Source organism: Amblyomma americanum, chromosome 8 (genome assembly GCF_052857255.1).
Source record: "Amblyomma americanum isolate KBUSLIRL-KWMA chromosome 8, ASM5285725v1, whole genome shotgun sequence".
Classification (NCBI taxonomy): domain Eukaryota; kingdom Metazoa; phylum Arthropoda; class Arachnida; order Ixodida; family Ixodidae; genus Amblyomma; species Amblyomma americanum.
The window spans coordinates 87,578,777-87,722,955 of record NC_135504.1 but is presented as its reverse complement, the minus strand read 5'-3'; the positions used below and the strand labels follow the sequence as shown (position 1 = coordinate 87,722,955).

The 144,179-nt window shown below is 48.3% G+C and overlaps 3 protein-coding genes across 3 annotated transcripts; 1 reads left to right on the top strand and 2 right to left on the bottom strand.

Moving 5' to 3' along the window:
- Positions 1-1,416: 1,416 nt before the first annotated feature.
- Positions 1,417-29,668, top strand: LOC144102586 (uncharacterized). Its single transcript, XM_077635817.1, has 9 exons — positions 1,417-1,451; positions 1,987-2,124; positions 5,868-5,965; positions 12,416-12,590; positions 14,873-14,975; positions 19,934-20,111; positions 22,476-22,792; positions 25,326-25,520; positions 29,210-29,668. The coding sequence occupies exons 1-9, from the start codon at positions 1,417-1,419 to the stop codon at positions 29,666-29,668; spliced, it is 1,698 nt and encodes a 565-aa protein (XP_077491943.1).
- A 43,313-nt stretch (positions 29,669-72,981) lies between these two features.
- LOC144100516 (uncharacterized) lies at positions 72,982-106,742 on the bottom strand. The gene is made up of 17 exons (XM_077633447.1): positions 106,621-106,742; positions 105,970-106,108; positions 105,242-105,342; positions 104,462-104,597; positions 102,275-102,366; positions 101,353-101,479; positions 97,955-98,058; positions 91,403-91,439; positions 89,112-89,213; positions 87,582-87,710; positions 85,875-85,977; positions 84,076-84,189; positions 82,862-82,967; positions 81,445-81,579; positions 79,684-79,789; positions 78,082-78,210; positions 72,982-73,126 (listed from the first exon to the last, which is right to left on the bottom strand). Exons 13-17 carry the CDS (start codon positions 82,885-82,887, stop codon positions 73,112-73,114), a joined length of 411 nt encoding a protein of 136 aa, XP_077489573.1. The 5' UTR covers positions 82,888-82,967; positions 84,076-84,189; positions 85,875-85,977; positions 87,582-87,710; positions 89,112-89,213; positions 91,403-91,439; positions 97,955-98,058; positions 101,353-101,479; positions 102,275-102,366; positions 104,462-104,597; positions 105,242-105,342; positions 105,970-106,108; positions 106,621-106,742; the 3' UTR covers positions 72,982-73,111.
- Positions 106,743-108,606: 1,864 nt separating this feature from the next.
- LOC144100515 (uncharacterized) lies at positions 108,607-140,652 on the bottom strand. Its single transcript, XM_077633446.1, has 15 exons — positions 140,555-140,652; positions 137,881-137,981; positions 132,508-132,607; positions 131,452-131,606; positions 128,528-128,651; positions 127,612-127,745; positions 126,961-127,099; positions 126,233-126,333; positions 125,454-125,589; positions 123,267-123,358; positions 122,345-122,471; positions 118,952-119,055; positions 112,413-112,449; positions 110,123-110,224; positions 108,607-108,718 (listed from the first exon to the last, which is right to left on the bottom strand). Coding segments are annotated over exons 2-6 (381 nt in total). The 5' UTR covers positions 137,882-137,981; positions 140,555-140,652; the 3' UTR covers positions 108,607-108,718; positions 110,123-110,224; positions 112,413-112,449; positions 118,952-119,055; positions 122,345-122,471; positions 123,267-123,358; positions 125,454-125,589; positions 126,233-126,333; positions 126,961-127,099; positions 127,612-127,744.
- Between the last annotated feature and the right edge of the window lie 3,527 nt (positions 140,653-144,179).

Below are 144,179 nucleotides of genomic sequence, written 5' to 3'. Positions count from 1 at the left end.
GATTACTATTTTTGAAAATACTTTAGTTGATAGGAAATGCGCAAAATTCTTCAAGACGTGTCCGTTAGAGAATAGTTCGGGGTCGTGGAAGCTAAGCGGTGCTACGCTACTGCCTAATTTGCAGGAGAGAAGAGGAGAGGTACAGGGGGCCATTCGGACTATAGTAGCGCTCCATGCACTGTCTGGTGGAGATACTGCTGCACTGACATCGCACAGCGAACGGGTGCCTTCTGCGTTTCGCCTCCATCGACACGCTGCCGCCACGGCCGGGTTCGAACCCGGGTACTCCGGCTCTAAAGACGAGCAGCTCCCAACACTTGTACGGACCGTTCGGAGGAGGCGGGGGAGGAGAACGCATGGTGATCTCTTTATTTACAGATAGTTGTAATGGTGACTGTCGTGTTTATGTGTGCGATGTCGGACCCACTGTTACTTCTATGTTCTGTGTGGCCTGTCACGGGAGCGTTCTCGCTTTTTACGCGAAAGTCTTCTGTCGAAAAGCTGTCGGCGTAGTAGTCACCGCGCTTCGAAAATATTCCATCGCTTACGACGTGGTTCGGGTGTCCACCGAGAGATGTGAAACAGGCCTCATTTCCTTTCCCTTAAAACCAATTTTCATTTCATTTTCCTTCCCTTACAGCGTGGTTCGGGTGTCCACCTAGATATGTGAGACAGGCGTAATTTCCTTAAATTGTTCAACGGGCAAGGCATCGCGTCGAACGACTCCTATAACGCTGTAAAACGCTGTCGCGTCCCACTCTTAAAAAGGAATCTTAAGCGTCATCCAATTTTTCGCCCGACTTATACAGGGCGTTTCATCTACGTCTAACAATTTTTTTAAAACAGACTTTTTGGGTTAAGAGCGCATTGTCAGTGGTGGTGTGCAGCAAAATACAGCTAACATTTGTTAATTGAATTGTTAACTTTTACTGCAAGACACCCCATTTATTGAGAGGTTTGTAGCACAGCGCAAAATAGCATCCATATCTGTTTCAAATTTTCAAAAACTCTATTCTCATCTTGCGCTGCGGCGCAAGGAATTTTGGGGCGGAATACAGGCGAAGGCGAAACCGCGCGGCCAGAGAGAGCACTAGCCACGCCTACGAGCGCTGGTCACGCTGTTGTCACGTGCTCTTTTCGCAGTGCCCGGATGGGAGCGTCGATCGGGCAAAGTTTGCATATTGCTTGTATTTTCTGGGTTGTCTGATTTTACTGAAGGTTTTTGACCTTTGCTAATCTTTATGCCAGTAGTGTATGCGAGTCTTTTGTTATTAGTTCAGATTAGATGCGCGTCCGTTGTAGTTATCCATGTATTATATTCATGTATACGTGTATCTTCCTTTTTTTGTGCCATTAACTAAGCGGTGAAACTTCATCGTGATCATTATGACAGAAACAAGAAGAACAGGCGGCCAAATGCGCCAAGCTAGCCACTTGGAGATGTACGGCAAGTGAGTCCTATCCTCGCGCCTTTGACGCTGAACCGATTGTACTTGTCTTCCAGCACCGTCAGGTTTAACTGCGAGGAACTTTGAACCAATTAAGGATGTGATCGCAGATCGTGTTGGGTAATAAGAGCTAGTGACTAAGTCGCACTACCGATTTGCGGTCAATGTTCCGCGTGACAATTGTCGGAAAACAATTACTCATGTACTTCGCTATGTGGTGACGTCTTTATTTCATGCAAACGACTGCCAGGGCCAGGAGATCCCATGGCACTGAGGGAGGGGGGTTTGTGGCTGACGCTCTATAGAGTAAACTTAAGTAGCCGAAACATTGCCGAATTTGCGTACATAAAACGTGCTCCGGTGCATGCGCGCTCAGCTTGTGTTCTAAACTAATAAACAACGCAAACGCGAGGTTTTAGTTCCTTATTCACGATATAGTTGCCTTTGTCATGGTCATCGCTGATCGCCATTTCGTGTCAAACTGCAGGGCGGGTGCCTGCTCCGGTCTGCCGTCAGGCTCACGCATTCCTCGCCGCAGGAGGCAGCAGCTGGGCGGTTCGAGGCTGAGGAACCGCCGTGAGTCCGTGCAGTGCTTTCGTCGCGTGGGTGCTGACGGGACGCTGACGCACGTCCCACCTGCCGCATCCTGTCAGCTGGGGACGGAAAGCTCTCACAGGTGAGGTGGAGGAGGACCGTTGCCAGAGTTGAGCACATTATAGGCACGTGCGCTTCGATGCCGTCTTTGTTGTGGAGCGCGTTAAACAAAGACGCCGAAGCAGTGGTTAAACGCCGGGTTCAAGTACTTGCCGACGCACAGTCTCCTATATCCTCGGCTCTTGCTCACAGGGGAGCTTTCTCTGGTGCGGGTGAGCAACTGTCGGTGACGTTGTCGGATGTCACGGTGACGAGTGCACAAGTTTCATTGACGTACTCGATGAAAAAAGATTGCGCATATAGGAAAGAGTGGGTTCTTGTGTTCTCCTTCAGTGACGACTTTCTTAAATGGGCCCTGTTCAGGTGTCGACCCTGGAGAAATAATGAATGAATGAATGAATGAATGAATGAATGAATGAATGAATGAATGAATGAATGAATGAATGAATGAATGAATGAATGAATTGTTTCTACAGAAAGGGAGGCTCAAGGCCGCTCGTTGGGGAATTGGGTTATCGCTGGAGAAATGAAATTGCGGTCCTTCAGTTTACTGAGGTGGAATAAGGGAACGTACCTCTACAAAAATGGTCTATAGACAGCCTATAGACTTCTGATATTCTCCGTAATAATTTCCTATAGATATTTATTCTTGTCTATTCATAGTCTACAGGCTGTCTAAAGACAAAAGTCTGTCTATATATGATTTGTATTGCCTATATGCTGTTCTCTAGGGTTCGTCTATAGATAGTCTATAGACTTTATAGGCAGAAGTCAATGGGCAGTCTATAGACTGTCTAAAGAAACTATTTTAAGGGGTATCAATAGACCTGCATATCGAATCGTAAATGTGAGTGCGCGGCACTTGCAATATTCCAGATTTGCATCCCTTAGTGCCCTTCAGCAGCGGAACCTCTACCAGCTTGCACTTGACGCCAGGCACCCCATAATCGTACACCACGCATAGCTTGCATCGTGCAGGCCCGAGCTATAGTTACCAACAGTGAATTAGACGAACCCAAGGCCTTCCACGATCCTCCCGACCTCAAGCACCGCTTCTATGCCTCTCAAGATCATATTTTTCAGCATCGCGCAATCCGGACAAAATCCGACCAGCGTTAATTTTTTGTAGAACAGCACACACTGATGTAGAACATCATACAGGGGTTTATAATTTCGGCTCCAGCGATGCTCGCGGGATCAGCAGCCGATTGCCAAAGCTACTAATTCACCCTACGTTAACAAATCCTCGGAGGTCGAAATTCCTGGAGACCTTCACTACGGCGTCCCTCGTAGCCTGAGTCGCTTTGGGACGTTAAACTCCATAAACTAAAACACCCTCCACCCTTTCCATCGTCAAGTAACTGCCACTGCTGCTTCAGTGTGCGCTACTGACACGCCATCGCGGGGGGCGCCTTCAGAGTGTGAGTGCAGTGTTCGGACTCTATGCTGAGCATTGTTCTTAAGTTCGCAGCGAAAGCAAAAAGTGGTGGACCGTCACGTCCTTCGTGCCGTCACTCAAAAGCCAGCACTGTTGCCTCGGGAGGGGGGGGGGGTGGTCCTGCGCGCGATGGGTTCGATATGTTCCATATTTTACCAGTCAGTGCAACATAACTGCATTGTCGGAGTCTCTGGTACCATGTAGCTGCTGTATTTAAAGAATGTCTGTGCTTTCCTTTTTGTTACAAGTTATACGAAGTACACCGCTAGGCACAGAGGAATAGATGTCGGTGAAACTATATAGGTCATTTGAATCAAACCGTGGAGATTTTTCACTAACGGAATGCATGCACATGTGTACGGAGCAGAAAAACGAAAAGTTATTTTGGTGCCCTTTTCCAGAGAGATGCTTTTCCTTAGACGTGGTGTACCTCGCCGCCTTCTGCCTTGCGGTACGGGGGAGCCTTCTGCCGCAGCGCACGGGTGAGTTCAGCGGAGTACGCGATCAGGCGATCAGGTCACTGGAAGTGACCGCATATCTATAGCTGCTCGGCATGCGTAATCGTGCGTATAGAATATTTGCTTGCTTTTCGTGCGTTCTCGCGAAACTATGATTAATGGTCTGGACACTAACAGTTTCAATTGAGGTGCCACTGGTAAGGGTGGAAAACTACGTGTTTCCAGCTCATTTCGGCAATTTTTTCTTGATTAGCTGCGAACGTGCATCAAGCACAAAGCAGAAAACGTAGTAGATCGTAAAGGCGCTATAGAAAAACAAATATATACGTTAAAATTGTATGCTCAATACTACAAAACTAAGGTTAAGGATAATTTAAGAAGCACTCTGACAGAGTATTTTTGTGACATTCTGATAACCGTTGCGCCTTTTAAAAATCCCTCCGCCTCAACCGCTCGCTCATTTGCAGTAAAATTGCATGCTGAGAATTTTGTTGCGAAAACAAAACACTACGCCAGCCAGCGCGCCATTTTGGCTCGTCGCGCACTTAAGCCGTATGCCGTGGCCGACGAACGACCTTGAGCCGCCGTTGCCTAGCAACACCACAGCCACGCTACAACAGATGGCACCGCCGTCGACGCGGCTGCCATCGCCGCGTGCTCCACCAGATGTGCTCCGCTGAGGTAGAGGGAGAGGAGGGGCCGCCTCCCGGGGGGGGGGGGGGGGGGTACATATATGTGCGCTTCGCCTCAGTGGATTCGAGTCGAAGAGACAACGCGCTCAAGAGACGCCAGAAGAACCCGCCTCACGACTCGAGGAGCTTCGTAACGAAGATGCGGCTAGAAGTAGTCGTGCCACGTTCAGGAGTGACTCTTCAACTGCGGAAGAGACCGCTTTGAGTTCTCGAGAGCGTCGGAATGAGACGGTGCGTAGATGGCGTGCCGAGTAATCGAAGATTTTGCAATTCAACTAGGGTTAACCAGAGCTAAACCACAGCCAATTTTAACGCGACAGCGTTAAGGAGCACGCGTCGTAGAAAAGCCGGTGTCGTCGGTCTTTGGCCGTGAGTGAAAAATGGCGCACCTAGGTGGACTTCTGAACCACGCCGTAAGGAAAGGTATTTTCCTTCCCTGTACTGGTGTCCAGCGAGAGTTAATTGAAATGCCGCAAACAATACTACGACTTCACTCTCGCTAATCAACTTATTCAGCGCTAAAGGTCATCAGTAAGATGAATATGAAATCGCGCACTGAGCCTGAGGTTGCGGGATCGAGGTTGCGGGTGGCGAAATGCGAAAGCGGGCACGTGCTTTAGGATCCGAGTGCAAGTTGAAGAACACCACGTGGTTGAAATTGATCTGGAGCCTCACCACTCGTCCCCATCCCCCCTCCCGCACCCACACGCACACACACAGACACTACTGCCTCCTTTATACAGACTACGTAAACCGTCTGGATGCTAATGCCGGGTATTACTACAAAATGATAACATTGAGATGAGTTTGACTGACGGTCTTGCAAGCCTGAACTGACCACTGGTCCCAAATAGAATAATGATCTGCAGTTTTTTAGAAGCAGGAGTGTGCGGTAACGAAGCGTGGAATATCCATCGAATTTTTCGAAAACGTAGCACGAAAAAATACAACACAGATGAAGGCAGAGGCACGACACCGGCGCTGTCGAAAAATACAAATGCTCCTACTCGCCCAGTTTAGCACAGCTGTGTAATATCCAGCGTTCGTGCGCTTTTCTTAACAGCAGCAAATATCAGTTCATGGTTCCTTTCAGTAGCGAATTAATGACGTTGGGAGAACCGGTATTGTTTTTTGTTCCATCTTCTTGATTATCCTGAGGCTGACTTCGCCTTCGCAGGGTAGCTGTCGGTGCTTTGGATGTGGAAGCTGGCCGGAGTCGCTCGGGGGAGCCGGGAGGAAGATTTCCCTGGCTTGAAACTCCGGCGGCCAAAGAAGGTGGGTATCTGTCTTCGATACACTTCCCACGTAGCGTGCAACGTCGTATTGGGAATACTCTGCGGAGTCTCCACACTGGGCTACTGACAGATACGGGGACTTATCCGTCATTATGAGAATTCGGCGTCATTGGAAAAACAAACTCCTGCCACTGGGTGCGGCTTTGCCAGTACGGGAGAAGTCGTGAGACGTTATTCCTGTAACCCGCCCCACCATATACAGGACGTTTCACTTAATACTGTCAGCACAATTTTTAAAACTGGTCTTTTTGAGTTAGAAGAGCGCTTTTTTCGAGTACCATTAACAGCGGTGTAGGGAACGATTTGTCGTCTGTGTTCACTAGAGGCTATGAAGCACATCGTAGTTCTAAAGAAGCTCCGAAATCTCCGTGTGCAGAGTCGTTTCTCTATTTCAGTTTGACTGAAATACCGCAAACTAAACAGTATCTCGGTAAACGACTTGTCCACTGTTAAAGGTCATCAGTAAGACTAACATGGAATCGTGTTTATAGATTGTCTACTGTGCCCGAGGTTGCAGGATCGAGGTTGCGGGACGTGAAATGTGAAACCGGGCACTGCTTTAGGATTTGAGTGCAAGTTGAAGAACGCCAGGTGGTTGATGTTGATCTGGAGACACCTCCCCCCCCACACACACACAGGCGCACTACTGCGTCCCTTATACAGACTACATACACCGTCGGGACGACACTAAACGCCGCATATTACTGCAAAATGATGCATTGAGGACAGTGTTAATTGGAGAGACATGGGAGGGTCCTTTGCCCTGCAGAGGGAGTAGTCAGGCTGATGATGATGATGATGATTGCGTGCTTCGTGATCCCGGCTGCGGCGATCGTATTTCGATAGGGGTGAAATTCTTCACTAGTGCCTCCCTAATAGCCTGAGTCGCTTTGGGACATTGAACACCCATAAACAAGAAACCTATTCTTAACCGCAGTGAACAATGTCTTCAAGGTCCCTTTCAGCATCGAATTAATGACGTTGGTCAGTATGGTTGATCGCTCGTTGTAGCTGCTCTTCTTTTGCTGCTAGGGAACCTGTGGTTGTCCTTATTGTAATGTCATCCGCATGCATTGCGTAGCTGATGTTTTCAATTTCGTCAAGTACTTTCGTGAGTCATATATTAATGCTGCGTTGAATAGCAGCGGTGATATTACTGAGCCTTGCGGGGTGCCCTTGGTTGGCATTGTGAAGCTCTCAGATCTTGTGTTTTTGATGCCTATCGTAGCCGTTTGCTCCCTCAAGACGGCTTGGACGTATCGGAAGGCTCTGTTTCCGCTGTTTATGTTATTGAGACCTTCCTTGATGACCGCATGTCCCACGTTATCGAAGGCTCCCTTTATGTCGAGCGCTAGTACTATGTGTTCTCCACTTCCTATGTGTTCTCCACTGAGGACTGCCTCCTTCAATTGTAAGAGTACGTCTTGCATGGACAGTCCCCTTCCAAAGCCAAACATGGCATCAGAGTAATATTCCTTGTCCTCCATGTAGTTTGTGATCCTTCCATTGACCACTCTCTCGTATATCTTCCCTAGGCAGAGGGTTATAGAGATTGGTATGAGGTTTTCAATTCGGAGTCTTTTGCCTGGCTTGGGTATCATAATTACGTCTTTATGTTTCCATTCCACCGGCACTCTTTTTTCCCAGATTTCGTTTAGGTACTTGGTAAGTTCGGCGATGGCCGTGTCTCCCATGCTTCTAATGGCAGCGTTATTTATTCTGTCCTTTCCTGCTGCCCTATTTTGGCTTCCCCAAGGCTGCCCTTACTTCCTCCTGGGTGATTGGCCTATCGATCTCGAGGTTGTCTTCTCCTGTGTATTCTTGGTCTTGCCTTCGGTGCGTGGTTGTGCCATAGCATTTCTCCCTGAGTGCCTGTGTTAGTTGCTCTTCTATTCCGTGGAAGGTGTGGATTAGTCGTTTCATGGACTTGCCGCTTTCCGTTTTGGTTTTTGTTGGGTCTATCAAGGCTCTTAGCATATTCCAAATTCGGGCCATGCCTAGCCTTCCTCTAAGTGTTTCCGTAAACTCTTGCCAGTTTTGCATGGCGATGTTGTCTTCGTGCTCTGATGCCTTCTTGGTTAGTTCGGCGATCTTCAGTTTGAGTTTCCTGTTGTATTTTTGCTGCCTCCATCTCCTGATAAGGCTCCTTCATGCTTCCCATAGGTGAAGAAGGTTGCTGTCTATGTCTGGGTTTTGTTCCGTGAGATGATTACGGGCTTGCGTCATGCTCGGCCGAAACGGGCAGGTGCAGTTGTTAAAATTACAAGAGAAAATTTATCTCAATATGGGAGATCCTTTACGAAAGCCCACCTGAACATTTCGTTGATTAAAGTCTAAGGTTGCCCTGACAACTATGGTAATCGCTAATAGAGTCAGGGCAACCTTAGACATTAATCAACCAAATGATCAGGCGGGCTTTCTTAAAGGATATTGCACAATAGATCATATTCACACTCTCAATCAAGTGATAAAGAAATGCGCAGAATATAACCAACCTCTATATATAGCTTTCATTGATTACGAGATAGCATTCGACTCAGTGAAAACCTCAGCAGTCATACACGCATTGCGCAATCAGAGGGTAGAAGAGCCGTATGTCCAAATAGTGGAAGATATTTATAGCAACTGCACAGCTACCATAGTCCTCCATAAAGTCAGCAATAAAATTCCAATAAGGAAGGGCGTCAGGCAAGGAGACACGATCTAGCCAATGCTATTCACTGCCTGTTTACAGGAGGTATTCCGAGGCCTGAATTGGGAACAGTTGAGAATAAGAATAAATGGAGAATACCTAAATAATCTGTGATTCGCTGATGACATTGCCTTGCTGAGTCACTCAGGAGGTGAACTGCTAGTCATGATCAGTGAGTTAGACAGGCAGAGCAGAACGATGGGTCTAAAAATTACCATGCAGAAAACCAAGGTAATGTTCAACAGTCTAGCAAAGGAACAACAGTTCACAACTGGCAGCGAGAGCCTGGAAGTTGTGACGGAATGCGTCTACTTAGGGCAGGTGGTGACAGCTGATCTGGATCATGAGAGGGAAATAACTAGAAGGATAAGAATGAGGTGGAGCACATATGGCAGGCTCTCGCAGATTATGAGTGTCAGTTTACCAATTTCCCTCAAGAGAAAAGTGCACAACAGCTGTAACTTACCGGTACTCACCTACGGGGCAGAAACATGGAGGCTAACGAAAAGAGTTCTGCTTAAGTTAAGGACTACGCAGTGAGCCATGGAAAGAAAAGTGATAGATGTAACGATAAGAGACCGGAAGCGGGCAGAGTGGGTGAAGGAACAAACGCGGATTAATGACATCTTAGTCGAAATCAAGAGAAAGACATGGGCTTGGGCAGGGAATGTAATGCAAAGGCAAGATAACCACTGGTCCTTAAGGGTAACAGAGTGGATTCCAAGAGAAAGTAAGCGTAGCAGGGGGCAGCAGAAGGTTAGGTGGGCGGATGAGATTTAGAAGTTTGCAGGCAAAGGGTGGATGCAGATGGCAAAGGGTAGGGTTAATTGGAGAGACTTGGGAGAGGCCTTTGCCCTGCAGTGGGTGTATTAAGGCTGATGATGATGATGATGGGAGCTCAGTGCGCAGTTGCATGGCAAATGAGCCAGCGGTCGAAGCTGGGAGATTTTAACGCGATAACTTCAGAGTAGCCGTTGTGGCGTGCTAGTATGACGCAAGCTATGGTGGCCTCGATCTCTCGCATTCATTTTCCGAGCCACAGGCTGTCATGCAGTGAAGCGAACCTAACAGGATGAGCAGCTGCCGCGCCTGGCGTGCTTCGCTCGTTCGCTGCAGAATTTGTTGCGAGTACAAACTAGTAATTTTAATCAGCGATTAGTCCATTTATAGTGCACTGGTAATAGTGTTATATATATTATGATAGATAGTGGCTATAGTTCCTGGTAACCGTGCGCTGCAGCTGCGATGTAAACACAGAGGAAGGAAAGAATTTAGGAGAGGCCGTCACGTCACAATTTTAGAAGCCGGACATGAGGGTCCCCCTTGCCAGCTGACCTTTGTCTCAGCGCGCTTGTGCATGCACAGCCGACAATAGATGTTTTTAGCATAGCATATACGTACTAGCTTTGACGTATACTAGCTTACCGGACTCCTTCTGCGCACGCACAGTGGCTTTTCCTGACCCAAACAGTGCCACTGCGCATTCGCAAGAGCGGTCCGGTAAACCGGTATACGTCTCCGGTAGTACGTATACGGTATGCTAAAAACGTCTGTCGCGACGCACCGATTCGCCGCAGCTAACAGATTCCCAGATGACGCAGACGATGCCGCTACGCCCTGGGCCAAGGACTATGAGTAGCCCTAGTGAAAACTGACTTACCGCGCACTTTCTCTCTCGCAGCTCGGATGGCGAGGGCTGTGTGGTTAGAAAGGGCCTTTAAGCTCTCTTTCCTCATGGATGCGAAGCAGGTTAGGCCTATAGCAACGCCCACTGGGAGTGGCCTGCACATGAGAGCAAGAAACGCATCTGTAGCATGGGTATAATGCATTCTTGATTGCAGGTTAGAGATAAGCTTACCAATCGCCACAAAAAATGCGCTTATTGGTGCAGTGGGTTGGCCATGGTTGTTAACACTGACAAAATAGTGTCGCTCAAAATGACACACAAAAAGAATCCACTAAACCACATGAATATTCTTTGATCGCCACCAATTAGGTTAACAGCTACAAATATCTAGGTGTAACCATAACTAATAATCTTTCCTAGAATTCGCACACAGATAACATATGTCCTTCCGCGTTTAGAAAGCTATGTTTCCTAAGGCATAAATTTAGAAATCCTCCTCCCGACGTCAAACTACTGACATCTAACGAATCCATCAAGTGAAACCTCGAATATGCTTCGATAGTATGAGATCCATTTACTAAACTTACATTAGACTGTTTCGCTTTTTCCGCGTACAATATCCGATTGGAATAATGCTATGGCGTGGTTTAGTTCTATGACATTTGCCACTATTTTCTTATGCATATTTCTTTTGATTGTGTTCTGCATATTTCTGAACTAGTGTTACTAATACATTCCTCTCCTACTTACACCCGGACAAGGGTCTGCGGTATGTACTAAATAAAAAAATAATTTTTATATATCGCATTATATATATATCGAACTATTTCGCCATCCTTTTCAATTTCCATACTTCTGGGTTCTGTACAAGGTGATTCGTGTGGCTTATCCTAGCCGATGACCTGCCCGATCTCAAGTAATTTGGGTACGGGTGCATCTGGCGCAGACGGAACTGAGTCACGTGAACCATAATATTTCTCGGCTGATCCCTGTTTTTCAGCACACTCAATAGTAAAACAATTTTCGGTATATTTTTTTAGCAAATTCTCTGCACCCTGATAAGCCTTGTCGCCAACATGCGCATTACACTGTTGAGTGCTCTGCTTTGCTGTCTATTTAGTCAACTTGCAACATCTGTCTGTCATAGGGCTAACAGGCAGTCATACCAGGAAATGCAATAGGCCTGGGGGTAACATATTACATCTTTGCCGACTCCTTTAGCATATCCGCTAAGGTGTGACTGGCAGCCGGTAGTTATACACTTTTCTTTAGCATCTACATCGTTTTTGGTGAAGAGATAAAAGGCTAAGAAAGCGAGAGGAAGTGTAGCGCTTAGCAAAGGTGCCGTCCTCTAGTGCCCAAATAGGGAAGTAATTCGGGTTTTTCTGCCTCTTCAAGACTGGCGCGACATGCTAACTAAAGTGACCCACAGAATCGAACGAAGAACGTATGTGACCACGCAACCACTACCTCTGCATGGTCCCTTGTCTCAACAAGATTGTATGATGCAGCTGTGTGGAAATTATTAAACAGGCACATATGAACACCATTCGCCACAGCTGTGTCGAACCACATGTCGCTTACGCTTCGCGCTTCTATAATCACTGTCTGTGATATCACTCGCGTTGACTCATGCAGTCATTAAAACAGCCAAAGTAGAGCCTGTCGTTATGTGATTGTGGCTGTTCTGTCTTCACCGCTCGCTGGCTTCTTAGACGCAGCTTTCTCTATTCCGTGGTTACAGTACGATAGTTGGGATACAGAATAAATGACACAACGCAGGTCCGTATGTTGGGCTGCGTCCTTTATTCTGTGTGCTGTCGATCGCGCTGTAACCATGGAATACGAAAACCAATGCACGGTCTTTCTTGCACAGAACACTCGGAGTTGTGGCCCCACTAGGACAGGAGTAGCAGTGACACCAAGCGGGAGAGGAAAGACAGTAAAATATTCAGAGTAACAGAGCGCGTTCTGAAGCGCGCTGTGACAGTGGGGCCTGTAGTAATTTTGCCAGTAGAGTGTAAACAGAGGACCCCGGCTGTGGCAATTCAGGGAATACATTTGCATGTATTGTCATTACCGAGACTGACCGCTACTCTGTCATATTGCAGGCGGAGCTCCGGTCTCCCGTCAGGCTCATGCATTGCTCGATGTCGACGGCAATGGAGGGGGCCTCGGGCAGCAGCACAGCGAGCTCCTGCCGTGCCTTCGTCACGTGGGTGTGAGCCGGGACTACCGCCCCGTCTACTCCGCAGCTTGCAGGCGTGGAAGCGGAGGGTGTCTCGGGTGAGAAAGAGGGTGGAATGATAACCAGGTTTGGGCCCGTGATTTCCCCGTGCCTTTCGATGACTTCGCAGTTGTTTATGAAGCAAAAAAAATTTAGTGGTACACTTAAGTCTTCTTAAGCATTTCGAGTTCCGTTGTCTCCTCTGTTACTTAGTAATTATTTACAGTTAGTAGTTTTATCCTTGAGGGGGCCTCGAGCAGAGCATAGCCAGCTCCTAGCTGCCATGCCTTCGCCACGCGGGTGTGAGCCGGGACGCTGACGCACCTCCCAACCTCCCCGTCTTTTCTGCAGGGGAGAGGTGGTTGCCGCAGGTGAGGAGGACTGATACCAGAGTTGCGCTGGTTATTGGCCCAAGCCCCTCGATGACGTCGTAGTTATGTAACAGACAAAATAATTACAACCACTTAACTACCTGTACGGCCACTGACATAAGAAAAATGGTTTGGATTATGGGGGTTTAACGTCCCAGGCTACTTGGGCTATGAGGGACACCGTAATGAAGGGCTGCGGAAACATCGACCGCATGAGGTTCTTTAACATCCACTAACATCGCACAGTACACAAACTTCTTGAATTTCGCCCCATTGAAATGCGACCACCGCAGCTGCGATCGAACCTGCCTCTTTCGGGCTGTAAATTGTGGGGTTTAACGTCCCGAAGCGGCATAGTATGGACAGTGAAGGACGCCTTAGTAGAGGCCACACGCGCTTTTTTCCATGTGGCCTTCATCGCAATGTGGCTGCTGCTGCCACCACTCGATCCTGCGACCTTGCGATCAGGAGCCGACAGCCAAAGCCACTGAGCCATCGCAGAAAGTTCAGTGATATGCGCTAGCTACTTCGTGCAATGATTAACGCAGTGACGTCACGCGTGACGGAACGACGATTGTGTTCATGTTATGGGAAACTTAACAAGTCCCTTTTTAGCCTGAGAAATTGTTTGGAAACGCACAGGGGCCCTTTGCAGCACAGCGCGTGTGCGGGCAGCATCCCGAGAATGTTTAGCCTCCACTCGATCCGTCGCTGCATACGTGGAGCGCTCCGAGCATGAGCCTCGGCTGCATCCATTGTCTTCCCGCAATGTGACTTATGTGTCCTGTAGCCACTGGCAGTTTTTATCGTCACTGAAGCGATCGCGAGAGCGGAGGCGGAAGTGCACCGCTGCTAACCTTAACAAAAATGGCTTATAGACACTTTATGCAGTTCTTGATTGCCTGCCTTCCTATAGATATTTTCTTCTCTCTATTCATAGTCTGTTGACAAAAACCTGCTAAATATTGTATGGCCATTGATCTATAGATTATCTATAGACTGTCTATGTGATTTGTATTGCCTATAGAATGTTGTCTAGGTATTGTATATAGATTGTCTACAGAGTGTCTAAAGAAATTTTTGTAAGTGTTAATTGCGGCTCCATCGAATCGTGCCTCCAAAGGCGAACGAGAGTCTCCTCACCCTACTGTTTCACCCGACTGCCGCCACTTTCGCCCCCTTCACCTGCTCCCCTTCTCCGCCTTCCACCTTCCTCCTCTCTCTATTTCTGCCCTTTCCTGTATGGAACGGGGAACTAAAGAAAATGCCGGTGAAATACCGGGTGTGTCTGGGGAAGTGCATTCGAACTCAATGCGCAAGTGCTTGCTGACGGATTACTGCACCTTTCCTTCCATAAAATAGCATGGATTCTATTGAGGCCGTCCTATTGATTCTGCCGCTTTTCTTCGTCTTCATTTCCCAAGCTAAATTGGGCAACTTGCAGAACGTACCTCCTAAGTAGAACGTTCTTGTGGGCCAGTTGGTAGATTTGAATTAAAGGTAGAACTGCGCAAATAAGAGCGGAGAAGACAAAAATGAAACCGTTTTCGTTTCTATGTTTCTGGCCATGTATTCTTGGCGAAGTTCTACCTTTTGATACCTCCTATCTGCACGGCCACGTGCGACCTCTACGGTGTACACATCAAATGTATATATATATCAGTGTAGGCTGATAAATACAGTAGTGCGCTTTGTTATTTAGACTAGCTTGGGCTGTATTGTCCAGGTGAAGGTGGCTCCGCAGATGCCTGATGCATAACCCATAGTTCAGCAACTCGACATTGTGCGCGCACGCGTGTTGTCGAGGAAATATGGCGCATGTTCCCAAAAATGGATGTCTCCAAAGGAGTAAGAAGAAATAGCCCTTGCTGTCAAATCTAAGATGTTTGACGGCATCCAACTCGAGACATTTTTTCCCACTTCGCAAATGGGGGCATTTTATTCACACGTTTTCTTTTCTCTGAATCCAGGCACTGCCGTATGGGCAACGTCTCCAGGTGGCACAATGAAAAATTGCCGTCGCAGGTCACTTCAGCAGCGATAAGCATGGGGCAACAATCTAGACGATTAGAGGTGCGTTTTTTATAAGCTTCTTTGCCTAGATGCTCTTGACATAGCCCAGTCACCTGGCGCTTGATACGTGTGGCTAGATAAGTGCGTGGTAGACACTGGTACCTCGTGCCTTCAAGCGTAGGCATATGCGGCATAGAAAAGCACTATGAGACCTCCTTCCTGTTCCTCTCTCCTTCCTGTTCCTTGCTTGGTCCTCTCGCTAGTCTGTATGTTACAGCGCTGTGACTGACACGGCAAACTATCATTGCAGGTTGCAAATTGCTGCTTAGGTTTTTAGCACTCATTTGTTCATTCTAGCAGCTGCCAGCACGTGACGTGATAGCTGGGATGTGAAGGGTGACCAGATTTGCAAGACTGTACCCGCTCACGCAACTGTTTCTACGAAGTTCGAGATTGTCGTAGGTGATTTCATTGCTTCATCTCATAAGTCATTCGTCACCTTTAAATTAGGCGCAGCCAGTGAGCGGCGAAAATTCCGTTCCTTCGTGATCGCCGAGCGCACTTGGTACGTCCGCTCTCGCCGAACGGTGTCTATTTGGGGCCGCAAGATCGGCCAGTAAGGCATTCATCTTTGACGCAAGCCTGGTCGTCTTCCTTCTCGACTGCCTGGCTTCACCACTGCGTGACAATATTTGAACACCTTAGACTGCTTAAATAGAAAATTTTAATATTGCTGCACTATTTTATACCTTTTGAGTGTAATAATTCACATGGTAGCCAACACACAGATTGCTTGGGTACCCAAAGTCTAAGGAAGCAGTTCTCAACGGACGGAGAGCTGTAATAACATTGCGAACTAAATTTTGAAAATTTGCTAATCAGAGCTATAATTTCAAACCAATAAAGTCAGAATGTCGCTGACAGGCTGATTAGTACTCATGTTTTCATGCAGGCTGTTAAAAATGCAACGCATTTGAAATGCATAACTAGGCGCACTCTCACTACAGTGTGAAGAAACTGTGGTTAAATGCTGTGCGTGCGACAGTAGGTGTGGCCAAACGGTTTGAGATTAGATCTCCTATGCGGTGGGGGGGGGGGGGGGGGGGGATGCGATGGTCTATGCCTAGTGCCTCCGGGTATGTGCACCACCTGCTTCCAATGGGTAAAAACCTGGCCTGGTGGTCTGCTTATGTGGGGAGGAGTGAAATAAGGTGTCTGACCCCAGAGTGCACCCACAATATCTTGCGACATTGTGCACTTTGTCAAAGTTTTCCTTGCGCCATATTTTGCGAATCTGTAGTGTTCATTCTTCAAAGCTGCCAACACGCAAATTTATTGTTTGCTGAGCAAGACGCGTACAGATTTATTTCGATTGATCGCATACAGGTGGAGCTGATTATAGAATGTTCCAGAATGTCGCAGTAATTTCCCACGCCCTGTCTAGAAAGTTTGCTATCAGCTTTAAATTAAGCACGGCCTTCAAAGGCGGGCATTCTGTTCGATGACCGCCGAGCACGCTTGTTGCTTTCGCCACCGCCGAGTGATTCTCTTCATTGTGGGCTGTTACGACTGTGGTAGCGGCATACCACCGATGACAACCAGTTGTCGTGGGGAGCTGGCTAACGTGAACCCGGGCTCCATCGGGTAGCGTTTCCAAGCCTTCGGGCTGAGGAAAGATGGAACTTGATCTTTGGGAAAACGAAAACAAGCGGGTTTAATGGCACTTTGACAAAACTTTTTACATGAGAAGGACAAAGCAAACAGTCAGAAATTTAAAGTTCATGCGTCGAACGACTGGATCAGCCTTGTCGCCAGGGCCCAGAGTGACCTTTCTCACTCAGCACGCTTCGTATATCACCTAAGGTTCCGCCCCTTCATCAGCCAGTGGCCAATCCAACACGAGGCACATTTTCTGGCTGGTTCATCATTTCAAAGCCCCCAGAGCCCACACACAATTCTTTTGCGCTCCCTGAATTCAGAACGGCCCAACAGTCTAGTGAGACGCCCCAACTCGGAACTCGTATAGTTTGGGGTATTAACCCGTGGGCTCTGGATAGCTTGGGAACACGCACGTGGTCAGATAACTTTCTGGAGCTTTGTTCGCGATGCTAAACTCACTCCCCTTATGGTGCCGCACTGCCTTGTACGCGATCAGCTTTATGCTGGGGCAATAACTTCGCCCCCATTCTGTGCATACCCATGAATTTCAGCTGCCCAGAGGTGCAGCGAGGAACCGGAGCAGTACAGATCCTGCCATTCCGTCGTTTGCATCTCAGGCCCCGCGTGGGCGTCCTGGCAATGGGAGACCGTGTCCTGCAGTGGGACCAGCCTCTTGAGAAGTGTGGTGCTTCGTGGAAGGTGACTATCTGCGTTTCTTTTTTCGAGCGAAAAGCTTCACAGCGCCAGCTTTTCAAGCCGTCAAAGGGGCCGTAAGCTTGACCTTGAAAGTAGCTAGAGTTAGCGGGGCCGCAAGTTTGACATTGAATGTAGCTAGCGGTGAAACCATGAGCAAAACTGGTGGTATTCAGGTTCGACACATGACGGCAGCTACAGCAGGCGACACTAGCGGCTGTTGCACCATCTATCTCACCTTTGACCTTGACTTTCGGTCAAGCTCAAAAGCCTCTACCGGCATCGCATGCGCAGGTCATGAAAGAGGATTCTGCATAAAACGCCGGTGCATTTTGATCCGTTCAGCGGAACGCTAGGTGTGATTGATGCCACTCCTGCCGTGGAGAGCGGCAGAAGTGCGCTCCATCACCGTGTTGCCGAGAGGAAAAAAGGAGGCATCCAAGGTATGCTGCCTACTCCCTGCGTGACGTCACACACCTTGACCATTTCTCCAAGGTGGGAAAAGTTGCAGAGCACGTAGCAAGCGGAGTCACTCATTGCAGAGACAACCCATGCAAATGGGCGAGAAGAAATGGCAAGTCCGCCGCTATTTTTTACTGCGATGCAACAGTGCTGCAAGCTGCAACATGTCCATCAAAAACACCTGTGTTCCCTGCGGCGCCGCGGGCCTCAACTTCGGCGAGAACTCTGCGGTCGGACACAGTTAATTACTTGACGTGCTGTCCTTTTATTCTTCCCCCGTCGTCTGTCCATTGTCGGTCGCTTTCCCAGGCGTCCTTCTTGCTGGGAACCAGGTAAAGGGGAATGTCGCGGGAAAATTCCGCCGCAGGGCCGCCAGCTGGGTCGTGACAGGACGCAGTGCAGCCCCAGTAAAGTTTACTTTTAAAATCGCTTTTGGCCGTCTTCCTCACTGCCTGGACTCCCGCCACCAATATGTGACAGTATAAAATAATCTTAATCACCAACGTTATGCGTTCAGATGCTGGAAAAGTCTGAGCTGCAGCGATGTCGCTTGGGGCACCAGCCGATCAGAGAGATTGAAATCTATGCTCAGGTGTGGCAAGTTTGCTCGGTTTCCGACCCGCATTGGCACGAATGGGCTATCAGTGTATGTACTTTCTAATACACTGGGTCGTGCTACACTCTAGCTTGAAGATTATCCGGCCCCTTGTGTACTTTAAGGCCATTAGCTGTTAAGGCGAAGGTTTGGTTTATGGGTTTATGGGGGTTTAACATCCCAAAGCGACTCGGGCTCCGGAAATTTCGACCATGTGGGGTTCTTTAACGTGCACTGACATCGCACAGTACACGGGCCTTTAGAATTTCGCCTTCATGGAAATTCAACTGCCACTGCCGGGATCAAGCCCGCATCTTTCGGGTCAGCAGCCTATCGCCATAACCACTGAGCCACCGCGGCGCCTAGTAAGGTGAAGATTCCAGGTCTACATGTATATATTCAGGGCTGCCAACATCCAAAGTTCGGTGGAAACCTCAACCGCGCCATGAGGGAAAGGAAGAAGTAGGGATTGAAAGAAGGAAGAGAGAGCTAGAGACGTACTGCAATTGGAGAGCTTCGGATAAATTTCAACTTCGTGGCGTTTTTTAAAGGGCAACCTGCTTTATTCTTTTACATTTTCAGTTGATAACATTGCATTCTTTAGAGTTCCTTTTATCCGGCAAAAAGCACTTTTTAAAATACAGAGTAGAAGAACTTTTAATACTGCAAAAACCAGGAAATATAAATTCGGTCTATACCAAACATTTGTCATGATAGACGTACCTGTGACGTCACGAATACTGTCGCAAATTGTTTGTGTGCGCGTTGACTAAACTGGTGATTGTAAGCGACAGCTGGGGTTATTATTTGTCTGAAACGAATAAAAACAAGCTAGAAATCGTATTTTAGGAAACGAAGAGCTAATATCGACCAAGACACAGACGCGCACTGTGCGGCATTTCACCTCGCTGCTTTAGGCAAATGTCGCAGTCAACAGAGAGGATGGGTGCTCGTGTCTCGACCTATGCCTTGACTGGTGGCGTCGCAACACACATCCGGGGCCACCTCAGTGTTGCTTCCTTTGGTCACTAAGATATGGTCACTTCACTGCCGGGGAGCACTGACGTTTCGCTCCCAGCTCCGGCGTCGCCATGTGTGGTTCACGCTCGCTTCATTCGCATGGAGGAATGACGTCGCAGAAGATGCTCGGGGGAATGACGACGCTTGTAAGCGAGCGGCCAGGCTCGCAAGGAGCATAGCGGAGAAAGGGCCGCTGCGCCCCTTGGTGTGCTTTATTTACAAGCATGAGACAGTCAATTACTTGAATCTCTCAGAATTCGCGACGAATGGTCCAGCTTCACTTTAAGAAACCAGTACAGCCGCTTTTACCAATCAGATAACCATCGCTTGGTTACTTCTACCCGCTTAAAATCTATGTAACAGACGAGAGTAAAAGTGACACCTGCTGGGAGAGGGAAGTCAATAAAGTATTCAAAGTAACAAACTCAAAATAACAGAGCGCATTTTGAAGCGCACTCTAAGGGTGTGCTCTACATTAATTTTGGCAAATGGGTGTAAACAGGGGAACGTGGCCATGGCAGTTTAGGGAATACTCTTAACATGTATTGTCAATTACTGTGGTTGACCGCTATTCTGTGTGATATTGCAGGAGGTTGCTTCGGTCTCCCGTCAGGCTCATGCATTGCTCGATGCCGACGGCAATGGAGGGGGCCTCGGGCAGCAGCACAGAGAGCTCCTGCCGTGCCTTCGTCACGTGGGTGTGAGCCGGGGCACCGTCCTACTTCCCAACAGCGCCGTGACCACATCGGGTTGCGTGCGCGGGAAAGGTGGGTGTCCCAGTTGAGGAGGAACAGGAGGTCTTATACCAGAGTTGCACCTGTGATTTGCCCATTCCCTTCTATGGCAACGTAGCCACTTTAACAGGCAAAAAAAATTACAATCGCTTAACCACAGGATATGGCCAGTGATATTATAAAAACAATTTGGTTTATTTGAGCTTAACGTCCCAGAGCGACTCAGGCTATAAGGGACGCGTAGTGAAGGGCTGCGGAAATTTTGACCTCATGTGGTTCTTCAACGTGCACCGACATCGCACGGTACCCGGGCCTCTAGAATTTCGCTTCCAACGAAATGCGACCGCCGCAGCCGGAAGCCAACCCGTGTGTTTCGGGTTCTAGATTATGGGGTTTAACATCGCTAAGCGACACACTACCGACAGTGAGGGACGCCCTAGTCGAGGGCTCCGGATTAATTTTTGTCACCTGGGAATCATTAACATTGCATTGACTGCGTACAGAACACGGGCCGTTTGGTATTTGGCCTTCATCGCAATGCGGCTGTGGCTGACAGGACTGGATCCTGCGGCCTTGGGATCAGCAGCCGACGGCCAAAGGCACTGAGTCACTGCGGCGGGTTCAGTGATATGCGCTAGCTGGTTCGTGAAGTGATTAACGCAGCGACGTCACGCGTGATGGTTATGCTCATGTTATGGGGAACTTAACGAGTCCCTTATAGCCTGACGGAAATTGGCTGGTCATGCATTGGGGCCCCGTTCTGCACAGCGCATTTGCGGGCAGCGTCCCGAAAACGTTTGTCGTCTACTCGATCTGTCTGTGCATACGCGCAGCTTTCCGAACATGAGTCTGGGCTGCATCCATTGCCTTCCTGCAACGCGACTAGTGTGTCTTGTAGCCACTGGCAGTTTTTATCATCGTTAAAGCGATCGCAAGTGGGGGGCGCAAGCACACCGCTGCTAACCCTTACAAAAATTGTCTACAGACAGTCTGCAGACTTCTTATAGACTCTGTTGCCTTCCTATAGCTATTCCTTTTTGTTTATACATAGTCTATTGACAAAAATCTACTTAAAGCGTATGCCCATAAACCTTTACTATATATAGGCTGTCTGTAGAGTTTGTATTGCCTATAAAATGTTGTCGTGGGATTGTCTATGGAGAGTCTATAAACTTTATAGACAGAAATTTGTGAAGTCTATAGAGTGCCTAAAAAAATTTTTGGAAGGAAACCGTGGCTCCACCGAATCATGCTACCAGAAATCAGCGACAGCCTCCTCTCACGAACCCCTCTGTGCGCACGCACACGTGCTTTCACCTCACCATCTTTGCCTGCTCCCCTTCTCTGCCTTCCACCTTCGGTTTCCCTTTATACCTTCCATTTGCCATACAGAACCGGTGAACTGTGAGAAAACATCGGTGAAATGCAGGGTATAACTGCAGAAGTGCATTTAGAGCTCAATGCGCAAGCGCTTGCTGACAGCCTGCTTGAAGCATCTGTGCAATTTTTTTGTGCATAATGGCTTGTAATGTTTTTCTTCTTTTAACTGGGATGGTGATATGATGCATTTATTTTGTATAAGAAAATATAATTTAAAAAAAACATGCTTCCTGAAGGCTTTGGTTTGTAACATAGTGTACAAGTGATGCTTATTTTCTTTACTATGATAGCATATCGATTAGTGTAATAAAGCATGTCATGTAAAGGGAACATACTACTTTTGTGTACTTTTCTGTAATTGTGTCTAAGGCAATGTACTAGGAACTGCGGCAAAATTAGATTCACATTGTACCCTGCAGTGCCTGGGCTAAATAAGAATAGCGTGCATAATGTTCTGTCTATGCTTGAAGCCTCTGTGCAGTTTTTGGAGCATAATGGCTTTCACTTGCACAGTTTAATCAATATGTTCCAATGGTTTTTTGACGGGAATGGTGGTATTATGCATTTATATTGAATGAGAAAATATAATTTAAAACAAAACATGCTTCCTGAATAAAGGCTTGGTTTTGTAACAGTGCACAACTGATGCTCATTTCCTTTACTATGATAGCTTATTGGATAAGTGTAGCAAAATGTCAAGTACAGGAAACATACATACCACTTTTTTGTATTTTCCTGAAATTGTGTCTAAGGCAATGTACTAGGAACTGCGGTATAATTAAATTCACATTGTACCCTGCAGTGCCGTAATCACTTGGGCCAAATAAGTTTAGCGTGCAGAATGTGTTGTTATCAGCCAAGTAAGTGTAATTGTAATTTGATTATTTCATCAACTAGCACATCATAGTCTGTACCTGTTCGCTTTAGCAGGTAGCTATAGCTAACAGGGCAGTCTATCTGTATATACACTGCACATATGCATAAACACACCACCCATAGTACTATTATATCGTGCAGGACGACTCCAGCTTTACGGCGGACGACGTGCAGAAGCTGACCTTCCATCTCTGCCACACCTACGCCCGGTGTGCAAGAAGCGCGAGTGCCCCAGAGACCGTGTACTACGCTCATCTGGCCGCATTGCACGCAAAGCTCCTCATTGCCAGCAAGGTGGACATGTCCAGCTCTGTCAGCGAGTCGTCCGGGGGCAGCAGGGACGCAGTGTTGTCCACCGTCCAGTACGTGGAGGCCATCAAGGTGTGGGAGGCGCTGCAGGCCACCATGTACTTTATCTGGAGGAGGAGCTTCTCCACTGTTGCTGCATTCCAGTTCCAGTGAGTCTGGAGGCATATTCACTCATTTCATTCATTCATTCATTTATTCATTAATTCATTCATTCATGCATATAATTTGTCACTCGTAAGTGATAATTGAGTCCTTCTCATAGGCTAAATAAATGTTCTGTCTATGCTTGACGCATCTTTTAGGTAATTGGTTAGATGATGATTTGTGAGATAATGATAAAATTGGTTAAATAATGATAAACATCGCCAACGGGGGCCCCGCAAGGGCACAAAGGCGAAGGCGCAAGTCTAAATCTGTGCATGTGTGCCGGAAAACGGCCGTGGCACGTAATGAGTGTCACGGTCGGGCTCAGTGTCGGAAAGCAGTCCGGGATGGAAAGGACATCGGGCACCCAGGAAAAATTCCTGTTCCCTGGTTGTTCTCACGCCACCAGACCGCCCACGTAGCCCTGACAATAGAGCGGAAAGAAGCCCAGATGGTGACCTTAGAGTGGAGCACCCGCCGAACGCGAGAGAACGGCTAGCCCGAGTGGCCACGATATCCGCCAGCTCATTACCGAGAATGCCGGCGTGACAAGGGACATGGAAAAGTGCGAGGGGTCTGCGCGACGCCACTGATGTAAGTGTGGCCTTAATGTGATCCACAGCCGAATCGCGCAGTTGTATGCAGCAGGTGCCGAAAGGAGCGAACACAATCGGTATATAAATGCACCGGCGCCGTTCCCCTTCGGGAAGGGACGTACTCCACCGCCTCCATAAAAGCCACCACCTCCGGGGGCTACGGACCCGATGCGCCGTCGACCCGAAAACGGCCAACCGCTCGGAGGACTCCGCGCGATCCGTACGCCACAAAAGTGGCCCCCGCAGCTACAGAGGTGTATGCACCATCAATGTACACGTAATGCGCCGGCGACAACGCCGCAGCCATCGCCCCATCCACGTCCACACGACGGTGCGAGAAAGCCACGACCTCCGAGGGATGCCGCGCGGCAACATCAAACGGCTGTTGGACCTCGACAGCTCGGATTAACCTTGTCCCAAAAGCGACGCCTCGGTGATGGGAAAAGAGGTGAAATTCCGCGCTTAATCTGTCGAGGTCTATCGCTTACGAAGGGGCGTGCTCAAGGATCTGCAACGCCCACGTGCTCGTCGTGGAATAGGCCCCCGCCAACGCCAACAGCGGGGACCTCTGCACAGACGCGAGGCGAGTTCAAAGACCCGAATGAGGACACTCAGTCCACCAGACGGGCGAAGCGTATGCGAGGGTCGGGAGCGCACCCTGGCGGTAAAGCGCCCTCATGCGGGCAGGCGCCGGTGTGCCGTTAATCCGCAGAAAAGTCGCAAGGCGGGCGTAGAGCGTCTCGGCACGCTCCTTGAGTCTTTCCACATGGGGAATGAACGAGAGGGTGTGGTCAAAGACGATGCCCAGCGCCTTGGAGGCGGGCCTGAAAGGCAGGCGGGCACCGTCAATGCGAACTGCGGGCATGGTGCGCTCCATTCCCCGCCCTGCGGTGGGGGGGAGCGCACACACTGTCTTATCCCGTGAGATGGTGATTCTCGCATCCCTCGCCCACGCTGCGACTTGACCGAGAGCATCTTCCGCCAAACACTCAAGCTCCTTTGTGTTAGATCTAGGCACAAGGACGGCCACGTCGTCCGCATGCGACTGCCTGGTGATGGCGGTGGAAAATGTATTTACTGGTCAGGCTGTGGGGGACTTTGGTCTGGGAGTGGAGCCCTTAGTCCGGGGCCTCAACGGCCCTGGTAGACACCACAGCCCTGGCGACGAGCTGATCAACCACGCCTATCGACCGCAGGACATGCTCACGGCTACATTCGGAACGGAATGGGCCGGAAGGCCGAGGTGGTATGATTTAGAGTTATATGCTCCCCGCATAGCGGGACATTGGCGCTGTAGCGAGTAGGGTGAACGCGGTGGTTGCGCGCGAGGAGAGATAACGGCCGGTCCATAAGGGTAACAAAGTGGATTCCAAGAGAAGGAAAGCGTAGCAGGGCGCGGCAGAAAGTTAGGCGGACGGATGTACGATGGTTGTACAACAACATCGTAGATGAACACAATATCATAGAACAATGTTGCCCAATGCAGCTATGTTCAAATTATTGAACAGGCACGCATGAACACCATTGGCCATAGCTACCTCGTGCCACATGTAGCTTATGCTTCGCGCTTCTCATTCACTGTCAGTGATATCACTCGCATTGATTCACGGAGTCATTATAACATCTAAAGTACAGCCTGTGGTTTTGTGATTGTTGTTCTGTCTTCAACACTCGCTGCCTTCTTTGAGCGTGGCTTTCTCTATTCCGTGGTTACGGTTCAATAGTAGGGATACAGAATAAAGGACACAACGCAGCTCCGTATGTCATGTTGTGTCCTTATTCAAAGTAACAGCACGCTTTCTGAAGCGCCCTGCAACTGTGGGGCCTGCAGTAATTTTGCTAGTAGACTGTAAACAGAGGACCCCGGCTGTGGCAGTTCAGGGAACATTCTTGCATGTATTGTCATTACCGCGGCTGACTGCTACTCTGTGTCATATTGCAGGCGGCAGCTCCGGTTTCCCGTCAGGCTCATGCATTGCTTGATATCGGCGCCATTGGAGGGGGCCTCGAGCAGCAGCCCAGCCAGCTCCTAGCTGCAATGCCTTCGTCACGTGGGTGTGAGCTGCGACGCCGACGCACCTCCCAACCGCCCCGTCTTCTCCGCGGGTTGCGGGTGGAAGAGATGAGGGTGCCTCAGGTGAGGGAAAGGGTGGCCGTGATTGGCTGTGATTGGCTCTTGCTTTCGATGACATAGCAGTTATTTATGAAGCAAAAAAAGTAAAGGTTTGCTTAAGCCTTCCTGCACGCCGAAATGCGATAGCATGCATTTCGAGTTATGTTGTCTCTGATGACGGATGTATCCAATCATGGATGGCACCTAAGTAATAATTTAAAATGGACAGCCAAGTAATCTTACTAAATTTGTAACTGATTAACACTTATTAGTCAATGCTTGTTAATTAGTTTTAAATTCTTGTTCAATTTTCATTAATTGTTTGGGCGTGCAATTCTTGCTTAACCAATTTCGTGAATTTCTCGGTACCTTTTGCACGGACCGACGGCAAAACATTTGCGGACAAGATAAGGTGAAAATGTAATCGTTACACGCATTCATGCACTAAAATTTCGAAGTGCTAAACCCTGCACCGTAATGTGCAGAACTCGGCGAAAGCTGTTGCCTTCTTGGTTGCTGTCCTTTTAGAACGCCTACAGTAAAGCAGTAAAGTCTGAGACCTGGATATTTTGTGCCAGAACCTTTGCTACTACAGTGCGCAGTCACGTGTGCGGATGTCGACTGTTTAGGAGTGCACATTAAGCATCCGCCGGGACGGGCTCTCTATAAGAGCTCTTGCAGCAAAACCCGCAACTAAAAATCTGGTGTGCGTACCTAAGGCTGATCTCCCTCTTAAAGACTCCGACATTTATCTTTTCGCATCGCGGAGGGAATTATGCTGTGTGTGTTCTCTTCGGGCAGTGAAGAACGTCGTAGTTCTAACGATGCCCAGAAATATCCGTGCACCGCCCTTTTTATATTTCGGTTTCACTGAAATACCGCGAACAAAACCGTGATTTCTGCTCTCGATAACCGACTTATATACTGCTGATGGTCATCAGTAAGACGAACATGAAATCGTGTGCATAGATTGGCTACTGACCCCGAGGTTGTGGGATATTGGTTGTCCTCCTTTGTCTTTGCGTCTATGCCACCAACTCACGTTTTCCTTTCGTTCGGGTGCCTGTCATTGTGAAACTTGTCTATCAGGGAAAGCGCAGCTACAGAGAGTGCCAAATCCTTCACTGCATGAGCTTTTTTTTCGATAGCATGCGCGCTCTTCAACGCAGCCGTGGGATATAATAATTTAGAGATTCCCGCTGTCGGGATAAGGCGCAGAGCTGCGGGAAAAGAATCTACAAATACGTAAGAGCTTTCCTCACAAATAGAACGGCTACAATAGTGCTCGGGGTGCAAGAGCTTTCAAACACCTAATAAGGGAACGCCGCAAGGGTCAGTGATTTCACCCATACTCATTAACATAGCAATGGTTAAGCTCGCTAGACAGCTAGAAACCATACAAGGCATAAGTCATGCAATGTATGCGGACGACATCACTGTGTGGGTCACTGAGCGCTCACTCAGCGAAAAGGAAGCGAAACTGCAGGGTGCTCCAACGTGCGTAGAAACTTACGTTAGAGACAGGGGCTTGGCTTGCTCGACGGAAAAATCAGAGCTACTAAGGGTCTGGTGAGGTAAACTCAACCGATCCGCACTGGAAACAAAAGAACTAAAACTAATTGTTTATCTAGAAGGGCAACTCATACCAGAAAGAACAACCGTCAGAATATTAGAGATGTGGATTCAGTCCAACCAAAGGTGCACGCAGGCGCTCGGACTAATACAGAACTCGGCGACACAGGTCGCCCGCATGATAACCAGGGTCTCTAGGAAAACACACGGCATGCGGGAGAGCGACACGCTTAAGCTTGTAAAGACCCTAGTGGTTAGCCGAATTACATACAGCATACCGTACTACAACTGCAACAGAGCAGAAATAAAGCTAGCGGACATGATACATAGGAGAGCATACAAAACAGCGCTACACGTACCGCAATCAACCTCGACGGTGAAGCTAATGGTTCTAGGTCTGCATAACACCATTGAGGAGCTAAGGGAGGCCCAACTCGTAGCTCAGCTAAAGAGGCTAAAAAAGACCAAAACATGGACCGACCTGCTCAAAAGATGCGGCTACGAGGTTGCACTGTCAGAGATAAAAAGATCGAAACGAATACCCAATGAACTGCGGCAAACAATTAGAGCAACACCAATTCTAAAAAAATTGGATCCGAACCTGCACAAAGAGCGACGAGCAGATAGGGCACAGTATGTGCAACAGAACCTAGCCAACAAAGAAAACATTACGTACACGGATGCGGCTGCATACGGAAGAACTAGACAACATAACAAAAAATTGAGCGGTTGCAACGCCAATTAATCATGAGCTCAAAGAAATAGCCAGCGCAACTATCAGGGATGGCACGATTGAGGAGGTCGAAGAGGCTGCCATTGCCCTAGCGGCGTCAGAGGGCTACCATACTCAAAGGTTCCTAATAATTCTAATACACTCGCAAACTGCGTGCAGAAACTACATGAATAGCAAAACAGGGGGGACAGCGCTCCACATCCTAAAGACAGCCAAATTTCCGCCGAAGGAAAAACAATTGCGACACATAATAATGTGGGTACCGGGACACACAGGCATCGCGGGGAATGCCGAGGCGGATAGGAGAGCTCGAGAGCTTACAAACCGAGCTTCCTACCAAACCAGCCTCGAGCAGCCTGACGCGGAACCAGTGCCCTTAGCATACTCAGAAATTCTGAATTACTATAAGGGGTTCCAGGATTAGATATCCCCCACCACACAAAAATCTCCACCAGCAGGAAGCGGTCTATTGGAGACAACTACAAACGGGAACTTTCACGAATCTAAACATACTAAGCAAGATCCACCCAGGGCTATATAGCAGCAAATGCCCGTGGTGCGAGGACAAAGCCACAATAATTCATATAACGTATTGTGAAAAGAGCACAAATGCGGCTGCAATAAACAGAATCCCGAGTGCGGAGCAGTGAGAGAGGATGCTTTCCAGCCAGGATCCGGCGGTCCAGGCAGGACTGGTCCGGAAAGGTTACCTGGCGGCAAGACTCAGTGGGGCCCTGGGTTAGGGGCTCTAACCCTGCCACAAGAGCCACAGACCACATCAAAAGATGTGAAGAGTGTCTCTACACCGAGACCCACCCATATATTTCTATGATTAAAGTTATTACTACTACTTCCCCTTCTAAATTTCTTCCTTCACAGGTCTGGCCTGGCAGCTTCCCCACTGTGCCCTTCTTGTGCCGAACCTGAGACAACAGATCACTTCCTGCTGTTGTGCCGCCGCTTCTCTCATTTGAGGAAGCATCTTTTGCAAATTCCATTTCATCAACGGGGCTTGCCTGTGTCTTCCGCGGTTGTTGTTTCCATTGGCGCTTCTTTGCTAGGACGAAGCGACAGGAGTGTGCGCTCTGCTGTTCAAAATTTTCTTCAAGAAACGCGGCGACTCGCATTATAATTTCTTTTTCCCGCTCTCGGTCAGTACGACATTGAAACATTACAGGCATTGTAGATTATTATGCACAGTAAGCCATTGTCCCGTCTTCGATCTCTATGTTAACAGGACCCCTGCCCTTCCCTCTTCCAAACTATCAGACTGCATACTATTACCACTCCTTTTCCCGTCAAAACTTTCCTGTATCCAGTAATTAACCGCCTGTGTCTTCGCCACTCCCCCGTATTGGGTATGTGCCAGCAACGTCTGAGGCCTTCCTTCCTTCCTTCCTTCCTGCAGTGCCGGTTCTCTGCCGTGAGCGTTTTAAAAGCTGCTGCGGTGGATGCCAACCGAGGACCAGGCGGATCCACCCAGGGGACTGAGCCGGCGCCACCCTTGTCTGCACCTCCGCAAGGATCGTTCGCACAGGGCATCCAGGATTGTGTGTGCCCAACGGCGACGCAGCTGCTCCCTGCCACCACCAGCACCAATGGTGCAGCCTCCTGCTCCGCCAGCAACGGCCACGGTGATGCCACAGCAAGTCTCCCCAGCACACGCACCCGGGCTCCCTCCAAAAATACGCCGGCCGCAGACATCTCCTCGAGGAGGTTCACTCACCTCCGGGGGAAAATCATCGGCACGGCCGCCATGGAGCACGATGAGGAGTGGCAACGAGTGCTTGACAAAATGTTCTTTGAGAACTCCGAGATGAGCTGGACCAGTGCAATCTTGCAGCACGGCCGCCATGGAGTGCGATGAGGAGTGGCAACGAGTGCTTGACAAAATGTTCTTTGAGGAACTTTGAGGAAATTATTATTATTAAACAGTTTTCACTACCTTTCTGCGTGTATTTTATGCGCTCCGCGTCCGCGTGCTTCGGTGCTCACCGGTGGCATGTTGTATTTTTACAAGGATAGTTGGTTATAGTGCTTCTGCCGAGATTGTGATCTCGTGGTTGCTTGTGTCACTGTCCATATAGAGCGTTTCACCGAAAAAAGATCGTAGCTAGGCACTAACCACACGCAGCTACAATGAGGCACGCACTTAAGATGTCCTGCCCGAACCGCGCCGTAAGGACAGGGATAAAGGAGGGAGTGAAAGAAGGAAAGAGGAAAATGAAAATGGATTTTGACGAAAGTCGCGGCGCAGCAGTGGAACACCTGTGGCTTGGCGCTACCTATAGCTAATACTAAACCTGAGCTGATTTTCATCAACTCTAAAACAGCCATTCGGAATTTGGCGAGGGGCAGAAATATCTGTCACAGCGTCACGGTTACTAAATCGGGCCACGGGGCCAGGGACTACGGAGGTGGAAATTGTCTCGGTACCGACACACTCTGGGAACCCTGGGAACGGTGCTGCTCACATGAGTGCTTTAGGTTTCGTCAGCCAAGCAGGTGAGCCAGACGTTTCGGGGAGGTCCACGAGAAATATGGGCTTTTTGTCTTTTCACAACATTACTAACCATTACAATCTTGAGCGGAGAATTTACCCGCCCCCGGACAAGCAATTGGTGAAGGCGCAGGAAAGCTTCTTGCGAAAATTGCAGACGAGATCTTTAACTTATACGTGTTAAACAAAATCTACCCGAACGTTCAGCCGAAATGCAAATGCTGTCAGGAACTGGAAAACTATGACAACATATTATGGAGCTGTAGCATGGCGCCGCCACCGGCGGATATTATGCGTGACCTTTCTCTTGAGCAGTGGGAGGCAGGCCGTGTTGGCCAGCTCAGACCCGGTCGTCCGGACCAGGGCCGTGGAGTGGGCCACCCAGGTCGCCGTCAGCCATGGGTTGATGGTCATCTAGCACGGAATCGTCCGCACATGCGTTCGGACGAAAATGAAGTTTTTCCATCCATGTGGCTCGGGGCAACTATTGACTAGCGATGCTTACCCGAAATGCGCTGCTGACTAGACAGGGAAAAATGAAATGAAAAATGTTTTTTTTGGATGGGGGAGGAAATGGCACAGTATCTCTCATATCGGCGGACACCTAAACCTCGCCGTAAGAAAAGATATAAAGGGGAGTGAAAAATGAAGAGGTGCCGTAGAGGAGGGCTCCACAATAATTTTGACCACCTGGGGATCTTTAACGTGCACTGACGTTGCACAGCGCACGGGCACCTAAGCCTTTTGCCTCCATAAAAACGCAGCCGCCGCGATAGAGTTTGAATACGAGAACGTGATCCTGATCAGTGCCCGAGCGCCCTAACCACAGAGCCACCATGGAGGGTCAACAGGGAACATGCCAAAACTAATTTCGTATCAAAGCCTGGCAAACCCCTCAGTCTGGGAGATATGCGACCTATATCCCTAATCTCATGCGCCGGAAAAGACGCGGGTTCGATCCCGGCCGCCTCTGTCGAATTTCGATGGAGGTCAAATGTTGGAGGCCCATTTGTACTGTGCGATTTCAGTGCACGTTGAATAACCCCAGGTTGTCAAAATTCCGGAGCCATTTGCTACGGCATCCCTCATGACCTGAGTCGCTTTGGGACGTTAAATCTCTATAAACTATAAACCGTAAACTGTTGGAGCATGTCCTCAACATGCTGAGTCGATACATGGTCGACCAACGGCTGTCCGCACACCATGCTCGGCTATCAGTTTTGAGGAAAGGAAATAGCGCTATAACTCTCTCAGTTCTCGATGGATACCTGAACCGCCCCTTGAGGAGAGATAGGAACGTGGGAGTGAAAAAGAGAACGATGTGCTTTAGTGGAGGGCTCCGGAATAATTTGGACCACCCGTGGATCTTTAACGTGCACTGACATCGCACAGCAGACGGGCGCGTTCTGCGATTCGCATCCACCGAAACGTGGCCGCCGCGGATGAGGGGTGGAGCTCCACTACGACGCCTCTTTCTCTCTCTTCCTTCTTTAACTCTCTCCTCCATCCCTTCACTCACTGCGTGGTTCGGGTAGCTCGGGTGTCTGCTAGATGTGGGGCAGTTATTATTCCTTTCCTCAAAGCCAGTTTCCCTTAAAGAAGGGAAGCAAGGATGTGGAACCGAAGACTGACGCAAGAGAGAGCATGAGACGTAGTAAAAGAAGCAAGGGAATCACGTGATCGCGCGGTGCTTCGCTGACATGGCCTTCCTTCCCACAATGCAACTTGTGCGACAGCCGCTGAACCAGACGCGTCTGCAATATGTCAAACCAGGAGGAGGCCAGCGCGCATTGTCCGGGGCCTGATGCCAGCCTTCATTGAAAAAGGCGCTTAGGGGATTCCCGGAAGCTACCAGAGACACTGAATGTGGAGGATACCTGGGGCTAAAGATGAGTTGAGATGAGTTGAGTGGTTGTAAGCTACCGGTGGGATTAGCCTTGCAGTTGCTGCCGGCAATTGCTCCACCGTAGCGACACTTAAATAGAAATCACAGAAACACTGTCTGCAAAAACACAGACACTCCTGAGGTCACCATGTGGAGGCCAAATCCGTGTCCTGCAGGCAAAGTAGAAGAAGGCGAGAAGCATCCCTTCTACTCGACTGGCTCCCGCGCGGGAAAACAATGTCCTGAAGAGAACTGTGAGGAACTCCTGCCTTCTTGAGGGATCCGAATAACACAGCCCGTTCCGCGTTGTACAATGTACAGCACAAGAGGTAATGTTCTATGTCACCACACACACCACACGTTGAACACAATGGTGACAACGCTAGGCCAGTCTTATACATCCACGCCGGCGTACGAGCAGAATCCGTGCGAACGCGGTGCAGCAAAGTGGCTTGGTACCTTTTGCGACCCTTGGTCACACATGGCTGATGAGGAGAGCTCCACAAAGAACTGAAGTGGCACAACACCACATCTCTGAACATTTGCTTGACTTCATGAGGGACTCTATGTACTGGAATCCCGGAGAGAGCTGTATGGGCGAGGTTGTCTGCTATCTCGTTGGCTAAGACACCTATGTGGAGGGCACCCATTGAAAACGTATAGAGAAGCCTTTGCTATGGAGATTCTGCACCAAACGTAGGGATCTAAGACTCAAGGCATCAGTGGGGAACCCGCACTCTAACCATTGAAGGGCAGATTTTGAATCCGTAATTATGACAGTAGGTTGAGGCGTACAACACCGTAGCTTCTTTAGAGCTGCCTCAATGGCAACGCTTTCGGCTATTGTGGAGGACACGACTTTAGTAAAACGAACAGACCAATCATACTTCAAAGACGGAATATGAAAAGCAGCTGCACTAGATCCTCTGACCTTGTCCACAGAGCCGTCTGTAAAAATTTGAAGATGACTGGCATATTCGGTCTCAAGATGTTCCAGTACGAGCGAACGCATTGCCGCTAAAGGAGAATTCCGCTTAGCGCGAACGTGGGGAATTGTCAAGGAACAATCGAGGCTCGGAAAGGACCAAGGTGGCTTCAACGTCTTAGGTCGATCTCGAAGGTCGAGACCCAGAGAACGAAGAGTATTTAAAGCCAAGTACGCCCGGGACTCAGATCACTTTCGTAGGCGCTGTAGAAGCGCTCTCCCGGCAACAGTCTCTCTCTGAGGCGGCCAATTTGCAACAAAAGTCTTTGTGAAGCGGCTAGCCGAAGAGGTTTCGATTGAGACTCGTACAGTACTGCATTGTTTGGAGCAGCCTGCGGAACGCCGAGAGTCCTCCTTAGTCCCATTCTGTGCAAAACCTCAAGGCGTTCCAGCTGCGATACCGAGGGGGAAATTAAAGGCAGCTGGTACATTATGTGGCTTGTCAGCAGGGCATCGTGAAGCCTGATCATTGAAGCAGGATGGTTTCCCCATTGCTCACTAGCAACTCTACGAAGCACATTGAGACGCGAAGATAGTGAAGCCACAATCGAGTCCACAGCTCGTCGCCACTGTAGGCGTGAGTCAATAGTGACGCCCAAAAAACGTATGTGGTTAACCTGACGAAGGCAAGTCTGATCAACGTCTACGCTCAGCCGCGAATGCCGTCGTCCCCTACCTGGAAACAGGACGAAGCCAGATTTTTCCACCGAGAGAGTTAACCCAACACCTTGAAGGTAACTTTTAACTGAAAGCACGGCCTGTCGCGCTAATAGATCTAAGCGTTTGTGTTGATATCCGGTTAACCAAAGACAAATGTCGTCTGCATATATCGACATGTGGACATGCCTACAATGTTTTTGCACTTCTGCGGGAAGACCAGCCATGACAACATTAAAGAGCATTGGGGACAGGACACTACCCTGAGGTACCCTTCGCGATACCGCCCTTTCAGAGCTCATTGTACTGCCTAACCGCACTCTAAATTTACGATCACTGAGAAATGAGTGAATGAATCGCAGAAGATAGCCCTGTACGCCTATGACCTGCAGACTATTCAGTATTGAGCTCTGGAGGACGCTATCATAAGCCTTTGATACGTCTAGCAAAATAGTTAGTGTTGAAAGTCCAAAAGCTCTCTGATGTTCAATGTGCCTTATCAAGTCCAGGACGCTAAAGTCCAGGGCTAAAGATGAGACCGGCAGCTGCTTTCCACAGAAGCAGTTAGTGCTGTGGATCGACACGACATCGGAAAAGGTGAGGACTCCAGGGTCCACTAGTAATGGGAAATGATATCATCAACAAGGTGGGCCCGCAACGAAAGGAGGTTACTCCGGGGAAGTATGGTTTGGGCTTCTGGGAACCATTCAGCAGCCTGCATTTTCGCCTGCTGCGTTTCAGAGTTTGGTGTGCTTTTCTGCTACTTTAGCCGATGAACTCTCTGCGTCTGTGTTTGTCTATGGCCGGTAAGAAAATGTAGCCTGTATTTGCGTGTGCGACCTGATTCTGGAATGCGTGCTTCAGCTGCGAGTTATTTTAACGGGGGTTCGAGGCTTTCGTTAAGCCTAACGGCTTAAAGCGGTGAGAGATGGTGGCGATTGACTTTCCCGCATGGTCGGGTAGGCTATTAGCCTCTATAGGCCTAGCGTCGAGAACCGCCGCGTTCAAGTGAGACGCCAGAAACGCTGCCCGTCGGTGTGCGTCTGTAGAACTTCGTGTTTAAACATAGCAATGGGATGGAATATATGTGTTTCGGACGCTGCAGCCTCTGGCCAGGCCTTTTCCTGGACGCTGGGTTGCCCCGCCGCTCCGTGGGCCGAGTGGTTCAGATTGTGCGAGATTTTTACGACTGCATCCTGCTCCTCTATAGTTCGCTCCTTAAATACAGACGACCTTCATTATATGCACTGTCAGGGAGAAGAGTGTAAGTGCATTTAATATGAAATAACGGCTGAAACGCCCGTCGTCCGGTTGGGAAGACGGCGACGCCGATGCATGGAAGGCGTACGACGCTGTTGCCACGGCCGTTGCATGAGTCGTTTCCATCACCGCGGTTTGTGAACAGCGGCGGCTGTTCCAACGAGGCCATTAAGTAGTTCAGTGCACTGCTGTGCCCGTGTAGACGACTAATACGTCTCAGGCGTTTCATAGTAGCGTGCCGGGGAGTGACTGGTGCTGGATGGATCCCGTTCTCCGCGGCTGTTCTCATTAGACTGCAAAGTAAGCAGACGGCTAAGTTCGCGGGCGTCTCGATATGATCTGTTCCCTGTATTGGTTGTCTCGCCGTCGCCGCAAGTGATGGGGACGCATGTCCAACATTCTTGGGCAGAAATTTTTAATACAGGAAACTTTAAGGTACTGATATAGACATATTGCGGGTATTCGTCCATTCTTCCTATATGTATCAAAATCATTATGTTTCCGTCGCTCACATCGAGCACATATAACTGCCATAAAAAACAGATGGGGGAACGTATTTGACGACAGCAAAAACGTTTAATAGCTAACAAATCGTCCAGTCGTCGTGTGTGTGCGTGTTTTCGCTGTGTTCGTTTTTTACTGTTTTTTGTTCGTGAACGTGTACCAACTGACCCAGATTTCAACACTACTAAAATTTAAGCTTGCCAATGCGAGTTCTGCGGTTGTATTTTGGTTATATAGTTAAATCTTACAGTGTACGTAAATATTGCCTCCACCGAAACGCTGCCGCCGTGGTTGGGTTCGAAGCCGGGTACTCCGGATCAGCAGCCGAGCGCCCTAACCACTGAGCCACCGCGGCGGGGGTGAGCATGCAATGTCAATTGAGACGTAGACGGGGGTTGTGAATGGAACGCCACTGACTGAAAGTGAAACGCTATCTCCTGAAACAGACACTATCGAATTTTGAACGCTGCCGACAGTGATTGCATTGAAACGCTGCCAATCTGGAACAGAACGCTCACCTATCCTCTCTTCTTGTCCCCTCACCTCTTTCATTTCATTTCTCCATTCTGCCTGCTATCCTTTATTTCCGCTGCCCCAGATCATTTGCTTCAGTATCGATCGCAGATGCCGGGGCTAGCAAAAATCTTTTCCTTCATTTTTACTATTATTTTTAATAAAACCACTAGCACCAGTCCATGTTTTAAACATAAGTAACGCCTAGATATATAACCGACTCCACCAGCGGAATTGGAGTGGAGCGGTATACTAGCGAGATGTACAAATGAGCGTCGGGCGGAAATACCAGCACGCCACATTTGCTGACATTAAGTGATAAATAAATTTGGTTAAACAAGACTTCAATAGCATTCAGGTATGCCTGCAAACACTCATAATGTGCATGAATATCCTTTGCTGATACGAAAAAAAGCTTTATCATCTGAGTATGCATAAACTGCAATGTATGGATGAATGGGTATGTCCCGAACTAATATGTTGAAAAGCAGTGGAGACAAAACAGATCCGTGCGGCACACCTCTTGATTAAACATAGGTAGTAGAACAGAAAGATCTATCTGTACAGAAGAAAATCTATCTTAAAAATTCACAAATATGAGCATAGATGTAGTGCGGTGGATGTAGCTGAGCAAGATTGTTAATAAGCACAGTGTGTTCAACGCTGTCATAGGCCTTAGCAACATCAAGTGTCAGCAAGGCCGCAACTTCTGCCTCGCGCATTGATGGTCGTATTCGGCTCTCAAGATCCACATGCGCGGACCATATGGAACAACCGCGGCGAAAGCCAATGCGGAGCTGAGGCCGTTAACGTGATGAACATGCTCTGTGAGACGACTGTGTACTACTCTTTCTATTAGCTTTACTAAATTTGAGTTTAAGACAATCGGCAGAATATCAATTGTCTAAATAATAATAATAATAATAATAATAATAATAATAATAATAATAATAATAATAATAATAATAATAATAATAATAATAATAATTGGTTTTGGGGAAAAGGAAATGGCGCAGTATCTGTCTCATATATATCGGTGGACACCTGTACCTCGCCGTAAGAAGGGATGAAGGAGGGAGTGAAAGGAGAAAGGAAGAAAGAGGTGCCGTAGTGGAGGGCTCCGGAATAATTTCGACCACCTTTGGATCTTTAACGTGCACTGACATCACACAGCACACGGACGCCTTAGCGTTTTCCCTCCATAAAAACGCAGCCGCCGCGGTCGGGTTCAAACCTGGGAACTCCGGATCAGTACTCGAGCGCTCTAACCACTGAGCAACTGCGGCGGGTGAATATTGTCTAAATGAAATCCATTCTCTGCATTTCAAAAGTAAAATTATTTTCGCAATTTTCCAACTGTGAGGAATCCAAGAGTTTTCCAATGACGCATTTACAATATCCAGAAGGTGAGTTGGAAAGTATTGCGCTAAAATCTATAACATGCCCACAGTAATCCCATCAGATCCCGGGGCAGCAGACTGCATCCAGGAAACAATTAGGGGTTCCGTCATGTCCACCTCGGGATAGTCCCAGCTGGCGGTGAGAGTGTGCAAAGCTTCCATTTTCTGCACTTGGAAACGTAAAGCCAGCCCCTGAGCGATACGTTCAAGGTGTTGCTTAGCTTCCTGCGGAGACAATACTATTGACTTTATGCGGTTGGAGGCCGGAGAGTTGTTATTCTGCGCCATGAATCTATATAGCGCCTTCTTATTCTGAGGTATAGAGAGATATGTGTTTAAATTTTGATTATAATCCTCCTTTGCTTTTTTAACAGCTCTTTTGAAAGATGCAGAGTAGAACTTATAATTTATCCAATTAGCTGGGCTCTGATTATAGAAAAGGCTTTTCCATGCCGCTTTTCTAAGGCAATAAGCTTTCTCACACTCCTCCATCCACCAAGGAGACGGCTGTCTGGCAGGGGCAGTACGGCACACAGAGAATACAGAGCTCTCAGCAGCATCCTGAAGAAAAGAAATTGCCCGCTGAGCTCTTTCTGCTCGACCTGAGCTAACTATGGAGGGAAGCGAGGCATAATAATAATAATATTAATAATAATAATAATAATAATAATAATAATAATAATAATAATTGGTTTTCGGGGAAAGGAAATGGCGCAGTATCGTTGGACACCTGAACCGCGCCGTATGGGAAGGGATAAGGGAGGGACTGAAAGAAGAAAGGAAGAAATAGATGCCGTAGTGGAGGGCTCCGGAATAATTTCGACCACCTGGGGATCTTTAACGTGCACTGACATCGCACAGCACACGGGCGCCTTAGCGTTTTTCCTCCATAAAAACGCAGCCGCCGCGGTCCGGTTCGAACCCGGGAACTCCGGCTCAGTAGTCGAGCGCCCTAACCACTGAGCCACCGCGGCGGGTGGGAAGCGAGGCAGATAACAATTTTTTACACGTAATTTTTTATTCGTAATTTTTTATACGTAATTATTATACGCCGGAGCTCTCCACTACAGCACATCTTTATCACTCTCCCCTCAAGGCGCAGTTCAGGAGTCCATCGAGAACTGAGAGAGTTATTGCGCTATTTCCTTTCCTCAAAAACCGATAGCCGAGCATGGTGTGCGGACAATCGTTGGTCGACTGTATATCAGCTCAGCATGTTGAGGACGACATGCTCCAACAGATTACGGTTTACAGTTTATAGATATTTAACATCCCAAAGCGACTCGGGTTATGAGGGATGCCGTAGCGAAGGGCTCCGGAATTTTGACCACCTGGGGTTATTCAACGTGCACTGACATCACACAGAACGTAGACGTCTATTATTTCACCTACATCGAAATTCGATATCCGCCGCGGTGGCTCAGTGGTTAGAGCGCTCGGCTACTGATCCGGAGTTCCCAGGTTCGAACCCGACCGCGGCGGCTGCGTTTTTATGGAGGCAAAACGCTAAGGCGCCCGTGTGCTGTGCGATGTCAGTGCACGTTAAAGATCCCCAGGTGGTCGAAATTATTCTGGAGCCCTCCACTACGGCACCTCTTTCTTCCTTCTTTCACTCCCTCCTTTATCCCTTCCCTTACGGCGCGGTTCAGTTGTCCAACGATATATGAGACAGATACTGCGCCATTTCCTTTCCCCAAAAAACCAATTATTATTATTATCACAGACGCGGCCAGGTTCGAACCCGCCTCTTTTCCGGCGCAGGAGATTAGGGATATAGGTCGGATATCTCCCAGGCGAGGGGTTTGCCAGGCTTTGATACTAAAGTACTTTTGTCGTGTTCCCAGTTCACCCGCCGCTGTGGCTGAGTGGTTAGGGCGCTTGGGGACTGATCTGGATCAAGTTCCCTGATTCAAACCCGATCGCGGCGGCTGCGTCTCGATGGAGGCGAAACGTTAAGGCGCTCGTGCGCTGTGCGATGTCAGTGCATGTTAATGATCCCCAGGTGGTCGAAATTATTATGGAGCCTTTCATTATAGCGCCTCTTCCTTCTTTCACTCCTCCTTTATCCCTTCCCTTACGGCGCGGTTCAGGTGTCCGCCGATATGTGAGAATGATACTGCGCCATTTCCTTCTTCCCCCTCCAGAAAAAAACAATTTTCATTTTAATTTTCTCTATATATACAGCGGCGCATTTAAGGTAAGCGTATAATCAATCGTTGCACCAAGCCACATGCATGGAAACACTATTTTCGTCAGAACGCATATGCGGACGATTCCGTGCTAGATGGCCATCAACCCATGGCTGAGGGCGACCTGGGTAGCCCCCTCCACGGCCCTGGTCTGGACGACCGGGTCTGAGCTGGCCAACACTGCCTCCCACTGCTCGAGAGAAGGATCACGCATAATATACGCCGGTGGCGGCGCTATGCTACAGCTCCATAATATGTGGTCATAGGTTTCCAGTTCCTGACACAATTTGCATTCCGGCTGAACATCCGGGTAGGTTTTGTTTAACACGTATGTGTTATAGAAAGATCTCTGCAATCTTCGTCAGACGCTTTCCTGCGTCTTACAAATTGCTTGTCTAGGGCGGTTAAATTCTCCGCTCAAGTCTGTAATGGTTTGTGATGTCGTGAAAGGACTCCAGCCCATCTCTCGCGGACCTCCCCGAAACGTCCGGCTCAGCTGCTCGGCTGACGAAACATCGAGCATTCATGTGAGCTGTCTCGTTCCCAGGGTTCCCAGAGTGTGCCAGTACCCAGACAATTTCCACCTCCGTAGACCCTCGCCCCGTGGCCCGATTTAGCAACCGTGACGCTGTGAGAGATATTTCTGCCCCGCGCCAAATTTCGAATGGGTGTTATAGAGTCGCTGAATTTCAGGTCAGCTTCAATATTAGCTATAGGTAGCGCGGAGCCACAGCTGTTCCGCTGCTGCGCCGCGCCTTTCATCAAAATGCAATTTTCATTTTCCTCTTTCTTTCTTTCCTTCACTCCCTCCTTTATCCCTTTCCTTACGGCGCGGTTCAGGCAGGACATCTCAGGTGCGTGCCTCACAGCAGCTGCGTGTGGTTACTGCCTAGCTACGATCTTTTTTTCGGTGCCACGCACAATATGGACAGTGACGCCAGCAACGATGAGATCACGATCTCGGCAGAAGCACTAACCAACTATCCTTGTAAAACCGCAACATGCCACCGCTGAGCACAGAAGCCCGCGGACGCGGAGCGCATAAAATACACGCAGAAAGGTGGTGAAAACTGTTTAATAATTATAATAATTGTCGTTTAATGAAAGCAGACTGAGCTTCAGCATGGCGGCGACCGGTTATCTTGTACCCTGGCGACACGTGGCACCGAGTTCTTTCTTGATCATGCTTCTTCCCTGTACTCTTAACTGGGCCCGTCCATCCATCAACGATGACTCAGGTAGGTGCGACTCCGTATACCAAGCAGACTCGTTCCGGCAGAAACATCGCCGCGTGGGTTAATGGCCGGCGCGTCGGCTGCCTTCAAGATTGCACCGGTCCAGCTCATCTCGGAGTTCCTCAAACATTTTGTCAAGCACTCGTTGCCACTCCTCATTGTACTCCCTGGCGGACGTACCGATGATTTTCGCCCGGAGGTGAGTGAACCACCTCGAGGAGATGTCTGCGGCCGGCACATTTTTGGAGGGAGCACGGGTCCGTGTGCTGGGGAGACTTGCTGTGGCATCACCGTGGCCGTTGCTGGTGGAGCAGGAGGCTGCGCCATTGGTGGGTGCTGGTGGCGGCAGGGAGCATCTGCGTCGCCATTGGGCACACACCACCCTGGATGCCCTGTGTGAACGGTCCTTGCGGAGGTGCAGACAAGGGCTGCGCCGGCTCAGTCCCCTGGGTAGATCCGCCTGGTCCTCGGTGGGCATCCACCTCAGCAGCCTCGGACTGAGGATGCTTTAAAACGCGGACGGCAGAGAACCGGCACTGCAGGAACGAAGGAAGGAAGGAAGGACGGAAGGCCTCAGACGTTGCTGGCAGATACCCACTACGGGGGAGTGGCCAAGACACTGGCGGTTAATTACTGGATACAGGAAAGTTTTGACGGGAAAAGGATTGGTAATAGTATGTAGTCTGATAGTTTGGAAGAGGGAAGGAAAGGGGTCCAGTTAACTTGGAGATCGAAGACGGGACAATGGCTTAATGTGCATAGTAGTATACAATGCCTGTAATGTTTCAGTGTCGTACTGACTGAGAGCGGGAAAATGAAATTATAATGGGAGTCACTGCGTTTCTTGAAGAAAATTTTGCACAGCAGAGCGCACACTCCTGTCGCTTCGTCCAAGCAAAGAAGCGCCAATGGAAAGAACAACCGCGGAGGACACAGGCAAAACCAGATGATGAAATGGAATTTGCAAAAGACGCTTCCTCAAATGAGAGAAGCGGCGGCAGAACAGCAGGAAGTGATCTATTGTCTCAGGTTCGCCACAAAAAGGGCACAGTGGGGAAGCTGCCAGGCCAGACCTGTGAGGAAAGAAATTTAGAAGGGGAAGTAGTAGTAATAACTGTATTCATAGAAATTTATGGGTAGGTCTCGGTGTAGAGACACTCTTCACATCTTTTGATGTGGTCTGTGGCTCCTGTGGCAGGGTTGGAGCCCCTAGTCCAGGGCACTGGTTCCGCGTCAGGCTGCTCGAGGCTGGTTTGGTTGGAGGCTCGGTTTGTAAGCTCTCGAGCTCTCCTATCCGCCTCGGCATTCCCCGCGATGCCTGTGTGTCCCGGTACCCACATTATTTTTTGTTGCAATTGTTTTTCCTTCGGCGGTAATTTGGCTGTCTTTAGGATGTGGAGCGCTGTCGCTCCTTTTTTGCCATTCATGTAGTTTCTGCACGCAGTTTGCGAGTCTGTTAGAATTATTAGGGACCTTTGAGCACGGTAGCCCTCTGCCGTCGCTAGGGCAATGGCAGCCTCTTCGGCCTCCTCAATCGTACCATCCCTGATAGTTGCGCTGGCTATTTTTTGAGCTCATGATTAATTGCCGTTGCAACCGCTCTATTTCTGTTATGTAGTCTAGTTATTCCGTATGTAGCCGCATCAGTGTATGTAATGTTTTCTTTGTTGGCTAGGTTCTGTTGCACATACTGTGCCCTAGCTGCTCGTCGCTCTTTGTGCTGGTTCGGATCCAAATTTTTGAGAATTGGTTCTGCTCTAATTGTTTGCCGCAGTTCATTGGGTATTCGTTTTGATCTTTTTATCTGTGACAGTGCAACCTCGTAGCCGCATCTTTTGAGCAGGTCGGTCCCTGTTTTGGTCTTTTTTAGCCTCTGGAGCTGAGCTACGAGTTGGGCCTCCCTTAGCTCCTCAATGGTGTTATGCAGACGTAGAGCCATTAGCTTCTCCGTCGAGGTTGATTGCGGTAGGTGTAGCGCTGTTTTGTATGCTCTGCTAAGTATCGTGTCCGCTAGCTTTATTTCTGCTTTGTTGCAGCTGTAGTACAGTATGCTGTATGTAATTCGGCTAACCACTAGGCTCTTTACAAGCCTAAGCGTGTCGCTCTCCCGCACGCCGTGTGTTTTCCTAGAGACCCTGGCTATCATGCAGGCGTCCTGTGTCGCCGAGTTCTGTATTAGTCTGAGCGCCTGCGCGCACCTTTGGTTGGATTGAATCCACATCCCTAATATTCTGATGGTTGTTCTTTCCGGTATGAGTTGCCCTTCTAGATAAACATTTAGTTTTACTTCTTTTGTTTCCGGTGCGGATCGGTTGAGTTTACCTCGCCAGACCCTTAGTAGTTCTGATTTTTCCGTCGATCAAGCCAAGCCCCTGTCTCTAAAATAATTTTCAACGCACGTTGCTGCAGCCTGCAGTTTCGCTTCCTTTTCGCTGAGTGAGCCCTCCGTGATCCACACAGTGATGTCGTCCGCATACATTGCATGACTTATGCCTTGTATGGTTTCTAGCTGTCTAGCGAGCTTAACCATTGCTATGTTAATGAGTATGGGTGAAATCACTGACCCTTGCGGCGTTCCCTTATTAGGTGTTTGAAAGCTCTTGCACCCCGAGCACTATTGTAGCCGTTCTATTTGTGAGGAAAGCTCTTACGTATTTGTAGATTCTTTTCCCGCAGCTCTGCGCCTTATCCCGACAGCGGGAATCTCTAAATTTTTATATCCCACGGCTGCGTTGAAGAGTGCGCATGCTATCGAAAAAAAAGCTCATGCAGTGAAGGATTTGGCCCTCTTTGTAGCTACGCTTGCCCTGATAGACCAGTTTCACAATGACAAGGCACCCGAACGAAAGGAAAACGTGCGTTGGTGGCATGGACGCAAAGACAAAGAAGGACAACCAATATCCCACAACCTCGGGGTCAGTAGCCAATCTATGCACACGATTTCATGTTCGTCTTACTGATGACCATCAGCAGTATATAAGTCGGTTATTGAGAGCAGAAAGCACGGTTTTGTTCGCGGTATTTCAGTGAATCAGAAATAGAAAAAGGACGGTGCACGGGTATTTCTGGGCATCGTTAGAATTACGACGTTCTTCACTGCCCGAAGAGAACACACACAGCATAATTCCCTCCGCGATGCGATAAGATAAATGTCGGAGTCTTTAAGAGGGAGATCAGCCTTAGGTACGCAAACCAGATTTTTAGTTGCGGGTTTTGCTGCAAGAGCTCTTATAAGGAGCCCGTCCCGGCGGATGCTTAATGTGCACGCCTACACAGTCAACATCCGCACACGTGACCGTCATGTGACTGCGCACTGTAGTAGCACAGGTTGTGGCACGAAATATCCAGGTCTCAGACTTCACTGTTTTACTGTATGCGTTCTAAAGGGGCAGCCACCAAGATGGCAACAGCTTTCGCTGAGTTCAGCACATTACGGTGCAGGGTTTAGCACTTCGAAATTTTAATGCATGAATGCGTGTAACGATTACGTTTTCACCTAATCATGTCCGCAAATGTTTTGCCGTCGGCCCGTACAAAAGGTACCGAGAAATTCACGAAATTGGTTAATCAAGAATTGCACGCCCAAAATATTAATGAAAATAATTGAACAAGAATTAAAAACTAATTAATAACCATTGACTAATAAGTGTTAATCAGTTACAAATTTAGTACAGATTACTTGACTATCCATTTTAAATAATTACTTAGACGCCATCCATGATTGGTTACATCCGTCATTAGAGACAACACAACTCGAAATGCATGCTTTCGCATTTCGGCGTGAAAGAAGGCTTAAGCATACCTTTACTTTTTTTTTCTTCATAAATAACTGCGATGTCAACGAAAGGCAAGAGCCAATCACGGACAATCACGGCCACCCTTTTCCTCACCTGAGGCACCCTCATCTCTTCCGCCCGCAACCCGCGGAGTAGACGGAGGAGGAGGAGGAAAACTTTTATTTCTATTTACAGTGAGAGGTCGATGGGGCGAGCCGGAAGGGCCCGTCCCTTACAAACACTAGGAGGGAGCCCTAGTCCGGGATCCCTGTAGCTTCCGCAGCGGCTCGGGCTCTAGCTACCAATGCCTGTTGGGCATGGAGTTCGGAGCAGCCGCGCAGGGCAGCTTCCCAGGCCTCTCGAGTGGGGTGGAGGTGGGGTGGGTAGGCAGGATTGGAAGGGCATGCCCACACGATGTGGTAGGTGTCCGAAAACTCCTCACAGTGTGGGCACGCGCCCGAGAAAGAAGAATTGAAGTGCTTAAGTACTGCCGGGCACAGTACAGTATTGGTATAGAGGCGGAGAAGCCAGCGCTCCTCCACCCTGGTGAGGCCTTTACAGGGAGGGGGATAGAGACCATGAAAATTTTGATAAAGAGAGGTGATCTCTTTAAAGGTGATGGCCGGATTGAAATTGAATTCCGGATCAGGCTGCGGATGAGGCGACGCCCGGTGAGTAAGCGCGCGGGCGGCAGCGTCGGCTGCCTCGTTCCCCTCAAGACCCGCATGAGCCGGAGCCCACACGATGGTACGATGGGTCGGAAACCCTGTGTAATCGCATGCGTGGAGAATTTTGAAAGCACGGTCTGGAATGTACCCTTGCTCAATATTGCGGCAGGCGCCCCTGGAGTCCGTAATAATGACTCGGGACTCTGGATCTGCGGCGGCCAGTGCAATGGCGATCTCTTCCGCAAATGTATTGTTTGGGGCACGGAAAGTAAGGCCCTGAACTGTAGTGTTTTGGTGGATGACGGCCGCCGTGTACCAACCCCCATGGTGCGGGCCGGCCGCATCCACATAGAAGACACCTGGCTTGTGGCCATATTGTTGAGAAATAGCCTCCGCCCGCGCGAGACGGCGACCATCATGGGTGTCTGCAGTCATGTTCTTCGGAAGGGGTCGCACCTGGAGTGCAAAGCGCCAGGCTTCAGGGATGCGGACCCGTTCTTCTGTATGTGTTGCGTAGGAAATGTGTAAGCGGGTTAGAAGGCGGCTCCCCGCAGGTGTTTTGCTTAGGCGCAAGTATTGATTGTTAAGATGAGCTTCTCGTAACTCCCCAAAGGTGTTGGCCATCCCCAGACCGAGGAGACGCTTGTTGGACGTCGTTATGGGGAGGTCGAGCGCTCTCTTATAAATCTTGCGGAGAACTACCTCTAAGGCATTCTCATCGCAGTTGCGTAGGTGGAGGTAGGGAGCCGAATATAAAATCCGGCTGGTCACGAATGCATTGGCCAGCCGCAGGGCATCTTTGCATCGTAGTCCCTCCCTTTTATTGGACACCCGGCGGAGCATCCGACCCACCTGGTCCCCCACCTTACGTAACTTGTTTAGGGTAGTGTCTATCTTGCGCCTATGATGAATGAAAAGCCCCAGTACCCGGATCTCCGCGTGTTCAGGTATCGGTCCGCTAAGTAGGGAAAGGGCAATTTTGGTTGTGCACTTTGAGTTGGGGCGTATGTGCACAAATTCAGATGTGCTCGGGGTGCATTCAAGACCACAGCGACGAGCGTATTCGTCCACTATAGCTGCCGCTTGTTGCAGGTTGGTCTCGATGTCTCCAACCGATTGTTGTGTTGCCCAGAGGGTGATGTCGTCCGCATACAGAGCGTGCTGCACACCGGCGACCTCCGCCAGCTGGGTAGGGAGCTTCATCATGGCCAGATTAAATAGTAATGGCGAGAGGACAGCTCCCTGTGGGGTCCCTCGTGTACCAAGTTGATATGGGCCATATTCTGTGTCTTGTAGCCGGATATAGGATTGGCGATCTGTAAGGAATTGTTTGATATAATTGAAAGTATTGCGCCCACAATGTGTTTGCGACAAGTGGGATAGGATGATCTCGTGGGTCACATTGTCGAAAGCCCCCCGCAGGTCAAGTGCGACGACTACTTTATCATTGCTGGGGTGCTCGACGGGGTCGAGAATCTCCTTGTGAAGTTGCAACAGGACATCTTGTGCGGACCGGTGTGGGCGGAAACCGTACATGGTGTCGGGGAAAATGTTTTGTTGTTCCAGGAAAGCCGACAATCTGTCGCGGACCATAGTCTCCATCAGCTTCCCCACACACGAAGTGAGGGAGATGGGCCGGAGGTTGTCGGTGTTAATGGCTTTACCTGGCTTGGGAATGAAAGTTACTAGTGCCGTTTTCCAATCTATGGGGAGTGGTGTGCCTCCAATCCAGATAGTGTTGAAGTAATCGAGGAGAGTTTCGTAGGCGGGATCTGGGAGGTTGGCAATAAGCTTTACCGTCACCTTGTCCCGGCCTGGTGCTGTACCTCGCTTCATTTTAGCCAGGGCCGCTTTTAGGTCATGGAGCTGGAACGGTTGATCCAAATCCGCGTTCTCGGAACCTGCATACGAGTACGCCTGACCACGGGGATCCTGGTGTATACTCAAATATTGGTCGCGGAGCGCATCGGCCAGTTTGGCCGTGTCTCCAGTGAAGTTATGTATAGCCCTTTGAAGCTGTTTTTGTGTCTCAGTACGGGTTTGTGCCGGATCAATAAGAGCGCGGAAGAGGCGCCACGTACTCCGACTCGACATTTGCCGAGCTGCAGTGTTGCATCGGTGCACCCAATTGGAGTCGGCGAGTTGGGCCGCGTATTGTGCCGCCTGTTGGGTGATATCCGCAATTCGAATTTTGAGTTTCCGATTGTGTTTCTGACGACGCCAGCGGCGGACTAGGCTGTGTCGTGCCTCCCAGAGGTGGAGGAGGTGGTTATCCACCGCCGGGCTCGCCTCTGAGAGTTGAACATTTTGCTCGACTGATTTCAAGTGGGATACTAGGTGTTGGGACCACGTTGAGTATCCTTGGTCCATTATCGATTGAGGATTGGTGTAACTGTTCCTAAATTTGGTCCAGTCGGGTAGTTTTGTATTGGCCTGTGGTCTTGTGAGTGGCTTGGTATGGATTGTAGTGGTAATTATGCAGTGGTCACTACCGAGGGATTCCTCGGTGTTCTTCCAATCTGCATAGCGAATATTTTTCGTAAAGGTGAGGTCCGGACACGTATCGCGTGTAACGGAGTTACCTATACGAGTGGGTTGCGCGGGATCCGTGTGAAGAGTAAGGCCCAGTGTGGAAACAAGCTCCGCCAACTTGCGTCCGCGTTTCTCTTCACGTGTGTACCCCCATAAGGTGCTGGGAGCATTAAAGTCCCCAACGATTATGAGGGGATCCCGATTCGCGACCTTCAAAGCCCGGCTGAAGATATCTGCGAATGTAACATTTGGTAGCTTTGGGGGACAGTAAATGTTGAGTATGTGCAATGGGGGGTCCTGTTTGCGTAGCGGAAGGATCGTCACCATTACATAGGAGAAAGTAGCGCTAAGATCCAGGTCAACCTGGGAGGCCGTGTAATTTTTATGTACGCAGAGGCAGCTATGCGCATCCTGCTGGTACACCGTGTAACTGGCAAGGGTGGCGCCATTTCCTGGCTCCTGAAGGGCCACCACAGCAGGTAATTCTGGGAACGTTGTAAGGAAAAGGCGTAGATCGGCTCGCTTTGTGCGTGCCTTGAATCCGCGACAGTTCCACTGTACAATTTGAATAGGGATCGAATTGCTTCGCGGATGCTTCCTATTTCTAGGGGCGCCCGCCATGATCAAGGGTAGAGTTGTGAGTTTGGAGAGAGGAGGCTTGAGAGCCAGTGGCTCCAAAGAGAGGAGCGTTCTCTATACTGAGGATGGCACAGGGGACCTCTTCTTCTTCTCCGGCGATTCGACGCCTAGACGCTTTGACCTGCCGGCCTGGGGAGGTTTTGAGCGGGCCAGCGCGCTTGGGAGCGCGGGTGAGTTGAGCGAACTGAGCGGTTATGAGGTTCGGGATAGATGCCGCTAGGTGGCTAATTTTGTTGAGTGCCGCCGTAAGTGTGGCATTGATTTGCGTTTCCAATGCGGATATTCTGTTGTTAACTTGAGTTTCGAGCGCGCTCACTCTCGCCTCGAGTGCCGTGAGGGCATGCGCAGCCTGTCCTGAAGGGGTTGCGTCGCTTTCCATTGCCTCTGCTGCGGGTGAGGCAGAGGTGTGGTTGGGGGAATTTTGGCGGGCCTCCGCTATTGTGAGGCGCTTTTGAAAATTTGCAACCTGCTCGCGGAGAGCAGATATTTCTTTTTGTTCGGCAGAGATTGGCCGTTGTTGGGATTGGGAAAGGGGGAGCGAAGGGAGAAGCTGCCCTGCCGGCGCCGCTCACCTGGGAGTGTTGCTTGACAACGGTTGCCCACGTCTTGGAGCCGCCGTTTTGTGGAGGTCCGAGGGGCTTCGCTGCACCGGCTTGAGGCGGCGGTGGCGCAGCTGGAGGTTTCCCTTGGCTCCCAGTAGAGGAATTCACAGGCTGGGCCATGGCTTGGTCGGCAGCCTTGGCCTTCAGCTTGTCCGGGCGACGCTTGCCACGCTTGCGTCGGTTTCGCTTCGATTTACGCCCGCGCTCGGCCTGCGTGGGCTGGATAGCGCGATATTTAGCAGTACACGCTGGGCCCCCCGTGGCATGGGCCGCGCCGCACACTGAACACTTTGGGTTGCACTGGTGAGGGGCCCGCTCCCCCTCAACGAGTAGAGCCTGCTGTCCGCACAGGCCGCACCGGTCCAGCCTCTGGCCGGGGCAGGCGTCCACGCGGTGGCCGACCACACCGCAATGTCGGCAGGCTGGAATGGTTCGCTGGTAAGGCCTAACTTGTACAAGCTCCGAGTCGTAGTGCACGAAACGTGGCTTCTCTGTTCCGGCGAAAGTCAGTCTCGCTTTGTTGGATGTCCCAAATTTTCGCACTTCCACGATGGTGCCGAAGCGCCATTGGAGCCTAGTACGGAGCGAGTCCGTAGTTTCAGAGTTACGGACGGTAATGACGCCGTAGCAGACGTCCTTGTCGTCTTGGCGCAGGTGCCCCACAAGGGGGACCTTCCCGTCGGGTCCATTAAGTTCAAATTCGCCGATGATACGGTCGGCTAGCTCAGGTTTCGCAGTGTGAACAATAATGAGGTTTTGTTCTCTTACCGGTATTATGGTAAGATCTGTTGCGGGTTGCGCGCCCAGGAGAGCCGTGAACGCCCGGCCGTAGCCGGTCTCCTGGAAAGTCTCGTACAACGAGACGCGGGTCCGGGGCTTGATGACGACGACGTAGTCGTCTGGAGCAGGCTTGGGAATAACAGGCGGTTTCCATTTCGTGAGCAGTCGCCGACTGCTGCCCGCCGCGCGCGGGGCGGGTGACTGCTGGTTTCCGGCGTGAACGCCGGCCGCGTCTACGGACGCCGGCTTTAAGGCTTGGTCTTGCGCTCGGCGCAGCACTGCGGCGTTCAACGCGGCGCTGCGAAATCTTGCCGAATCTGGGCCTCCGGTTGCCGCTGGGGTAACCGTTGCCGAAACTGGGCCTGCGGTTTCCGCTGGGTGAACCGTTGTCCAGTGCATGTTCTCGGGGTCGTAGCCTCGGCTGGAGATTTGCGTAGCAGCCATACTGGCGTCAGTGGCCAGAGGCCCCGATGTGCCGGGTACCGGTTCGGCCGTTAGGCCTAGCCGCGCCACCGGCCCGATCGGGTCATGTGTTGCCCGAAAAGGGGGTTTAACCAGGCCCACCTTGGAAAAAACTGGTGTCCAGATGTTCCCGACAGCTTTCGGTGCACGTTGGGGATGATCTTGCTAGGGTCAGGCGGAAACTTCCGCTGCTCCGGCTGAAAATCGCCGAAGCCGACGACCAGCACGTCTGGCTCCCCGTGCGAACGCCGAGCGAATCCCAAGCGGCAGGGAGCCCCGGGGTCCGGAGTAGACGGGGCGGTTGGGAGTTGCGTCGGCGTCGCGGCTCACACCCACGTGACGAAGGCATTGCAGCTAGGAGCTGGCTGGGCTGCTGCTCGGGGCACGCTCCAATGGCGTCGACATCGAGCGATGCATGAGCCTGACGGGAGACCGGAGCTGCCGCCTGCAATGTGACACAGAATAGCGGTCTGCCGCGGTAATGACAACACATGCAAGGGTATTCCCTGAACTGCCACAGCCAGGGTCCTCTGTTTACAGTCTACTAGCAAAATTACTACAGGCCCCACTGATGCAGGGCGCTTCAGAAAGCGTGCTGTTACTTTGAATAAGGACACAACATGACATACGGAGCTGCGTTGAGTCCTTTATTCTGTATCCCTACTGTTGAGCTGTAACCACGGAATAGAGAAACCTACGCTCAAAGAAGGCAGCCAGCGGTGAAGACAGAACAGCAACAATAACAAAACCACAGGCTGTACTTTAGATGTTATAATGAATGCGTGAATCAATGCGAGTGATTTATATCAATGATTTACCTAATAATATAACTTCTAGTATGCGAATTTTCGCGGATGATTGCATTATATACCACCCTATTAGATCTACTAATGACCACCTGGCGCTCCAATCAGACCTCCTTACTATTAACGACTGGTGCAACTCATGGTTAATGACTCTTACTGTATCCAAGTGCAAAGGCATCTCTTTCACCCGTAAAAATAACAAATCTAGCTATACATACCGTATTCAAAATGATCTACTCTCTCACGTATCACATTACAAATACCTCGGCGTTAACTTTTCTTCAGATCTTTCATGGTCATACTATATCTCATGCATATGTGCCGTCGCCTCAAGGTCATTAGGATACCTACGCCGTAATCTCCGAAATTCACCATCTAATATTCGAAAACTAGCATACCTCACTTTAGTTCGTCCACAACTTGAATTTGCTTCTCCCATTTGGTCTCCCTATCATAAGAACATGATCATCGCGTTAGAATCTATCCAAAACAGGGCAGCACGATTCATTTCACGAAACTTTAACTGCCGCTCAAGCGTCACTCAGATTAAAACAGATCTTTCTCTACAATCATTAAGCACGCGCCGTGACATCGCTCTCCTCACACTATTTCACAAATATGCGCACTTCAATAGAACTACCTCATTTCAACTCGATGTCTCATCCCGCACGTCGAAAAGGTTATATAATCAGTTTAGTTTCGCAAGAATATATGGTGACACATTGGCTTTTAACTCATCTACATTACCACGAGCCATCAGATTATGGAATGATCTGCCAGACAACATCGCTTCCGCGTCTAATCTAGAACCTTTCCATTCTAAACTCATCACATATTTCACTGAAACCGTCATTTAGCACACCTACGTTCAAGTCTATTATTGTTCTTTGCTTTGCTGCTACACTCGTGCCATTCGGATGTTTTCTTACTTATGTTTGCTTGCCATGTTTCCGTGTTTGCCTTAATCGCGCTTTGTTTCCACGTTCGGTGAGCACATTATCCTGTATTGTAGTGAATTATTTTGCGTCGCGTACGTTTCCTTTTGTTTCCTTTGGTTATTAATGCACTGTATTATATCTTTTTTTCGCCCCCCTTACACAATGCCCAATGGGCCTGTAAGGAATTTCATATAAATAAATAAATAAATAAATAAATAAATAAAAAGACAGTGAATAAGAAGCGCGAAGCATAAGCTACATGTGGCTCGAGGTAGCTATGGCCAATGGTGTTCATGCGTGCCTGTTTAATACTTTCAACATAGCTGCATTGGACAACATTGTTGTATGATATTGTGCAGATCTACGATGTTGTTGTACAACCATCGTACATCCGCCCGCCTAACTTTCTTCCGCGCCCTGCTACGCTTGTCTTCTCTTGGAATCCACTCCGTTACCCTTAAGGACCAGCGGTAGTCTCTCCTCGCGCTCTACCGCCGCCTTTACCCTACTCTCTACAGCGCCAATGGCCCGCTATGCGGGGAGCATGCAACTCTATTTCCCACCGTCTCGACCTGCCGGGCCTATCCGTTCCGAATGTAGCCGGGAGCGTGTCCGGCGGTCGCCAGGCCTGGTTGATCAGCTTGTCGCCCGGGCTGTGGTGGCCACGAGGGCCGTTGAGGCCCCGGACTAAGGGCGCCACTCCCAGACCAAAGTCCCCCCGAACCTTACCAGTAAATACAATTTCCACCGCCACTACCAGGCCGCCTTCGCAAGCAGGTGCCGAGAAATGAGAAACAAGAAACACGATGTAGAGCGAGCACCGCCTCCAGCATGGAGTGCAGACGGACCTTCGCGACGGCTTTGAACAGTCGGAAGCAGAGAAGGCCTCACCGTTGTTTGACGTTGATCAATTAGTCGGCCTCACGGTCAATGCATCGATAGAAAAATGCAGCGAAACGAGTGCATGAATGTTTGTTTACTAACCAAGCTAGGCTACCATGTGGCAGACCGCAATCATTTTCTTTCAAATGATGCGTGATAAATCAGTATAAATGCATCACCAAGCTGAAATATCCTGTGCCTGCTAAGTTCAATTTTTTTCTCTCGTTGTTACGCTTCGGCTTCAAATGCCGAGCAATGGCCGTGGCGACAAAGACGAGTTGAGGCAACGCTGCCAAGTTACCCCACGCAACTACTGCGTTTAAATCACTACTTTGTCAACTTAACTCTCTCCAATTCAGAGCAGTCTGCTCAGAAATAACAGAAGGACAAGAACTGAACAAACAGCGACTACATCGCTGAATCTGCATACCTCTCAGGACGTCAACTTCGTTTGAACTCGTCGCCTCTGACGTCATATATTTGGCCACCGTATGGCTGTCGAAACCGAGACACAGGATATCAGGGAAAACATAGCATGCCAAATTATTTACCGGACTTAGTCGAACTCGACGCTAACGATCAGGGTTTGCTGTTGCCTTGGGCATCCTTCGAAGGAAAGCTCTCACAACCAAAATTCTCTCTGAACCTTTAAAACGAAAGACGAAGACGTAAACCGCCAACCATTTCTCACCCGTTAGGTGCAGTGGAATACGCAGACTGCTGGTCTAGCTGCCGGCTGCCAGTCGCCCCAATACGCTGCGCAAGCATTCCACACGACTGTGTCGCTGCAGACGACGGCTCCGCCGGGAGTTGCTGGTGTCTTGCGAGCACCGGCTGCAAGAATCAGACGAACACGTTCGCTGTCGTTCGCTGAGAAAAGTGCGCTAAAAGCAGCGGCCCGTGGCACAGTCACAGACAGCAAAAATGGATAGTCCCAGTGAAACGAACAGGCCAAGCGAAAATAAAAGTGGAAAAGATACACCGACGGGTACGACAGCTAGCGCTATTTCTTCTTATTTCTTCTTTGGAGACATCCGTGTTTGCCACCGTGCACCATATTTTCTTGACAATACGTGTGCGTCAGTACTGTCGAGCTCCTGAAATGTGGGTTATGCATCATGCATCTGCGGAGCCACCTCCACCTGGTTAATACAGTCCTAAGCTAGTATAAATAACAAACCGCACTGCTGCATCGATCAGCCTACACTGATACATACATAGATGTGCACACCGTAGAGTTCGCAGATGGCCGCGTAGATAGGAGGCATGAAAGGTAGATCCGCGCGAATAATACAGAGCAGTAAACATAGGAATGAAAACGCTTTCGTTTCTGTCTTCTCCTACCATGTCTTATTCGCGCACTTCTACCTTTTAAAGAAATCAACCAACTAGCCCACAAGAACATTCTACTTAGTAGATATGTTCTCCAAGTTGTCCAATCTAGCTTGGGAAAAGAAAGACGAAGAAAAGCGGCTAACAACAACAACAACAACTCGAATATCCAGAAGAGAAGCGGACGTGCTGACTTGTTCTTGCTGGCCGCTGCAGTTTTCTGCATCTTCTGGTGGTTTCGGCTTGTTCATCCTTGGTGAGCCCGTACTACGTTGGGGGGGTTTAAGCCAAGGCGTAGTTTAAGACGCAGTTCATGTGAACCGGAGAGCGCGTTTTGCTGAGAGATGTCGTTGACCTCCCCAGGTGGAGGGTCGGCAGCTTGGTTTGCCGGCTTGCCAGCCCAAAGCCTGCCACTTGAGTCCTTCCACAAAAATGGCATTGATGCGGTTCCCGTGGCTATCGTCCCAATCGGTGAGTGTGCGATCAAAATGAAATCCCCCTAACTAATTCAACAGGAGCTAAGATCACTGACTGCCCAATACATGCAGATCTCTGAAGTGCGTCCATTTGGTCGTCGAGGAATTGTGTGCAAGTCCTCGGACATCGCTTGTGTTGCAGACTTGCTTAAGTGCACAATTATCAGCTCGCTGCCGGTGAAAGCATTGATTCTCGAATAGCTTTCATGTGTCAAGGGTATCGTAAGAGGTGTCGACCCAGCATCGTCCCCGCAAGAAATTGTGCAGGAATTTCAGGATGCAGGCGTTGGGGTCCTTTCAGTCTACCGCTGCAGTAGAGAGGTAAACGCCTCGCGCGTTGCTACTGAGACTGTAATAACTTTTGCTGGCTCTTCCTGCCCTGCTGAACTAAAAATGTGGCCGATTGTATACCGTGTGGACCCTCTAGAACCCCGCCCTCTTCAATGCACCAACTGTTGGCGGTTCGGGCATAGCGGCAAAGCATGCAAGTCGGAGACCCGCTACCGTTTATGTGGACAAGGTCATTCTGTTGATAACTGCACCTCAGAGCACCCTCATTGTTGCCTCTGCAGCAACAGACACTCAGCTGATGATGCCAACTGCGCAAACGTAGTGAAGAGCGTAGCTTGTTGAACATTATCAAAGAGAAGCGATGCTCAAGAGCCGATGCTTACGCTGTTCTTAACAGGAAAAAAGATTCATATGCTTGTCGTGTGCGCGCTTCTGTTGAGGACATTGAGTCCAACTTGACTGCCTCAATTGCGACCACAGTCGAAAAAGCTCTTAATCATGTGGTTGAGCGCATGCTAAACACTTTCTCTGAGGCGTTGGCTCAGTTTGTTGCTGTTCAGTCTGCGTCACCATCAACACCCGTCCTGGCAGCAACGTCTGCATCTGTTTCAGGTTCTGCAGCTAGTGCTAGCCGCTCTACATCACCTCCTGATTCTCCCCAGGTCCCAGCTAACATCCCTATTCCTAGCAATGCATGTCGCACTGACATCTGCACAACAGACGCTGAAATGTGCCCTACGCAGAAGCGCCGTGCTTCCTCGTCACCATCTAAGTCTAGTTCTCCACAGGTGAAACCTAAAAAAGGACCTCCCAAACTTCTTCCTCATGTTGATATCCTTAAAGAGGTGGTTTCTGCCTCTTCAATTCGTCAGTAACCATGGCAGGTATCAAAGTGTTGCAACGGAATTCCGCTCCGTATTGTCTTCTCTTCCAGATCTAGAAATACTTATTCACAAACAAAAACCTGATATTGTACTTTTGCAAGAAACATGGTTATCACCTTATAAATAATTTTCAATGAGAAACTTTCGAGTTTACAGGTAAGATCAAAATGTTGGCAGGGGAGGTGGATTGGTAACCATGCTTTCTAAACATTTAGGTGATCAGGCATCTATCTATAAGAAAGTTCTTGTCCCTGACAGTGAGCTTATAGCGATAAAAGTTTCATTTCCGCATTGTGCTGACATTGCAATTGCTAATGTCTATTTTCCTTTAGGTGTACACAGGACCGACTGTTTAGACAGCTTGGTGACTGGCACAAACGGTGCAGTCATCGCAGGAGATATTAATTGTCACCATAGTGACTGGGGAAGTCGTACTGATTCCTGCGGCCAGCTTCTCTGGTCGTGGCTGTCTGCAAATGCTGTACGCTGCTGCAATTCTAGAGAAATAACCTTTATGCGAGGGTTTGCTCGCTCAGCCATTGACTCAACATTATCAGCAGGTAGGCTAGATGTGACTGATTGGTCGACACAGGATTCGGGTACGTCTTGTGATCACTTTCCTATAACTTTCACTATCCGGTTATCTACTCTTAAAACTAGTTGTGTAATCTATAAGTTTGTCAACCTCAAAATTTATAAAAATCTGATGTCCGCCTCCCTTGCCTCTATAGTTAATACAAGCCGGGATGACAGAGCTCAGCAAACGGTTTCATTTTTGCAAAATGCAATAGACCACTCAATATTCGCTGTGCCCGCAGCAGCCTCTAATAAACAGCCGTCTCCTTGGTGGACAGAAGAATGTGAGAAGGCCTATCGTCGCAGAAAAGTGGCCTGGAAGAGGCTGTCCTGCAACCAGAGTCCGGCTAATTGGTTTAATTACAAATTCTTCTCTGCATCTTTAAAAAAAAACTAGCAAAAGCCAAGGAGGAGTACAACCAAAATTTAAACACATATCTTTCAAATCCTCGTCACCGGAAAACCCTGTATATATTCATGGAACGTAACAAGAGTTCTGCCGTCCCTCTTCTCACTAGTTCAACAGTGTTATCACCACAAAATACTCAGGAGAGCTTGTAGTGTATTGCTCAGGGATTGGCGTTACGCTTCCAGACGCAGAGAAACGTCCCTTTATGCACAATTTCACCCTCTTGGGATTATACCGAGGATGACGCATGAGAGCTCCTCTAAGCCCTGGCAATGTTGCATCCTGCAGCTCTTGGGCCAGATGGTGTCACTGTTGGTATGATTAAAATTTTATCCCAGGAGTTTACAAGCGCCCTCTTAGGTATGGCCAATTCTTCTCTGGAAAATGCATGGATTCCAAGCATTTTGAAGGCGGCGAAAATTATTTTATTCATGAAAGATGTAGGAAAAGGATACGTCTTAGATAATATTCGGCCAATTGCGCTGACTTCAAATTTAGTCAAATTAATAGAAAGAATAATGCACAGTCGCCTCACAAAACATGTTCATGACATCAAGGGTCTCAGCTCAGCTCAGATTGGCTTTCGTCGTGGATGCTCCATATGGTCCGCGCATGTGGATCTAGAGAGCAGAATCCGGCTCTCGCTACGCAGAGAAGTTTCAGCTTTGGTCACTCTTGATGGAGCAAAGGCCTATGACAGTGTAGAGCATACTATTATACTTAACAGACTTGCTCAGTTACATCCTGCAACATACATTTATGCGTGGATATCTGAATTTCTGAAGGACAGATTCTTTTACTGCGCCGAGGGAAACCTATGTTCAAATACATATTATCAATCAAGAGGTGTGCCGCAAGGATCGGTGCTATCGCCTTTGCTTTTTAATATTTTGGTCAGTGGCAACCCCATTCGTCCTGATATAACAGTTTTTGTGTATGCAGATGATGTAGCTTTTTTCGCCTCTGCCAGGGATATCCACTCCCTTTACCACATTCTGTAGGGATATTTGGATGCTCTTGGAGTATGGTTGCAGGGTATTAATTTATCCCTGAATGTAGACAAATGCGGAGTTTTTTATTTCCTCCAGACAGGCCTTTGCGCATTCCATTAGTCCATCGCTCTCTCCAGATTCCACAAGTGGAACCCGTAAAATATCTGGGTGTTACTTATCACCCAGCATTGGAGCCTTCATATAAAGAACAATGCGTTTCAAGGAGAACGCGCTCTAGGCCGGCTGACAAGAATCGCCAATAAAATGTTTGGGATGCGCCGCGACACGTTATTGTTACTATACAAAGCCTACGTTAGACCTATACTTGAATTTGGTTGCATTCTGTTCTCTGGTAGCGCAAGCTACAAGATTCAACCCTTAATCTTACTGGAAAGGCGCGCTCTCCGCCTCTGCCTTGGTCTCCCAAAATCAGTTTCAAACGCCCTGCTTTATCTGGAAGCCCGTATCCCTGATCTAACTTCCCGTTTTCAAATACTCCCGGTGCGAACTTTCCTCAGGTCGATGGACCCAGTGACTGATGTCAGTACTCCTATTTTTGTGCCTCAGCCGGCCTTGTTCTTTTCTCATCATTGGCCACGGTATCAAATGCAACATTACGTTAAAGCAGAACCTTTTACCACCGATTTGTGTTGATCTGTTCTTTGCAGTGGGTTGATGACACGCCGGCAGCAGTGGAATTCCATTTCGACCACATCTTCCCATCTCATGCGAAACACGTGCCCGCAAACATTTTAAACTGTATTCTCTCGGATCACATAGAGAAATACCACCATCCTACGGTGCTTGCTACCGATGCCTCCGTCAACTGCCAAAAAGCTGCAGTTGGCATCTTTTCGCAGGATTTGGCATGGAGCTATTCTGTCCGCATCCCAGATTATATTCCTATATTCTTTGCGGAATTTTTGGCTCTTGCAATGGCCCTTCACAAAATTCCATGCCATGTGTCTCGTGTTATTATTCTCGCTGATTGTTTGTCAGTGTTAGTCTCCCTTGACACTTCACAAGAATATTTTTTGAGCCGTATCCAGCGATTTTTTTGTTCCATGGACTTTGAAGGTGGTCCGTTTTGTCTGGGTTCCTGGCCATGCAGCTATTCATTCAAATGAGGTGGCTGCTTACTTAGCAAGGTCGGTTCTTGACGGGTCAGTGACACATCCCGTCCCGAATTTCAGCCTGCTGTCGATTTCCAGGTTTCAGCGGTTCCTACATATATCAGCCAGGTTGCGAGATCTCTTACTAAATACCACTATCAGCACTTATCATATAATTGGAACGTCCGTTCGTGTAAATCCAGGCTGTGTGAGGTAACACATGACGCGGTTGCGGTGCAGGATTCCAAGTTTGAATTTATATCTATGCAGGTGTGGGTTGACACCGACGAACTTATGTGACGCATGTGGGAAAGTTGAATCTTTAGACCATTTTATCCTCTACTTCCCAAAGTTCGCACTTCAGAGAAAGATTTACCTGGAGGTCCCTTTCTCCAGGTTAGGGATCCCTTTATCTTTGCCAGTATTATTATCGTTTGGTGCGAACGCCAAGGGATTTGCATTGAGTTCTAATTGTGGGTTTCTCCACGATTACATAATTGCAACTAGTAGGTTGATGTGCTAATTCTTTTAAAGTTCTACGAGCTCTTCTTTTTTCTCCAAAATGCTGTCTGTTATTTAACACTCAATATTGTTCTGTTGTTTTTATTCATTGATTTTTCAAAATTCACGATTGGTGCTGCAATTTTGTCGTCATCTTCCATGGAAACTTCTTTGTTTATTCAACTACACCTTGGCCCATCCCCCCGCGTGGGTATGTGCCATATACCTGGGGTGAAGAAGGAGAAGACAGAGTTGCCGTAGTGGAGGGCTCCGGGATAATTTTGACCCCCTGGGGATCTTTAACGTGCACTGTCCTAGCACAGCACACGGGCGCTTTAGCGTTTTGCCCCCATAAAAACGCATCCGCCGCGGTCGGGTTCGAACCCGGAAACTCCGGATCTCTAGTTGAGCGCGCAAACCACTGAGCCACCGCGCCGGGCTGAACATATGTGAAATACCAGGAACAGAGTAAAATAAACTTTTTGGACTCCTTTATTCTTCACTCTCGTCATCGCCAGTGTCACTGACTGGCTAACCGAATCTTTTATTAAGCCTACTTCGGTCCCCGAGTTTACACACCAGACCGAATAATAATAATTGGTTCTGGGGGAAAGGAAATGGCGCAGTATCTGTCTCATATATCGTTGGACACCTGAACCGCGCCGTAAGGGAAGGGATAAAGGAGGGAGTGAAAGAAGAAAGGAAGAAGAGGTGCCGTAGTGGAGGGCTCCGGAATAATTTCGACCACCTGGGGATCTTTAACGTGCACTGACATCGCACAGCACACGGGCGCCTTAGCGTTTTTCCTCCATAAAAACGCAGCCGCCGCGGTCGGGTTCGAACCCGGGAACTCCGGATCAGTAGTCGAGCGCCCTAACCACTGAGCCACCGCGGCGGGGCCCAGACCGAACTAGGGAAAAGGAAAGGGGACATAGCACCGCAAGGTGGAGTGTTCGGGGGTGGGGCGGGAGGCGACAATTCAAGCTGTCATGGTTGGGTGGTGGTGGCGATGGAAAATAAATTTATTGGTCAGATTGTGGTCATTATTGTGGAATTTATTGGTCAGAGGACTTCTGTCTGGGAGTGGGAGACGGAAAATATCCATTGCCGTAAAAAGATTCAAGGGCTTCTGGGTGGGCCGCCTAATCCTGCAGTCCACTGGCTTGCGCGGCAGCGATGGGCCCCGCGTGGCAGTCCGCGCTGGTGATCAGCGTCTCCAGTGAGCAGCATGGCCTCCCATTGCCCCGGGTCTGGGTTTGGTATAGGGTCAATAGCGGGATCTAGTTGGCATGCCATGCATAGCCAATGCATTGCGGGCAATTCGCGCGATAGCGGAGAGGCTCTGCCTCTTAGTAGAAACGCGCAGCTCTGGCTGCAATTTATCGCTCTTGGCGAAGCAGCAGAACCTAGTGGCAGGGCAAGGAGACTGAAAGTCAGTGGTCCCATGTGGGGCAGCAGTTGCGGATGGCCGGTTGGGCAGTGCCCGCACATTCACACACTAGAGTGGCATCGGGGGTCTGTGCAAAATCTTCGAGTTGGAGGGCTGTCACTGGTGTAATGGGAACGTGATTTTCAAGCCAGGGGAAGGTGCCTGTGTGTAGCTTACAGTATAAGACTACTTCCTTTCTAGACAGTGTGCTGTTAAGTGGGGGGGGGGATATAAATGCAGCGTTCCTGCCGGAGGCCACTATGACAAATTCGAGCTCAAAAGAATTAAGCGACGATCAATGTAATTGATGAGACGGAACGGGATAGCATGAACTTTGTGTCCTGACTTAAGCGTTTCTTGTTTGATGCGAGCCTACTCAGGTGGTTAAAATCTCCCGCTGTTTCATTCCACCCAAGCACGTCAGATGACGCTCCAATGCGCCTTTTTATGTTTTGCAAGGGAAGGGGCGCATCAAAGTCATTTATGGTTTATGGGGGTTTAACGGCCCAAAGCGACTCAGGCTATGAGGGTCGCCGTAGTGAAGGGCTCCGGGAATTTCGACCACCTGGGGTTCTTTAACGTGCACTGACATTGCACAATACACGGGCCTCTAGTGTTTCGCCTCCATCTAAATTCGACCGCCCCTGCCGGGATCGAACCCGCGTCTTTCGGGCCAGCAGCCGAGCGCCATTACCATGCACTCAGCCACCGAGGCGGCTTCTCAAGGTTATTTAAGATAACGTCCGTACTGACGAAGGTCACAGCGCTTAAGAAATGCGATTGACTCTATTTGGCAGGCTCTTAGAATCCTTAAATAGATGCCACTTCTTTAAGACACATATCCCCACGGGCCCAAGAATCCAGGAGCTTATGTTCATGAAATATTAAGAATAAAACACAGTTTCACCAATTTACCGCAAAAAAAATATCAAGAACCACCACCTCGCCGGGCAGTGCAAGGCGAAAGGCAGATTCAGATTCATTATGGTTTAAATACTTGTTGTTACACATAATTACTTCTCTATCTCATTGGACTAAGTCAAAACTAGAAAATATTTGTGGCTATTCGTGGCGCCTGACTTGTTTGAAGTTTTCAGAGCTGCTGATGATGTAGGCTTTTTACTTTCCACATTTTATGCAGGACATAACACATACTCAATCCGAAAAGTGCGGACAAAAGCCTGTTGAGGAAAGGGTGCAGTCCCATTTCACTGTGTAATGTAGACTATAATATGTTTTTGAGAATACTTTCTTCCCGCTTGCACGTTATGGCGGCGTACTTTCGTATTGCGCATGCATCAAACATGCTGCGGCATCCCTCAAATGACTGCGCACCAAGGCCAACATCTCATCGAGGCGATGGTGAGCGACCAAGCATGAATGTGTGCCACGCGGTGTGGCGCCATCCCGTGGCAAAGGAAAGCATTATCCTGAACAGATGACCGCCCCGTTTGAACTTCTAACGCATTTATAGCCTTACCTCATTCGGATCTTTTATCTGAAGCGCACAACTTGCCTCCAGAGGACACCAAAAAGATATTCGGAATATTACGGTGCGTGTCGCCAAGGTGCTCGATGGGCTCGACCTGTAAATTTTGGCCCAATGTCTTGTACTACTACTAAGACAAAATAGGTGCACAGATTCGCCTTGGCACAGGTGCACCAAAAGGAGGCGAAGAGATTGGGTACTGTGTGCTAAGGAGCTCTTGAGGCAGCCGTTGTTACCGTGGCTCCGTCGCGTCGTTAGTGCGAGAGAAACCTTTGACAAGTTTTCCACTTCTCGTAGAGGCCACCAGGAGCGCTGCGAGTGAGTGTGGCGTCAAAGTTGACCTTGAAGAAAAGGAGTCGAAAGGTTCCATTGCGCAGGGCGGCTTGCAGGAGAAGTGCGGAGTGATGCAATCATTTGGATGGTATATAAAAAAAATTATCTGCCGTTCTACTGATCAACCTGGTTAGACAGCGAAAGCTGCGCTGTATAGGGAAAGTAGACGCGGCTTGGCATCTGCAACGTTGCGTGCGTTCCGCACACTGTAAAGGCAGCGCGCCCACCCTGCCCCCCTGGCAGGCAGGTGGCAGGGTGCCGCGTGGCTCTAGTGGCGGGTGTGAGCCAGAACGTTGTCAGCGCTAAAGCATGCAGTTCACGTCTCTCACACCATCGCTAGGCGTCTACTAACCCAAAGAGACCGTTATGAGCTCTTGCTTTCCTCAAAATCATCGGAGTCTAGAACGTTGTCAAAGCCAACGCCAATACCACCGACGGCCTTTAGCTTAAGTGCCGCGTCTCCGCAACAACGTTGTTAATGCCAACGCATGTAGCGCACATATCCCCCCCTACCGCCACGTAGCATAAAGCTCGACTGATGTGTCCACTGTCCCAGGGGGCCAGCTATGCGCCTTGCTTTCGAAGTTCCCGCTCTTTATCGGTTTCGGCGCAGCCGCAGCTCGGCGACGTCACGTGATTCTCCTCGGTTCAAGGCCGTATGAAAAACACGTCGAACAAGCTACGGAAGGTGGTGTAAAGGTCTCGCTTTAAAAGCGGGCCCTTGCTCCTACAAAAAAAAAAAAAATGTGAAGGTGCCGGTGAACTCCAGTAGTGCAGGGATTCTTAATCTGCGTCTTCTATCTGGGTGCTCGAACACGCGGAAACGCTGTCGCGTTTAACTCAAGTTTAACTCTAAGTTTAAAGTCCACAAGCGACCGATAAAGGATGAATGTAAAGAACGTAAAGCTTCAATGCAAGTGGCGCATCTGCAGCTGTAACTACAAAAACCAGGCCCGGAGCTTTATTTTATATTATATATTTTATTTTCACCATCCTGTTTTCCTTTCTTGCCACGCAAAAGGTCCGTACATGTTGTGCTGGCGTATGCTTGGCCGAAGCCCCTTGGGCTGTAGCTAAGGCAGTGTTGTAGCTGCCGCGCTACAACATCGCTTGGACTTCTTTCCGAGCCAACAGCAAGTCCGGACATCAAGGGGTGGGCTGTTGCTGGAAAAACAAGTCGGGGAGGGTTCTAGGTCTGGCTTCTAAGTTGAACACCGAGATTAAAGGAAAAAAGAGCATGATCCTCGGTTAGTCAAGATCTAATAATAGAATTTCACATGTGAAAGCGTGGTACACAATGCACTGAAATACGATAGTTACATATACGCAACAATTCCGGACAAGAGAGTTTTTGAGCGGGAAAGAGCAAATGGTATCTGCATATCAGACGTATTTTTTTTCCAGTAAGGTTTTCGCTGTAAGCTCCCAGACGCGAGCGATGGAAAAACAGAATAAAAAGAAGAATTGATCATGACCTTCAATATTTAAAATTTTGGTCTCAAAATGTTGGATGTGAAACGGTGCTACGTAGTGTGCCTTACTCGGTGGAAATTTCCAATAGCTCTGTTTTACACGTGGCAGGTCATTTTACGTTCGACGGAGACTCATTTCATTCCTGCACATAAAACAACCTAGTAAGGTGGCAAGTAAACAACTAAGCTATAGTGATCGCCAGCTCGAGAGGCGCAAAAAGAAAAGTTAAAATCCTTCGCATGCCTTGACTTTGTTCAGAACCTCCCAGAAACTGAGCGCAAAAACCAGCCGCTCTCGTTACCGTTATCAGTATCGTTATTGCTCTCGTTACCGCAGCGTATTGACTAGCGATTACTCCACTCCGGTGATCCGTCCCTTGTACAAATATTTTTATTCTATGCCACACGACATGTAGTAAGGCATTTCAGTAAGCCCTCGGACGGCTTCCCCACAACAGATTAAATTGGTAATAAAATTTCACACAACACTGATTTTACCGAAACGTTGCCAAGTTAACACACTAAGTCGCTCATGTTACGCGAGACGCAAGCAATGAATAATTAACCTAATTCATCTGAACAGATGCAAAACTGACGTCACTGAACTTCTATATTCACGCCCCTCTGTGGGCCACGAGGTTCTTCGTAATGGAAGCCTTTGGAATATATCCGCCCATCTGTGGTTCTACAATGGGAGATGAAATTCAAATATGCAGCCCGACATGCATTTCTCCTCCATCAGAATCGTGTAGCCACGGCTGAAGAACAGAATACCATCAAAGCAAACAGTGAGCTACACAGCATATGTGGCTAAACTGCAGTGCCTCCTCCTTGCCGCTCCCTTCTCCCATACGTCGGCACCCAAATCTTTGGCAAGAGGAAAACTAGACGCCGCAGTTCTTGAGGCGAGAACTGCGCCACCAGCGAAATGTACAAGGCCTCAATTATCTGCCGCCAATCTGATTGCCGTTTCTGTATAGGGTGTTTCTGTTCTGTCGCTTGTCGAAACCGGTGCTGCTGTTTCTGCCATGGCCGCCACCTTTTGTCGCTCCTTGCGAAAAGTGACCCCACTTTCTGGATTCTGGCTGCGCACCAAAAGCGCGCAGGCTATTGAACCGTTAGCGATGTGCACGGCTCGCGTCGTTATTCAGGAAATCCTCTACGTGATTGAATTCATCATTTTGCCAACCGGTTCTCACGAAATCATCTTGGGTTGGGACTTGCTGTTGTGCCATAATTCAATTCAATTCAATTTAATCAACATCTTGAGGGTGTTGGGTGCATCGACAAAAAGCCAGAGAGAAGGCTTGAAAAGGGTCGACGCACCCTACAATGACTTGACAGCAGCAGAATACATTAGTAAGATGATCACTACGCGAATATTGAAATAAAATAAAACTTCAAGTAAACACACAGGAAAGAAAATACAAATAAGTACAAATCTCAGTTGCACAAAGTGCTGACGGGTACATAAGTTTAGATGCCTTATTCACTGAGCACGGCACACATAAGGCAGTCATCGATTGTGTTCAGCGGTTCCTCGTCTCCCGATGCCTCTTCTGCTGCTCCTGCCATAGCCGCCGTTGCAGAAGACATTGAACTGCCTGCCTGTTCTTCTGTTCTTGTGCCCATTACATCTGACCTCGTTCGCGACGGCAACGTACTTTTTACACCATCACCCTCCTTCTGTGCCGGAAGCACCTGTCCATACCTTACGCCATCCTCACCCGGTCAGCTGGCCTTAGCGCGTTGTTCGTGACCAATCCGTTTACATAAGCGTCCGCTGTGCATCGCGATGAGTGCCGCAGTACCGCGCAGATCATTGATTTCGTTCTCTATATATATCGCAATGAAACTGACGATTCAGCGTCCCTCGACGTAGATGCCCTCAGCACACCGGTTCCTGCACTCGACACTTCGCCTCCAGACGTTTTCCTTCCCTCCACTGACGCCTCTCTTCCTGCACCTCAACGTACTCAACTTCTCACGCTCCTTCATCAATTTCGTTCCTCCTTCCATTTGCACCAACCCGCTTTGACCCGCATGTCGACTGTCGCCCACCACATCGACACCGGTGACCACGCCCCTCTGCGGCAGCGCCCATATCGCGTCTCCGCCAGTGAGCGCCAAGTTATTCAAGGCCAAGTTGACACGATGCTTCAGGGCGGCGTAATTCAGGCCTCACACAATCTCTGGGCCTCGCCCGTGGTCCTCGTGAAGACAAAAGATGGCGCTATTTCTGCGTTGATTACCACCGCCTGAATAAGATCACGCGAAAGGGCGTTTACCCTCTTCCGCGCATTGATGATGCTCTGGACTGCCTACAACGAGCGGAAACCTTCTCTGCTCTTGCTTTGCGCTCTGGGTACGGGCAGGTCCCGATTGTAGCTGACGATCGCCCTAAAACCGCATATGTGTCCCCTGATGACCTGTATGAATTTAACGCTATGCCTTTTGTCTTCTGTAATGCTCCAGCTACGTTTCAGCGCATAATGGACAGCATTCTGCGCGACCTGAAATGGAAGTCCTGCCTGTGTTATCTCGACAACATCGTGATCTTTTCGCCCGACTTTGCGACTCATCTGTCCCGGCTGAATCCCGTCTTAACATGCCTTACGGACGCCGGCCTTCAACTGAACTTAAAAAAAGTGTCGATTTGCTGCTCGCGAGCTGACAGTTTTATTCTACGTTGTGTCAGAAGAGGGCGTGCGCCCCGACACCGCCAAACTTCGTGCTCCAAAACAAAACTCCGTTTCCAAAACCTACTTGCATTAATGAACTGCGCAGCTCTGTTCCTAATTTCGGCGTTTTATTCCCAACTTTGCGGCCACTGTTGCCCCTTTAACTCAGCTTCTCTGCAACAATATGGATTTTTCGAGTTGGTCGCCTGCCAGCGACAACGCCTACAACACCTTGCGCAGACTACTCACGGCACCACCCATCTTGCGTGACTACGACCCTCAAGCCCCAACCGAAGTACACACGGGCGCCAGAAGCATTGGCCTCGGGGCTGTGCTCGCCCAACGCAAGTCTGGATTCGAGGAGGATATGGTTGCTTACGCCAGCCTCACCCTCACGAAAGCTAAATCCAACTACTCCGTGACGAAAAAGAGTGCTTGGCCAGTGTCTGGGCCGTTGTCAAAATTCGACCTTATCTCTATGGCTGTCCATTTGACGTGGTCACCGAGCATCATGCCCTGTGTTGGCTTTCTTTGCTAGAAGATCCCTCTGGTCGCCTGGACCAATGGGCTCCAAGAATATAACATACGTGTCGTATAACAGTCGGGCCGCAAGCATCAGGACGCAGATGCCCTGTCCCGCTCCCCGCTACCGGCCGAGTTTGACAGCCTCTGCGTCATAGAATCCACTGCGCCTTCGCTCAGCACCTGTGACATGCCTTCTGAGCAGCCTAAAGATGAGTGGATTGTTTTTCTTCTTGACTTTCTCTCCGACCCATCTAAGCCTCCACCATCCCGCGCCCTTCGTCGCCAAGATTCACATTTTACAATTCGCGATGATGTACTGTATCAGTGCAACTATAACTCAGATGGACGAAAAAGGCTTCTCGTCATTCCCCGACATCTCTGGTCTCTAATCTGCACCCGTTTCCACGCTGACCCAAAATGCGCCCACGCGGGAGTCAAGACGTACTCTCACATTCGTCTCCGGTACCACTCGCGAGGCATGTATAACTTCATCCTGAAGTACGCCCGACTCCTGCCCGTCCTGCCAACACTGTAAGCAACTGCCTCACCACTCTGCTGGAGAGTTGCAGCCATCTATCTACATTATACTCATTGCCCCTTCCACCGTGTTGCCATCGATTTCTACGACCTCTGCCGTACACCGCTGCTGGCAACCACTGAGTCATTGTTGCCATTGGTCACATGACCCGGTATGCAGAAACCGCGTCCTTCATTATGCAGCGCTTTATACTTCGCCATAGTGCTCCTTGTGAACCCCTCAGTAATGAAGGACGCGTCTTGGCTGACGGCTGCTCGCCGATTGCATATCGTTCATCCGACTTGTACAGCCTACCAGAAACAAATGGTCTAACGGAACGATTTAATCACACTCTGGGCGGCATGCTAGCGATGTGCGTTGCTGCCAACCACACGAACTGAGGCCTCGTTCTACCCTATATTACGTACGCCTACAACACTGCAACCCAGTCCACCACCGGTTTCTCCCCATTTTTTCTGTTGTACGACCGACATCCATCCACTCCCATTGACACAGTTCTTCCATACCATCCTGCCTCATCTGAGTGTACAACTGTTTCTGAAGCTGCACAGCACGCCGAACGCTGCCACCAGATTACATGGTCACTCACACCAGACACTTAGGGGCGCCAAAAACACCGCCATGACGACGGTCAGCATGATCCGGATTTCCCACCCGGTTCAATCGTCTTGCGGTGAATCCCTTCCACTGCTCCCGGCCTATCAAAGAAACTTCTTTCGAAATACCATGGCCCCTACCGCGTCCTGGAGCAAACATCCTCAGTGAACCCCTTACACCGTCTTCCGAACTCCGCCGACGTGGTCGCGAGACTGTGCATGTCCAACGACTCAAGCCGGACTACGACCGGGTTACGTTGTCGGCACCATGAGTCGCCAGGATGGCTCCTTTTCTCCCCGCGCCATTGTGAAGAAGATCATCACCCTAGCCTCACTGTCATCGCTCAGAGGGTGCGCCTGCCGACCTGAACAGACGACAGACTGTCGCCGCCGAGGTTTCGCCACCGTCTGAGCGTCAACCTAAGCCCCCATTGCAATACTGCCGATGATACAGATCCATTGGTGGACTTTTGCTGATACTGCTCTCCGTACTGCTAGAGCAGTGTTGGTTTATTTCGGAGTGGTGTTCGATATTTCTTCTAAAACATCAGTCTGCAGTTAAATTCAATGTAAATGTTATTGCTCTGATTTTTATTTCTTCTGTGACCTGGCGGCCATGTTATGTGTACCTACATTGCTCATTCATGCTGCATCTGAGTAGATGAGTTATAGTTATGCGTGGCAGCGCATGTGTCAATGCGCGACCACAGGCTGTTGGAGAGCTGCTGTATTTACTCGTGCCATGAGTGTACTTTCTTCAATGAATTATTCCTGAAAATTTGGGCAATGCGTTAATTACCCGGAATAGAACAGCCCGAAATCATTAAGCGGTAAAAATGGGAGAAAGGGCAGGTTGGGAGAATAAGCACTTCATCCGGTGTAACTAACATTCTCAATAAAGCGAAATGCAGTATTCAGCGCGCATTCCATGTATGAGAGCATACGGTTACCTCAATCCCGCACCCATAAGTGACGTAGCGGCCAGCAATGCTCTCAATATGTGCGCAGCTACAGTTCGCTCTAACATAGGTCACACATTTTCGCATTCGACACATGGTGCAGTTGTTTCGCAATGAAAAACTGGGCACCCACAGACATTCACATTATTATAACCAGACTTGCGCACCAACAGTATCAGGTGATATAACGACGCGAAGAAAACAATTGTACGTTGCGAGAGCACAAGTTCAGCCGGCACTCATTACACGACCCTGTTCATTAGGCGAGAAGATGTGTTAGTTTGATTCGCTTTTTTTAAATTTCTGCACGAATTCGAATCATCCGTATCCCCTTTCTTTGTAGTAGTCAACTATACGGCTACGTTTAGGACTGATAAATTCCCGCCGCTGTCTTCGGCCATGCTGGAGGTACTAGCGTAGCTGAAGGAAAAGAAATCAGCCTATAGAGGCAGCCAATTTGCACCTAGCTTACTGCCCAATACCATCACGCCCTGAGTCCCATTCAACGTGGGTTAAAAATGCCACTTATGGCGCACTTACTCTGGCGCGCTTTGCAAATTGGGCATGCAAGCCTCCCTAGTTCAGGAAATAGTGGGCGACCACTTGAGTCCCAATGTTGGCTGCCACATGCAAAACACCGATGCTGCCGGAGAAAAACAAGAACTTCTGTGCATAGACATCTCACGAAAAGTTCCAGGAATATATACACATTGCCGTCACGACCATGCATTTCCTTGTCGTAAATCATTCCCTTCCTTCTAGCGCTGTTTCGTTAATGTGCGCTCTTCGGCACAGCAGAGGCAATCGCAGATGCCATTTTTGTCCACATAGAAAGCTTCTTGAAACATGTACTTATGCATGTTTTGCGGTCAAACAAAGATGGCGGGCTCTAGCAAATTGATTTGAAATAATTCGGGCAATGACTTCCTCTCTGTAGTGCAGACAGACAGGCGGGTGTCATACCTAACCGCGATCGAAGCTCCGACCTAAAAGGTGAAACTATAACTTCTGGGCTCTAAAATCTCGAAGCGACGTATGTGCTTTGAGGGACGTCGTACGGAGGGCTTCAGATTTATTCTTACCATCTGCGTTTCCTCAACGTGGGCTGATTGTTCGCGAGACAATCGCGGATGCCATTTTGCAGCGATAGCTACATTACGGTAGCATTTCGAGCCTCCAGCGTGGCCAGCTGTAGCTATCGTGTCACTCCAGGTTTAACCAGAACCAAACCAAAGCCAATTTTTTTTCTCTCCACCTGTCAAAGGTTACTTTCCTTGAAATGTGATTAAGGTGTTCAGTGGAAACACACTCCACACACAATCTTTTCCGGACAAACTGAAGAATGCAACCAGACAATGGACGGCACCTGGGCTACTGTCCTGCACATGCGCAAGAATAGAAGGATATTTGCGGAATGGTGTAAGAGCAGAGCTAAAAACAGTCATTCCCGTTGGACCTGTCGCACAATGGAATAGTGTAGTGTTTTTGAACGCGTAAGACAGTGGTTCCAATTCATTTTTAATAAGTACGTTTTCTTGTCTTGTTTTAACAAACAGATAGCTCGCCCATCATTTATCATTTATTCTTGGGGGTGCATGTACCAATTTAGATTGCATTTAGATGTGTTTGAGCCACAATTATCGTTTAAACCTCTCCCTCCAAGACAAATTCTTCACTCTTTTCTTATTCTATTTATCCGACAATTACCTGCGCGAAACTGATTGAATATTGCCTTCAGGATGTGAGTTACTATTTCGGTTGTATTCTAAGATGTTTGGATGCAAAATCCGCCATAGAAAAGCATTGAGGTTAGGCCGGGGCAGCGCTGAGCCAGAAGTTTGCCACTAAACTTCAATGGTGCGCATGCGCAGAAATTAAGATCGCACGTCTTGAAACGCCAAGAAAGAACGCAAGGTTTTCGCATATAGTGCACCCTTTACAAGAGCACCTCAACCCTAATCCGCTTAAGCAGTCACAGATGGCACTCACACCTCGACCAGACGTGACACGTAAGGCTCAAGCCCTTCAAGGCGACACGCTAGCAGCTGGCGGATTGCCTACAGTGTCGTGGGCACTCCGACGTTGCCTTTGTGATTTCATTTTAACTGCACAAAATTTCCACTGGCCACAGGATAATGGACAGTTTTTCAGCCAAGGCATGAAACAATGGCAGTGACGCCGTTGGTTACGGATACTACCATGCATTGTGAAACGAAAAGTGTAGAGAAATCAGTGAATGGTTATTAAAATTTGTGCACAGTGCTGCCAAGTATTGCAGATAGAAGCCCTGCATTTCCGGTGGCATGCGCACTGCCTGGGGTGGGCCACCGTAATGATTTATTATTTCCACGCGTAAGCAAGATAGCAGATTGTCAGCGATTCTCGAACGACAGCTAAAATCTCTTCTTCATTAAAGAGCTTTCCCTCTCTCTCTACTGCAGGTAGCATCTCTGTCGGCTATTTTCTTTCCCCACAGGTGGCCTTGGATGCAGGGCATCATTTTGAGAATGCCGGTGTCCTCTAGTGCCAATTAGGGTGACCTTCGGGTTTAACGGTCACCCAGCTGAGGTGTCCTATGGGCTCAAGGAACGATTGATGCTTGATCAATAAACGCACTCTGTGAGAAAGGCATTCGGTGATAAAGATGGATAAAGACTCTGTGATCAAAAACTTACACCCGGGCAACTCATTTTGCATGAACTTGGAGAACAGTATCAATGTTTACGTATATATAGGAAGCATATGTTATTGGATAAAGTAAAATATACCAATACTTGGCCTCTACTGCCTCTGGCTTCCTCATTGACGAGAGTGTGCACTAAAATCTCCTGCTATCAGATATGGTCTAAAGTGTGAGTTTAAGATGTGATTCGAGATAAACTGAGCATACTGTTATGGTCTTGCAGCTAAGAAGTATGCAATAGGCCGCCGGCATTCAATGGGTTCATTGGCGCATTGGCAGCCTTATAGGCGCCGATGATATATGAGGAAAGGAATAGTTGTTTAGTGTTTAACGTCCCAAAGGGACTCAGGCTATGAGGGACGCAAGGAAAGGAAAGGTACTGCATAACTGGCAGCCTGGAGTCGCGCTCTCAGGCAGTGTTGCCCGCCTGCGAATCCAGCTTTCGCCGAATATTTCGCGCTTAGCTATGCTGAACCACCAACACCTTCCAAGTAGAGCTACGCTCGCGGAGACTGCTTTTAGTCCTCGCATCCTCTGTCATTAAAATGCGGTATTCAATGCAGATAAAACAACTTTAGTTTGTCCTTAGTGTCCAAAACAACAAGTCTGCAGAACATAAGTTGGCAGAAAATCATCGCTATTTTCGCGACCATTGGGGAAAAAATTTAGCTTTAGCAAAGGTAATAAAGGATTCCACCTGGATAAATCACATTGAAATTTGAACACTTACTCCACTGCAGCTTGACTGCGGGCTCAGGCATGCACCCCTAGTTCAGGTTGAAGAAGCCGACCAAAGCATCACTGTTCCGTGATGCCACATCAAAATAACCGATGCTGCAAGACAAAAAAAAAATAGTATAAGCAACTTGTGGCAAGGGACCACCGAATCTCTCTAGGACGACACAGTAAGTAATTCTCGGCTTCACATTTCCTTTCTTCAAACATTGTACCCGAAATGGGAGGGTGCTGCCATTTCATTTATTCCTAAAAGAAGTTCGCACGTGTGGGCTTAATTCACTAAGTTTTGTTGTGAGTGTAGTGTCCCATTTCGGTGATTGCGTTGCCGGGTGAATTCACGGCTACTCCCTTATTACGCGATAGCGTACACAGTTCGTTCGGCCGAAAAGCCGTCGGCGTATTAGCAGTGGGCAGCGCGTGTCGGAAATAATCGGGGGCTCGGTGAAAATTTTAGCATGTCAATTTTTGGTTGTAGTGAATGATGGTTGATTGGTGTGATGTAATGAACTGAATAAAGACAAAAAAATTGGAAAATGGGGATTCAATAGTGTCCCGCTGCGGCGTCTTTGTGGTTAGGGGCGCTCGGCTACTGATCCGGATTACACGGGTTCGAACTCGACTGCGGCGGCCATGATTCTATGGAGACGAAACGCAAAAGGCGCCCGTGTGCTGGGCGATTTCAGTGCCCGGTAAAGATCCCCAGGTGGTCGAAATTATTCCGGAGCACACCAATACTTTAATATCCATTTCAAAGGCGTCAATATGCTTATAATGACAAACAATGCTTGGTAATGCTAATTAAGAACATTTAGAGCGTGTCAAATAAATGAAGCAATTCAATTACCACTACTCAGAATTAGCAGCCAATGTTTGGTGATGCTAACTATCGGTGTATATCGTCGCCCTAATAAAATAATCTGGTAAAAAAAGTCCCATCAGCATCAGATGACATACCAAACGGCGTACGCTATCACGTCTACTCATAAGCGCAGCATATGAGCCCAACATTTCTTCTAAACAATTAACTATGAAGAATGCAGCTCCTCGGAGGAAGCCGGCTAATCAAGGCTTGGGGCGGGTTGCCACATCCAAATGACCGATGCTGCTCGAGAATATCATGCATATCAACTTCACTATATAAGCACCTCGCGAAAGTTTCAGAGAATATAGAAGCATACTCGAGACTATCGCGCTTAACACTCTGGCAATTTCGTACCTTTTTTATTACCATAGGCCCCGAAGAGTGGGTTGGTGCAGTCATAAGCAAATGTTTTAGTTTATTACTTGGGCTAGCTGATATAGTTACTAACGTCGATTGGAGTAAAATCTTCCCGAGGGAGTCGACGCCGACGATCGTGAACTGACCAGTTGCAGAAAACAGTCGCAACACCTCGACAACGGTAGTGTTCACAGGAGGCATTATGTCTTAGCATACAGCTTCTGTTTCTTACGTTGCTCATACACCAGAGGAACGCTGGGTTCAAGTGTTGTAGAAAAGCATTCCATTGAGTCATAAATCAAGCATTTGTATTCTAGTAAGGCTCTCTTCTTTTTATACTAATACGTTCTGTCCCGGATTTCAGGTGGGTGTAGTTGACAGCCTATCACCTTTTCTAGACGATCACGTGTCAAGGGTGCTATTTTAAAGCTTTAGGGGCAGCAGTATTCGTCATGAAGAACAACTTTCACTGTGATAGTCATATCAGTCAGGTCTGGTGTGAGGACGTAAACACGTACTTATCGAAAGCGATTGGGAGCTCAAAAGATGTAGCCGGGAAAACCGGGGCACAAGCAACAGAATCAATTTCTGCATTAAAAAAATTAGGGACAATAAATTAGACTGAAGCAGAGAAATTGCATTATTTACGAATTTATTCCAATTATAACTATCTTCCAATACTGAGTCCACTGTCTTTAACACTCTAGTGTACTCCAATTCTAATTCTATTCTAATTCGCACTACGCAACTCTGCAAAATGTGTCACATGGTTTGCCCATCTTGCGTGAGATCCCAGCACTCGCTCTTCGAGTCGTCAACAGCGACAACCATTTAGGACGCCTGGACGAAATAATCTGGAATTTTTATTAGGGTCGGGGGGGGGGGGGAGCTAAAGGCTGTCAAGCACGCCAAGCTTGAGGCAGGCCATGCGATCTCGCCTGCAAAGCGTGAAGAAGTGTGGCTGAAAGCGTGACATCTGTGTGTGAAACTGTAGCACGCCTAAAACAAGAGTGCAAAAGAATTGCCAACAATCACGCTTGGCAAACGCTAAGCAACGCGCCGCTCACTCATTCTTAGGAAGCGCAATTTTTAGGCGTGAATACGGATCACGCTTAGAATAAGTGAGGAAACAATCGCCACTAATGCTTTAAAAGTTTGAGCAAACAAGTCATACCAAGACTGGGGGACAGAAAAACAGTGACATGGTTCGAAGGCGAAACAGGAGCAGAGGAGACGAAGTCGTTATATATGTTAATTGCTTTTCAGGCGCAATAACGTGCTGGAGCATACAGTATGAGACAGTCATGATTTAAGCCCCTCAATAATAAACCACGTAAATGTACAATGATTTATTAAATCTGATGCTCCTTCGGTGACACACATAATTGGGAAATAAAGTTCCAGGAAACAATGCTTCAGCCACATGTTGTCCAGCTTACAATATAGAAGCCACTGGAGTAAGACCTAAAAATTAGTAAATTTCCTTTGTGCACTACTACGAAGACCCAGTAATATGAAGGACGTTATAAGGGTATCACAATCTCAATTTTCATGGGCGAGAATTACAGACACAGCAGTCTATAATATTGGTCTAACAGTCTTTGGTTCGGCAATGCGGATCAAAAACGCTCCCTCCAGCGTCATTTAGCCATTGCCGAGGGAGAGCAGCCACGGCTGAGGTCATGAACACCATGAAAGCGAGCAGCAAGTTGCAATGCCAGGTTAAAGAGATTTAGCAAAAGCAGTCCTGTTTTTAGGAATACCAGGTTTGTTTGTAGGTTAGGTTCGAAGCAGCTCTGAAAACTTCGAGGAGTTGCACCCTATGTGACTGTCACCCGGTGTACTCTTGAATTGCTCTCCTCTTTAAACAGGGGAGACGGAACACGATGCTCAATTTTCTCAGTACGCATCATGGATTGGGAATAGTAGTATCCGATTGATTAACTAGTAGTTCTGAATAACAGGCAACAAAACCGGATAGCCCACTAGGCTTAGAGGCAATCGCAGGGTGCAGCACCGTCGTGCTTATGGCTATTACAGTTCTTTCTTGCGTGTCCGACCAAAACTGGTTTTATTTGGTTCTTTCGGTTCTGTTATGCCTATCATGCTGTCATGCCTGAATAGTTAAAAAAGTGCTACACTAGTAGCAGTTTATTGCAGCCGTGGACAGGGCATGATGCCCGATGAGACAAGATCTACGAATGCTTGCCTTTGCTGTTAACAAAAGCTGGATGCCGCCTCGCACAACAATCAGAAGCTGGCCGAGGGCATCGCTATGAAAGTAGAGAGATGAGCGCTAGGAGGAACTAATGAGCGAAAACATCAGGATCAGAGTGCTACCCCCGTCTGATGAAACGATTAGAAAGACTCTCATCACGCAGAGCTCCGAAATCGCTGTACGATGCCGAGCGCGGCACCTAGCTCGGAGACGCGGGGAAGGCCAGTGGCGTTCCAGTAGCACTGAGACCTGGCGAATTCTCTTTGGAAGTCGGCGGCTACCAGGTATTATTCATACCCTTGAGAACTTAGTAGAGGGCTAATTCAAGCACAGAAAATGTCCGTGTCAATCAATCACTCAGTGCTTTCCAATAAATATTTGTAAAAATTGCATTTGTAATTCACCCAATGTAAGATGCATACACATTACAGATTGTAGAAGAACTGCTTGCTGGGCGAGTTGGTGCATAGCTTCCTTGGTATGGTGTTGAGCACACAACGAGATGAACACAGGAAAGAGTAGGCCGAAAGACAAAGCACAAACGCAACTTGATTTCCGCTAGCCAACCCGGGTCTAAAGCGTAACAAAGCGATCGCAAAAGGTCTTGAAACCTGCATACCTGACGCCAAAGGTCTGATCTTATGTACCTGTATATGCGCTTCAAAAGCCCCACTCTTGGTTTGAGGGGACTGAACAACGCACTTACATCTTCAGGAATGAGACCCTTCCGCAAACAGAAGGCGATGTACCTGGCACGGCACGTTGAGCTGACGATGAGGTCCACGCAGGCAGTGACTTGGACAGGCGAAAGAGAAACATTAAAAAAAGGGCCCTCAGTGCTGGTCAAGTATTGTAGAAGAACTTCAGGTACATCGCATTCTGTTTGCGGAAGGGTCTCATTCCTGAAGATGTACCAAGAGTGGGGCTTTTGAAGCGCATATGCAGGTACCTTTGGTGTCAAGTACGCAGGTTTCAACCTTTTGCGATCGCTTTGTTACACTTTAGACCCGGGTTGGCTAGCAGAAATCAAGTTGCATTTGCGCTCTTTCTGTCGTCCTACTCTTTCCTGTGTTCCCCTCGTCGTGTGAGCAACGCAATACCAAAGAAACATTACAGATATAGTCGTTAGCAGGTAAATGCTCGTCCAAGGCTGTTATCTCACTGCTGCAAATTGCTCATTGGAACACACCGCCAACGCTCCACGACACAGCATGCAGCGCAGGTGGCTGTGCCATTTGGCGTACTTAATGTAGTAGGTTAAAGTGTGGAGAACTTCTATGCGATCTTATCAACGTTGACAATGTGACCATGCACCGTGAAGAAACCCTTCGCAGATCATAGAGGGTTGAATCCGTTATCACATGCAACACGTAAAAATTGATTCAGGCTTGTTTCACGAGGCAATGAGAGTTTACAAATCAGATGTTACTTATCTATTATTACACATGAAAAGCCTGCCGCTTCTTAGAGTACATATCATACCACAACCTCTGGCTATAACAGGCAGGCTTTTATCCGCAGACCAAAGAAAACACCACCGCTGCGTTGCAGGTCATACTGAGCGAGACTATAAATGCATAAGCCGGTTAGGAATGCTCCTCACATCGCACTTACTTTCCGCAAGGAAACTGCTCTTGACACCCTCCGATGGCGCCCACGTGACAATTGCACTTCAGAGGCACTGGGCATCTGCCTCCGTTGTGTTGATTGTGGCTCTTTATTGAACGCAGGACGTTGCTGCTCCTAAAAAAGAAAAAAAAGCAGTAAGTCGCTGTTAGAACAACTCCATAGATATAGCAAACAAGAATCAGATCAAGAAAATGCACTTGGCTTCCTGAGAGATGTTTACAGATAGAGTAGGGTCCTTCACGTTTATTTAGGCAGTGACTATGTAGTGGCGAGCTTCGCTCAACCGAGATGAGAAGAAAACAAAAGCAACGTTTAGTTATATAGAAGAGGGGGCAGGAGAGAACGAAAAAATTACAGAGGTACATACAACTACTAATGTGCTATGAAGGTTAAACCATTGACATTCTTTTAATCCACCCAAAATTCCACTGTAATCTGTCTTTCATGCACCATAATCCCCTAACCCATCTTAATACTACGGAGACTATTCTTAATCGAGCAGAATTCATAATCTTTCCGTATAGGCGTTCCATTTTACACAATCCCATGTTTTTAACTGTAGGAGATAAGACACAGTCGACCCATTTCTTACTCCATTCGCTGTAAATAGGTTCGTGGATCGAAGAAGTGAACGACGGTTCAGTCCGCTTTCCTTTTGAAGCAGAGTTGCGTTTAAACAATTCACCGACCTCGCCGATCGCGAAAGCAGTTCTCGCCTCTATGTGGATAGCTGGCAGTTCCATTGCATAACACTGAATAACGAACTTTCGACGTTACCGGGCACACAACTCTTCTCGAAAGCAGCCGCAAAGCAGCGGTCGATTATTACCGCTGTTTTCCTGAAGTAACATGAACGCCCTTGCCATTCGATGCTTCAGATACTACTTAAGAGCTCTGGTCTCGAAGATCCAAGAGCATTCGTTCAAGCTTCAGGAATAAATTGACGAGATTACACTTCTGGAGGGCTGTCTTCTTGAATGAAAGCAGCAACCAAGTCTTTCTGACACGAGATACTCCGCATTGGAATCACTGTATTCTATGCCATTCGCCTTCTACTTTCTTTTAACGGAATACTTATCATCAATTTAGTCAAACTAGCCTGTTTTGTAATAAGCCAAAGGTCGCGAACGTTGGCGCTCTGTCAAGCGCTGCTGAGTATCCCCCGGCTGACATGTCCGGAATATGTCAACAGAATGTAGATACAGTCTTAAGGCACTGCACACTCTAGATTCACCTTTTTTTGCTTGAAAAGCAACCTGGTTTTGTGGCCTATGGTTTGTATTCTGGCCTCGCAATGTAAAAGGACCGGGATGTATCGCTTGAATGTTCGAAAGAAATATTGTTTTTCATTGATAGCGCGGTGGTGGCGTACCGAAGACCTTGAATATGAGCATTTTATGCCCCTGGCAATGTGTAAAAATGACACACCCCCCCTCCCCCCTCCGTATCCGCCTCAAAATGGATGGGGCTATTTTGGGGCTGCTTTCTACCACGGGCTTCCATACACTGTGGCTGGTGCGATGGCGAGGGTATGGCTTGTAGACATCTAAATGAAGTGCCGCGAATGACGAGTTGCTGCGAACTCACAGTTCGGAGCAGACAGGCTGACCCTTGAGCCAGAGAAGCCATTGCACCGAATGTGGGAAGTGAGATGGCAGGGTCGAGCTGAGCTCGCCTCGCCATGAGGAGGAACCTGCAACAGTGTAGAAGCGAAGTGGTCAGAGGAAAACCAGTGGAACCATTGGATAACAGAGTGGCACGCCACGCGACCGTAATCAATTGTGCTCTTAAACGGGTCTACAAACTGCTCACAAACTCCGCCTTGATAAATAGAGCAGCTGCTACAAGGTCCTATCAGACCTCTCAGCACGTAGCGTGGAGTGGGAGTTTTCGATTGGTCGGCAAGTTTTTCCTGTGAATTTTTCATAAGGATTCAAGAAGGAAGACCGCCAGAGTGTGTCTGGCATTGATTTTTGTTAAAAAGAGCACCTTCACTGAGAATTAGGGACAAGCACTTTTGTTTACTTGGGTGCCAATACTTAGCGCATGGCTTGGAGCATTAGAGAGAGCTGCGACTTCATCTGCGACATATGAAAATGACTGAGTGGGTGCGGAAAAGAATGCCATAGGCCCCTAGGATGAGATGTGCTGGCAGAGGGATGTCACGAATTTCTGATAAATGCAATTACAGCTTCTTTGTAAACACAGCAGGAACGGGCTTTGTTCGGTTAGTCAGCTTTGTTACGCATAAGCAGCTAGGAATATAAGACCTGAAATACAGCTTCAAGAACATCTTCAATGTTGAAGCACTGAAAATTGTAAAAAACCACAGCCGAGACAGTGCAATGATGCCCAAAGAGACAATATCTACAAAGGCTCTTTAACGTCGCTAACGGCAGCTGTATGTGGCCCCACACAAAGATGAGTAGGTTACGAACGCACCCCTAAGACCTGAGAGGGACGGAAGGTACGAGGAATCAGTTAGGGAAAGCCTGGAGGAAAGCAGTGGCACCACGTAAAGCATAGAAATCTGAGGACGCCTAGCGTGCTGTCCGGCTTGGAGGTCCGGGCGATGCCGGCGGCAATTCCAGCAGCCAAACCACCATGCAAATACCCACGGAATGTTTTCAGCCACCCACTATTTGTTTCTAGTGTGCGCTCTACGGCTTTCCTGTAATATATTGTCTTGCATGTACTTGGATGGGAGGTACAGAGCTGATTTCATCACTATGCACTGTCCACTGAAGCGTTGAAAACACCTCCGTAAAGATGAGTCCGGGTTATGCCACGCAGCTTATAAGGATTCCTTTCTATCGGTCAATGCCTTTATGCTGCATACACATTATTACAGATAGCGGCAAAAGAGAAATACTATGATGAAGTAATCAATGTCAATGCCAGAAGTGCTCTTCAGAATATAAAGTTACCGCCCTGCGAAAGACCATGCTTGTTGGTATACTCATGTCCGCTGGCGCATTTAATGTAGCTGGATAAGACGTGAAGAAGCTCAGCGAGACTTTGTCTGCCTGGTCAAAGATGTGGCCATGCATGGCAAAGAAGCGCTGTGGAAATCATGCACAGTCTATGCGCTTTACGACCTGCAACACGCAAGTGAGTGAGTCTGACTTTCACGAATGAGTGCCAGTCACAAAAACTGAGCATGTTACATATGTATTGCGCATTAAAAAAAACAGTGTCGCTTTCTGCGGTGCCAGTTTTGCTGCAGTCTCCTGCTTTATATATTACGCAGGCCACTTTACCCGGAGACATCAGGAAACGCCACCGCTTCTTCGCAGGTCACACTGAGTGGGACAGTGAAAGCACAAGGCCGTCTGCAATGCATCTTACACCAAGCTTTCTTCTGGCGAGGAATCCGTTCTTGACGTCCTCCGGTCGCACCCACAAGACGACTGCACTTCAGAGGCGGTAGGCACCAAGTCTGCGTTGTCTGGACACGTGGTGTCGGCCCGCACGATTCCGCTGCTGCATCGGAGCAAAGCGATGCGTCAGTGTTAGAAAGACATGACACAACAGTGTGAAGTCGAATTAGGAAATTTTCCATTGGAGCCCTTTCATTAGAGCTCCGTTTGCTGCGAAAAATGGAAAAGCTATTGGTATTGCATCTCCTGGGGCAAATCCTTTCATCGAAGCTAGGCACCCATGGCGAACCTGAAGCTCAAAAATAACCAATGCAGCTAAATTGGTATACATGGTGTACGCGCTTCCCTCGAGATAACGTTCAGCCGGCCGATATGTCCGATAAATGTCCGTTAAGATTTTGTGCAAGTTACGGAGCATAGTCTCATTTTTTGGTGCTTGCAGCCCACGGGATGAAATTCATGAACGTAGAAATCGAAACTTCAGCAGCAGAGTCAGTCAGAAGGGTTGCCTGAGGTCACACTTACTGTGCAGCTTGTCAAGAAAGATAGTTGAATCGATAGCAAAGCACGCCACGTGACGAGCAATGCCCGTGCACCTTTCAGTCAGATGTGTTGCTGCTTACGTAAGCTTACGTATGCACTTAAAGCCAGCACACATCACACGAGCACGAATCGTCATCACCTAGGTGTGCCTGCTTGGTTCCGATAAAAGTCTGTTCTGGAGTCTGCAGACTGCCAATGTCGATAAGTTGACATGGCTTCTTTTGCACCTATCGTTGCGTGTATCACCATACCGGTGCTAAGCAATGTCACCCAGTTTCAGTCTATCTAGCGGAGAGTATCTGACTTTTATTGGGGGTGGGTGAAGCTGACGGCTAAAACAGCGTGCATTTGCACTTTACTGCCGTGACCACTGTTCTGCTGACTTTCGGCTTTCGGATTCCATATTCCAAATTCGCATATTTTCGGCAAAATGCAAAATGCTGTTTTGTGGCCTATGGATTCCGTGCTCGCCTCACAGTATGAAAGTGCTGCTTTCGATTATCCAGAGCTTTGGAAGAAAGTTCTTTTTAAGTGATGCCACGGTGACGACGTGGTGTTTTTCATGACCACTTTTGTAGTACACGACTCCGAGGTTGGTTGCCAATGAACCTTATAATACTGAAATTGGCTTACCGAGTAGCTGAACATGCCATGAACTACGGGAATGCATAAGAATTCCGCCCCTCTCTGAAATTTTTTCTTACTCTGATTTCTAATTTTTTATATCTTTCGCCTGGTCGGCCATCACACAGTGTGGCTGCTGCGATCACAAGAGCCTATGTGTGACCATTGCGATCAAATTCGTTAAAAAATTGTGGACAAATGACGAGCTGCAAACTCACAGATCGGGTCGAGCACGCTGAGTCATTAGCCGCTGAATAAAGCCATCAAACCGATTGCGGGAAGTGGGATCGTAGGGTGGAGGATGGCTTCCGAAAGACACCGAACCTGCAACAGTACAGAAGTGAAGAGAAGAAAGAGGAACCAATAAAACTGCAGCGAAACGTGCAGAAGTAAAGAGAACAAAGAGGAATCAATGGAACCACAGCATCCGGAGTGCTAGACAATGTGCCCATAAACAAATGTACTCGTAAGAGGGCCTCCAAAGTCCTCCCAAACTTTGCCTTCTTAAGTAGAGTGCAGGCAACCATGGCGTGATGAATCTCATAGTACGCAGCATGGAGTGGGAATAGTAGTGCTCAATTTGTCGGCTCCTTAATTCTTCACAACGAGGCTATTCGGTAGACTGCCCGAGTATATCTTTGCACAGACCTTTGCTAAAAGGGGCACTTCTACGGAGAATTAGGGACAAGCACTTCGTTTACTTGTATGGCACTACATGGAGCATGGCTCTGATCATAAAATATAGCGCTTTCTCATAACCCGTGACGTGTGACCGAGCGGGTACAGGAAACAAGGACGGAGGCCCCTAGGCTCAGACGCGCTGGTGGTGCGCTGTGCCGAATTATTGGTTATTGCGAATGCATTTCCTTTCCGAGTAACTTTGTGAAACTGGCCTTTTTAGGTTAGTCCATCTTAGGGGCCGGGGGGTTAGGGGCCGAGGGCCATGCCAAGCCACAATTTCTGGCTTTTTTTCCTTTGCACCCTCACCATGTGTACATAGAAAGATAAATTGTTATGCAAAAGCAGCTAAGACTATCATGCCTAGAATACATCCAACACTGCGTGTAATGCTAAAGCATTCGAAGCTGTAAAATACGCCAGCCGAGGCTGTGCGTTAACCAATGAGACAAGCTGTAGGAAGGGCCTTCGCTAACGGCACCTGTGTGCAGCTGCACACAAAGGCGAATCTGCGGCCGAACATGTCTCCAACACTGTAGAGGAATGGGACGTACGAGGAGTCAATCACCAAAAGCCTCGGGAAATGCACGCTGCCGAGCTTGTAATATGAGGCGGCTGAAAGCGGCGGCACCACGCACAACATCGGCGAGAGTAATATGACGTCAGCGCTCTGCGACAGACCATGCTAGTGCTGCGTTGCAGGTAATACAGAGTGCGAATGTAACAGTGCAAGGCCGTCTGCAATGCATCTTACTCCGGCCGGGCTTTCTTCCGGCGAGGAAGCAGGTGGCACCCACATGACGACTGCACTTCAGGGGCACAGGCCACCCGGCCCTGTTGTCTCTTCTTTGACGCCGGGGTGCCGCTGCTGCATAGCAAAAAAGCAATGAGTTAGAAAAACTTCACACACACACATTCCAACGAAGAATTGAATCAACCAACTTTCGACCACACCTCTTCACTGATGTCTACAGCTGGCGCAGAGTCCTTCACTTCTGCACAGGCAGTGAGTGCATAGCTGCATGCTCAGCACCGCCCACCGGCGAAAATTTACCAGAGTTTAAAGCTCGTAGGGATCGTGTAGGTGGGTTTAGTTACATTATAATTGCAGGACAGGAGCGCGATAATAAAGAACAAAGTAGATTTTGAGTAACTGACACATGAGCAACTCGCATGGCGCGTTGCGAGGCGGATATACAATGCATTAAAGCGTGGAAGACATATCCAGAGCAGGGCATATATGAGCGCTTGCAGCCTTTAAATATTCTAAAGGCTTTCAAAAGAAATGGTTTCTCACTGCCTAGAGTTCGTTGCGCTGCTTCTCCTTATATTCTTTAAGAGATTTGTCTTGTTGCCAGTCAGCATAAATAACCACATCACCTGCCTGGGCGTGTGCGCCCTGTGCATGCGTGTCTATCCTCCGATAGTCTCTTGCGAGCACGACTTGCACAGCGCATGCGCATTTGTCTATCTGGAAGGACCCACGTGACGCTGGACTATGCATTTGGTCATCCATTGTTCAGAGTGCACCACACACAAATTAACTTAAAAATTTGTTATAGTGGCCAGCTGTAGTGGACGCAGTGTATGTAAAGGGTGCTAAAATATCTTCTTATGTTTTAACTGTTGTTGCTGATAGTACTACATAAAGCCTTTAAACGGCATTCGCTGCAACCTATGTCTGCAGATGACACAATTTGACCCGCGTTCAGTTCCGTTTCCCTTGGAATTTTTCTAATGTTCACCTCAATTCAGCGACCTTGGCGATGCCAAAAGCAGTTACTCGATACGGATAGGTGGCCGTCTCATTTCACAGCACTGATTCATGAAGCTTTGGCATTATTAGGTTTACAACTGTTCACGAAAGTAACCAGAATAGCAGTGGTCGAATATTACGAACGCTCCAGCTTTCCTGTGGCTCATGGCTCAAGAACTACACTGTGTCCGCGATGTTTGAGGCCATTACGTTCAAGGTTCAGCCATAACTTGAGGAGATTAAACATTTCATGAACTGTCTTAACGAAGGATAGGAGTAAGCAGGTCGGCCCACACCACAGCGCACTTCATTCTACGACATTCGTATTCACTTAATTCCCATTCCTAGAAATAAGATCGATTCAGTCAAGACAGTCTCTTTCATACGAAAGCAGCGGTCTATAAATTACGTGCCAATAATCTCCTGAGTGACTTATCAGGGACATATCTAAAGCATATAAAAGATTAATCGGGCACTTTCCCATAGTCGTTTTGCCTTGTGCATCTCTTCCTGACATGAAAGGAAAAACGTCTCAGATATTGCGTAGCCTTAACTGAGACACTCAGACCTTCTTTTCTCTTATGGTGAAGAGCGATGGACGGGGAGTTTTGTCTAGAAATATTTGCCACCCCCTGTATATATGCCTCAATTTTGCCTTCCTTTCCCTCACACTATCTCAGCAGCTAATCCGTTTGTACCCTTACTCTCCTGGTTCTCCTCCTCCCTCATTTATCATTACGCTCTGAATGGCAAATGTTTAACTTTCCACTAGGATGGAGCCAATGAAAAATACTCACTGCTTTTAGCATGGACATGATTGCCGGACTAATACAGGACATCGCAGCCGACCAACTGCTGCAGCTCGATAGGACGTCCCCACATCCAAAGCGCTGGTGCTGTCTGCGAAGGCCATGCATACAAGCATTACAATGAGCCGCAGAAGATCCGTGGAAGCTAAAGTGTATCAGTGTTACGGAGAAAAATTGTTACTAGTCAGCGGGCTCTGACAAGTTATTAGCCTCTAGGCTCTCTATAGCCTCATCATATGCCACTTGTTCCGTCTGCTATAATACTTTAGTGGGTAATTGTGTTAAAGACAAGACAGATGCATGCGGGAATGCTTACTGCCTAGGTAATACTCAATTCCAAATGCCGATAAGTTGGGCCGTGACGGGTTGAGTGACAATTCAAACCATGCCGTGGTCTGTAACCCGGAAAATCCGAAGTTAAAGGTGCACTAAAGAGGAATCTGAACTCGTCTTTTTACCGCGGGAACTCTATCTACACATTCTGGGCTTTCTTAGAAACTTCTAATGATTGTCCTGTGCAGCCTATAGCCCTAATAAAATCGGATTAAACGTCCCGGCTGCCGCCTTTATTTTTTAACTCAACGCGATAGGCAGGGTAAGTATATCAAAGAGAGTCCACGTGTATTTTTGTTTCCATTAGCCTAATTCGCGGCTATATTGTCTGTGACTGAAACGGTTCGTTCACAGAAACCTAAAAAGTGAAAGCGAAGTCGCCACTGGACTGGCTAAAAATACTATATGCATGGGTTGTCTCCGCCTCCCTACCGCGTTCAGTTAAAAAAAACGCGGGAGCGGGGACATTTAATCCGATTTAATTAGGGCAATCCGCCACACAGGACAATATTTCGAAGTTTCTAGGAATGCCCAGAACGTGTAGACAGAATTCCTGCGGTTCAGATTCCTCTTTAGTGCACCTTTAACCTCTCTTCGCAAAAGTAAAAAAGCCATTCCCTTGCATCTCCTAGGAAGCCCACTGCGTCCTAATTAAATGCTTCAAAGTTTTATGCGCCAGGAAGTCGCTGAGACTACGAATGGTTCCTTCCAATAAATTTGAGGATTATATCGCAACAGTTACGTAAAAAATGGATGGATGAGTGATTTCACTCCGGTGATCCATCAGTTGTGCTAATATTTTTTTATTCCACGCCACTGTACATGTGGTGAGGCATTTCACTAAGCCCTCGGACAGCTTTCCCACAAAAGATTAAATTGGTAATAAAATTTCACACAACACTGATTTTACCGAAACGTTGCCAAGCTAACACACAAAGTCACTCATGTTACGCGAGACGCAAGCAATTAATAATTAACCTAATTCATCTGAACAGATGCGGAGTCAAGTGAGGTCACTTAACTTCTATATTCATGCCCCACTGTGGGCCACCAGGTTCTTCGTAATGGAAGCCTTTGGAACATATCCAGCTTTACGTGCTTCTAAAATGAGCGCCGAAATTCAAATATGCAGCCCGTCCAGCATTTCACCTCCATCAGAATACCATGGCTGATGAACAGAAAACCATCAAAGCGAACAGTGAGCTGTACCGGGTATGCGGTTGAACTCCAGTACCGTGCCGTTAACCAGAACACCAGCTTGCATGGCTTTAGCAGAGACATTCACATCTTGTAAGGGCAATCCAGTTCTATTGCGACAACATTGGCTGCGATCGCGAAAGGACGGAAGAGATGTACGCGTACCGCAATTGCTTGCCCCTGAAGGTCTACGAAGGGCAAAGGGAGAGACAGGTGCCACTGATGGTCCAACCCTTGGACAGATGGCCACCCTGGGCACGGGTGCCGAAATAGGAAGCTCCGTCGTCCGAGACTCTGGGTGAAGGGGATAGCAAAGAGGACGTTCATTACCTTCCGAAGGACATGGGCGTAGTGCTGAGATAAGGGAATGTCGTTGGATAGAGAACATTAACAGCCAGAGAACAACAGGTTGGGGGAATCCTGGCGGTCGCCGGTGCCTTTGCTCGGTCGGTCGCTAGTCGGCGGCGGCACTCAACACATTCCCTTTTTAATGGCCCCAAAAAACCGTTTTCCACTGGAGAATATTGACAGAATTTCGGACGCTGTTTTTTCGAGCTGCACTCCGCGGGGTTGCTCGATATGAGGTCCATACACGAAGACGACCCAGGGAAAGCGGTTTAAGGGCTCTAGGGCAGAATCCGTGGCGCGTCACATTCGGTAGGACGGTTAAGAAAAAAAAAATTGGAAAGAGCAATCTATGTAAATAAACTGATTAACTTTTTAATTGATGAAATTAATTCGCTAAAATAATTGATGATATTGAGAAATTGTTTGAGAAATTGATTTGTTCTCAACTGATTGAGAAATTGATTGACTGAGGAGTTGATTGATTGAAAAATTGATTGAGAAATTTAGACTGATTTACAACTCGACTGAGAAAAAATAATTAAGGAATTGATTAATTTGTTGATTGATTAACGTCACGGCAGATGCGAAATTAATCAGATAATGAAAAAAATGCGCGATGGATTCAGTAAACGTCTCCAAAAGTTTGCGTTCTGGTACCGCTATGAAGATAAGTACAGGAAAGATGCGTGTCGTGCGGCAGAATTACTGCAAACACCTTTGTCGCGCGAAAGAACCCAGGATACGAACCTCTGTCGCACGACACTACGCAGGACAAAAAACTCCTCGCGGCTCAAAACTGTAATGCGCGACACAAAATTCTGTCGTGCGTTTTGAATCGGGCCGATAGCCAGTCAGCCGACGTTTATTCCAAACCCTTCATGCTTCTTTCATCCTTGAACCTGCATCCTGTGTACACAATTGCTGACGGGCTGTTTGGATGTGGTCTGAATGAAATTTTTTCACCGTGGCAATTACGTAAGCAAACGAAAGCACATGACGTGAACTGGATAAATTAACTCATGCCACTCAGTTGTAGCTCCTGGGCATGTGTGCAGGATCGACTTCGCATCCCTTAGGTACCAAATTGGCTTGCCCAACAATGGGGTCAGTACTGCAAACGGGAAGCATTCATTCATTCACATTGGCTATAAAGAAATATTTGACTCATCTCTCCGATAACACGCGGTGTTTTCTCTTTCGCCCTCAGTGCTGCTTCACATTTCAGCGGCTGCATTTTCTTTGCGTAAAAGGTACCAAGAATTGAATAGCAATGTACCCGACACCGGCAATACTGCAGGGGAGCCCAGGGACCTTGTGGAATCAATGACGTCATTTTGTTTAACCAACCTGTGACGTATCCGGCTGGGTGTTGCCCTGGTACCGCAACCAGGGGATGAAGGCATGTTCTCGGCAGGTGGTGTAGATGCCCTCCTGCCAGCCTTGGCAGAGCTGCGAGAATAGGAAATAGCTTATTTTCTACGTTCGATTAAATGACGATGTTCGGGCCTATACACATTAAAATCTCCCAAATGAACTGAAAAAAAAACACGGCGGTATATTTGAGTAGTTTGGGCATATGCTAATTCGGTGCACTAGCAATTTGGTATTCCCTTCGGTTCCGTTGTCCAGATCCAGTGTTCACGGATGGTAGTTGTTCGGATAACGATAATGGGTTAATGCCCGTATAAGCGGAATCGCATTCGCTACTTTACATTCATAGATCCCTGCTGGGAGTACTCCTACCAGTCCTGGTGCAGAGGTTCGGCGGTCAAGCGATGCGCCCTTCTATTTCTCTTCCCTTGTTTGGTATATTATGTATTATTCCTGCTCAATGTGCTGAATGTGATGCCGAAAAGCCATCACCACGAATGCGCGGCACCAGGCCTGCATGATGGGCAGAGGTGGTCATGAAAGTTTTTCCTATGAGTGATGGGGACACCGTTAATCACGAAGAGGCCTGAATTTCCATTCTGGATGTGGACAATGCAAGAAAACAAAGTGCCAGCAAATATAAATCAGATAATAAATAAAAAAATAAAAAATTGGCAATGGTTTAGCTATGGTTAAACCTGGAGTGACAAGATAGCTACAGCTGGCAGAGTGGAAATTGGTCACATGACCAACCACGTGATCAGCCACGGCGCCACGCTGCCAGCAGCTGCTCCGCACCACGTGACAGTGTGGCGGCGCCACCGCTCTGACGGCTCAAAATGCTACAGTACTGTAGCTATCGCTGCAAAATTACGGCAACGTTGCACGTTTGGAGGAATATTGAACACTATACATCCTGTCCTCTGGACTACAGTGCAAATACGGATAATCATTTTACCATAAGAAGGATGTGAAGCCATTCTATGATTGGTCACAGGAGAAATCAAATATCACGAGTTTTATGGTTTATGAGAGTTTTTAACGTCCCAAATCGACTCTTCACGCTGTAGTGAAGGGTCCGCAAAATGTCGACCACCTGGGGTTCATCAACATGCGCTGGCATCGCAGAGCACAGGGGCCTTTAGAATTCGGCCTCTATCGAATTTCAGCTGCCGGGGCCGGGATAGAACCCGCTTCCTTCGGATCAGTAGTCGAGAGCCACAAGCAGTGAAGCACCACGGCGGCTCAAAGGGAGTTAAGGGATTGCTGCATCAAACTGAATAGCGGTGGAATCAACACTGCCAAGCTTGCTTTCAATGCAACTATAAGCTCGCAATGAGTATGTTCGCGGTAGTAACTGTGCTGGTCCAAAAAGGCGACAAATGTTTCGCCGTCCTGTCGCAGATTATTTTGAAGCCGCCTTCTTTGACAGAACTGCATCGGTCACTGTGACGAGAACTAAAAAAAAATTCTGTTGTTACTGCAACTATTCCTGCTTTTACAACAACGCCACATCCGAAAATACTGTGGGGAATACTGTACCGACGACAGAAAGCCTTCTGTTCTGTTTTGATAGGGCGGCTCCCATAGGACACATAATAACTCCTTTTCATTGTGAGACCAACATGAGGTCGTCGTCGCGATGATTAGGATGGAAGCATCGGAACACAACTACCAAAACAGCGAGAGGACGAAGGTTGCAAATAGAGCAGCTCTTACAACGTCACAGGCAACAGGGATTGTGCGTCATAAACTTTGCACCACTTGCACTGCACAAGTGAAGCACGACAATTCGAACGCAACATTTTGTGAGGATACATCGTTGCACTCTTTGGTGCGTCGAGCTCCTACGGAATAGTTTATGTGTAGCTGCTCCCGGTTCCCATGCTGACGGCGCGTTCGCCTGGCCAAGTTGAGCGGTATTGGTGTCACTTATTACACATGGAAATCTGCGCCTTGGGGTTTTAGGGCATACCACCTCCGTCCATACAAGCAGCCTACCTACGTACAGTGATCATGAGGTGCCCCGATCATTTCAATCGACATCAGTGGTGAAGGTCTTGCCAGATACGGCAAAGTGAAGTATGGATATGTGTGTGGTTATGTGTGTTGCTGCTGAAAAGAAGGAGAACGTTAGAGGTCTAGTTGCTGGAAACTTGTTACGCATTACAAATGCATTGGCAGAGTTATTACAGTGCAGCTGGAGATGTACTGACAGCTGCCCCTCCCGAGTGAATTTACAAAGTTTGGCAGAGTTGGCCACGTACCTGCTAAGGTGAGGCTGACGGGAGGCAGTTGCAGCCCCTGCAGTGGGAAAAACTGAGTCAGCAAAGTTGCGCAGTGATGTAGCGTTTCAAAATACACTATAACAAATTCTGGTAAATACTGTGAAGAAGAAGGGTATCATCCTAGCCACACTGCCATCGCACAGAGCGAGCGCCTGCTGACCTGAACAGACGAGAGACTCTGTCGCCACCGTGCTTTCGCCGCCGCCTGAGCTTAAACCAAGGCCCCGTTACGTTTGGTGGAGGTTCAGTTTAACATCCTCGTACCGCCCTGGGCCTGCGCAGCCGTACGCTACCGACCCTGTTATACCTGGTGTGGCTTCCAGTCCAAATGATCAAAGACGCGGACTCCCCGACCCGGATTTCCAGAAAACCAACGAGAAGCCTATTGATCCTTCTGTAAGAATCGTGGCTGCAAGAATGTCTGAAGCAGCGACGACAATGGCGTCCCCACGTAGTCGAGCATGCCATCGGTTGTTCTCATCAGTCACGCTGGGGTTGAAAATTGACGGAGAGCTGCGCCTTCAGCAGAGGTTCCGCGTTCCGGTCATCAGACGAGGAAGTGCAAGCTCTTGAACCCCTACTGGGAAACAACCTGACATTCCTGTCCCACATGGGCCCTCATTCCTGTGTCACGTGCTTGCATTCCTGGGCTACATGGGCGCATACCGGACCCACGTGCGCGCCCACCTGGAGGCTGTGTTTACAACAACGTGACCAGGTCTTGTACTTTTTCCATCGACCGAGCTGCGAGAGAACATCAGTACCGTCCCTGCCGTGGGCGGTACGATCAGTGTCATCGTCTGCAGGTTTGATTGGACATCCTTATTCGAACTGTATTCCCCAGCCAGGGATCTGGGGAATACGATGGGTACTTAACGAGCTACTGAGACACTCCCGACCGCTAAGAAGCTCCTTTTACTGCGAGACACTCTCTGTTGCTCTCCCCTGTAGAGTATGTAAACAGTCTTTGCTAAGACACTCCCGACCGCTAAGAAGCTACTTTTACTGCGAGACACTCAGTTTCTCTCACCTGTAGAATATGTAAACAGTCTTTGCTGAGACACTCCCGACCGCTAAGAAGCTCCCTTTACTGCGAGACACTCTCAGTTGCTCTCACCTGTACAGTATGTAAACAGTCTTTGTATGAGGTCTTCCTTGTTTTCCCTTCTTAACCTCATCCCCGATCCTCCTTGCCCCTTCTCTGGCCCGACCACGCTACCTGCTTCCTAATATCTCGTGTAAGCTGAGGGATGCTGCTACCCGAATCCCAACAACTCTTGGCAGTGATGGTCTCAGAAGCCTGGACGCGCCAATAACCCGCGATATCTTATATGCTCGAAGCCGCCGACCACCAAGCCGTGCAGGTGGGCTCACCAGTCCTCTTTTCCGGCTCCCTCGGGAGCACTCTTATGCGGTCCTGACGATCATGACGCTGAAGACTGGCTCACATGATACGAGCGGGTGAGCACATGAAACAAGCGTTGTTGTTGTTGTTGTCCTCATACTATGGCACATGCCCACATAGGGGGTGTGGCCAAGAATTGGGGGCACATAGAGTTTTTCAGGTAACTAATTCCTGGACGAAATTAAAATGAATGAGGACGAAAGAAATAAACAAAAAGGAACAATGAAATGAAACGGGGAAATGCAGAACGCACGCAGGAGATCGAGACTGATGTTTATAGCCGAGTAGTTATAGCCTCAAGTGTTTATAGCCTCGCGCCACTGCCATCAGCGAACAAGGGGCTGAGGCCCTTCCACCGGTCCCTCCTCCCGCACCAGCACAGCCGCCCGACCTGTCGCTGCACCCCTCACCTACGCTACCGCCGTCGCACGGCGATGGCCGCCTGACTACCGCCCAAACTACACTCCGCCTCAAGCGTCTGTGCCTCAAGTTTCTCACGCTACGACGGCTTTTTTTGCAACCGCTTCGACAATTTGGCAATCCCTGACGTACTAGTGACAATCGGCCTATTTGCTACTCTTGCGGACTGCCTGGCCATTGGCCTGGCTTTGCCGTCGTCATGCGCCAATCTCCCCAGATGCCGGTTACTGGCCTCCTCCGAGTGAATAATCACCGCAAGCCGAGCCGCCACAGAGTCGCCCGCTTTCACCTGATCACAATGCCTTCTCCACCCGGTGCTCACCTTTTCCTCGTTGCCGCTCCCTTTCTCCCCCGCGCCGGCGCCCGAATCTTTCGCAAGATGAAAACTACACGCCGCAGTTCCTGAGGCGAGAACTGCGCCATAATCGAAATGTCCAACGCCTCAATTATCTGCCGCCAATCTGCACGCCTTTCCGTAGAGATTGTTTCTGTTCTGCCGCTTGTCGACACCGGTGCTACTGTGTCTGCCATGGCCGCCTCTTTTTGTCGCTCCTCGCGAAAAGTGACGACCCACTTTCTGGATTCTTGTTGCGCACTGCAAGCGCGCAGGTTATTCCGCTGTTAGCGACGAACGGCTCACGTCGATATTCAGGAAACACTCTACGTGATTGAATCCATCATTTTTTCAACCTGTTCTCAAGAAATACTCTTGGGCTGGCACTCCCTGTCGAGCCATAAGGCAGTGATCGATTGTGCTCGTGCTGAACGATTTCTTTGCGTTCAGCAGTTGCTCGTCTCCGATGCCCCTTCTGCTGCTCCTGCCAAAGCTGTCATTTCCGAAGACACTGAACATGCCCGCCTGTTCTTCCGTTCGTAATTGTCCCCATCACATCTCACCTTGTTCACGACGGCAACATACTTTTTACACCATCGCCCCTCTTTCTGTGCCGCAAGTACCTGTCCACACCTTACACCGTCCTCACCCGGTCAGCTGGCCTTAGCCCGTTGTTCGTGTCCAATCCGTTTACATATGCGTCCGCTGTGCGTCGCGGTGAGTGTCTCGGTACCGCACAGATAATTGATTTCAATCTCTACCGCAATGAAACTGACGATTCGCAGTCCCTAGCAGTAGATGCCCTCAGCTGGCCGGTTCCTGCACTCGACACTTCACCTCCAGATGTTTTCCTTCCCTCCATCAACGCCTCTCTTGCTGCACCTCAACGCACTCAACTTCTCGCGCTCCTTCATCAATTTCGTTCCTCATTCAATTCACACCAACCCGCTTTGACCCGCACGTCGACTGTCGCCCACCACATCGACACCGGTGACCACGCCCCTCAGCGTCAGCGCCCACATCGCGTCTCCGCCAGTGAGCGCCAAGTTAGTCGACCAAGTTGACACAATGCCTCACAGAGGCATGATTCAAGCCTCACACAGACCTTGGGCCTCTCCCCTGGTCCACGTGAAGAAGAAAGATGGCTATATTCGTTTCTGCGTTGATTACCACAGCCTGAATAAGGAAACGCAAAGGGATCTTTACCCTCTTCTCCGCGTTGATGATGTTCTGGACTGCCTTCAAGGAGCGGAACTCTTCTCTGCTCTCGCTTTACACTCTGGGTACTGGCAGGTCCCTATGGCCACCGACAAACGCCCTAAAGCCGCATTTGCGACCCCTGACTGCCCGTATGAATTGAACGCAATGCCTTTTGGCCTCTGTAACGTCTCAGCTACTTTTGGGCGCATGATGGACAGCATTCTGGGCGGTGTGAAAAGGAACTCTTGCCTGTGTTATCTCGACGACGCCGTGATCTCTCAACCCGGCTTTGCGACTCATCTGTCCCGGCTGAATCACGTCTTAACATGCGTATGGACGCTGGCCTTCAACTGAACTTAAAAAAGTGTCGCTTTGCTGCTAACGAGCTGACAATTTTAGGCCATGTTGTGTCAAAAGAGGGCCTCCGCCCTAACACCGCCGAACTTCGTGCTTTGACTGAGTTTCCAATACCTGCTTGCATTAAGGAACTGCGCAGCTTCCAAGGCCTCTGTTCCTATTTTCGGCGTTTTATTCGAAACTTTGCGGCCATTGTTGCCTCTTTAACTCAGCTTCTCGGCAGCAATGTGGATTTTTCGAGTTGGTCGCCCGCCTGCGACGACGTCTATAGCAACTTGCGCAGTCTCCTCACGGCACCACCCATCTCGCGTCACTTCGGCCCTCAAGCCCCAACCGAAGTACACACGGACGCCAGTGGCATTGGCCTCGGGGCTGTGGTCGCCCAACGGAAGTCTGGATTCGAGTGCTTGGCTATTCTCTGGGTCCTTGGAAAGTTTTGACCTTATCTCTCAGGCCGTCCACTGAGCATCATGCCCTAAGTTGTCTTGCTTCACTACAAGATTCCTTTGGTAGCCTTGCTCGATAGGCTCTCCGTCTCCAAGAATATAACAAACGTGTCGTATATCGGTCGGGCCGCAAGCATCAGTACGCTGATGCCCTGTCCGGCTCCCCGCTACCGGCCGAGTTTGCCAGCCTTTCGGCCCTCGAATCATATGCACCTTCGCTCACCACCTGTGTCATGCCTTCTGGGCAGCGTAAAGATGAGTGAATTGCTTCTCTTGACTTTATCTCCGACCCATCTAAGCCTCCACCATCCCACACCCTTCGTCGTCAAGCTTCACATTTTACAATTCGCGATGATGTACTCTATCGGCACAACTATAACTCAGATGGACGGAAATGGCCTATTGTCATTCCCCGACATCTCCAGTCCCAAATCTTCACCTGTTTCTACGCTGACCCGCAATACGGCCACGCGGGAGTCATCAAGACGTAGGCTCGCATCCGTCTCCGGTACTACTGGCGAGGCATGTGTAAATTCATACTGAAGTACGTCCGCTCCTGCCCGTGCAGCCAACGCCTTAAGCAAGTGCCTCATCGCTCTGCTGGAGAGTTGCAGCCACTACATTGTTCTCCTCGCCCCTTCGACCATGTTGGCATCGATTTATAAGACCTCTGCCGTACAACGCTGCTGGCAACCACTGGGTCATTGTTGCCATTGGTCACCTGACCCAGTATGCAGAAACCGCGTCCTTCATTATGCAGCGCTTTATACTTCGCCACGGTGCTCCTTGTGAACCCTTCAGTGACGGAGGACGCGTCTTGTCTGACGTCGTTAAAGCTCTACTCGCCGAGTGCAATATCATTAATCGGACTTGTGCAGCCTACCATCCGCAAAGAAATGGTCTAACTGGACAATTTAATCGCACTCTGGGCGACATGCTGGCGATGTACATTGCTGCCAACCACATGATCTGAGACCTCATTCTACCCTATGTTACGTACGCCTACAACACTGCTACCCAGTCCGCCACAAGTTTCTCTCCAAAACATTCAATTTTTCAATCTCCTTTTTATCCTGTTTAACCAACAATTACCTGCGCGAAAATAATTAAATATTGCCCTCAGGATGAGAGTTAGTATTTTGGTTGTATTATAAGATGTTTGGATGCAAAATCCGCCATTCGAAAAGCGTTGAAATTAGGCCGGAGGTTGAACCGGATGTTTGGCAATAAACTCCGATGGTGCGCATGCGCAGAACGTAAGATCGCGCGTTGACAAACGCCAAGAAAGAACACAAGGTTTTCGCATATAGCGCACCCCTTAGAAGAGCCCCTCAACCCTTACCCGCTTACGCGGCCACAAATGGAACTCACACCGCGACCCGACGTGACACGTATAGCTCAAGCCGTTCAAGACGACACGCTAGCAGCTGGTGGATTGCCGACAGTCTCGTGGGCACTCCGACGTTGCCTTTGTGATTTTGTTGTAACCGTACAGAATTTGCACCGGTCAAAGGATAATGGACACTTGTCAGTCGAGCCATGAAACAACGGCACCTTCTGTTTTAACGGTCACCCAGCTGAGCTGTCGTATTGGCAGCAGAGTTGCTCAGTGAACGATTGATGCTTGATAGATAAACACATCCCGTGATAAAGGAACTCGGTGATAAAGATGGATAAAGACTCTGATCAAAAACATACATCCGGGCAACTCATTTTGCATGAACTTGAAGGACGGTATCAATGTTTACGTGTATATAGGAAGCATATGTTTTTGGATAAAGTAAAATATTCCATGACTTGACCTCTACTGCCCCCAGCTTCCTCATTGACGAGAGTGTGCTCTAAAATCTCGTGCTATCAGATATGGTCTAAAGTGTGAGTTTAAGGTGTGATTTTAGATAAACTGAGCATACTGTGATGGTCTTGCAGCTAAGAAGTATGGAATAGGCCGTCGGCGTTAAACGAGTTCATTGGCGCATTAGCAATGATATAGAGGACGATGATTTTTGAGGAAAGGAATGGTTGTTTAGTGTTTAACGTCCCCAAACGACTCAGGCTATGAGGGAATGAGAGGTACTACATAACTGGCTCCCTGGATCATTGGAAAGCTCAGTCGTGCCCTCAGGCAGTGGTTCCCGCCTGCGAATGCAGCTTTCGCGGAATGTTTCGCACTTAGGAATGCTAAACGACCAGCACTTTTCAAGTTTAGCAATGCTTTCTGATTTTGTCCTTAGTGTCCAAAAACAACAAGTCTGCAGAGCATAAGCTGACTGAAAATCTTCGCTGTTTTCACGACCATTGGGGAAGAATTCAGCAAAGGTAACAAAGGATTCTGCCTGGATAGATCACATTGAAGTATGGACACTTACTCGGCCTCAACTTCAGAAGGGGCTCAGGCACGCACCCCTAGTTCAGGACGGAGAAGCCAACCAAAGCAGCACTGTTCAATGATGCCGAATCCAAATAGCCGGTGCTGCAAGAGAAAAAATATAGTATAAGCAACTTGTGCGAAGGGACCACCGAATATCTCTTAAGGATCACAGTAATTCTAGACTTCATATTTCCTTCTTTCATGCATTTTACGCGAAAAAGGAAGGTGCTGCCGTTCTGTTTATTCCGAAAGAAGTGTGCACCTGTGGGCTTAATTAACTGAATTTTGTTCACTGAATTCAGTGGGCTGTTTACTGAATTCAGTGAATTCACTGAATTCACTTGAATTTTGTAATTCACTGAGTTTACGTCTACTCTTCTATTACCCGATAGCGTACACAGTTCGTTCGGTTGAAAAGCCATCAGCGTAGTAACAGTGGGCAGTGCATGTCGGAAATAATTGAAAGCTCATTAAAATTTGTTGCATGTTAATTGTTGGTAGTAGTGATTGATTATTGACTGGTGTGATGTAAATAATTAATTATTAAAGAAATGAAGAAAAAAACCGGAAAAATGGGGGTTCAATGGGTCCCGCCGTGGTTGCTCAGTGGTTAGGGCGCTCGGCTACTGATCCGGAGTTCCCGGGTTCGAACCCGACCACGGAGGCCACAGGCGAAACGCAAAGGGCGCACGTGTGCTGGGCGATGTCTGTGCACGTTAAAGATCTCCAGGTGGTCGAAATTATTCTGGAGCCCTCCATTACCGCACCTCTTCCTTTCTTCTCTTAGTCCCTCCTTTATCCCATCCCTTTCTTAAAATAGGCGAGACGGTTTCTGCGCCGGTTCCTTTCATGAAGCCAAATTTAATATTCATATCAAAGACGTCAAACTGCTTAGAATTGGTGCTTAGAATTGCTTAGCATTGGTGATGCGAAATAAGAACCTTTAGAGTGTGTGGTTGGTGACATAAATGAGAAAATTGAAAGCGAATTACCAGCCAATGATTGTTGATGCAAAGTATCGGTGTATATCATCGCCCTAATAAAATAATCTAATAATCTGATTAAAAAAATGACGCTCCAAATGGTGTACGCTATCGCGTGAACTCATAAGCGCAGCATATGAATCCAACGTTTTTTCCCGTACTCTAATCACTTAACAATGAAGGATGCAACTCCTCGGAGGAAGCCGGCTAATCAAGGCTCGGGGTGGGTTGCCACGTCCAAATGACCGTTGCTGATCGAGAATATTACGCATAACAACTTCACTACACGAGCACCTCGCGAAAGTTTCAGAGAATATAGAAGCATACTCGAGACTATCGGGCTTAACACTGTGGCAATTTCGTATCTTTTTTATTACCATAGGCCCCGAAGAGTGGGCTGGTGCCAATGTAAGCAAATGCTTCTTTAGTTTATTACTTGGGCTAGCTGATATAATCACTAACGTCGGATGGAGTAAAACCCTCCCGAAGGAATCGACACGGGCAATCGTGAACTGACCAGCTGCGGAAAACAATCACAACACCTCGACAACGGTAGTGTTCACAGGAGGCATTATGTCTTAGCATACAGCTTCTGTTTATTACGTTGCTCATACATCAGAGGAACGCTGGGTTCAACTGTTGTAGAAAAGCATTCCATTGCATCATAAGTCAAGCTCCTTCTGTATACTAGTAAGGCTATCTCCTTTCTATACTAATACTTCCCGTTCCGGACCTCAGGTGGTTGTATTCGACAACCTGTCACCCTTCGTGGATGGTTACGTGTCACGCGTGCACTTTTAAAGCTGTAGGGGCAGCAGTATTTGTCATAAAGTAGAATTTGCACTGTGATAGTCATATCAGTCAGGTCTGGTATGAGGATGTAAACACTTATCATTGAAAGGTCAAAGATGTAGCCAGGAAAACCGGGGCACAAGCAAAAGAATTCGTTACTGTATTTTAAAAAATTTGGGGCGATAAATTACACTGATGCAGAGAAATTGCACTATATACGATTTTGTTCCAATTATGATTCTGTTCCAAATGTAGCCAGGAAAACCGGGGCACAAGCAACAGAATTTGTTTTTGTATTTAAAAAATGTAAGGGTGATAAATAAGACTGATGCACAGAAATTGAATTATTTAAAAATGTATTCCAATTACGATTCGGTTCCAATACTGAGTCCACTGTCTTTCACTCTCCAGTGTACTTTAATTCTGATTCTATTCTAATTCACACTACGCATCTATGCAAAATGTGTCACATGGTTTGCCCGTCTTGCGCGAAAACTCAACACTCGTTCTTGGAGTCGTCAACAGCGACACCCATTTAGGACGCCTGGAAGAAATAAACTGAAATTGGTATTAGGGGCCGGGGGGGGGGGGGGGGAGCTAAAGTCTGTCAAGCACGCCAAGCATGAGGCAGGCCATGCGATCACGCCTGCAAAGCGTGAAGAAGTGTGGGTGAAAGCGAGACATCTTAGTGTGAAAGTGCACCACGCCTAAAACAAGGGCGCAAAATAAGTGCCATCAATCACACTTGGCAAGCGCTAAGAAACGCGCCGCTCACTCATTCCTAGGAAACGCAATTTTTTGGCGTGAAGGCGCGTCACGCTTAGAGTAAGTGAGGAAACAATTGCCACTAGCGCTTTAAAAGTTTGAGCGAACGGGTCATACCAAAACTGGGGGACCGAAAAACAGTGACATGGTTCGGAGGCGAAACGGGAGCAGACGAGACGAAGTCGTTATATATGTTAATGGCTTTTCAGGTGCATTAACGTGCTAGAGCTTGCAGTATGAGGTATTCATATTTTAGGCCTCTCAGCAATAAACCGCGTAATTGTACTACGTTTTATTAAATCTTATACTCCGTCGGCGACACACATAATTGGGAAATAAAATTCCAGGGAACAACGCTGCAGCCAAATGTTGTCAAGCTTACGATATAGAAAGCAGAGAAGTTAAGCTTAAAAATCCGTAAATTCGCTTTTTGCGCTACCACGAAGACCAAGTAATATGAAGGACGATATAAGGGTATCACAATCTCAATTTTCTTGGGCGAGAACGACAGACACAGTATCAGTCTATTATATTAGTCTAAACGTCTTTGGTTCGGCTATGCGGATCAAAAACGCTCCCCCCAGCATCATATAGCTTCGGCTGAGGTGGTGAACACCATCAAAGCGAGCAGCTAGCTGCTATACCAGGTTAAAAGGATTTAACAAAAGCAGTCTTCGTAGCGGCTGGCACCAGTACAAGAGGGATTCAGACCAAGTGACGGTAGTCATAGCCTCAACGAAATTTCCTAGATTCACGATTACTGCCACATTGAACAATGCTACAACTAATGGGGCATTTTGCTTATACACTTGACCTCTGGTCGCCGTAAGGCAGAGAAGAAAAGACATCAGCGTACTGTGATTCTTCGAACGTGGATGTGTTACGAAGGCCACGTGGGGACTGAGGTGCAAGCGCTGGTGCATGCCTTGGACAGATGGCCACTCTGAGGGCGCTAGCGAAGCCCTCTATCAGCTGCAGAGACTCTGGGTGAAAAAGAGAGAAAGAAGGTTTTTCTTTACCTCCTCATGGACGCACATGCCGCGGTGAGACAAAGAGACTCGTTGATTTGAGTGCAACAGTTACTTTATGTTCACAGATGGCGGGAATCCTTGTGGGTCCCAATACCTTTGCGCGATGTTCGCGAATCGTAAATGGTAATCTGATTTCCTGCTTGCCGGCCATCTGAACAATTTCGATCGCACCACTTTGGCATAATCTCGGGCACTAATCTTCGGGCGCCCACCACGGGGCAGGGAACACCGAAGGAGCGTACGCTTCATATGCCCGATTACACGAATCAAATTAGACTGTCTATTTCCCAGCCTATTTCTCAGCGGTCTATTTTCCACCATTATACTCTTCCTGTCTAATTCATTGATCGTGACTTGCAGTTCACCTCCTGAGTGACTCAGCAGGGCAGTGTCATCTACGAATCGCAGATTCTTTAGATATTCTCCGCTAACTCTTATCCCCAACTGTTCCCAGTTCAGGCCTCGGAATACCTCCTGTAAACAGGCGGTGAATAGCATTGACGAGATCGTGTCACCTTGCCAGATGCCTCTCCTTATTGGAATTTTGTCTGTACAGATGTGATAAACATAGAACACTATTCAACATCTCACAAGAAAATGTAGCACAGGAAGCTTGAAATAATCCATTCGCTCCCAGTGGCCCACGGTTGCTCACTTTGTGATAACGCTGAGCGTTCTGTCTCCCACATTCAGTTCTGGTTATAATAGAACAGACATGACCAAATAAGAGACAGGAGAGGGACACACCAGTGACGTATCCGGGTGGGTGTTGTCTTGTTACCAGATCCAAAGAGAGGCCTCTGCTTTTTTTGCTGCTCAGGTGCTCTCCTGTGCCATCACTGCAAAAATAAGGACGAACTTGGTTTCTATGGTAAAAGGAAGGGTGATTCAGGGGTCTGCATAGCATAAAAACTATACTATCAGCTGAAAACGCAATAAAGTACAACACCGTGAATTTAATCTGAAAATTACCAACTGGCCGCTAAAAACTAGCCAAAAAATCTACCATCGTGAAAAAATTATGCGCGAGAAGCTTGGCGATGATAGTCATGTGCTTTTGCGAGAAAACTACGCAGCAACGAAGCTTTTTCGGAATTTCATCACATACTCTATGCAATGACGAAGGGATTTTGAACACGCAGGACCCTGGGTCCCAGCACAGCCCCACTGCTCTATACGTTCGTGAGTTCATGGAGTTCCATGCCATAGGCGGCCCAGTTAGTGGCGATCTTTTGCCTGGCCGGGTCCGTCGAGAGCAGTAGGACCTCCAATTCCTCACTCGTGGTCAGCAGCTGGTGGGTATGTCGGGATTATTTTTTAGGATGGTCGTCAGGGATGCTGTCGAGCGCATACCAGCAGAGCACGGGGAACGATCTACTTTGCATAGCCCGCAGTCTGAATGATATCTGGAAGATTGCGAGTCAAGCCCGCACTACCTTAACTCGGTGGTGCTGTGGGCGCCAGTTGATGCGAGCCCTACAGTGTGCTATTTAACGTAAGTCTGACGTCATAGCCTTGGATAGGAACCCTACGGTAGTCCCAGTTATCACGGTTTTCAGATTAATAGGGGCCGAATAGTGAAGTTTTACTGCACTGCAGTTCCGCAGCCTACAGAAATAGATTTGAAATCTTTGCTTTTAACATCTATTGCAAAACTCTCTAACTCAGTTCACTGTAAATGGGAAACCACAAGGCATTGTTTATCGACGTTACTAACTTTTCAGCTCTGCGCACACAGGAGAAGGCGACTAAACACATGAGGGCGTACGGACTGGCATCTCCAGACTGAGGAGGATCGAGTATAAAGCCCCTGAATTATCCTTTGTCTATAGCAAATCCTCTTAGCGTCAAAGGGAACCTACTGCAGTGGCAAGGGGGACAATTTCACGGGTACCGAAGGGGCAACTGCTGATAAGCGGCGGAGGTAAATCCCGGATGTCGCTGTTAATGCGTGGTCATTGGCACCACCAATCCCCACCTACGAAGCATTTCCGGCGCCGACGCTGACATCTGTCCTCGCCAGATATCTGCGTCTCCCTGCGTCGCCTTGCTGCAATCGCAGGAATTTTGCCTTCAGCGACGGCAGTGACCGAGACGCCGAAGCTACGTCGGAGAAAGGCTGGTTCTGCCTTAACAGTTAACGCACGAAGGCCCAAGTTGTGACAAAGAACAGTGCCTGGCGGCAGCCATTTTCTGGCACAAAAAAAACGCACATTTTAACCCTAGCCCTTCTTGTCAGTACGAAGGTATTCTTGCCCAGAATTACCACATTTATGCCAGGATTCAGGACAAAGCTAGCATTTGTTACGGTAATACGAGATGTTACGAGAGCGTTTAGTTTCAAAGGTGAGAAAAACCCAGCACTTCTGTCCCTTTTTGCCGCAGATCCAAAGCTAGAGATTCCTGTCCGAAGCGTTAAATGTGATTGCGAAAATCTATCATCCCGAATGCTTGACACAAATCGGCGAAGGTGCGCCGCATAGAATAAAGGCCTTCCCGTATTTTCTGCGGATGACTGTGACACTAGTAGTTACTCTAAGTTGCCTGTATTTCTGGAGTGGATGCGTTTGTGTGTGTTGGGTTTCATGACGCATAAGCAGATGAGGCTCTGTCTTTAATTGAACAAAAAAGGGATACCATCGAACATATAAGCGTACTTTTTTTGTTTCAACATATTTGGCAACAAAATAGGCGATAATATTCTGAATCAGAATCAGTGTATAGGAGTAAACGTAAAATATAAGGTGGACAAATTTATACAGAAGGAAATTATATTCCAATCACCTCCAGTAACAAATTAGTGGCACAGAGAGTTCCCACCGTGTATGCACCAGCCTTGTACTACACTGTGGCCAGCTGCTTGGGAAAGACAAGACAAGGCAGAGATGCTCGGTGGCCAAGCACATGCACGTGACCATTGGCAGTAATTCTCACCTGCGTCCCGGCCGCCGAGGCTGCTGGCCAACACCGACCACGCCCACGTGGTGACAGTGGTCCAGGCACTTATATGACTGCAGGTGGTGTCTGCCACCGCACAGATGACTCCGCTCTTCACTGGTTGCCCCTCAGCCTGAAGAAGCAGCAGTGAACATCATTGTTTCCAGGATCCACTGAACGCTATCCTCACAACAAAAAAAAAATAGTGATGCAGCCACCGTCCGGAAGACGTTGAACAAGTGACGTCAAAAATGAATCACAAATTGGAGACATCACGCAGACCCCAATAAATCGAGAATCGCGACGAGTGAGCGCTAACGCTCTTAAAATATGCGCCGAATAGTCCCCATTGTATCTCATGAGTGAGCTCTCCAGATGAACCTGTTAGGATGAGGCAGTCGCATCCTCTGCAATTTACGCGACATGAAGGGAATGGTCGTGTATTGTGAAATCATCTTGGAGACACCGTTGCTGATGCTGAACTACTGTTTGGAATGCTTTCGAACATTGTCTGCACCTTTAGCGATGCAGTACTGTTGGCGTTCACGTTTATGCAAGTTTATGAGGCACAAGTTCATTGCATATGCTCTTTTCATTCGTTTTACTTTTTTCGGCAAGAAAAAAACGCTACCTTTCTTTTTCTTTCACTGACTATATCTTTGTTGCTGCTGTATCGACACCGCGTTTCAGTCGCAGCGTGTCGCCAGGCGACTATTTCCTTATTTTCTCTTGATTTTTATGAACTGCAGGGAAGAATTCCACTGTTGGTACACTTACTCGGCTATTCCTCCAAGAGGGGCACGAAGGATCCGTAGTTCAGGACGAGTAAGTCGACTGCCGGAGGCTCAAGTATGGTTGCCGCATCCAAATAGCCGATGCTGCCGGAGAAAACAAGATACACAAATGTTGCTGCATTAGCGTCGCAATAAACGTGATCGGCAAATGAAACACTTTTCAATGTCACATGCGTTTTCTTGGCACTCCATTTACCGCGCCTGCATAAAGTTTATTGTGTGGCTGAAACCAAATGCCTTTGTGGTGGAGACCTTCAGGTTAAACACGTTTATGGTACAGGCCCTTAGGCCACAGATTGCTTTTGCACTGACAGCGCAAGAACCTCAAGGATCAATCCCTTGAATGCTCTCAAAAAGGCTGGAGTCAGCAGAAGCGGTCCTTATTAGCGCTGGTAACATTTCTAGCAGCACACAAAAGCCCACATTGGCGCGAACATGGCGATCCTCTCCTGTGTGCGCCGGAAATCCCAAATTTACTTTTTATTTCACATTTAACGGCGCACAGCGGAATGTGCGAAGCAGGAGAAATATATTTCCACATTTTTTTAGCAAAAAATTGCTATATTCAGAACCTTTAAGAAATAATCCGCGAAAATTGACGCTCCCCGCGTCTCTGGCAGATACAGCCATAGCTAAAAGCACCACCGATGCGTTTGCAGGTCGTATTGAGGGCGACTGCAAAATCTCAAGGCCGTCAGCAATGCTCCCCACCTTGGGTCTTCTCTCGATGTTGACGATGTTGAAGCTCTCCCGTGGCACCCACGTGACGACTGCACTTCAGAGGCACTGGCTTCCGACTGTGTTTTGTCTTGACTCCGGGTCTTCTCAGTTCACGGGATGCCGCGGCTTGCTTCGGAAAAAGTCGACGCGTCATTGTTAAGCAAAATTCTATGGGATTGGTATTTCCTATAGACTATTGTGTAGTTGTCTATAGAGAGTCTCTTGACTTGATAGACAGAACTGTATGGACAGTCTTTGGACTGTAAAAAATTTTTGTGTAAGGGCAGCTACAGTAGAGTCGTTCACATATGCTTAAGCAACTAGTGTGCACACGCAATTTTTTCATGCTGTCAGGAAACAAATGTAACCGGCCTAGAGGGAACTGTGGCATGCGGCCCCAGCTACCGGGGGTCCTTGAGGAGTTTGCTCTGTCATTCACACTCCGCAGCCCAATTGAAGCACGAGACCAAAAGCGTCATATTTCAAGGGGACTTTACAAACTGTCACATTCTAGAATTGCTGCGAAAGCTAACATTGTCCTGTGTGTGTGGGGTGGGTGGGGCGGGGGGGGGGGATCGTTACAAGAAACGTCAGGCAAGAACCCCTGCTTCTGCATGAACTGCACAAGTCAAATACACTTACCGGCTTCTGCAACAGTCGCCGTCATGTCGGGTCCATCGGAACACGTCGGTTGCTAGTCGGCTGTGCAACATCCACCAAGGGCCTTCTTGGACTCCTGCTCGCTATCGCCATGTAATGCAGCTAGGTGCCAGCGCCTGAGAGGTGAAATAATTTTCAAAAGCAAAATTAAAACAAGAACACTGGACGTCATTTTAGAGGTTCCCACTAAGGGGATGTCCCCTCCACGAACCACGCGCATTTAAATGCGGAGGTGGCCACTGTCTGACGAAAGCTGGGCAGTCATACCTGTTAAGAGTTCTCGGCCAAAATTACGCTTGCAAATGAAAGTCACCGTGTAGAAATGATTGTTACAGACAGGGACGTATCCGAAGGGTCCGGGGGGCCCGGGTCCCATTCGAAATCTTGCGAAACTCCCTGCCCTCAGCAGTGTTTTCAGGCATGGGCCCTGCCCCGTCATCCCAGGCTTTACCCAATACAACTGCCTCAGAAATGAAAACTGGTGTTGAAGTAAATGGCGCAATAATCCTCACATATCTCGGTGTACACCCGAACCGCGCCATAAGGAAAGGGGTAGAGTGACAGAATAAAGGAAGAAAGAGGTGCGGTAGTTCCAAATGCCGATAAGTTGGGCCGTGACGGGTTGAGTGACAATTCAAACCATGCCGTGGTCTGTAACCCGGAAAATCCGAAGTTAAAGGTGCACTAAAGAGGAATCTGAACTCGTCTTTTTACCGCGGGAACTCTATCTACACATTCTAGGCTTTCTTAGAAACTTCTAATGATTGTCCTGTGCAGCCTATAGCCCTAATAAAATCGGATTAAACGTCCCGGCTGCCGCCTTTATTTTTTAACTCAACGCGGTATGCAGGGTAAGTATATCAAAGAGAGTCCACGTGTATTTTTGTTTCCATTAGCCTATTTCGCGGCTATATTGTCTGTGACTGAAACGGTTCGTTCACAGAAACCTAAAAAGTGAAAGCGAAGTCGCCACTGGACTGGCTAAAAATACTATATGCATGGGTTGTCTCCACCTCCCTACCGCGTTCAGTTAAAAAAAACGCGGGAGCGGGGACATTTAATCCGATTTAATTAGGGCAATCCGCCACACAGGACAATATTTCGAAGTTTCTAGGAATGCCCGGAACGTGTAGACAGAATTCCTGCGGTTCAGATTCCTCTTTAGTGCACCTTTAACCTCTCTTCGCAAAAGTAAAAAAGCCATTCCCTTGCATCTCCTAGGAAGCCCACTGCGTCCTAATTAAATGCTTCAAAGTTTTATGCGCCAGGAAGTCGCTGAGACTACGAATGGTTCCTTCCAATAAATTTGAGGATTATATCGCAACAGTTACGTAAAAAATGGATGGATGAGTGATTTCACTCCGGTGATCCATCAGTTGTGCTAATATTTTTTTATTCCACGCCACTGTACATGTGGTGAGGCATTTCACTAAGCCCTCGGACGGCTTTCCCACAAAAGATTAAATTGGTAATAAAATTTCACACAACACTGATTTTACCGAAACGTTGCCAAGCTAACACACAAAGTCACTCATGTTACGCGAGACGCAAGCAATTAATAATTAACCTAATTCATCTGAACAGATGCGGAGTCAAGTGAGGTCACTTAACTTCTATATCCATGCCCCACTGTGGGCCACCAGGTTCTTCGTAATGGAAGCCTTTGGAACATATCCAGCTTTACGTGCTTCTAAAATGAGCGCCGAAATTCAAATATGCAGCCCGTCCAGCATTTCACCTCCATCAGAATACCATGGCTGATGAACAGAAAACCATCAAAGCGAACAGTGAGCTGTACCGGGTATGCGGTTGAACTCCAGTACCGTGCCGTTAACCAGAACACCAGCTTGCATGGCTTTAGCAGAGACATTCACATCTTGTAAGGGCAATCCAGTTCTATTGCGACAACATTGGCTGCGATCGCGAAAGGACGGAAGAGATGTACGCGTAACGCAATTGCTTGCCCCTGAAGGTCTACGAAGGGCAAAGGGAGAGACAGGTGCCACTGATGGTCCAACCCTTGGACAGATGGCCACCCTGGGCACGGGTGCCGAAATAGGAAGCTCCGTCGTCCGAGACTCTGGGTGAAGGGGATAGCAAAGAGGACGTTCATTACCTTCCGAAGGACATGGGCGTAGTGCTGAGATAAGGGAATGTCGTTGGATAGAGAACATTAACAGCCAGAGAACAACAGGTTGGGGGAATCCTGGCGGTCGCCGGTGCCTTTGCTCGGTCGGTCGCTAGTCGGCGGCGGCACTCAACACATTCCCTTTTTAATGGCCCCAAAAAACCGTTTTCCACTGGAGAATATTGACAGAATTTCGGACGCTGTTTTTCGAGCTGCACTCCGCGGGGTTGCTCGATATGAGGTCCATACACGAAGACGACCCAGGGAAAGCGGTTTAAGGGCTCTAGGGCAGAATCCGTGGCGCGTCACATTCGGTAGGACGGTTAAGAAAAAAAAAGAAAATTGGAAAGAGCAATCTATGTAAATAAACTGATTAACTTTTTAATTGATGAAATTAATTCGCTAAAATAATTGATGATATTGAGAAATTGTTTGAGAAATTGATTTGTTCTCAACTGATTGAGAAATTGATTGACTGAGGAGTTGATTGATTGAAAAATTGATTGAGAAATTTAGACTGATTTACAACTCGACTGAGAAAAAATAATTAAGGAATTGATTAATTTGTTGATTGATTAACGTCACGGCAGATGCGAAATTAATCAGATAATGAAAAAAATGCGCGATGGATTCAGTAAACGTCTCCAAAAGTTTGCGTTCTGGTACCGCTATGAAGATAAGTACAGGAAAGATGCGTGTCGTGCGGCAGAATTACTGCAAACACCTTTGTCGCGCGAAAGAACCCAGGATACGAACCTCTGTCGCACGACACTACGCAGGACAAAAAAATCCTCGCGGCTCAAAACTGTAATGCGCGACACAAAATTCTGTCGTGCGTTTTGAATCGGGCCGATAGCCAGTCAGCCGAAGTTTATTCCAAACCCTTCATGCTTCTTTCATCCTTGAACCTGCATCCTGTGTACACAATTGCTGACGGGCTGTTTGGATGTGGTCTGAATGAAATTTTTTCACCGTGGCAATTACGTAAGCAAACGAAAGCACATGACGTGAACTGGATAAATTAACTCATGCCACTCAGTTGTAGCTCCTGGGCATGTGTGCAGGATCGACTTCGCATCCCTTAGGTACCAAATTGGCTTGCCCAACAATGGGGTCAGTACTGCAAACGGGAAGCATTCATTCATTCACATTGGCTATAAAGAAATATTTGACTCATCTCTCCGATAACACGCGGTGTTTTCTCTTTCGCCCTCAGTGCTGCTTCACATTTCAGCGGCTGCATTTTCTTTGCGTAAAAGGTACCAAGAATTGAATAGCAATGTACCCGACACCGGCAATACTGCAGGGGAGCCCAGGGACCTTGTGGAATCAATGACGTCATTTTGTTTAACCAACCTGTGACGTATCCGGCTGGGTGTTGCCCTGGTACCGCAACCAGGGGATGAAGGCATGTTCTCGGCAGGTGGTGTAGATGCCCTCCTGCCAGCCTTGGCAGAGCTGCGAGAATAGGAAATAGCTTATTTTCTACGTTCGATTAAATGACGATGTTCGGGCCTATACACATTAAAATCTCCCAAATGAACTGAAAAAAAAACACGGCGGTATATTTGAGTAGTTTGGGCATATGCTAATTTGGTGCACTAGCAATTTGGTATTCCCTTCGGTTCCGTTGTCCAGATCCAGTGTTCACGGATGGAAGTTGTTCGGATAACGATAATGGGTTAATGCCCGTATAAGCGGAATCGCATTCGCTACTTTACATTCATATATCCCTGCTGGGAGTACTCCTACCAGTCCTGGTGCAGAGGTTCGGCGGTCAAGCGATGCGCCCTTCTATTTCTCTTCCCTTGTTTGGTATATTATGTATTATTCCTGCTCAATGTGCTGAATGTGATGCCGAAAAGCCATCACCACGAATGCGCGGCACCAGGCCTGCATGATGGGCAGAGGTGGTCATGAAAGTTTTTCCTATGAGTGATGGGGACACCGTTAATCACGAAGAGGCCTGAATTTCCATTCTGGATGTGGACAATGCAAGAAAACAAAGTGCCAGCAAATATAAATCAGATAATAAATAAAAAAATAAAAATTGGCAATGGTTTAGCTATGGTTAAACCTGGAGTGACAAGATAGCTACAGCTGGCAGAGTGGAAATTGGTCACATGACCAACCACGTGATCAGCCACGGCGCCACGCTGCCAGCAGCTGCTCCGCACCACGTGACAGTGTGGCGGCGCCACCGCTCTGACGGCTCAAAATGCTACAGTACTGTAGCTATCGCTGCAAAATTACGGCAACGTTGCACGTTTGGAGGAATATTGAACACTATACATCCTTTCCTCTGGACTACAGTGCAAATACGGATAATCATTTTACCATAAGAAGGATGTGAAGCCATTCTATGATTGGTCACAGGAGAAATCAAATATCACGAGTTTTATGGTTTATGAGAGTTTTTAACGTCCCAAATCGACTCTTCACGCCGTAGTGAAGGGTCCGCAAAATGTCGACCACCTGGGGTTCATCAACATGCGCTGGCATCGCAGAGCACAGGGGCCTTTAGAATTCGGCCTCTATCGAATTTCAGCTGCCGGGGCCGGGATAGAACCCGCTTCCTTCGGATCAGTAGTCGAGAGCCACAAGCAGTGAAGCACCACGGCGGCTCAAAGGGAGTTAAGGGATTGCTGCATCAAACTGAATAGCGGTGGAATCAACACTGCCAAGCTTGCTTTCAATGCAACTATAAGCTCGCAATGAGTATGTTCGCGGTAGTAACTGTGCTGGTCCAAAAAGGCGACAAATGTTTCGCCGTCCTGTCGCAGATTATTTTGAAGCCGCCTTCTTTGACAGAACTGCATCGGTCACTGTGACGAGAACTAAAAAAAAATTCTGTTGTTACTGCAACTATTCCTGCTTTTACAACAACGCCACATCCGAAAATACTGTGGGGAATACTGTACCGACGACAGAAAGCCTTCTGTTCTGTTTTGATAGGGCGGCTCCCATAGGACACGTAAAAACTCCTTTTCATTGTGAGACCAACATGAGGTCGTCGTCGCGATGATTAGGATGGAAGCATCGGAACACAACTACCAAAACAGCGAGAGGACGAAGGTTGCAAATAGAGCAGCTCTTACAACGTCACAGGCAACAGGGATTGTGCGTCATAAACTTTGCACCACTTGCACTGCACAAGTGAAGCACGACAATTCGAACGCAACATTTTGTGAGGATACATCGTTGCACTCTTTGGTGCGTCGAGCTCCTACGGAATAGTTTATGTGTAGCTGCTCCCGGTTCCCATGCTGACGGCGCGTTTGCCTGGCCAAGTTGAGCGGTATTGGTGTCACTTATTACACATGGAAATCTGCGCCTTGGGGTTTTAGGGCATACCACCTCCGTCCATACAAGCAGCCTACCTACGTACAGTGATCATGAGGTGCCCCGATCATTTCAATCGACATCAGTGGTGAAGGTCTTGCCAGATACGGCAAAGTGAAGTATGGATATGTGTGTGGTTATGTGTGTTGCTGCTGAAAAGAAGGAGAACGTTAGAGGTCTAGTTGCTGGAAACTTGTTACGCATTACAAATGCATTGGCAGAGTTATTACAGTGCAGCTGGAGATGTACTGACAGCTGCCCCTCCCGAGTGAATTTACAAAGTTTGGCAGAGTTGGCCACGTACCTGCTAAGGTGAGGCTGACGGGAGGCAGTTGCAGCCCCTGCAGTGGGAAAAACTGAGTCAGCAAAGTTGCGCAGTGATGTAGCGTTTCAAAATACACCATAACAAATTCTGGTAAATACTGTGAAGAAGAAGGGTATCATCCTAGCCACACTGCCATCGCACAGAGCGAGCGCCTGCTGACCTGAACAGACGAGAGACTCTGTCGCCACCGTGCTTTCGCCGCCGCCTGAGCTTAAACCAAGGCCCTGTTACGTTTGGTGGAGGTTCAGTTTAACATCCTCGTACCGCCCTGGGCCTGCGCAGCCGTACGCTACCGACCTTGTTATACCTGGTGTGGCTTCCAGTCCAAATGATCAAAGACGCGGACTCCCCGACCCGGATTTCCAGAAAACCAACGAGAAGCCTATTGATCCTTCTGTAAGAATCGTGGCTGCAAGAATGTCTGAAGCAGCGACGACAATGGCGTCCCCACGTAGTCGAGCATGCCATCGGTTGTTCTCATCAGTCACGCTGGGGTTGAAAATTGACGGAGAGCTGCGCCTTCAGCAGAGGTTCCGCGTTCCGGTCATCAGACGAGGAAGTGCAAGCTCTTGAACCCCTACTGGGAAACAACCTGACATTCCTGTCCCACATGGGCCCGCATTCCTGTGTCACGTGCGTGCATTCCTGGGCTACATGGGCGCATACCGGACCCACGTGCGCGCCCACCTGGAGGCTGTGTTTACAACAACGTGACCAGGTCTTGTACTTTTTCCATCGACCGAGCTGCGAGGGAACATCAGTACCGTCCCTGCCGTGGGCGGTACGATCAGTGTCATCGTCTGCAGGTTTGATTGGACATCCTTATTCGAAATGTATTCCCCAGCCAGGGATCTGGGGAATACGATGGGTACTTAACGAGCTACTGAGACACTCCCGACCGCTAAGAAGCTCCTTTTACTGCGAGACACTCTCTGTTGCTCTCCCCTGTAGAGTATGTAAACAGTCTTTGCTAAGACACTCCCGACCGCTAAGAAGCTACCTTTACTGCGAGACACTCAGTTTCTCTCACCTGTAGAATATGTAAACAGTCTTTGCTGAGACACTCCCGACCGCTAAGAAGCTCCCTTTACTGCGAGACACTCTCAGTTGCTCTCACCTGTACAGTATGTAAACAGTCTTTGTATGAGGTCTTCCTTGTTTTCCCTTCTTAACCTCATCCCCGATCCTCTTTGCCCCTTCTCTGGCCCGACCACGCTACCTGCTTCCTAATATCTCGTGTAAGCTGTGGGATGCTGCTACCCGAATCCCAACAACTGTTGGCAGTGATGGTCTCAGAAGCCTGGACGCGCCAATAACCCGCGATATCTTATATGCTCGAAGCCGCCGACCACCAAGCCGTGCAGGTGGGCTCACCAGTCCTCTTTTCCGGCTCCCTCGGGAGCACTCTTATGCGGTCCTGACGATCATGACGCTGAAGACTGGCTCACATGATACGAGCGGGTGAGCACATGAAACAAGCGTTGTTGTTGTTGTTGTCCTCATACTATGGCACATGCCCACATAGGGGGTGTGGCCAAGAATTGGGGGCACATAGAGTTTTTCAGGTAACTAATTCCTGGACGAAATTAAAATGAATGAGGACGGAAGAAATAAACAAAAAGGAACAATGAAATGAAACGGGGAAATGCAGAACGCACGCAGGAGATCGAGACTGATGTTTATAGCCGAGTAGTTATAGCCTCAAGTGTTTATAGCCTCGCGCCACTGCCATCAGCGAACAAGGGGCTGAGGCCCTTCCACCGGTCCCTCCTCCCGCACCAGCACAGCCGCCCGACCTGTCGCTGCACCCCTCACCTATGCTACCGCCGTCGCACGGCGATGGCCGCCTGACTACCGCCCAAACTACACTCCGCCTCAAGCGTCTCTGCCTCAAGTTTCTCACGCTACGACGGCTTTTTTTGCAACCGCTTCGACAATTTGGCAATCCCTGACGTACTAGTGACAATCGGCCTATTTGCTACTGCCTGGCCATTGGCCTGGCTTTGCCGTCGTCATGCGCCAATCTCCCCAGATGCCGGTTACTGGCCTCCTCCGAGTGAATAATCACCGCAAGCCGAGCCGCCACAGAGTCGCCCGCTTTCACATCACAATGCCTTCTCCACCCGGTGCTCACCTTTTCCTCGTTGCCGCTCCCTTTCTCCCCCGCGCCGGCGCCTGAATCTTTCGCAAGATGAAAACTACACGCCGCAGTTCCTGAGGCGAGAACTGCGCCATAATCGAAATGTCCAACGCCTCAATTATCTGCCGCCAATCTGCACGCCTTTCCGTAGAGATTGTTTCTGTTCTGGCGCTTGTCGACACCGGTGCTACTGTGTCTGCCATGGCCGCCTCTTTTTGTCGCTCCTCGCGAAAAGTGACGACCCACTTTCTGGATTCTTGTTGCGCACTGCAAGCGCGCAGGTTATTCCGCTGTTAGCGACGAACGGCTCACGTCGATATTCAGGAAACACTCTACGTGATTGAATCCATCATTTTTTCAACCTGTTCTCAAGAAATACTCTTGGGCTGGCACTCCCTGTCGAGCCATAAGGCAGTGATCGATTGTGCTCGTGCTGAACGATTTCTTTGCGTTCAGCAGTTGCTCGTCTCCGATGCCCCTTCTGCTGCTCCTGCCAAAGCTGTCATTTCCGAAGACACTGAACATGCCCGCCTGTTCTTCCGTTCGTAATTGTCCCCATCACATCTCACCTTGTTCACGACGGCAACATACTTTTTACACCATCGCCCCTCTTTCTGTGCCGCAAGTACCTGTCCACACCTTACACCGTCCTCACCCGGTCAGCTGGCCTTAGCCCGTTGTTCGTGTCCAATCCGTTTACATATGCGTCCGCTGTGCGTCGCGGTGAGTGTCTCGGTACCGCACAGATAATTGATTTCAATCTCTACCGCAATGAAACTGACGATTCGCAGTCCCTAGCAGTAGATGCCCTCAGCTGGCCGGTTCCTGCACTCGACACTTCGCCTCCAGATGTTTTCCTTCCCTCCATCAACGCCTCTCTTGCTGCACCTCAACGCACTCAACTTCTCGCGCTCCTTCATCAATTTCGTTCCTCATTCAATTCACACCAACCCGCTTTGACCCGCACGTCGACTGTCGCCCACCACATCGACACCGGTGACCACGCCCCTCAGCGTCAGCGCCCACATCGCGTCTCCGCCAGTGAGCGCCAAGTTAGTCGACCAAGTTGACACAATGCCTCACAGAGGCATGATTCAAGCCTCACACAGACCTTGGGCCTCTCCCCTGGTCCACGTGAAGAAGAAAGATGGCTATATTCGTTTCTGCGTTGATTACCACAGCCTGAATAAGGAAACGCAAAGGGATCTTTACCCTCTTCTCCGCGTTGATGATGTTCTGGACTGCCTTCAAGGAGCGGAACTCTTCTCTGCTCTAGCTTTACACGCTGGGTACTGACAGGTCCCTATGGCCACCGACAAACGCCCTAAAGCCGCATTTGCGACCCCTGACTGCCCGTATGAATTGAACGCAATGCCTTTTGGCCTCTGTAACGTCTCAGCTACTTTTGGGCGCATGATGGACAGCATTCTGGGCGGTGTGAAAAGGAACTCTTGCCTGTGTTATCTCGACGACGCCGTGATCTCTCAACCCGGCTTTGCGACTCATCTGTCCCGGCTGAATCACGTCTTAACATGCGTATGGACGCTGGCCTTCAACTGAACTTAAAAAAGTGTCGCTTTGCTGCTAACGAGCTGACAATTTTAGGCCATGTTGTGTCAAAAGAGGGCCTCCGCCCTAACACCGCCGAACTTCGTGCTTTGACTGAGTTTCCAATACCTGCTTGCATTAAGGAACTGCGCAGCTTCCAAGGCCTCTGTTCCTATTTTCGGCGTTTTATTCGAAACTTTGCGGCCATTGTTGCCTCTTTAACTCAGCTTCTCGGCAGCAATGTGGATTTTTCGAGTTGGTCGCCCGCCTGCGACGACGTCTATAGCAACTTGCGCAGTCTCCTCACGGCACCACCCATTTCGCGTCACTTCGGCCCTCAAGCCCCAACCGAAGTACACACGGACGCCAGTGGCATTGGCCTCGGGGCTGTGGTCGCCCAACGGAAGTCTGGATTCGAGTGCTTGGCTATTCTCTGGGTCCTTGGAAAGTTTTGACCTTATCTCTCAGGCCGTCCACTGAGCATCATGCCCTAAGTTGGCTTGCTTCACTACAAGATTCCTTTGGTAGCCTTGCTCGATAGGCTCTCCGTCTCCAAGAATATAACAAACGTGTCGTATATCGGTCGGGCCGCAAGCATCAGTACGCTGATGCCCTGTCCGGCTCCCCGCTACCGGCCGAGTTTGCCAGCCTTTCGGCCCTCGAATCATATGCACCTTCGCTCACCACCTGTGTCATGCCTTCTGGGCAGCGTAAAGATGAGTGAATTGCTTCTCTTGACTTTATCTCCGACCCATCTAAGCCTCCACCATCCCACACCCTTCGTCGTCAAGCTTCACATTTTACAATTCGCGATGATGTACTCTATCGGCACAACTATAACTCAGATGGACGGAAATGGCCTATTGTCATTCCCCGACATCTCCAGTCCCAAATCTTCACCTGTTTCTACGCTGACCCGCAATACGGCCACGCGGGAGTCATCAAGACGTAGGCTCGCATCCGTCTCCGGTACTACTGGCGAGGCATGTGTAAATTCATACTGAAGTACGTCCGCTCCTGCCCGTGCAGCCAACGCCTTAAGCAAGTGCCTCATCGCTCTGCTGGAGAGTTGCAGCCACTACATTGTTCTCCTCGCCCCTTCGACCATGTTGGCATCGATTTATAAGACCTCTGCCGTACAACGCTGCTGGCAACCACTGGGTCATTGTTGCCATTGGTCACCTGACCCAGTATGCAGAAACCGCGTCCTTCATTATGCAGCGCTTTATACTTCGCCACGGTGCTCCTTGTGAACCCTTCAGTGACGGAGGACGCGTCTTGTCTGACGTCGTTAAAGCTCTACTCGCCGAGTGCAATATCATTAATCGGACTTGTGCAGCCTACCATCCGCAAAGAAATGGTCTAACTGGACAATTTAATCGCACTCTGGGCGACATGCTGGCGATGTACATTGCTGCCAACCACATGATCTGAGACCTCATTCTACCCTATGTTACGTACGCCTACAACACTGCTACCCAGTCCGCCACAAGTTTCTCTCCAAAACATTCAATTTTTCAATCTCCTTTTTATCCTGTTTAACCAACAATTACCTGCGCGAAAATGATTAAATATTGCCCTCAGGATGAGAGTTAGTATTTTGGTTGTATTCTAAGATGTTTGGATGCAAAATCCGCCATTCGAAAAGCGTTGAAATTAGGCCGGAGGTTGAACCGGATGTTTGGCAATAAACTCCGATGGTGCGCATGCGCAGAACGTAAGATCGCGCGTTGGCAAACGCCAAGAAAGAACACAAGGTTTTCGCATATAGCGCACCCCTTAGAAGAGCCCCTCAACCCTTACCCGCTTACGCGGCCACAAATGGAACTCACACCGCGACCCGACGTGACACGTATAGCTCAAGCCGTTCAAGACGACACGCTAGCAGCTGGTGGATTGCCGACAGTCTCGTGGGCACTCCGACGTTGCCTTTGTGATTTTGTTGTAACCGTAGAGAATTTGCACCGGTCAAAGGATAATGGACACTTGTCAGTCGAGCCATGAAACAACGGCACCTTCTGTTTTAACGGTCACCCAGCTGAGCTGTCGTATTGGCAGCAGAGTTGCTCAGTGAACGATTGATGCTTGATAGATAAACACATCCCGTGATAAAGGAACTCGGTGATAAAGATGGATAAAGACTCTGATCAAAAACATACATCCGGGCAACTCATTTTACATGAACTTGAAGGACGGTATCAATGTTTACGTGTATATAGGAAGCATATGTTTTTGGATAAAGTAAAATATTCCATGACTTGACCTCTACTGCCCCCAGCTTCCTCATTGACGAGAGTGTGCTCTAAAATCTCGTGCTATCAGATATGGTCTAAAGTGTGAGTTTAAGGTGTGATTTTAGATAAACTGAGCATACTGTGATGGTCTTGCAGCTAAGAAGTATGGAATAGGCCGTCGGCGTTCAACGAGTTCATTGGCGCATTGGCAATGATATAGAGGACGATGATTTTTGAGGAAAGGAATGGTTGTTTAGTGTTTAACGTCCCCAAACGACTCAGGCTATGAGGGAATGAGAGGTACTACATAACTGGCTCCCTGGATCATTGGAAAGCTCAGTCGTGCCCTCAGGCAGTGGTTCCCGCCTGCGAATGCAGCTTTCGCGGAATGTTTCGCACTTAGGAATGCTAAACGACCAGCACTTTTCAAGTTTAACAATGCTTTCTGATTTTGTCCTTAGTGTCCAAAAACAACAAGTCTGCAGAGCATAAGCTGACTGAAAATCTTCGCTGTTTTCACGACCATTGGGGAAGAATTCAGCAAAGGTAACAAAGGATTCTGCCTGGATAGATCACATTGAAGTATGGACACTTACTCGGCCTCAACTTCAGAAGGGGCTCAGGCACGCACCCCTAGTTCAGGACGGAGAAGCCAACCAAAGCAGCACTGTTCAATGATGCCGAATCCAAATAGCCGGTGCTGCAAGAGAAAAAATATAGTATAAGCAACTTGTGCGAAGGGACCACCGAATATCTCTTAAGGATCACAGTAATTCTAGACTTCATATTTCCTTCTTTCATGCATTTTACGCGAAAAAGGAAGGTGCTGCCGTTCTGTTTATTCCGAAAGAAGTGTGCACCTGTGGGCTTAATTAACTGAATTTTGTTCACTGAATTCAGTGGGCTGTTTACTGAATTCAGTGAATTCACTGAATTCACTTGAATTTTGTAATTCACTGAGTTTACGTCTACTCTTCTATTACCCGATAGTGTACACAGTTCGTTCGGTTGAAAAGCCATCAGCGTAGTAACAGTGGGCAGTGCATGTCGGAAATAATTGAAAGCTCAGTAAAATTTGTTGCATGTTAATTGTTGGTAGTAGTGATTGATTATTGACTGCTGTGATGTAAATAATTAATTATTAAAGAAATGAAGAAAAAAACCGGAAAAATGGGGGTTCAATGGGTCCCGCCGTGGTTGCTCAGTGGTTAGGGCGCTCGGCTACTGATCCGGAGTTCCCGGGTTCGAACCCGACCACGGCGGCCACAGGCGAAACGCAAAGGGCGCACGTGTGCTGGGCGATGTCTGTGCACGTTAAAGATCTCCAGGTGGTCGAAATTATTCTGGAGCCCTCCATTACCGCACCTCTTCCTTTCTTCTCTTAGTCCCTCCTTTATCCCATCCCTTTCTTAAAATAGGCGAGACGGTTTCTGCGCCGGTTCCTTTCATGAAGCCAAATTTAATATTCATATCAAAGACGTCAAACTGCTTAGAATTGGTGCTTAGAATTGCTTAGCATTGGTGATGCGAAATAAGAACCTTTAGAGTGTGTGGTTGGTGACATAAATGAGAAAATTGAAAGCGAATTACCAGCCAATGATTGTTGATGCAAAGTATCGGTGTATATCATCGCCCTAATAAAATATTCTAATAATCTGATTAAAAAAATGACGCTCCAAATGGTGTACGCTATCGCGTGAACTCATAAGCGCAGCATATGAATCCAACGTTTTTTCCCGTACTCTAATCACTTAACAATGAAGGATGCAACTCCTCGGAGGAAGCCGGCTAATCAAGGCTCGGGGTGGGTTGCCACGTCCAAATGACCGTTGCTGATCGAGAATATCACGCATAACAACTTCACTACACGAGCACCTCGCGAAAGTTTCAGAGAATATAGAAGCATACTCGAGACTATCGGGCTTAACACTGTGGCAATTTCGTATCTTTTTTATTACCATAGGCCCCGAAGAGTGGGCTGGTGCCAATGTAAGCAAATGCTTCTTTAGTTTATTACTTGGGCTAGCTGATATAATCACTAACGTCGGATGGAGTAAAACCCTCCCGAAGGAATCGACACGGGCAATCGTGAACTGACCAGCTGCGGAAAACAATCACAACACCTCGACAACGGTAGTGTTCACAGGAGACATTATGTCTTAGCATACAGCTTCTGTTTATTACGTTGCTCATACATCAGAGGAACGCTGGGTTCAACTGTTGTAGAAAAGCATTCCATTGCGTCATAAGTCAAGCTCCTTCTGTATACTAGTAAGGCTATCTCCTTTCTATACTAATACTTCCCGTTCCGGACCTCAGGTGGTTGTATTCGACAACCTGTCACCCTTCGTGGATGGTTACGTGTCACGCGTGCACTTTTAAAGCTGTAGGGGCAGCAGTATTTGTCATAAAGTAGAATTTGCACTGTGATAGTCATATCAGTCAGGTCTGGTATGAGGATGTAAACACTTATCATTGAAAGGTCAAAGATGTAGCCAGGAAAACCGGGGCACAAGCAAAAGAATTCGTTACTGTATTTTAAAAAATTTGGGGCGATAAATTACACTGATGCAGAGAAATTGCACTATATACGATTTTGTTCCAATTATGATTCTGTTCCAAATGTAGCCAGGAAAACCGGGGCACAAGAAACAGAATTTGTTTTTGTATTTAAAAAATGTAAGGGTGATAAATAAGACTGATGCACAGAAATTGAATTATTTAAAAATGTATTCCAATTACGATTCGGTTCCAATACTGAGTCCACTGTCTTTCACTCTCCAGTGTAGTTTAATTCTGATTCTATTCTAATTCACACTACGCATCTATGCAAAATGTGTCACATGGTTTGCCCGTCTTGCGCGAAAACTCAACACTCGTTCTTGGAGTCGTCAACAGCGACACCCATTTAGGACGCCTGGAAGAAATAAACTGAAATTGGTATTAGGGGCCGGGGGGGGGGGAGCTAAAGGCTGTCAAGCACGCCAAGCATGAGGCAGGCCATGCGATCACGCCTGCAAAGCGTGAAGAAGTGTGGGTGAAAGCGAGACATCTTAGTGTGAAAGTGCACCACGCCTAAAACAAGGGCGCAAAATAAGTGCCATCAATCACACTTGGCAAGCGCTAAGAAACGCGCCGCTCACTCATTACTAGGAAACGCAATTTTTTGGCGTGAAGGCGCGTCACGCTTAGAGTAAGTGAGGAAACAATTGCCACTAGCGCTTTAAAAGTTTGAGCGAACGGGTCATACCAAAACTGGGGGACCAAAAAACAGTGACATGGTTCGGAGGCGAAACGGGAGCAGACGAGACGAAGTCGTTATATATGTTAATGGCTTTTCAGGTGCATTAACGTGCTAGAGCTTGCAGTATGAGGTATTCATATTTTAGGCCTCTCAGCAATAAACCGCGTAATTGTACTACGTTTTATTAAATCTTATACTCCGTCGGCGACACACATAATTGGGAAATAAAATTCCAGGGAACAACGCTGCAGCCAAATGTTGTCAAGCTTACGATATAGAAAGCAGAAAAGTTAAGCTTAAAAATGCGTAAATTCGCTTTGTGCGCTACCACGAAGACCAAGTAATATGAAGGACGATATAAGGGTATCACAATCTCAATTTTCATGGGCGAGAACGACAGACACAGCAGTCTATTATATTTGTCTAAACGTCTTTGGTTCGGCTATGCGGATCAAAAACGCTCCCCCCAGCGTCATATAGCTTCGGCTGAGGTGGTGAACACCATCAAAGCAAGCAACTAGCTGCTATACCAGGTTAAAAGGATTTAACAAAAGCAGTCTTCTTCGTAGCGGCTGGCACCAGTACAAGAGGGATTCAGACCAAGTGACGGTAGTCATAGCCTCAACGAAATTTCCTAGATTCACGATTACTGCCACATTGAACAATGCTACAACTAATGGGGCATTTTGCTTATACACTTGACCTCTGGTCGCCGTAAGGCAGAGAAGAAAAGACATCAGCGTACTGTGATTCTTCGAACGTGGATGTGTTACGAAGGCCACGTGGGGACTGAGGTGCAAGCGCTGGTGCATGCCTTGGACAGATGGCCACTCTGAGGGCGCTAGCGAAGCCCTCTATCAGCTGCAGAGACTCTGGGTGAAAAAGAGAGAAAGAAGGTTTTTCTTTACCTCCTCATGGATGCACATGCCGCGGTGTGACAAAGAGACTCGTTGATTTGAGTGCAACAGTTACTTTATGTTCACAGATGGCGGGAATCCTTGTGGGTCCCAATACCTTTGCGCGATGTTCGCGAATCGTAAATGGTAATCTGATTTCCTGCTTGCCGGCCATCTGAACAATTTCGATCGCACCACTTTGGCATAATCTCGGGCACTAATCTTCGGGCGCCCACCACGGGGCAGGGAACACCGAAGGAGCGTACGCTTCATATGCCCGATTACACGAATCAAATTAGACTGTCTATTTCCCAGCCTATTTCTCAGCGGTCTATTTTCCACCATTATACTCTTCCTGTCTAATTCATTGATCGTGACTTGCAGTTCACCTCCTGAGTGACTCAGCAGGGCAGTGTCATCTACGAATCGCAGATTCTTTAGATATTCTCCGCTAACTCTTATCCCCAACTGTTCCCAGTTCAGGCCTCGGAATACCTCCTGTAAACAGGCGGTGAATAGCATTGACGAGATCGTGTCACCTTGCCAGATGCCTCTCCTTATTGGAATTTTGTCTGTACAGATGTGATAAACATAGAACACTATTCAACATCTCACAAGAAAATGTAGCACAGGAAGCTTGAAATAATCCATTCGCTCCCAGTGGCCCACGGTTGCTCACTTTGTGATAACGCTGAGCGTTCTGTCTCCCACATTCAGTTCTGGTTATAATAGAACAGACATGACCAAATAAGAGACAGGAGAGGGACACACCAGTGACGTATCCGGGTGGGTGTTGTCTTGTTACCAGATCCAAAGAGAGGCCTCTGCTTTTTTTGCTGCTCAGGTGCTCTCCTGTGCCATCACTGCAAAAATAAGGACGAACTTGGTTTCTATGGTAAAAGGAAGGGTGATTCAGGGGTCTGCATAGCATAAAAACTATACTATCAGCTGAAAACGCAATAAAGTACAACACCGTGAATTTAATCTGAAAATTACCAACTGGCCGCTAAAAACTAGCCAAAAAATCTACCATCGTGAAAAAATTATGCGCGAGAAGCTTGGCGATGATAGTCATGTGCTTTTGCGAGAAAACTACGCAGCAACGAAGCTTTTTCGGAATTTCATCACATACTCTATGCAATGACGAAGGGATTTTGAACACGCAGGACCCTGGGTCCCAGCACAGCCCCACTGCTCTATACGTTCGTGAGTTCATGGAGTTCCATGCCATAGGCGGCCCAGTTAGTGGCGATCTTTTGCCTGGCCGGGTCCGTCGAGAGCAGTAGGACCTCCAATTCCTCACTCGTGGTCAGCAGCTGGTGGGTATGTCGGGATTATTTTTTAGGATGGTCGTCAGGGATGCTGTCGAGCGCATACCAGCAGAGCACGGGGAACGATCTACTTTGCATAGCCCGCAGTCTGAATGATATCTGGAAGATTGCGAGTCAAGCCCGCACTACCTTAACTCGGTGGTGCTGTGGGCGCCAGTTGATGCGAGCCCTACAGTGTGCTATTTAACGTAAGTCTGACGTCATAGCCTTGGATAGGAACCCTACGGTAGTCCCAGTTATCACGGTTTTCAGATTAATAGGGGCCGAATAGTGAAGTTTTACTGCACTGCAGTTCCGCAGCCTACAGAACTAGATTTGAAATCTTTGCTTTTAACATCTATTGCAAAACTCTCTAACTCAGTTCACTGTAAATGGGAAACCACAAGGCATCGTTTATCGACGTTACTAACTTTTCAGCTCTGCGCACACAGGAGAAGGCGACTAAACACATGAGGGCGTACGGACTGGCATCTCCAGACTGAGGAGGATCGAGTATAAAGCCCCTGAATTATCCTTTGTCTATAGCAAATCCTCTTAGCGTCAAAGGGAACCTACTGCAGTGGCAAGGGGGACAATTTCACGGGTACCGAAGGGGCAACTGCTGATAAGCGGCGGAGGTAAATCCCGGATGTCGCTGTTAATGCGTGGTCATTGGCACCACCAATCCCCACCTACGAAGCATTTCCGGCGCCGACGCTGACATCTGTCCTCGCCAGATATCTGCGTCTCCCTGCGTCGCCTTGCTGCAATCGCAGGAATTTTGCCTTCAGCGACGGCAGTGACCGAGACGCCGAAGCTACGTCGGAGAAAGGCTGGTTCTGCCTTAACAGTTAACGCACGAAGGCCCAAGTTGTGACAAAGAACAGTGCCTGGCGGCAGCCATTTTCTGGCACAAAAAAAACGCACATTTTAACCCTAGCCCTTCTTGTCAGTACGAAGGTATTCTTGCCCAGAATTACCACATTTATGCCAGGATTCAGGACAAAGCTAGCATTTGTTACGGTAATACGAGATGTTACGAGAGCGTTTAGTTTCAAAGGTGAGAAAAACCCAGCACTTCTGTCCCTTTTTGCCGCAGATCCAAAGCTAGAGATTCCTGTCCGAAGCGTTAAATGTGATTGCGAAAATCTATCATCCCGAATGCTTGACACAAATCGGCGAAGGTGCGCCGCATAGAATAAAGGCCTTCCCGTATTTTCTGCGGATGACTGTGACACTAGTAGTTACTCTAAGTTGCCTGTATTTCTGGAGTGGATGCGTTTGTGTGTGTTGGGTTTCATGACGCATAAGCAGATGAGGCTCTGTCTTTAATTGAACAAAAAAGGGATACCATCGAACATATAAGCGTACTTTTTTTGTTTCAACATATTTGGCAACAAAATAGGCGATAATATTCTGAATCAGAATCAGTGTATAGGAGTAAACATAAAATATAAGGTGGACAAATTTATACAGAAGGAAATTATATTCCAATCACCTCCAGTAACAAATTAGTGGCACAGAGAGTTCCCACCGTGTATGCACCAGCCTTGTACTACACTGTGGCCAGCTGCTTGGGAAAGACAAGACAAGGCAGAGATGCTCGGTGGCCAAGCACGTGCACGTGACCATTGGCAGTAATTCTCACCTGCGTCCCGGCCGCCGAGGCTGCTGGCCAACACCGACCACGCCCACGTGGTGACAGTGGTCCAGGCACTTATATGACTGCAGGTGGTGTCTGCCACCGCACAGATGACTCCGCTCTTCACTGGTTGCCCCTCAGCCTGAAGAAGCAGCAGTGAACATCATTGTTTCCAGGATCCACTGAACGCTATCCTCACAAAAAAAAAAAATAGTGATGCAGCCACCGTCCGGAAGACGTTGAACAAGTGACGTCAAAAATGAATCACAAATTGGAGACATCACGCAGACCCCAATAAATCGAGAATCGCGACGAGTGAGCGCTAACGCTCTTAAAATATGCGCCGAATAGTCCCCATTGTATCTCATGAGTGAGCTCTCCAGATGAACCTGTTAGGATGAGGCAGTCGCATCCTCTGCAATTTACGCGACATGAAGGGAATGGTCGTGTATTGTGAAATCATCTTGGAGACACCGTTGCTGATGCTGAACTACTGTTTGGAATGCTTTCGAACATTGTCTGCACCTTTAGCGATGCAGTACTGTTGGCGTTCACGTTTATGCAAGTTTATGAGGCACAAGTTCATTGCATATGCTCTTTTCATTCGTTTTACTTTTTTCGGCAAGAAAAAAACGCTACCTTTCTTTTTCTTTCACTGACTATATCTTTGTTGCTGCTGTATCGACACCGCGTTTCAGTCGCAGCGTGTCGCCAGGCGACTATTTCCTTATTTTCTCTTGATTTTTATGAACTGCAGGGAAGAATTCCACTGTTGGTACACTTACTCGGCTATTCCTCCAAGAGGGGCACGAAGGATCCGTAGTTCAGGACGAGTAAGTCGACTGCCGGAGGCTCAAGTATGGTTGCCGCATCCAAATAGCCGATGCTGCCGGAGAAAACAAGATACACAAATGTTGCTGCATTAGCGTCGCAATAAACGTGATCGGCAAATGAAACACTTTTCAATGTCACATGCGTTTTCTTGGCACTCCATTTACCGCGCCTGCATAAAGTTTATTGTGTGGCTGAAACCAAATGCCTTTGTGGTGGAGACCTTCAGGTTAAACACGTTTATGGTACAGGCCCTTAGGCCACAGATTGCTTTTGCACTGACAGCGCAAGAACCTCAAGGATCAATCCCTTGAATGCTCTCAAAAAGGCTGGAGTCAGCAGAAGCGGTCCTTATTAGCGCTGGTAACATTTCTAGCAGCACACAAAAGCCCACATTGGCGCGAACATGGCGATCCTCTCCTGTGTGCGCCGGAAATCCCAAATTTACTTTTTATTTCACATTTAACGGCGCACAGCGGAATGTGCGAAGCAGGAGAAATATATTTCCACATTTTTTTAGCAAAAAATTGCTATATTCAGAACCTTTAAGAAATAATCCGCGAAAATTGACGCTCCCCGCGTCTCTGGCAGATACAGCCATAGCTAAAAGCACCACCGATGCGTTTGCAGGTCGTATTGAGGGCGACTGCAAAATCTCAAGGCCGTCAGCAATGCTCCCCACCTTGGGTCTTCTCTCGATGTTGACGATGTTGAAGCTCTCCCGTGGCACCCACGTGACGACTGCACTTCAGAGGCACTGGCTTCCGACTGTGTTTTGTCTTGACTCCGGGTCTTCTCAGTTCACGGGATGCCGCGGCTTGCTTCGGAAAAAGTCGACGCGTCATTGTTAAGCAAAATTCTATGGGATTGGTATTTCCTATAGACTATTGTGTAGTTGTCTATAGAGAGTCTCTTGACTTGATAGACAGAACTGTATGGACAGTCTTTGGACTGTAAAAAATTTTTGTGTAAGGGCAGCTACAGTAGAGTCGTTCACATATGCTTAAGCAACTAGTGTGCACACGCAATTTTTTCATGCTGTCAGGAAACAAATGTAACCGGCCTAGAGGGAACTGTGGCATGCGGCCCCAGCTACCTGGGGTCCTTGAGGAGTTTGCTCTGTCATTCACACTCCGCAGCCCAATTGAAGCACGAGACCAAAAGCGTCATATTTCAAGGGGACTTTACAAACTGTCACATTCTAGAATTGCTGCGAAAGCTAACATTGTCCTGTGTGTGTGGGGTGGGTGGGGCGGGGGGGGGGGATCGTTACAAGAAACGTCAGGCAAGAACCCCTGCTTCTGCATGAACTGCACAAGTCAAATACACTTACCGGCTTCTGCAACAGTCGCCGTCATGTCGGGTCCATCGGAACACGTCGGTTGCTAGTCGGCTGTGCAACATCCACCAAGGGCCTTCTTGGACTCCTGCTCGCTATCGCCATGTAATGCAGCTAGGTGCCAGCGCCTGAGAGGTGAAATAATTTTCAAAAGCAAAATTAAAACAAGAACACTGGACGTCATTTTAGAGGTTCCCACTAAGGGGATGTCCCCTCCACGAACCACGCGCATTTAAATGCGGAGGTGGCCACTGTCTGACGAAAGCTGGGCAGTCATACCTGTTAAGAGTTCTCGGCCAAAATTACGCTTGCAAATGAAAGTCACCGTGTAGAAATGATTGTTACAGACAGGGACGTATCCGAAGGGTCCGGGGGGCCCGGGTCCCATTCGAAATCTTGCGAAACTCCCTGCCCTCAGCAGTGTTGTCAGGCATGGGCCCTGCCCCGTCATCCCAGGCTTTACCCAATACAACTGCCTCAGAAATGAAAACTGGTGTTGAAGTAAATGGCGCAATAATCCTCACATATCTCGGTGTACACCCGAACCGCGCCATAAGGAAAGGGGTAGAGTGACAGAATAAAGGAAGAAAGAGGTGCGGTAGTGGAAGGCTCCGGAATAATTTCAACCACCTGGAGATCTTTAACATGCACTGACATCGCAAAGCTCACTGGCGCCTTTTGCGTTTCGCCGCAATCGAAACGCTGCCGACACGGTCGGATTCGAACCCGAGAACTCCGGCACCGCCCAGCTATTCCAACACAATGAGAACAAGTTTGAATCACAGAGTCCGACGCTGAAACGTTCAGTCCAACCCATGTGATACCTTCCTACAGAGTTCATCAGTGTACACCAGTACCACCCTAAATCTAGAATCCTAAAATGCGGGCAAAGGAAGTTTAATGCACTCACTACTGTGCGACATGTGTCCTGAACGCCGGACCAGGCCGCACCAGAGATAGCCTAGTCCGGGGCAGAGAAGCCTGCTTCCCAGCCGTTGCTCTTGCCGGCGCCACATCCAAAGCGTCGTTGCTTACTGCTAAGACCAAGCATACGCGCGTCAGTGGGTACACGCAGCTCCGTATGGAAAGAGGTTACCTACGGTCGTTCAACAATAAGGAACATGTGTCGTTGACTATGGCACTGCATTCCCCCAAATTAAGAATTTCTTAAGCACGTCTCTATTGCGTTTTGTCGCGAGTTTTAATCGTGTACTCGACTTCACTTAGCATACTGCATTTCCTGTGGTGTTTCTCAAGCAAGAAATGTGGACGCTCAGGTTAGTGGATTAATTTTCGCGTAATACCGCGCAGAGGATGCTAGAACGAGCGCCGCTATACTGCGAATATCTGCCGTGATCGTCTGGCACCGTTGCTCGCTAGCGTCATCTTCTGCCACTACGATGATCAGTCTGGGGGAGAAGATGGGATGAAAATTAATTGGTCTCTTATAACGACATCCTGAATTTGCAAGTGGGCCAAAAGTTGCGCCGTAGTAGAGTGTTGCGCACACATTTATACCACACTTGGAGTTCTTGATTCCCTTTCAAAGATGGTCTATACACAGTCTACAGACTTCTTATAGACTCTTTTGCCTTCCTATAGATATTTCGTTCTGTCTACTCGTAGTCTATAGACCGTCTATACACAATAGTATACTAAATCTGTATGGGCATAAATACAGAAGTCTATATAAACTGCCTAAAAAACTTCTGCAAGGGTCCAGCCTGTCCACACCAAGATCTACAGCTGACGCGCATTTTTATCCTCTTTGCCTGCGCCGAATTGGAACCGCCACGCCCTGACCGCGTTATAACGGATGGATTGCAGCCGGGTATAAAGAGCCGAGTTGAGCAGCACGGAACAGATTTAACAGCGGCGCGACCATTCATTACATGTCCTGTTTCCACTTCTTACGAACAAACTATGTTCACAAAGCACAGTTACTAGGAAATTATAGGGCTATTTAGTTTATCCTGCCTCCCTCTTTGCGTGGCTATTATAGATGTGTAGGGATCTTAATTGTCTCATACGTTTAATAATATTGACAATTTCGAAAACAGCATATTTAGCGTGAAGAGGGCCACCGTGGCACACAATAAAAAAAAGGTTCAGGAGGTTTAACGTATCAAAGCGACTCATATAGCTATGAGGGATGCCGTAGTGAAGGGCTCCAAAAATTTCGACCAACTTGGGTTCTTTAATGTGCACTGACACGGCAGAGCACAGGGGCCTCTAGAATTTCACCTCCATCGAAATTCGACCGCTGCTGCCGGGATCGAACCGGCGTATTTCAGGTCAGCAGCCAAGCATCGTGACCACTTAGCCATCCCGGTGGCTAAATGAAAAAAAACTAAATAAGCGTGCTCTGTTATACGAGAGCTACGATTCATTAGGAGACAGAGAAAGATAACAGCCAATTTGGAAGCTCAGGTCAGATCTCCGATAGAAAGGGGATTGCTGCTCTTCGCCCAGCACGTCTTGGACGTACTGTGCCAAGAGTGGCTGTATACCAGACACGATTTGGTCCACGGTGGCGGTGCGAGCCAGCTATCCCGGTGCTTCGTTTGGCGGTTTGAAGCTGCGGGCAATCCGAAAAGGCGTGCTTGTTTTAACGGGATAGCTTTGAAGACCCCTTTACTCAGAAAGTTCGGCGTCGGCGTTGTCAACATTGTGACCGATAAATCACGAGCATGACTCTGGCAGGTGGTGCCCAGAGAGCAACCCAAGAGGCAGGTGGGCCAGCTAGGTGACGTGGCCTTGCAGCGTCATCACAATATGCCAAACCGGATTGTGAGCAAACTGCCCACCGTGGCAGGCGGCAGTTAATGATTGGTCGGTCAGGAAGAGCAAACCTGGCTAGAACAAGGTCTACCGCTGGGAGCACGTGCCATTGCAGGGCAGTGGCGGATCCCTTAACCACCGCACCACTGCACCACGAGTGGTATCTGTGAATGTAAACTAGAGAATGACATTTCTACATATAAGACGATTAACTTATTACGCTATCGCATCGTAACCTTAAGGAGGAGCTTAAGTGTCTCTTCCAATTTTTGGGATGTGCATGGCAATGCGTTTAAGTAAAGCTCCCAGGTTGACGATGTGAGTTCATAGTCTTAGGTGAACAGTGTGAGTGTGTGTTAGCACACTTTTTAGAGACCAATGGTAGCAACTGTGAGGGGCCCCAGAGCGGTAGTAAGACTCGAGCAGCCATAGCTGAGGTCCAGATACGCGCACCCTTCCTCAGAGGAGGCTGCGTCCTTTAGCTAAAAGCAACGAGGGACGCTCAAATGACTACAGTGCCAGCCTGCGTCTGGGTTTAGTTGTGAGGAAATAAATGTCCTCAGCACAAGTCTCTGAATGAGTGGACAACTTGATTTTACCGAAACGTTGCCAAGCTAACACACTGAGTCACTCGTTACGCGAGACGCAAGCAATGAATAATTAACCTAATTCATCTGAACAGACGTGGAGTAAACTGACGTCACTGAACTTCTATATTCATGCCCCACTGTGGGCCACGAGGTTCTTCGTAATGGAAGCCTTTGGAATATATCCGCCCATCTGTGGTTCTACAATGGGAGATGAAATTCAAATCTGCAGCCTAAGCTGCATTTCTCCTCCATCAGAATCATGTAGCCATGGCTGAAGAACAGAATACCATCAAAGCAAACAGTGAGCTACACATTGTATGTGGCTAAACTGCAGTGCAGTGCCGTGAACTCGTAAACAAGCCTGCATGGCTTTAGCAGAGACATCCTCGTCTTGTAGGGGCAATTCGTTTCTACTGTGACAACATCGGCCGCGATCGCGAAAGCACCGAAAAGACAAACGTACCACAATTGTTTGCCCCAGGAGTTCTACGAAGGCCAAAGAGAGAGACAGGTGCCTTTGATGGTCCAACCCTTGGACAGATGGCCACACTGGGCGCAGGTAGCGATGAATACGCCCTGGCCTTGTGCCTCCGATTCTGGAGCCTTGCGCTCGAGACTCTGGGAGAAGGGGAGAGTAAGGAAGACATTCATTACCTTCCGATGGCAGTCTATTAAAGAAATTGATTGAATGATTGATTCGAAATCAAACGGATAATGAAAACCAATGCACGATTCAGTAATGAATGTCTGCAAAAGTGTCAAGAATTCTAGTGTAGAATCTAGACTAAAAAGAACAGGACTCCTGTTTAATCTCTATCGTTATTCTCTGCGGGAAATAATACCTGGTATGGCCATGCCATGCACACAGAACTTACTGCAAAAACCACTGTCGCGCAAAGTAACCCAGAATACGAACCTCTGTCGCACAACACAAGGCACGACAAAAATGGTTTGCTCGCGACACATAATTGTGTCGAGCAACAAAAAATTTTGTCGTGCGTTTTGATAGGGCCGCTCGCCAGTCAGCCGATATTTGTTCCAGATCCTTCGTGTTTCTTGCTTCCTTGAACCTGCGTACTGTGTACGCAGTTGTTCACGGGCTGTTTGGCTACGGTAAGAATTAAAATTTTGCCACCGCGACAATTATGTATTCAAACGAAAGCACATGAAATCAGCTGGCTAAATTAACTGATACTACTCAGGTGTAGCTACTGGGTTGTGTGCTGGATCTTCTACTCATCCCTTCAGTACCAGATTACCGTGCTCAACAACGGGAGGAGTACAGCAAAGAGGGAGCATTCATTCATTCACATAAGCTAGATAAATATTTCACTCAATTCTCCGATTTCAAACCGTGTTTTGTCTTCCGCGTTAAATGCTGCTTCATATTTCCATGGCTGCATTTTCTTCGCGCAAATGATACTGAGAAAAATTGAAAACCAATATGTGCGACACCGAAAATACTGCAGGGGAGCCCAGGGACCTTGTGGAATCAACGACGTCATAATGATTTACCAACCTGTGACGTATCTGGCTGGGTGTTGCCCTGGTGCCGCAACCAGAGGATGCGGTCGCGTGCTCGGCTGGTGCTGTATATGCTCTCCTGCCAGCCTGCAGCACTGCGAGAAAAGGAACGAGCTTATTTTCTACGTTCCAATAAATGGGGATGTTCGGGCCTACACGCAGTAAAATCTGCCCATTCAACTGTGAAAAAAAGACTGTCTATTTGCGTAGTTTGAAAAAAATGCGAATTCGCTGCACTAGCAGTTCAGTTTTCCCTTCGGTTCCGTTGTTCAGATCAAGTTTTCACGGATGGCAGTTGTTCGGTTGACGATAATGGGTTAATGTTCGTATAGGCATAATCGCATTCTCTAATTGACATTCATAGATCTCTGCTGGGAGTACTCCTTCCTTCGCACTGCCATCAGCGAGCAAGTGGCTGAGGCCCTTCCACCGGTCCCTCCGCCCGCACCAGCACAGCCGCCCGCACCTGTCGCTGCACCCCTGACCTACGCTGCCGCCGTCGCTCGGCCACGGCCGCCTAACTACCGCTTAACCTACACCCTACCTCAAGCGTCTGTGCCTCAAGTTCCTCACGCTCCGACGCCTTTTTTGGGACCGCTTCGACAATTCGGCATTCACTGACGTACTAGTGATAATCGGCCTATTTGCTACTCTTGCGGACTGCCTGGTCATGTGGCCCGGCTTTGCCGTCATCGTGCGTCAATCTCCCCAGATGCCGGTTACTGGCCTCCTCCCAGTGAATACTCACCGCCAGGCGAGTCGCCGGAGATTCGCCCGCTTTCACCTGATCGCAATGCCTTCTCCACCCGGCGTTCACCTCCTCCTTGCCGCTCCCTTCTCCCATACGTCGGCACCCAAATCTTTGGCAAGAGGAAAACTAGACGCCGCAGTTCTTGAGGCGAGAACTGCGCCACCAGCGAAATGTACAAGGCCTCAATTATGTGCCGCCAACCTGATCGCCGTTTCTGTAGAGGCTGTTTCTGTTCTGGCGCTTTTCGACACGGGTGCTACTGTTTCTGCCATGGCTGCCTCCTTTTGCCGCTCCTTACGATAAGGGACGACCCGACTTTCTGGATTCTAGCTGCGCACCGAAAGCGCGCAGGCTATTGCGCCGTTAGCGACATGCACGGCTCGCGTCGTTATTCAGGAAATCCTCTACGTGATTGAATTCGTCATTTTGCCAACCTGTTCTAATGAAATCATCTTGGGTTGGCACTTCCTGTCCCGCCAATAATCAGTCATCGATGGCGCACATGCTGAACTCCGGAATTCCTTGCGTCTCCTGATGCCCCTTCTGCTGCTCCTGCCAAAGCCGTCGTTGCCGAAGACACTGAACTGCCTGACTGTTCTTCTGTTCTTGTGCCCATCACTTCTGACCTTGTTAGCGACGGCAACGGTGCAGGTTATTGATTTCACTCTCTATCGCAATGAAAATGATGATTCGCCGTCACTCGACATAGATGCCCTCAACCCGCCCTTTTCTGCACCGGACACTTCGCCTCCAGACATTTTCCTTCCCTCCATCGACGCCTCTCTTCATGCACATCAACGCACTCCACTTCTCGCGCTCCTTCATCAGTTTCGTTGCTCCTTCGATTCACACCAACCCGCTTTGACCCGCACGTCGACTGTTGCCCACCACATCGACACCGGTGACCACGACCCTCAGCGTCAGCGCCAGTATCGTGTCTCCGCCAGTGAGCGCCAAGTTATTCAAGACCAAGTTGGCACGATGCTTCAGAGTGGCGTAATTCAAGCCTCAAACAGTCCTTGGGCCTCGCCCGCGGTGCTCGTGACAAAGAAAGATAACTATTCATATCTGCGTTGATTTCCGCCGCGTCAATAACATCACGCGAAAGGATGTTTACCTTCTTACGCGCATTGATGATGCTCTCGACTACCTTCAAGGAGTGGAACTCCTCTGCTCTCGTTTTACGCCCTGGGTGCGGGCAGGTCCCCATGGCAGCCGATGGCCGCCCTAAAACAGCATTTGTGACCCCCGATGGTCTGTATGAATTTAACGGCATGCCTTTCGGCCTCTGTAATGCTTCGGCTACAGTTGAGCGCATAGATATTCTGCACGGCCTGAAATAGAAGTCATGCCTGTGTTATCTCGACAACGTCGTGATCTTTTCGTCCGACTTTGCGACTCATCTTTGCCGGCTGAAGCATTTCTAAACATGCGTTACGGACTCCTGCCTTCAACTGAACTGTCGTTTGGCAATTCGCGAGCTGACAATTTTAGGATACGTTGTCAAAAGAGGGCCTCCACCCCGACACCGCCAAGCTTTGTGCTCTGACTCCATTTCCAAAACCTACTTGCATTAAGAAACTAAGCCGCTCTGTTCCTATTTTCGGCGTTTTATTCACAACTTTGCGGCCATTGTTGCCCCTTTAACTCAGCCTCTCTGCAACAATGTGGATTTTCTGAGTTGGTCGCCTGCCTGCGACGACGCCTACAACACCTTGCGCAGTCTCCTCACGGCATCTTGCGTCACTTCGGCCCTCAAGCCCAAACCGAAGTACACACGGACGCCAGTGGCATTGGCCTCGGGGCTGTGCTCACCCAACGCAAGTGTGGATTCGAGGAGTATGTGGTTGCTTACGCAAGCCGCATCCTCACGAAAGCCGAATCCAAATACTCAGTGACGGAAAAGAGTGCCTGGCCATTTTCTTGGAACTTGGCAAGTCTAGACCTTATCTCTATGGCCGCCCGTTCGACGTGGTCACCGAGCGTCATGCCCTATGTTGGCATGCTTCGCTAGAAGATCCCTCTCTTAGCCTGGCCCAATAGGCTGTCCATGTCCAAGAATACAATATACGTGTCGTATATAGGTCCGACCGCAAGCATCAGGACGCTGATGCCCTGTCCCGCTCCCCGCTACCGGCCGAGCTTACCACCCTCTCCGCCCTCGAACCCACTGCACCTTTGCTCACCATCTGTGACATGCCATGCCCTCTGCGCAGTGTAAGGATTGCTTCTCTTCTTGACTTTCTCTCCGACCCATCTAAGCCTCCAGCATCCTGCGCCCTTCGTCGCCAAACTTCACATTTTCCAATTCCCGATGATCTATTCTATAAACGCTACTGTAAGTCAGATGGACAGAAATGGCTTCTCGTCATTCCCCGACATCTCCGGCCCCAAATCTGCACCAGTTTCCAAGCTGACCCACAATGCGGCCACGCGGGAGTCTTCATGACGTACACTCGCATCTGTCTATGGTACTACTGGAAGGTATGTATAACTTCATCGTGCAGTACCTCCGCTCCTGCACGTCCTGCCAACGCTGTAGGCAAATGCCTCACCATTCTGCTGGAGAGTTGCAACTACTACATTGTTCTCCTCGCCCCTTCAACCATGTTGGCATCGATTTATACGACCTCTGCCGTACACCGCTTCTGGCAACCACTCGGTCATTGTTGCCATTGGTCACCTGACCCGGTATGCAGAAACTGCGTCCTTCCTTATGCAGCGCTTTATACTTCGCCACGGTGCTCCTTGTGAACTCCTCAGTAATGGAGGACGCGTCTTGGCTGACGTTGTTAAAGCTCTACTCGCCGAGTGCAATATCATTCATTGGACTTGTACATCCTACTGGAAACAAATGGTCTAATTGAACGATTTAATCGCACTCTGGGCGACATGCTGGCGATGTACGTTGCTGCCAACTGGGACTTAGTTCTACCCTATATTACGTACGCCCACAACACTGCTACCCACTCCACCATCGGTTTCACCTCATTTTTTTTGGCTCTACGGCCGACATTCATCCATTCGCATCGAAAAAGTTGTACAACTGCTTATGAAGCTGCCCAGCACGCCAAAGACTCCCGCCAGATTGCACAGTCGCTCACGGCAGACACTGAGAGGCGCCAAAAACATCGCCATGACGACGGTTAGCTTGATCCGGATTTCCTACCCGGTTCACTTGTCTGGCTGTGGATCCCTTCCACTGCTTCCGGCCTCTCAAAGAAGCTTCTTTCGAAATACCGTGGCACCTACCGCATCCTGGAGCGCACATCCTCAGTGAGCCCCTCACACCGTCTCCCGATTTCCGCCCACGTGGTCGCGAGACTACGCATGTCCAACGACTCAAGCCGTACTATATACGACCCGGTTGCGTTGTCTGCCCAATTAGTAGCCAAAATGGCTCCTTTTCTCCCCGGGGCCATTGTGAAGAAAAAGATCATCATCGTAGCCGTACTGTCATCGCTCAGAGCGTGCGCCTGCTGACATGAACAGAGGAGAGACTGCCGCCGCCGTGGTTTCGCCGCCGCCTGAGCGTCAGCCTAAGCCCCCGTTACAATACTTTCGATGATACAGATCTATCGGTAGGCTTTTGCTGATACTGCTTTGCGTACTGGTAGCGTTGGCTGGCACCCATGTTATGTATGCCTAGATTGCTCATTCTTGCTACATGGAAGGAAGGAAGGAAGGAAGGAAAGAAAGGAAAGAAAGGAAAGGAAGGAAGGAAAGGAAGGAAAGGAAGGAAGGGAAGGGAAAGGAAAGAAAAGGTAAGGAAAGGAAGAAGGAAGGGTAAAGGAAGTAAAGGAAGGAAGGAAGGAAAGAAGGGAAGGAAAGAAGGGATGGAGGGAGGGAGGGAGCGAGGAAGGAAGGAAGGAAGGAAGGACGGAAGGCCTCAGACGCTGCTGGCACATACCCACTACGAGGGAGTGGCCCGAAATCATTTGAAGCGGTAAAAATGGGAGGAAGGTTAGATTGGGAGAATAAGCACTTCATCCGGTATGACTAACGTTCTCAAAAAAGCGAAATGCAGTATTCAGCGCGCATTCCGTGTATGAGAGCATATGGTTACCTCAATCCCGCACCCATAAGTGACGTAGCGGCCCAAAATGCTAAGTGTGTGCAGCTACAGTTCGCTCTAGCATATAACTCACACCTTTTAGCATTTGACACATGGTGCAATTGTTTCGCAATGAAGAATGGGCACCCACAAACATTCACTCATTATTATCAGCAGACTTGCGCGCCAACAGAATCAGCTGCAATAATGATGCGAAGAATACAATAAATTGTACGTTTCGACAGCACAAATACAGCCTGTGCTCATTATGCGACCGTGTTCATTAGGCGAGTAAATGCGTTGTACGATTAGCTTTTTCAAATTTCTGCACGAATTCGCATCGTCCCCTGTCCCCTTTCCTTATAGTAGTCAACCAGTAGGCGACTTTTAGGACTGATAATTAACCGCCGCTGTTTGCGCCCATGTTGAAGGTACTAGATTAGCTGAAGGAAAATAAATCAGCCTATACAGGTAGCCAATTTGCGCTTAGCTTACTGCCTAATACCATCACGCCCTGATTTGCAATCAACGCTGGTTAAAAATGCCACTCATGGCGCACTTACTCTGGCACACCTTGCAGATAGGGCCTGCAAGCCTCTCTAGTTCAGGAAAAAGAAGGCGACCACATGAGTTGATCTAGGCTGCCACATCCAAAGGACCGATGCTGCCGGAGAAAAAGAAGAACTTCAGTGCACAGACATCGCGCGAAAAGTTTCAAGAATATCTACACATTCTTGTCACAACCATGCATTTCGTTGCCGTAATTCATTCCCTTCCTTCTTGCGCTGATTCGTTAACGTGCGCTGTTTGGCACGACAGAGCGGCTTAGTTCCAGCGGCAGAGACAATCGCTGATGCCACTTTTGTCCACATAGAAAGCTCCTTGAAGCGTGTACTTATGCATGTTTTGCGGTCAAACAATTACGGCGGGCTCTGGCAAATTGTTTTGAAAAAATTCGGGCAATGACCTCCTCGCTATAGTACAGACCGGCGGGTGTCATACTTAACCCCGATAACTTCTCGGCTCTAACATCCCGAAGAGACGTACGTGCTTTGAGGGACGCCGTACTGAGGGCTCCGGATTTATTCTGACCATCTGGGTTTCCTCAACATGGGCTGGTTCGTGAGACAATCGCAGATGCCATTTTGTAGGGGTAGCTATATTACAGTAGCATTTCAAGCCTCCAGCGTGGCCAGCTGTCGCGTCACTCCACGTTTAACCAGTGCTAAACCACTGCCAATTGTTTTTTCTCTCCACCTGTCAAAGCTTACTTTCTTTGAAACGTGATTAAGGTGTTCACTGGCAACATATTGCATACAACCTCTTTTCCGGGCAAACAGAAGAATGCAACCAGACAATGGGCGGCACGCGGGCTACTGTCCTGCGCATGCTTGAGAATACAAGGATATTTGCGGAATGGTGTAAGAGCAGAACTAAAAACCGTCATTCGCGTTGCACCTGTGTAGCACAATGGATTAGTGTTGTGTTTTTGAACGCGTAATAAAGCGGTTCTAATCCAACTTTTATAGATAGGTTTTCTTGTTTTGTTTTAACAGATAGCTCGCCCATCATTGATCATGCATGCTTGGCGGTGCATGTTCCCATTTAGATTGCCTTCAAAGACTTTTGAGCCAAAATGATCCTTTAAACCTGTCACCCGAAGGCAAAGTTTGCACTCTCCTTTTTATCCTATTTAACCAACAATTACCTGCGCAAAAATCATTAAATATTGCCCTTGGCATGTGAGTTGCCACTTAGGTTGGATTATAAGATGTTCGGACGCAAAATCCGCCGTTGAAAAAGTGTCGAGATCAGCCCGGAGGCTGAGCCGGAAGTATGGCACTAAATTTCGATATTGTGCATGCGCAGAACATCAGACCGCGCGCCGAGAAACAACACAAGGTTTTCGCATATAGCGCACCCTTTAGAAAGAGCACCTCAACCTTAATACACTTACACGGCCACAGATGGAACTCACACCTCGACTCCATGTGACACGTATGGCTCAAGCCCTTCAAGAAGACACGCTAAAGGCTGGCGGATTGCGGACAGTCTTGTGGGCACTCCGACATTGCATTTGTGATTTCGTGTTAACCTCACAGAATTTGCACCGGCCCCAGGATAATGGACAGTTGTCAGCTGAGGCATGAAACAACGGCAGTGACGCCGTCGGATACAAATACTACGACGCTTTAAGTGGCCTGGCAAAGTCAGAGCTATGTTTTGAGAGGCAGCACTTGTAATGTTTAAAGGCAAAAAAATAAAAAAATCATGCAATGTGAAACGACAAATGTATAGAAATCATTAAATGCTTATTAAAAGTGCTGCACAGTGTTTCCAAGTATTGCAGATAGAAGCTCTGCATTGCCGGCAGCATGAGCACTGCCTGGTGCGGGCCACAGTAGTGATTTCTAATTTCCACGCGTAAGAAAGATAGCAGATTGTCAGCGATTCTCAAACGCCGGCTAAAATCTCTTCATTAAAGTGCACTCCCCCTCTCGGCACTGCAGGTAGCAACTTTGTCTGCTATTTCTTTTCCCCACAGGTGGCCTTGGATGCAGGGCATCTTTTTGAGAATACCGGTGTCCTCTAGTATCAATGTTTACACGTATAGAGGAGGCAGGTGTTATTGAATCAAGTAAAATATTTCATCACTCGGCCTCTACTTTCTTCGGCTTCCTTATTGACGAGAGTGCACACTGAAATCTCCTGTTATCAGATATGGTCTAAAGTGTGAGTTCTAGATGTGATTCGAGATAAACTGCGCATACTGTGAGGGTCTTTCAGTTAAGAAGTATGGAATATGCCGCCGGCATTCAATGTGTTCATTGCCGCATAGGCAACGTTATAGACGCCGATCATTTTTGAGGAAAGGAATGCTTGTTTAGCGTTTAACGTCCCAAAGCGACTCAGGCTATGAGGGACGCTAGGAAATGAGAGGTACTACATAACTGGCTGCCTGGATCATTGAACAGCTCAGTCGCGCCCTCAGGCAGGGGTGCCCGCCTGGGAATGCAGCTTTCGCGGAATATATCGCTCTTAGCAATGCTAAATGACCAGCACTTTTCAAGTTTAGCAACGCTCTCTGATTATGTCCTTAGTGTCCAAAAACAACAAGTCTGCAGAGCATAAGCTGACTGAAAATCTTCGCTGTTTTCGCGACCATTGGGGAAGGAATTCAGCAAAGGTAATAAAGGATTCTGCCTGTATAAATCACATTGAAGTATGGACACTTACTCGACCGCAACTTCAGGAGGGGCTCAGGCACGCACCCCTAGTTCAGGACGAAGAAGCCGACCAGAGCATCACTGTTCCGTGATGCCGCATCAAAATAGCCGGTGCTGCAAGAGAAAAAGAAACAGTATAAGAAGCTTGTGCGAAAGGACCACCGAATATCTCTCAACGACCGCATAGTAAGTAATTCTCGACTTCATATTTTCTTCCTTCAAGCATTGTACCCAAAAAGGGAAGGTGTTGCAGTTTTATTTGGTTCGAAAGGAAGTGTGGGCTTAATTCACAGAGTTTTATTGTTCCTGTAGTGTCGCATTTCGGGGATTGCGTATCGCCGCGTGAATTCACGGCTACTCTTCTATTACCCGATAGCGTACACAGTTCGTTCGGTCGAAAAGCCATCGGCGTAGTAGCAGTGGGCAGCGCGTGTCGGAAATAATCGAAAGCTCAGTAAAAATTGTTGCATGTTAATTGTTGGTTCTAGTAATTGATGATTGATTGGTGTAATGTAATTAATTGATTAATAAAGAAATGAAGAAAAAACTGGAAAAAGGGGGGTTCAATGGGTACCGCCGTGGTGGCTCAGTGGTTAGGGCGCTCGGCTACTGATCCGGAGTTCCCGGGTTCGAACTCGACCACGGCGGCCACATTTCAATGGAGGCAAAACGCAAAGGCCGCACATGTGCTGGGCGATGTCTGTGCACGTTAACAATCTCCAGGTGGTCGAAATTATTGACGACCTTTCCATTACCGCACCTCGCCCTTTTTTCTCCCAGTTCCTCCTTTATCCCTTCCCTTAAGATAGGCGAGACAGTTACTGCACTGCTTCCTTTCATGAAACCAAATTTAATAATCATTCAAAAGGCATCAAAATGCTTATAATCAAACGCCAATGCATAGTGATGTGAAATAAGAACTTTTAGAATGTGTAATTGGCGAAATAAATGAAAAAATTGAAAAAAAGTACCAGCCAATATTTGGTCATGCGAAGTGTCTGTGTATATCGTTGCTCTAATAAAATAATCTTATAATCTAATAATAAAATGACGCCCCAAACGGTGTAAGCTACCGTGTGAACTCATAAGCGCAGGATATGAGCCCAACGTTTTTTCCTGTACTCTAATCAATTTACAATGAAGAATGCAGCTCCTTGGAAGAAGCCGGCTAATCAAGGCTTGGGGCGGATTGCCACATCCAAATGACCTATGCTGCTGGAGAATATCAGGCATAACTATTTCACTATACGATCAACTCGTGAATGTTTCAGAGAATATCAAAGCATACTCGAGACTATCTTGCTTAACATTAACACTGTGGAAAATTTCGTACCTTTTTAAATGCCATAGGCCCGGAAGAGTGGGTTGGTGCAGTTGTAAGCAAATGTTTTAGTTTATTACTTGGGCTGGTTGATATAGCCTCTAACGTCGACTGGAGTAAAACCCTCCCGAGGGAGTCGACGGGGGCAATCGCAACACCTCGACAATGGTAGTGTTCACAGGAGGCATTATGTCTTAGCATACAGCTTCTGTTTCTTACGTTGCTCATACATCCGAGGAACGCTGGGTTCAACTGTGTTAGAAAAACATTCCATCGCGTCATAAGTCAAGCTTCTGTATTCTAGTAAGGCTACTGTCTTTGTATACTAATACTTCCAGTCCCGGATCTCAGGTGGATGTAGTCGACAACCTATCACCATTCCTAGATGATCACGTGAAAAGCGTGTGGTTTTAAAGATGTAGGGGCAGCAGTACTTGTCATAAAGTAGAATTTGCACTGTGATAGTCATATCAGTCAGGTCTGGTGCGAGGATGCAAATGCTTATTGAAAGCAATTGGAAGCTGAAAGATGTATCGCTGGGAAAACCGGGGCGCAAGCAACAGAATTCATTTCTGCATTTAAAAAAAATTGGGGCGATAAAGTAGACTGACGCAGAGAAATTGCATTATTTACGTATTTATTCAAATTATGATTCTGTTCCAATACTGAGCTCACTGTCTTTCACTCCACAGTGTACTCCAATTCTGATTCTATTCTAATTCACACTACGCAACTATGCAAAATGTGTCACAATGTTCTGCCCGCCTTGTGCGAGATCCCAACGCTTGTTCTTGGAGTCGTCAACAGTGACACCAATTTAGGACGCCTGGACGAAATAATCTGGAATTGGTATTAGGGCGGGGGCTGTCAAGTATGCCAAGCTTGAGGCAGGCCATGCGATCTTGCCTGCAAAGCGTGCAGAAGTGTGGGTGAAAGCAAGATATCTAAGTGTGAAAGTGCAGCATGCCTAAAACAAGAGAGCAAAAGAATTGCCATCAATCATGCTTGGCAAGCGCAAAGCAACGCGCCGCTCACTCATTCTTAGGAAGCGCGATTTTTAGGCGTGAATGCGCATCACGCTTAGAATAAGTGAGGAAACAATCGCCACTAGCGCTTTAAAAGTTTGAGCGAACCGGTCATACCAAGACTGGGGGACAGAAAAACAGTGACATGGTTCGGAGGCGAAACGGGAGCAGACGAGACGAAGTCAGATATGTTAATGGCTTTTCAGGCACAATAATGTGCTAGAGCATGATGTATGAGGTATATATATTTTAAACCTCTCAGCAATAAACGGCGTAATTGTACTACGCTTTATTAAATCTTATACTCCTTCGGCGACACACATAAATTGGAAATAAAATTCCTGGAAACAACCCTTCAGCCACATGTTGTCAAGCTTAAAAAAAAGAAAGCAGAGAAGTTAAGCTTAAAAATTCGTAAATTCGGTTTGTGAATACTGCAAAGACCCGGTTGTTTGGAGGACGTTATAAGGGTACATACGACACAGCCATCTATTACACTACTCTTAACAGTCTTTGGTTCGGCAATGCGGATCAAAAACGCTCCATTCAGCGTCATTTAGCCGTGAACACCATCAAAGCGAGCAGCGAGTTGCAATACCAGGTTAAAGGGATTTAGCAAAAGCAGTCTTGTTTGTAGGATTACCAGGTTTGTTTGTAGGTTACGTTCGAATCAGCTCTGCAAATCTAATGTTTGCCGGAATGCGTCAGACGGTCTTCCCACTGTTCACAAGTGCCTTATCCATCATGTGGTTTTGACGATTGCTTTGTGGTTTTCCTTATTGAAAATGAGTACTGAGCTGTTCTCTGTATGGCTATTATCAAAGGAGACATGTTTCTGCATTCAACTTTTAGCCAGACATTTCTTGCTTGCGATAACGACACGAAAAGTTCCTTGGACGGAAGAGGCATACAGCTTCGCAGTAAGAAATATTGCCAGAATCAATATCAAAAACAGTATTCTGGACCACTGGAGAGACTTTTGCATCTAGAACACAGTCCTTCTTAACCCTCTGTGGGGCATCAATGTTTTTTTACAAAACTGATGAAACATTTTATGTTGTACGAGCAGATGAGGTGCACAGAATCTGCTCTCACCGAATTTCACAATTTCACAAGTGGGACATAACTGTCCCGTTGACACCAAATGGGGCTAAAGAAAATGGGACTATCTGTCGCATTCACCTGCATGGATCTCCTCAGAGTTTCTTCTAATCACTTCGTGAACTTGTTCGCACCTGTTCGCCAGTTGTTGAACATGTTCGCACTACTTCTCCATTCTTGAGACACCA

Bases quoted from the DNA above. Each gene is read 5' to 3' on its own strand.
- LOC144102586 (XM_077635817.1), top strand. From the start codon at position 1,417: ATGCGCCAAGCTAGCCACTTGGAGATGTACGGCAA. The intron at 1,452-1,986 runs GTGAGTCCTATC...TCCTCGCCGCAG, and splicing joins CACTTGGAGATGTACGGCAA to GAGGCAGCAGCTGGGCGGTT. The intron at 14,976-19,933 runs GTGCGTTTTTTA...GTGATATTGCAG, and splicing joins AACAATCTAGACGATTAGAG to GAGGTTGCTTCGGTCTCCCG.
- LOC144100516 (XM_077633447.1), bottom strand. From the start codon at position 82,887: ATGACTCAGCGTGCTCGACCCGATCT. The intron at 79,790-81,444 runs GTAAGATGCATT...ACACTGTTGCAG, and splicing joins TCGCCAGAAGAAAGCTTGGT to GTTCCTCCTCATGGCGAGGC. The intron at 78,211-79,683 runs GTGAGTTCGCAG...TTTCTTTTTTAG, and splicing joins CAGCCTGTCTGCTCCGAACT to GAGCAGCAACGTCCTGCGTT.
- LOC144100515 (XM_077633446.1), bottom strand. The intron at 131,607-132,507 runs GTTGGTAAATCA...CCCTTCTCCCAG, and splicing joins CCCAGCCAGATACGTCACAG to AGTCTCGAGCGCAAGGCTCC. The intron at 128,652-131,451 runs GTACGTTTGTCT...TGGTCTTAGCAG, and splicing joins TCCTGGGGCAAACAATTGTG to TAAGCAACGACGCTTTGGAT.